The sequence below is a fragment of the Mytilus galloprovincialis genome, chromosome 9, assembly GCF_965363235.1.
Source record: "Mytilus galloprovincialis chromosome 9, xbMytGall1.hap1.1, whole genome shotgun sequence".
Classification (NCBI taxonomy): domain Eukaryota; kingdom Metazoa; phylum Mollusca; class Bivalvia; order Mytilida; family Mytilidae; genus Mytilus; species Mytilus galloprovincialis.
In genome coordinates, this window is record NC_134846.1 from 49,975,622 (window position 1) to 50,119,800 (window position 144,179).

The 144,179-nt window shown below is 32.5% G+C and overlaps 4 protein-coding genes across 5 annotated transcripts in view; 1 reads left to right on the forward strand and 3 right to left on the reverse strand.

Moving 5' to 3' along the window:
* LOC143046948 (uncharacterized) overlaps positions 1–5,480 on the reverse strand; it is a 9,789-nt gene extending 4,309 nt beyond the window's left edge. The window contains exons 1-3 of the mRNA XM_076219985.1: positions 5,441–5,480; positions 1,129–1,201; positions 1–43 (exon numbers count right to left, since the gene is read on the reverse strand). The exon at positions 1–43 is cut by the window's left edge and continues 86 nt beyond it. Coding sequence (XP_076076100.1) covers positions 1–43; positions 1,129–1,201; positions 5,441–5,443 — 119 coding nt within the window. The 5' untranslated portion in view covers positions 5,444–5,480. The remainder of the gene's footprint in view (positions 44–1,128; positions 1,202–5,440) is intronic.
* Positions 5,481–32,023: 26,543 nt separating this feature from the next.
* On the reverse strand, positions 32,024–49,829 carry LOC143045199 (26S proteasome non-ATPase regulatory subunit 12-like). Its single transcript, XM_076217546.1, has 11 exons — positions 49,661–49,829; positions 47,326–47,385; positions 46,243–46,371; positions 45,287–45,394; positions 44,775–44,879; positions 41,855–42,004; positions 38,172–38,306; positions 37,570–37,682; positions 34,171–34,348; positions 32,885–32,962; positions 32,024–32,286 (listed from the first exon to the last, which is right to left on the reverse strand). Exons 1-11 carry the CDS (start codon positions 49,772–49,774, stop codon positions 32,077–32,079), a joined length of 1,380 nt encoding a protein of 459 aa, XP_076073661.1. The 5' UTR covers positions 49,775–49,829; the 3' UTR covers positions 32,024–32,076.
* Positions 49,830–49,883: 54 nt separating this feature from the next.
* LOC143045200 (cytoplasmic phosphatidylinositol transfer protein 1-like) lies at positions 49,884–84,182 on the forward strand. The gene is made up of 10 exons (XM_076217547.1): positions 49,884–50,074; positions 54,478–54,626; positions 63,625–63,713; positions 66,572–66,579; positions 67,386–67,457; positions 72,254–72,352; positions 74,086–74,145; positions 74,588–74,683; positions 75,155–75,218; positions 76,152–84,182. The coding sequence occupies exons 1-10, from the start codon at positions 50,027–50,029 to the stop codon at positions 76,226–76,228; spliced, it is 762 nt and encodes a 253-aa protein (XP_076073662.1). The 5' UTR covers positions 49,884–50,026; the 3' UTR covers positions 76,229–84,182.
* A 1,170-nt stretch (positions 84,183–85,352) lies between these two features.
* Positions 85,353–117,864, reverse strand: LOC143045201 (zinc phosphodiesterase ELAC protein 2-like). Of its 2 annotated transcripts, XM_076217550.1 has the most exons (22): positions 117,557–117,864; positions 111,738–111,785; positions 111,124–111,197; positions 110,506–110,570; positions 110,043–110,109; positions 108,045–108,155; positions 107,537–107,622; positions 107,142–107,200; positions 106,312–106,372; positions 105,068–105,119; positions 102,694–102,815; positions 99,204–99,238; positions 97,069–97,290; positions 94,169–94,293; positions 93,383–93,473; positions 91,933–92,071; positions 91,192–91,346; positions 90,389–90,500; positions 89,849–89,969; positions 89,534–89,612; positions 88,811–88,958; positions 85,353–87,115 (listed from the first exon to the last, which is right to left on the reverse strand). In XM_076217550.1, the coding sequence occupies exons 1-22, from the start codon at positions 117,832–117,834 to the stop codon at positions 86,954–86,956; spliced, it is 2,412 nt and encodes an 803-aa protein (XP_076073665.1). In that variant the 5' UTR covers positions 117,835–117,864; the 3' UTR covers positions 85,353–86,953. The 2 variants fall into 2 exon arrangements, with proteins under 2 accessions (XP_076073665.1, XP_076073663.1); XM_076217548.1 differs by lacking the exon at positions 99,204–99,238 and having other exon boundaries at positions 102,659–102,815.
* Between the last annotated feature and the right edge of the window lie 26,315 nt (positions 117,865–144,179).

The following is a 144,179-nucleotide window of genomic DNA, read 5'->3' on the forward strand; positions in this document are numbered from 1 at the left end:
TTGCAGCTTTTATTCGTTGAGCATGATTCTCCTAGAGGTATTCCTTTATGAAATATATGAACACATATGAAAAAAAAAAGTTGAATGTGTGACGCTTTTATCGGTATAAAATAAAACATCTTTTTTAGAAATTCTCCTTCACCTCAAACTGATGCTTTTGAAAAAAAGTACTTACTTGTAATTTAAAAAAAAAATACTGCTTTTGTTTTCGTATTATGTTTTAAACAACAATTTATATTCCCAAACAAATTATGTGAAGACGCATATGTACCGAGTTACTTTTTGCAGCAAAATTTGAATAATATAGAGTCCGAAGTCGGCAAGACCAATTCAATTTTAGATCACGGAAATTTTGCGTTTTTAAATAATTTTTAATGTTGACATGTTTAATGCATCAATATCCAAAACATAATATGCAGACGTAATTTTATATAGAGTAGATGATTTAAGTTTTGTACAAGACAAATTGATTCATAAACGGTCAAGATATAATTGTACAAACACAAAACACAACGGGAAACTTGACATGGTCTAGATTGCATTGTATTGTTGTCTGTTTTGTAACTCTGTACTTGACTAAAGACATTATAATATTGGATCAAACATGTTTTATACAACCGATAATGAAGCTTTATCTTTTGAATGCTGTAACTCATGATGATTAAGAATGCAATTGTTTGTCTTATCTTAGTTTATATCTACTGATGAATCTTTGTTATTCAATACTAGTATTATTTGAAAAGGAAGATGGTCTCAAATGTTCACAAAGCAAGTTCAGTTCATTCATTGAAGATACAATGATGTATGTGCCGATGCAAGTCAGGAACATCGGAATTAAAAACCCTTAGCAGTATATAAAAGGTTTTTGGCTCTTATAATTTGATATCTATCATGATGACACTTTTTTTCTAATTTGATAAGATATGGAATCTGAGGGATAAACGTGTGTTGAACTTTACGATTGGGTCAGAATTTTAAAATAACTCTATAGTAGGTGGAGAGCAACACTTACAGTTAAGCCACAGCATTAGTTCCTAATTTAACAGCTTAATTTTCCGTATTAATCATTTTAGTTCATCGTTTATATATCTATATACTTCAAAGCTGATAATATGAGTTGAAAATTACCTGCACAATTAGAAAATTGGAAAAACACTGACACCAGTGCAAGAATCAGCAGGGCTAGAGTGTACATATTTGCCTAAAAAGAAAACATATAAAAATTCCATACAACCATTTGTTCGATAATTTCGCACACATTAACGTTTATATAAATATCTAACTATCGTTTTGTAAACATAAACATGTTCTGATTCCTATAGAATATTGGGCGATCGCAGGTGACGTCAAAATTAAAATTGTTTAAACAACGATAGAGATCGAAATGAACAATTTAGTCTGTGTTTCTCACAAGCGATTAAACAAAACAATTTTCAAAGTAAAAAAAGTTAGAATGCGAGTACATATGTTCAAACTCTTTTAGGTCATTTTTTTAGTAGCAATAAACAAAAGAACTATGTCAATGGACATGTATTAATACTATATCTGCGCTTGAATTTTTACTTGATAACATTTTTGTTCGCTTTGGAGATTCCGTATATCGTCAAGTTATTGGAATTCCAATGGGGACTAATTGTGCACCACTTATTGCGGACCTGTTTTTGTATTGTTATGAGTTACAATTTATGACTAAAATTACCAAAGACCCATCGAAACAACATTTGATACAAAAATTTAACAATACTTTTAGATATTTGGATGATATATTGGCTCTCAATAATGACGACTTCAGTATGTATACTAAAGAATGTTATCCTGTTGAACTAACATATCAGTATGAGCTTTAAATAAAGCTAATACTAACAATGACCACTGCACTTTCCTCGATCTTGATATCTTTATCATTAACGGGAAGCTTAATACAAAAATTTATGATAAAAGAGATGATTTTTCATTTCCTATCGTTAATTATCCATTTTTAGATGGTGACGTTCCCTTGTCACCATCTTATGGTGTTTATGTATTTCAACTTGTACGATTCGCTCGTGTATGTAATAACGTATCAGATTTTAGCGAGAGAAATTTATGTATTACTGAAAAATTATTACACCAGGGTTTTCGATATCACAAACTAGTCAAAACATTTACAAAATTTTATCATCGGTATAAGGAAATAATTCGTAAATATAACTCAACATGCAGACATCTTATACGTTCAGGTATTTCACATCCAATCTTTTATGGTAATATTCTTTACAAAGCACAAAAATGTCAGTATTCACCTCAAAAGCTTACAAAACCTTTAAACAGACTTATTAAGAAGGGATATAGTTACGATAATGTTGTCAGGTCATTAAAGATTGCATATTTTGGCTTTAATATTGATTCACTTATAGGATCTTTGCATCGGAACTAAACACATTTATGTATTACAAAAACAGTTGTTGGCATGAAACGGGTTATGTTCTTCTCAAATATTTTATGATAGTGTGATACTCAACCCCTAACGGGAGGGATTGTGCCTGATATTCATATGATGAAGACATAATCTTTCAATCAGTTGAATTGAGGTCTGGAGCTGGCATGTCAGTTAACTGCTAGTAGTCTGTTGTTATTATGTATTATTGTCATTTTGTTTATTTTCTTTTGTTACATCTTCTGACATCAGACTCGGACTTCTCTTGAACTGAATTTTAATGTGCGTATTGTTATGCGTTTACTTTTCTACATTGGCTAGAGGTATAGGGGGAGGGTTGAGATCTCATAAACATGTTTAACCCCGCCGCAATTTTGCGCCTGTCCCAAGTCAGGAGCCTCTTACCTTTGTTAGTCTTGTATGATTTTTAATTTTAGTTTCTTGTGTATAATTCGGAGTTTAGTATGACGTTCATTATCACTGAACTAGTATACATATTTTTAAGGGGCCAGCTGAAGGACGCCTCCGGGTGCAAGAATCTCTCGCTACATTGAAGACCCATTGGTGGCCTTCGGCTGTTGTCTGCTCTATGGTCGGGTTGTTGTCGCTTTGACACATTCCCCATTTCCTTTCCCAATTTTATTAACATATTACCGTTTACTTTATAATCATGGAAAAGTTGGTTTTATAGTACGTGTTTTCTTTTTCAATACATGGTTGTCTCCTGAAAGTGGCTTATATATTCACTTCGAAGTTAAAAATTTCTGAATGTTCACATGAGAATCGAAATTATTTTATCATGCATGATTATGCTGATTTTAACATGGGTAGACATTTGATTGTGCTGATTTTAACATGGGTAGACATTCTGTTTGTGTTTTAACAATGGTTTCATTCATCGTTTAACCTGCATATATCGATTAGGCCAAATGTTGACACAACAAAGACTGAAGAACTTGACCTTGCACTAGTATGTATCTTAGACGACAGGAAGTTAACATATAAACAGAAAGAAAAACATAACGTCAAACACTGACAGAAAATATAGGAGTCCTCGACTCAAAATGCTTATTCTATTAAACAAACATGACTAAATCAATCTAGACTATTTAATTCTTCCAGTTAAGAACTAATACGTGTACAATTTCAGGTTCACGCTTAGAATATTGACCCAAAGGCCCGGGGGTTACTTCCTATATTTCCAGTGGTACGAGTGTGCCGCAGAACAGGTCTGCTTTTTCATGCCCTGATGGTAAGAACAGGGTCGCTTTTCCATGCCCTGATGGTAAGAACAGGGTCGCTTTTTCATGCCCTGCTGCTGAGAACAGGAAATGTTTTAAACAAAGTATTTGTCTAGAATGGGATCGCTTATTAACCTGTTTAAGATACTGTCTAGAACCCGGGTTTAAAACAGCATCTATTTTATACGATCTATAACATGATTATTCCCGGTGCATATGTATAACAGAAATGAGTTTAATTTTTTTAAATCGAGTTAAAAACAACAGTTTGGATACGGGAAATTGACACAAGTGTAATTTTTACTTAAATTAATGAATTGTTTGGTGACAGGGTATATATTTCTGAACTAGTCATGAACATATAGATGTCTGTCTAGAACAAGGTATACATTTTCTGAGCGTGTCTAGAACAGGGAAAACATTTTCTAAGCGTGTTTAGAACCGTGTTTGTTTTTCAAAATTTCTGTTTAGAACAGGTTATGCTTTTCAATGTTTTCTGGTTGGAACAAGGTATGATTTGGCAAGTGCTGTCGGCACAGTTATATCCGAAATGATAGTCAGTAACCCCTACCTCCCGAGCACAACGGTTATGTTTTGAACAAAACATATAAAAATTTGTGCCATATTTGGCGTTATCGCTACAGCTAATAACTTAAAGTAAAACGTACGTTAATTGCTCATAAAAATATGCTAAAGACTATGAATAACTTCTGATAATTTATACAACGTCTTAAAATGCAAAAGTAACTATATGTCATTACTTGGGAATCATCAGTGCACACATTTACAAAATTATCGTTAAACAAGAAGTGAATGCCCTTCTAATCTGACAGTTGCTTACAATGTACAACTAATGATTTCAAAGCTGTCATTTTTTGTGATTTTCAATTATTGTATCATAGCTTGTGTCTCTTTCTATATAAAGGCTTTAAATCTATCCCCTTTGGTTTCATTTTATGTTTTTGATCTGGTCTTGCTTTTTTTAAGTTATAAGTGTTTATTCAGGCGAAAGAGGGCGTTACAACCGGCTGCAAATATTTGACCATTCGCACTGTATTATCAGTATCGGGAGATATTCAGATCTAACGGGAATAGAAGATTAAAACGTTTTTCATTTCAACTTGCCGATTGTAAATATGACATTCTGCTTATCATTTCAAACGACCGATGAGACAGATTCTCATATTCTTTCAAAACGTTTACCGATAAAGAAGTCTTAACCTTTACAATGTCTCAGTTTTCATTTGATTTTGGAACATCTTACTTTTGATTCCATCTTATTCAATATTACCATTATGACTCGTGATTTAGATATGACAATAAGACAATTGTCCAATAACATGTTGTTCAGTGGTTGAGGTTTGTTGATGTAGTTCGTAAGTATTTTTTATTCTCTTTTTTTTTAATTTGACCGTTGGTTTTCCGGTTTGAATTATTTCAATGTATGAGTAATTTTTGGGCCCTTTATAGCTTGCTGTTCAGTGTGAGCCAAGGCTCCGTGTTGTAGTCCGTACTTAGACGTATAATGTTTTACTTTTTACACATTTCGACTTGTCTCATTATCACTCATACCATATCTTCTAATTACTAGTTTCAAAGCAATAACATTAAAAAAATTATTGTTTCGAAAGAAGTGCAGCGAAAACTGTGAATCAGTTTGACAAAAAGATTAAGAAATTTCGGGTCTCAAAGTAAAGTGTTAAACATGTAACAAATTATAAAATATTGTATAAATTTCATATATTTACAATTCAATTAAAAAAAAACAATACTATGTTCTTACCATAATTCAGTTGCCAAAGTTTACTCAATTTGTCACTGCAATACAATATTTCAGTATTTATATCATAACGTGATCAAAACCCTTATCAACAGAGAAAACAGGTGATATTGTCTCCTAGGAAAATTATATTTATTTGCTTATTTTTATGCTATGACATTAAGTTCAATATATATCAATTATTTGATTGGACTGAACACAATTTCAACTTCTGGCTCACGATAAGATTCCCATGCATTTTAGTATGAATGTTTAACACGATATAAGGACGTTTAATAAATGCTAAGTTTTTACATGAACTAGAATTGAAAATACGATTCATAAGGAAAGAAGGAAAAACACATGTGATATAATTATGAAAATGATTTTATATGTTATAATTTTGAAAGTACATTGTCCTAGCACAGCAAAAAATGGTTTCAATTAATAAAGGTTATGTACAATATTTTATCATTAAGTTGGGGTTGTTTTTAACATTTGATACGATTTCACAGTGGTTTGAAAAGAGTTACGAACACCTGTATCTAAATATAATAACGTGTATTTGTTTTACACTTCGCCATCATCCACTGCCCTTTTTGACACAACAGAAGGCCGCTTAAGCCATCCCAATAGTGTGCATACGTCATGACTTTAATCATTTTGGATAATGGCGCTACATATATACTGCTTATAAAATACTGAGAAAATAATAACAGTTAATAAATTGTATTCTAATGCTTTCTTTTTAAATTGTTGTTGTCTTTATTGTAATATAATTCCATGACACGGCAAGCAACGTTTTCGAAAAATCAAAGTCTATCTGAATTCCCCATCGGTTTGAAAGGAAAATAGCAAAACAATATTATTGTGAACACATGTAATGCTGTCTTTACAATAAAAAAAAAAGAGGTTTAAAATGTAAAATCATATCTTTTGATTCTGCTGTGATTTGTTTATTTAACGCATCAATGTAAAAATATCGGAAATTGATGAGACTGTCATTAAAGTGAGAGGGTTAGCGCTATAGAACCAGGTTTAATCCAACATTTTCTACATTTGAAAATGCCTGTACCAAGTCAGGAATATGACAGTTCTTGTCCATTCGTTTTTGATGCGTTTTGTTATTTGATTTTGCCATGTGATTATGGACTTTCCCAATTGATCTTCCTCTAAGTTCAGTATTTTTGTGATTTTACTTTTTGATAAAGTGTTCACAGCAAACAAATATTAAGCTGGTTTTAGATATAGTGTAACATCCAGCTAAATCAAAGCTGAAATGCCTGCTCGTTTACATTAAAAAAATCGGTTTTTGGAGAGAATGAAGCCAGGAAAATATTTTAACTGGAGTTAAAATATGGCTTAGCGTTTCTTCCATGACCCTTGCATACAAATGTATCTGATCTATACAGAATTCGGCTAGTAAATCTGTTAGATGTGACTGAAATTGCACGTTGTCGATTCGAATACAATCTAGACTTTAGAAGAGAGCAAAAAACGTATCGTGTGATTTCAGAGTTAATAGCGTGTTTTTAGATGAGCTTATTTATTTTTAATGTTTGATGGTTTATACATTCATTATGTTGTTAAGAATTATGTTGTTAAGATATTGAACGTTTTAAGAGATTTACGGCAACTATCTCCAGTTTTTTTCCCAACTTATAAAAGAAAAAGAAAAATGATGGAAATGTACATTTTAAAAACAAATCTTTCATGAATTGTCTTAAACAGTCATTATAAAGTAGCAAACAATTCTGTTACTGGTCTCCGATAAAAAGTTACTAACTGACACATTATTGTACTATCACTTTCCCAATACTAAGTTATTATTAACCGAAGGTGTCATTATTTATCTTGGTAGATGAACTCTTCAAAGATACAAGGATTACAATTTGATATGCCAGAATGGCGTTTCGTCTGCAGAACACTCATCAGTGACGCTTGAATCAAAACAGTTTAAAAGACCAAATGAGAAAACCTTCGGTATTTTGCTACATTGTAGTTGGTTGTCTCATTGGCAATTGTAAAGCTGACAATAGTGGTAAAAGATAACAGGGGGACATTCAAACCCATCAGTCGAGAATAAACTGGCAACGCCATAGCTAAACAATTTAAAACTCATTTGGGCCTTATTTTCTATCATTATTTAAGTTGTATTAAAACATTGTTGTGACGTTATTCTATTGTTTTACCCATTCTTAATTTCAGTGATTGGACTATCATTTACCTGTAAGAAACCATTATGTTACCTTTAGCTGTCCAATATTTTTAAGAATATCCCTCCTCTTTCTTAAAAATATTGGACAGCTTTAGGTAGCATAACTGATTCTTACAGATAAATGATAGTTCGATCACTGAAATAAAAAAAACTATTAATTACCCCAATTGTTTGCATCATGTAAACAAAAATACAACCAAAGAACAAATGACAATTAAAAAAAAAACATTTTATTAAAGTCACCTTCCAATATAATAATTATGTCACTCATCAAAACGGTTTCTTGAGGAAAAAATCACTTTCAGATTGATTTTTAACACTAGCAATACTTATATCACAGCCATTTTTCTCATGTTTTGGGGGAATTGTCTCTTTTAGCACTAATTCAATAAGTAGATTGTGTGCGTTGTAAGTCGTGTTGTTTTTGTTCTTTTATAAATTTCTGTTTTCAAAATATTTATCCTCGTCCATCTTTAGGTTGCCAAAGTTGACCTCTGGTGTTGCTCTTATTCTTCCTAACATCATTTTCAACTACAATCAAAATGAAAAAAGCAATAAAGTAATGCTTCTAAAATTTGAAAGGTCATGCCGCAATAAAAGGGCCATGAACAACCTAAATCTTATCATGTGTACAAAGTGCGAATCTAGAACTTCCTTCATGAACTAGGGGATTATAATAGTTTTCAGGTTTCGGCGTTGATTTACAAGTTTTTGCTTTTTAAGTCTGATATTATTGCTTAAGTATGAATATAATGCATGCAACACTTCGCTTATGAACGACGATGAATATGGGAAGCATAATAAAGAAAAACATTACCGCATTTTATCTGTCAAACAAACCAGTTCGCATTTTGTTCGCAGTGATCGTTTTATAAAAGATTTTTTTTTCAAAAGAAAATCGAGACAAAATTACGTTTCGGTAACATTTAAAAACACACAAGGGAATCAATACATAAATAAACGATAAAAGAGTGACACCTTGCAGAAAGAAATCAAAGAAAGGGGAGGGGTGGGGGTATTTAGGTGGTATCGTTTGGGTAAACAATATCAGTCTCTTGAAAATTCCAACAAAAGAATATAACTCATTGCAGGTTGTTGTCTCCCCATTTCTTTATATTAGTTATATATTTAAATAAAATCGACTGCCGTGCATTCGATTTGGTTCAACAAGAACCTCTCTCAATATGTTATTCTTTTTTTTTTCTCATTCACGTAGAAAAAATAAAACCGGAGAAGAAACAAGAAACTTATAGGAGAGGACTACATTTTGAAATATAATAAATATAAAACTTGCCATTATTAGCTGCTTTGACTATATCCCCTTTGTAATCCACACTGAAATAATGTATCTGAATAGATTCTGAATACACATTGGAATTTAATCCATAGTTTGAAACAACAAATTCATTAATAAAGACATCTCTTTTTTCGTTTTTGCATTAATAAAGAATATACTTTCATCACTTCATCCATTTTGAAACACAAAACGCATTTAAAGGTATCCACGGAAACTATGAGCGGAAATTATGAGTAGTCCTTACGTTCGCAAAAATCATGATACGCATACCCTGTGTCTTATTCTTCATGTAGCAGTATATGTTGTTTACCTTCAGCTGTACTTTCTTTTTGTCTTTATTTAAGTTGAGCGACTGTTTAAAGGGGCAAACATGTAGAATGTATTTTAATGTAAAGAAAGTTTTATTCATAAAAAAAACCGTTTATACTTGATAAAAATATAACTTTGTTTGCTATTTCTTTTGTTTTACCTTTTTCGACATGTTTAACAATGTTTTAAGTAAGATATAAGCCTCTAACAGTCCATTCTGTCAATAATTGAACAGGTCTTCGGCCTGCGACCTCAGAACTGTCCAATATTTTAAAGAATGGACTTTTATCGGCTTATATCCCTTACGTATGCTTTTGTTGTAATATATGTTTTGCAATTTTTAATAATATATTTTCCTGATTCTTATATTTTTTTTGTATCCAACTTTGTTATGTTTTACACAAAGAAACGTACCAGTGAGGTATATTTTCCGGAATTTGCCGAATGACGTCGAAATGTCATCCGATAACGTTACAGCAAAGCATGCGATAATAACCGGAAGCAGTTGATATAAACTAGAAGCAGTTGATAACAAAAGTCATATCACACGGCTAAGGCAATTCTTCAAAGGAGTAGGTTCAGTAAGACCCCTTTCTGGCCCTAAAATATAGCAGTTTTAGAAAATTGTGAAAATGTAATCTTTAAGCTATATTTGGAAAGTAAAATGCTTCTGCTACATAAATAAGTGCTGTTTTTGACAATACAATGCACAAATATTGCATTCTAGCATCATTAAGTCATGCTAAATTACTGAAATCTTCAAAATTTTAGCATTTTGGTTAATTTTTAGACGGTTTCAGTCTAAAATGAAAGTGGCTGCATTCGTGTTCATTCATAATATTGAAATGTAAGTTGTATTTGATGATAATACAAAACATGTATAAAGGTTGAGGTTGAACACGGATGTGGCCACTTTCATCTTTGACAAAAACCATCTGAAAAGTGACGTTTTTTGGCATATTTGATAGATTTTTTCATATTTAAGCTTGAATCAGAGCGTTTTTAATGACTAAATCAGTTAAAATCTTTCACATAAACTAATCGAATCAATTGAAATAGACACTTAAGTGTTTAAAAAGTGTCCAAAAACTTTCGTTAGATAAACCTGAAATTTGAGGCCAAAATCGGCCTTTAATGAATAAATATATGTACAAATAAGTTATATCATGGGGTACAATCATACCGTTATTTTCTATAAGTATATGATAAATCAATTTAATTTAAGATTTATTCTATAAATTATCAACATTATTAGCTTCTTTAAATTTTTGTCAAAATTTGATTTTCATTGGAAAGTCAATAATCCTTTAAGAGCAATGCCCCATTTCAGAAAGGTGACTTTAGTTTTATGAGCTTACAAGTTTCACTTTTTAATCAAATGCACTGCATATGAAAAATTATTGTATGATGTATATGCTCGGAAACCGGCACTTTGATTGGATGTAATAAATATTCTTATTCTTATTAACAAAAACTTCCCCAAAATAAGTGTTTTTGGGGCAAAAAAATCAACCAAATCAAACATAATTCATCTTAACCACCACAATCTCCTCTCCATCCCTCCATACACTTTGTTTGTAAATTAAAAATGTTGTTTCCAATTTTGATAACATTTCATAGAAATTTGTCTAAATGGACAAATAGTTAGTTCGACATTATAATGGTTTGATTAAAACTTTACTAAGTAATAGTTTAATTAAAACTTTACTAAGCACATGATAAACATAAAAACATACCAGTTTTTTTTTTTTTTGTTCCGAAAAGGTAACACACTTAAAGGTTTCATGTAGAACAAACATTTGGTGATGATAAATTTAGGACAATTATGCATCGGAAATTACCCTTAAAGCTATAAATACCTCTTCTATCTGACAACGGGGCCAGGTTGAACTAGAATAAAGTATGCATATATCAGTTATCTTTAAAACAAAATATCGAATTAGATACAACTGCTTTAAATTCATTGTGGGTGATTTGTTGTTTGCTTTTTTTCCATTTTTTAAAACTGTACACAATAACCAATGCATGACAGAAGCAGTTCAATTAAATCTCCTACCAAGTTATATCTTGTCAGATAAAACAAAAATGAATTTCTTGTTTGTTTAAAACAGGAGTGTATATTTTTCTCTTATTTTTGATACAATTGAAGCTAGTCAGTGACAAAAATAAATATTAAAACTTCAAATAAATACACTTTGCGTCGCTTTTCGAATATTCTTATATGATTTTTTACTTTTAAAGTCTTCATATGCCAATATAATGAATTAAATGACATAAATGCACCTAAACAAACTGCGATTTTAAATCGTTACAAACAGGGCTATTGTCTGTTTATCCTTCAGTTATTTAATTATATTTCGACCTATAATTTATTGCTAGTGTTCATATTCATGCGTTTTTAATAATATCACCACAAATGATTGACATTTTTCTGAGAGACAAGGGTTGATTATTAATTTGTTCGTCGTGCATGGTTATATAACATATGTTAGTTTAAAAAGACGCTAAATGACATAGACATCTCCCCTCCCCATTCACTTCTATTATTTTACAATATTAAGTGTTTTGATTTACTACTAAACACAGCAAAGACAACTAAAGACTGAACCATACGAACCCCACAATAAACTGGGGGTGATTTCTGGTGCTCTGAATCGGTAAGCAAATACTGCTCCACATGTGATACTCGTCGAGTTGGTCATGTATTAAAAACACGGTAATAAGTCTAATAGTGCCGTATGTTACATTTTTAGGTGACTTTATTACTAACACAAAATGTTTAGGGGAACAGTTGTATAAAATATGTCTCAAATTAATAAAATAGTGTCATACTATTTAATGCAAGACATCATGTTTCATACTTTCCGGTTTTACATTTTTAAGATTTCAAAATCTCGAAAAGTTTTAAAATTATATACCTGTCTAAATCTGACATAATTCAACAGATGTCATTTGCTAAATAGAGCTTTTGGTAAATGTTTTTAAGCTTAAGCCTATGCAAATTACCTAAGCTGATGTGTTTGATGTGTTTATAGTTCTCAAATTCTCTCGAATATAATAATTCAGAAATTGACCAAACAATTAATAACATGTACATTAACATGTACTAAAGTAAGGCCGTGTTGACCTAAACTCGGTGTTATGATAAGGTAATTCACACGTTAACTAAACACAATCACGTTCCCGTTGATAAAACTCAATGTGTACATGTAGTTGAAATCATGTTTTGTCTACATGCATGCAATAGACAATGTAACTTTAGTAACAAATAGCAATACTCAAAGCATCACCATTGCCGAACACATGGACTTCCAGAATCGACTGGACGTACACATTTGCCACTGGTCTTTATTCAAACAACGATTCACTCATAAATACATTACTAAAAAAGTGTGTGGTAAATTGTATTGTGTGTCTTCTATCTCAGATACGTTGAGAAGAAATGCCATTTAAATAAAGGCAACAGTTGTATACCGCTGTTCAAACTCATAAATCCATGGACAAAAAACAAAATCGGGGTAACAAACTAAAACTGAGGGAAACGCATAAATATAAGAGAACACAACACTACAATGTAACTAACACACACAGAAACGGACCAAGCATCAGACAAAATCCCACGAGAATAACAAATATAACATCATTTAAAACAAACAGAAAAGATGGAATTGTAGTGATCCTTAACATCTCAATCCGTTTCTTCGTCTGTGAGCACTCTGCCGCAGCCTACGTTTTTAATGCGTAAACACCTTTAGTATAAGTGTAAGTTGATATGGAATATTTATCAACAAGGTCAAGGTACCTTCCGAAGAACATTTTAAAAAAAAAGACGACACGTTCTTTGATATACCTCTGGTTTATCAATTTCTGATAAGACACTGGTGACGTTCTACAAAGTCTAAGTAGAAGCTACAAGCTCTTGAATACCGAATAAGTTGAAAATGTACATCCCGTATGCAGGTGTGATAGATATATTGCTACTAATGTGGGGAAAATTGTAATTTTTCAAAACTTAAATCGTCTCGCTTGTCATATATTCAGGTACTGAGATGACTTTGTATGTCAAATTCGAGATATAAGTCTAAAAAGGTGGCGAAGTGAGCCGTATCTGTTTCTAGTTCTGTGGGATATATTAATGGAACCCAATCAGAAAAGTTCGGATTGGTAATGGAAAGAACATCGTCAATATATCTGAATTTGAAATTAAATAACCTGGCTTTTTTATCTTCTTGTTTTACTAGTGTCTGAAGGAACTTCAATTCATATGAATATAAACAGAGGCACATCGGAATGCCGAAAATTTAAATGATATCAACTTTCTGCGTACCCAACCCATCCAACAGCTAAAAACTTTGTATCTTTGTATCTTTGATTATTTTTTTATTTTTTTTATTTTTTTGCAGTCAATGACAATCACGATTAATTAGAAGTAGGTTAATATCAAAGAACCTTTCTTTGCAATGGTCTTCGATGTTTGCAATTTATCCTAAATATTGTTAATTGACAAATCACCTTTTATTCATATTTGTTGTCTTGAAGGTAACGGTTGGAGGCTCTCGCAAACATACTTGCATTGCGTTCGCTCTAACATCGGTCTTATATTTTCTAATCAAAAATTGTTTTGCAAAACAGAGGCGAAAATACTGAAGGGACATTTTGACTCATTAGTTATAAAATAAACTGAGAACTCCATGGCTAACAAAAGAAAGACTCACAGACAAACAACAGTTCACAAACACAACATAGAAATCTAATCACTGACCAACATGAACCCCAACAAACTGGGACAGTTCTCTTATGCTCCAGTAGGTTAAGCTAACTCTGCTCCACATGTGGCAGCCTTTAATACGGCGATTGAGATAAATGGGGTCAAAAATTGATGACTTATATCTGGGTAGACTGTGTACCAAGTTGATGTGAACGTAACAGCAATCCTATTTTGAAGGATGTTTAATTGATTAAAGACTAAATATGAGTTGAAAAGAGTGCTCCTTCCAATGTTAGTTTAATTGTTTGGTCGGAGGAAATGTTTGTTTCTGTTTATATATAATCAATAATGTCTTCGGAATTCATCACGTCGTCAGGTTTTTTCGTTGTAAGCATTTTGTATCGAATCATGTGCAAATAGTTATCAAAACATTATTTTCCAAGTTTCCCGAGAATGATAACTGTATTTTGACAAATACAAAAGAAGTTCATTTGAATACACAAATAATCAACGATTGAAAATACAAAATTGAAAAGTTAATCGACATTTTATTTTACTTTGTTTTCAGTCAGAAGTTGTTTTGCAATACATGTACTTTGTTTTAGTAGTATAATTATTCTCCGTCCATTTGATCGTCGCCATCGCTGTGGGCCAAATTACAAAGTACCCAAAGGAACCATCTCTCTAGTAATCAGTTTTTCGGTACGAACATTTTGCGTGGTGATCGAAAATATTCCATTATTCATCTTATAACGCGTAAACTTCCAAAGTTGAAATTTAACGGTTTTAGCTACACTGCTTATTTGGGATTGTGTTTCTATGTTTAAAGTTTCCATGCGTCTTGTGATTATACTCTTATGGGGATTTTTTGCGCAATGAATTAATTGTTAATAGACTTTTATTAATCAACATAAGCATTGATGAAAACGAAGTTTTCACCATGAGACACTTTATAAAATTCATGAAAATGGAAAATGATCAACAAGAACGACATTAATTACTCAACGGATGACTTTCAAGTTATTATACTTAAGATCGTGTATTCGTTTCATATGACGAACGAACTAGGGCAAAACATGACTGCGAAAGGTAAAGGAAAAACATGTTTAGATATTGTGACGTTTTTTGGGGGGGCTTTTCAAAATTTAATGGAGAAAACAGGAATTGGCCACAGCCGGCCAACATGAAATTATGATTGCACAATGTATGTCCTAAGAATGCAAAATATTTATATTTAGGAGGTTTACAAGTGGTTAAATTTGTAGGAGTCATGTCTTGTGTTCGTTCATTTTGAACAATTATTGTGTACGGGTTTATACATTAGCGCTCCTTTCAAATTATAGATTGAAGATAAATATATATACAGTACCTTTTACAGTATTAAAATTCTGTCTCTTTTTCCCATTCTTATATATCTTGAGGTTCCCCTACTAAATCTTATTGTGATCAAAAGAATGGAGCAAAATCTTTTAATCTCTTTAATTGTATCATTTAATTTATTGCACGACAGTCACAAGCGTTTATTAAAAACAAAAGTTTATTTATTAGCGAGAACAGCACACGGGACTTAGCAACAAATTGGCAAAATCACTATTGTCATTCTATTACACAAAAACAAACATTACTTGTTTATCATGTCGGAATGATATTTGAAAAGCCTTCAGGAAATGACATGCATTTAAAAATGTGTTGGTCATTGTAAAATCGATTTCGAAATTCTGCATTCATAAATGTTGTCGCAACATTATAAAAACATGTAGACTGGTCTAGGGAAACCCTGTCACATTTGATGCGCCTGTCCTAATTCCGGAACATTGTCAGTAGTTGTTGTAACTTAATTAGAAGCACTGGCTTTAAATAAACTATTCAAAGATACCAGAATTGAAATATATGTGGGGTAGATCTCCGATGGCGTCCGGAACTTATTATTCTATGGTGTCAATTTTTTAGTCTTGCTTCCGATAACATTAAAACAATGTTTTGTTATTATTGCATCTATCATATACATGTAAATACAATCTGTATTGCTTTTGGTTTACAGTTTTAACGAAACATTACGAGCAAAAAAGAAAATGACAGTTACGTGATCGCGTTTACTTCTAACAGTACGTCCCCAACTCAATGGGGTATTTTAAATTTGGAAATTTCTCCAGATTGATTTCAAAATAGATGACCAATCAAACAAAATAACGACCAAATTCAAACACTTAAAATCAACGTGATGATAATATTTCGAGAACTTAACCGCCTATATTCTTATTTTGTGTACATGCATAGTAATTTTTTTTAGTGTCAATCTATATTAAATAAAAATTATACAGTGTATATATATATACGAAGAATATAATTGCAAAACCGAAAAATTGTACACGTCAACTTTTCATTCATTCGATCTGTACTGTGCTTTACATTGCTATAGATGCCCAATATTGATTAAAAAAAATTAGATGTTATTATCATTATTATTGGAACTTTCAGAAAAATAAGTTGATTTCTCTAAAACGCATTTAAGAAATATATTTCGATATTGTTTGGCTGCATTCGTGTAAAGGAAACGATATACAAATATAATGTTCCTATAATTAAAAGTCGGTATCTAAAAATGTCCCATAAAGAAGAAGTAGTTGATTGTGCAATCTTTGGAATTTAACTGTATCGGAAATGACCCTCAAAAGTATTAGATAAACCTCTTATATCTATCTGATAACTGATACACATTGTTAAAGACTTAGAGTGATGTATGAGTATTCAGTTGTCTTGTAAGTGATTTAATGACTGCCGTAAAAAAGTTTAAATAATTTAAAACTTGTCTTTGTACAAAATCTTACAAGAAAGGAAAAAAATCGCCTACCAAGTTTTATTTTATTGTGACAAATGTGCATACATCCCGCGTCGTTAAATTCTCATGTTATGATATGTTTGACAAAAAATAAATATTCGGATTTGCAAATTTTACATTGTATGCCTTTTATCTAATACCATTAGTATTTATTTATTTAAAACTCTTTCATATGATACAAGAAAGAATTAAGTGATCATTTATATGTCATAAGATATTTCAAACCATAAAATTGAAAATGGAAATGGGGAATGTGTCAAAGAGACAACAACCCGACCAAATAAAAAACAACAGCAGAGGGTCACCAACAGGTCTTCAATGTAGCGAGAAATTCCCGCACCCAGAGGCGTCCTTCAGCTGGCCCCTAAACAAATATATACTAGTCCAGTGATAATGAACGCCATACTAATTTCCAAATTGTACACAAGAAACTAAAATTAAAATAATACAAGACTAACAAAGGCCAGAGGCTCCTGACTTGGGACAGGCGCAACAATGCGGCGGGGTTAAACATGTTTGTGAGATCTCATCCCTCCCCCTATACCTCTAACCAATGTAGTAAAGTAAACGCATAACAATACGCACATTAAAATTCAGTTCAAGAGAAATCCGAGTCTGATGTCAGAAGATGTAACCAAAGAAAATAAACAAAATGACAATAATACATAAATAACAACAGACTACTAGCAGTTAACTGACATGCCAGCTCCAGACTTCAATTAAACTGACTGAAAGATTATGATTTCATCATATGAACATCAGGCACAATCCTTCCCGTTAGGGGTTTAGTATCATACCATCATAACATATATGAGAAGAACATAACCCGTGTCATTCCAACAACTGTTTTTAGAATAAATGTGTTTAGTTCCGATGCAAAGACCTTATCAGTGACTCAATATTAACGCCAAAATATGCAATCTTTAATGACTTGACAACAGCATCGTAATTATATCCCTTCTTAATAAGTCTATTCAAAGGTTTTGTAAGTTTCTGAGGTGAATACTGACACCTTTGTGCTTTATAAAGAATATTACCATAAAAAATTGGATGTGAAATACCTGAACGTATTAGAAGTCTGCATGTTGAGCTATATTTACGAATGATGTCTTTATACCGATGATAAAATTTAGTAAATGTTTTGACTAGTTTGTGATATCGAAAACCCTGGTGTAATAATTTTTCAGTAATACATAAATTTCTCTCGTTAAAATCGAAAACATTGTTAAATACACGAGCGAATCGTACAAGTTGAGATATATAAACACCGTAAGATGGTGACAAGGGAACGTCACCATCTAAAAACGGATAATTAACGATAGGAAATGAAAAATCATCCCTTTTGTCATAAATTTTAGTATTCAGCTTTCCATTAGTGATATAGATATCAAGATCGAGAAAAGGGCAGTGGTCATTGTTAGTATTAGCTTTATTTAAAGTAAGTTCAACAGGATAAATTTCATTAATATACATACTGAAGTCGTCATTATTGAGAGCCAAAATATCATCCAAATATCTAAAAGTATTATTAAATTTGTTTATCAGATGTTGTTTCGATGGGTCTTTGCTTATTTTTGTCATAAATTGTAACTCATAACAATACAAAAACAGGTCCGCAATAAGTGGTGCACAGTTAGTCCCCATTGGAATTCCGATAATCTGACGATATACGGAATCCCCAAAGCGAACAAAAATGTTATCTAGTAAAAATTCAAGGGCATATATAGTATCAAAGCATGTCCAATTAACATAGTTTTTTTGTTTATTGCTACTAAAAAATGACCTAAAAGAGTTTGAACATATATATTCACATTCTGATTTTTTGAATGCCCATTTAATTAGGTGTGTGAATTTTTTCTTAATGAGAATGTGAGGCAATGTGGTATACAGGGTAGAAAAATCAAAACTTTGAACAGATTCAAAATCACCAATATAAGCATGCAATTTATCAAGTACTTCCAATGAGTTCTTGACACTCCAAAAGTAATTTATTCCACTATTTTCGAAGGCCTTATTTGAACAATTTATTATCAGGTTTTTAATTGTACCAAGTGTGCTGGTAAGAAGAATAGACAATTTAGTAGTTGAACAATGGCTTGAAGACGAAATAAATCTATATTTGTAAGGGTTTTTGTGTAGTTTCGGAAGCCAATACATAGTTGGGACTTTCATTGTATTTGGCTCTGCTTGTAAAGCGGTGGCTAAAAGTTTATGTTTGTTACAGATTTCGTTTTCTGAAAATGGAGTCAGTTGGAATGTTGGTGAATTGGTGATTTCCTTTTTCAGAACCTCAATGTAAAATTTACGTCAAACAATAATAATATTATTAGCAGCTTTATCTGCCGGGACAAAAACAAATTCCTTGGCTAGTTCTTTTAGTTTATGTTTGATACGAGAAATAGGTTTATTGTGGTTATTGTTTATAGTAAAATGTTCTTTAAAATGTTGAATACGTATATCAACTATCTTAATTACTGAATTAAAAAAAGAGTCCAAAGATTTTTTGTCAGCTTTTTCCCGTTTTATCCATTTCATACAGTAAGTATGGAGTGAGTCGTGGATGATATTACGACACTCATTCCAATTAATAATTGACGGGGGACGATATTTAGGTCCTTTACTGAGGAATGATTTTAACTCTCGGTCTTGAACGATGTTAAGATCTCCTGTTATAACATGGGAAATGGGTCCATAAATGTATGCGGAATTACTACAATTACATGAAGTAGGTGCATTTTCACTGATATTAGCATCTTTACACAATTGGTTATAATAAACACAAATTTCCGGGTAGATTTCTTGTAAATATAACAAATAAGAGGTAGCTCAGTATTGTCAAAATATCCAGGAATTTGTTCTTTAACAGAATGGTCGTTAAATATACCGGCAATATTTACAAAATCAAAGCCTTTATTGACATACTTAATTTTAATAAAATGTTTTTTATGATCTTCAGGGCGATCAATTTTGGGAAATAATTTAGAATAACAATATGCCATAATAATTTGAACAATTTCATACTTAGGACTGCTATATGAAATTGTGTTGCAATCCTCCAAAAAATTATTTAACTTATTAACCGGTAACGAACAGAGTTTTGTTAACAGATAATGTCTGCCGTTGTTTTTTGAAATAGAAATTAGGTCCGAAATATTGGTATGATTGGCGCGAAATTTTCTTTGATTGCGATTTGTTCTACGACCGTGAGAACGTTTTTTACGAACAGTTTTAGAAACTATATCCAAAATGTTAACGGAATTGGTTCTAGATATATTACCAATTCCCATGATATTATCATTTAGACCGAGAGGGTAAACTGTCTGTAATTTTTTAATCCAATTTAATTCAATTATTTTCCGTGATCGTACAAACTTTGAATGCGATTCACCAGGCTGCTTATTTACAACTTCTAAAGGTTGAACTGCTAAATATTTAAAAGGATGGTTGTGCTTCTTAAGGTGTTGGTAAATAATACTTTTGAATTTATTAAGTCTTTTAAAACGATACAGATGTTCTTGAGTGCGTTTAGATAAATATCGTCCAGTTTCTCCTACGTACTGAATACCACACCCCGGTTTGTTTCATGTGAGTAAATAAATAATACTGTTTGTTTTTCAAGTTATATCAGTTTCAAAATTTAAAGAAAATGTGCGACCATTAAACGTGGACCTCACCGTATTGTTGGTGGAAAGACGGGGACATGTAAGTCATTTTTTGGCATGACACTTATCGATAGAAGGGTAACCACGATTTTTATTGTTGAAAATGTTAGCGATGGTAGTATTTTTAGATAACCGATTTTGAAGATTGAGACGTGTGGATACCCTTTGAACAAGTTTAGTATTTAGTAATTTTCCATTTCTAAGCTTTATAATTGTTTTGTTAGTGAATTATATAATAAAGGAGCAAAGATTGGCGTCCAGAATATGAACCAGCATACAATAATTGAAGTTATATAAAATGGATAAATTTGTTCGGCTAAAAATGACAAACGCTATCAGTATTAAATAGTAGAATGGGGCTGAATATTGAGATACTACTTTTTGATAAATATTCCTAAAGTAATGAATTAGAGCAGTTCTCGCTCGGACACACACACCATAATCTAGTATATTATAAGAGCATAAACCTGAAGCACGGGGAAGCACTCTACTGCCTCTACACGGCACTAAAGACAAACTCTGTAAAAAATAAAATTGAGAATGGAAATACAATATTTGATATTAACTAAAGGTTATGGTTTACTTGAGCCTTTCTCTATATAGTAATATTTTAATCTATAATTTATTTTTATCAAGGTTCTGTAAATATGATCTCCTCACATCATTGGCATGAATCAGTTCGAAAATACACCGAAGGGTTCAATGTAGTTCAACTTTAGATGCGTATGTTAACGTTAGGTGCTAGAGGCCTATTCCTCAACATTTTCCATTTTATAATTGATATTAACAATATTTATTTTTAATTATTAAAGCCTATTTCCTACATTAGATGTTTTATAAATTTAACAATATTTTTTAGGAACAGTTTAAATGTGACGCGTTAAAATGTGCCCTAACCTTGAAATATTTCACTACTATTGAATTCTTCTCATGTTCCATACCCTCGGAACTTCAATTTTCAGATTTTTTAAATTGAAAATTTTAATTTCGGATCATTCAGGCTACTTACTTATTTAAAAAGTACTTATACACATTTTATCCTGGACACTTTTATTCATTCAAATTAAACTGTAATGGTACATCTATATCAACTGCTATCCTCGATCTGGTATGCCTAGTATTGTTCATCAAAAAGTCGATTCTTTCTGAATAGAGGAATGGAATGTGAGTTTTAACTTTTCTTCCATTTATAAAAGAGGGGTGAAAAACACCCAAAGGGACTTTCTAACTCACAATTCGAAAACAAACTGACAACGCCACGGTTAAAAAAGATAGACAAACAGTCAAACAATAGTACATTCATTGGAAATTTGAATGCTCTTCAACCTTCTTTTGGTTTTCTAGATATTTTGATCTGAGCGTAACTGATGAGTCTTATAGACGAAACGCGCGTCTCGCGTATTAAATAATAAGCCTGGTACCATTGATAACTATATTCATGTTTTAATGTGTTAAATCATTGTTATCGATAGCAAATGTTAATCACAATTAAGGTAGAGCCAGCTAAATCAAAGAACTATTCGTTGCTCTGATTGTGATGTTTCGCAATTCATAATACTTTGGGTTTTTTTGCAAATCTTCTATTATTAATTTTATAGGTCTTGAGTGTACAGATGTAATGTCATTTCAAACACACGTGCATATTGCTTGCTTTGATCAAATCGGTCAAAATTAATTGACAAAACTTTGTGACAGGAATACAGTATATATAAATGCAAGAACATTCAGGACCGAAAAATTATTTAACAAATAACTTTCAAGATATAGTTGACTTTAAAGCCGTCGGAGGAACGTGTATCAGATAGTGACTGGTGTGGGAGAAAACGCGTTAATGAAATACTAAATGAAAATCATTCATCATTTTAGCAGAATTTTTTTTTTATAATATACAGCCCGTAACAGAGAAGTGATCGAATTGATGTTTCTTTACCGTCAAAATTAGCTACGTTATCGACAAACTTAATTGAGTAGTGACCGAACTATTGGTACTTTAACGTTAAAAAGATTGACAATGCTGACAAACTTTCATGTGTCGATAATCAAGTTTAATACCGATAATATTGAAAATAATTCTAATAATATGAAACAAAATATGTCCATGCACCATTTCGATTGGGCGAAAAGTAGTCATTTCTTCAAAGTCAGAACAGAAAAAAAAGATTTATGGAAGGACGTCTTGATAGTATCATTTACTTTACAATTTTACCCAAAACTAAAAGAAATATACTGGTAAACAATTAAAAAGGTGTTTGATAAGAATGAAGTCCTTTTTTCGGACTACAATGTGTACCGTATGTGTGATGAATTTGAATTCAATCAATAACTTTGAAATGTTTTCTCATATGTATACACAAAAGGGAGGACTGGTATTTGTACTTCTGTTAGAATATGTCTTCGTCCGTTTCACATGCCAAACTTTTTTCTAGTACTGTATGGGACGATTCTGTACTCATACTTCACGCGTAGTTGAGTACAAGTGTCCTCGTAGTGAACGCACCCGACTACACGTGCAGTAAAAAGTGTACTCTTACAATGTACGTCGGATACCGGGCAGTTTCTTTGTTATATCTGTATTTTATCAAATACATGTACATGTTAATATTTACTTAATATTAAATAGGTAAAATTATTGCTGAGAGCCTGTTCAGGGTTTCTTTCTTGTGTATGATTATATAATTTTTCACATGCCTGAACTCATTGACGATATTAGAAAAAAAATAGATTTCTAGTTCGGGTTTGAAAAAGAAATCTCGCCTTTTCTTGAGCCTGTTTTGTACATTTAGTTTAACAGATATGATCCAATGGAAATTTTCACATGGAACCTTCGGTAAATAGGAAAATGAAAAGATAAGGGGTAATTTACAGAGAGACCACACTCCATCCATGAGAAAAACGGAGGGAATTTAAAAATCTAGAGGTCTCCACAAGGCTTTCAACAAGGATGGAATGGAACTCCTTCTGAAAAGCTCTAAATCGCCCCAACGTGTACATACGTTTGGTCATCTAGAGATTCTGGTTTCTCTTTTTGTGTGTCATAAACATTCAATTCGGATTTGAATTTAATTTACCGAAACATTTCCGTACATTAAATCTTAGGACGGTCAGAACATTTTAAGGACGCAACAGATCGAAGTACAATTTTAAGTAGTTCATAGGTTTGCAATAATTCAGCTTCCTGTACATGTTCATGAAGTTCTAAATTTTGAATGTTGATTTCTTTAAAAAAAACACCATTTTTTACAATAAAATATCTCAAAATGTCCGTTAACAATGGAAAAGTTTGACCATGAAAAATCACATATCTGAGAAAAGCAGTCGTTTAATTGATTATAAGAAAGTTTCAGTATATCATTTCAAATTTCTTTAATTTGAGAGTTTTCCTTTAGATACAAATGTAGCTCCAGGTCTGATGGTGAAATAAAAATGAATATCTCAGAAAGTGGTGAATTAGTTTCCAGAAATGACAGATGAATCGGGCCAAGCTTAGTAACTTACAGTAAACAGACTACTGTAACATTGACGCACTCGTCGAACTGTTTAAAAGATTTGTGTTTATGACCAAAAATTTATATACAACTTCATTTATAAATTCATCTAAATTTCATAGCGCGTCGTCACAATAATGAAAGTTATAAAAAAAAATCTATAACCAGCAGATCTACATGTATACTTCTATAAAGAAAGTATTATTGTACAAAAGGGTATTTACATGTATTATAAAATGGTCCTAACTATAGAATAGATAGTTTACCAAAGAAATCTTAAACGGAAGTTTCGACAATTTTAAACAGAAGAGATTTGAAAATAAATTTAACCTTAAATAAACACTGAAATAATTTTAATACCTCGAAGGTGTAAAGAATAAACCAACAATCTCAATCTTTAAAAGTGTCTTCATTGCACTAACCGACGAGTTCATGTTTACAGTAGAAATAATGGATGTGACTCCAATAAATTCATTATCATTGTAGTCATGAATATTTATCGCTTATATTAAATTGATAAAGATTTTATCGAGGTCGCACCAACTGTTTCTACAGCTAAAGCTAGGTTCACACTGCCGATCAGATCAACTCGATCAAGCCCGATCAAGACAAATTACGTGATCGGGAGACTGGTCTGACTCAATCGACAAGGATGTTCGGGTAAGTCTACATCATCATCGATCTGACTACATGTCAAAAACTCTCGGTTAAGGACCGAGAAGCAAGTCACTCGAGAAGAAATCGATAATTCGTCGAGTACGTAGAGATCGAGATTGATCGGGAAAGGATCGTGTAGAGATCGAGATTGGTCGGAATACAACGTAAATTTTGTTGTATTTCGATACACGATCCTTTCCAGATCAATTCGACCGCTACTCGACGAATTCTCGATCTCTTCTCGAGTGACTTTCTTCTCGTTCCTTACTCGATTGTTATTTTACATGTCAAAAACTCTCGGGTAGATGGTCAGATCGATGAAGAGTAGGGTAGACTATCCCGAACATCTTTGTCGATTGAGTCAGACTAGTCTCCCGATCACGTAATTTGTCTTGATCGGGCTTGATCGAGTTGATCTGATCGGCAGTGTGAACCTAGCTTAAGATCAGTTACATGTAACATGATCTCGTCGATTCGCACGACGAAGCCATTGTTTATGACATAACACACATTCTAGATTATGTATTTTTGTTTCCGTCAGTTCGAAAGTATTTGATCATTTCAACTCCTTTGTATTTCATAATATGTGTCATGAACAAAGACATATGTTCGATTGAATAATGATTTCCCCGTAACAAATGATAGAAATTTCGGAGATCCCGTATTTGATTCTTTACCGTTAAAATACTAGTGTGAAGCTAATGAAAATGCCAATGACAGAGGTTGATTATAAAAAATGTTTTACTGTGTTAAAAAAACTTCGACTTAAACAATGAAAACTTACACGTTGGACAAGAAATATTTTGTCGATGAAGAAAATTAAATTATGTCACTTCTGAAATAAGTTTGTCGATAACGTAACTTATTCTGACGGTAAAGAAACGCGAATTCGATCACTACTCTGTTACGGGCTGTACCAAATACGAAAACGAATAAATGGCAGGATCCGACCCCTATAAAATGATGGTAGCGACTTTTATATTCAAAGTAATATAATAAATTGCAGATCAGATTTGAATTGACAAGAATTAAAATGACAATTCAGAAACCATGCTAAAAAGAAACGATACTTGCAAATTGTATCTTTCTTAACTTGATAAAGTGATTTTTACCTGGAGTACATTAAAGTCGAAAACTAAACGGCTTTTATACATTGAATACTTTAAGTACGGGTGATTAAGTTACACTACAAAAATGACAGCAAAATAAATTATGTAAGTCGAAATCCTTTCATGTTGTACCAGTAAATCCAATATAGTCATCTTAATCGAATAAGTTAATATCATAAATCAGTAAGCTATTTCATACACGGTGGTCCAAACATGCCAAAACCTCTTAATAGTTTCGAATACGCTCCGCATATCTCTCAAAGTCACCTAAGTGATAGCATCGATTCAATTACATGAAGTGGGATTTATAATTTAAGGATGCGATATGATCCAAATACAATGTAAAAAAATAAATGATTAGGATATTTACAACAAACAACTACGACAGTTGGAAGGCAGAGTATTGAAGTAAAACATATTCGTTTGTCATCTGTGTTCATCGATTTATTACATATGGATAAGCATTTAATTCCTCTATGTTTTACTACCTCTGCATATCAAAACTGGGACCAATGATTCAGCACATATTTGTCACGTACGTCCTAAACTATTCTTATGCTGCAGAACACAGCGTCATACATACAAAGCTGTAGTACCTTTTTTTCAAACTTTTTTTCTCGATGTATCCAATTATTTAAAACATGTGCGCGAATCTTTTGTTGTCAATTGTTTCCTTGTATTCAAAGGGGAAATAGCTACGATATTGACATTGCAAGTTGAGATGGTTATGCAAAATGTCTGTTTAAAACGTTTACAAAAATGAAATACCGGTAAAGAAAATGAGCAATAATATAAAGAAGCTAAAATATAAAGAAAAGTGAATACTGGACACAAAAAATAAACGGAGACAAATTACCTTGCAAATAACGGATATGTATTCAAACAGGCATAGAAAAATAAAGACAGACATCCCGACTCTTTATCATTTATATCTTCAAATTACAAAGCACGGTCTTCTTAAACCATTATGTTATGGACATACTCTTGTGTAGCGTGTACGGTTGAGATTTCAAATTTTAAGCTGATAAAACCCAGATAAATTAAGGCAACAGTAGTATACCGTTATTCAATAGTCATAATTCCATTAAACCAAAACCAATCAGGGTAACAAATCAAAACGAAGGAAACACATTAATCTATAAGAATATTATAAAAACAAAGGAATTTGAAATTGTTTCAGGACAAAGCAAACAAATTTCTAAATCAAAAGTGAGCTTTCTTCCAACTGGGGCCTAAAGATATACTAAATGTCATAATTTTTTTTGCGCATATTAAAATCGCACTCATGAGAACTGCAGATGAAGCTACTAAAAATAGTTTATGGTATATTTAAGATACAAAAACACATCACCTTAAAGTTGTTTCATTTTTAATATTCCTATTGAACCCACTTTAATTCTCTTACCATTCACCATACATGTTTTCTATGACAAATCACAACACATCTTTTGTATTTGAACATTTGTTGAAGAAAAGGGTATATTTTAACAAAGCAGCAGGTACATAATGTGTCATTACCCTATAATATAAAGTTGTAATGCATGTTCTTCATGATCAATTTCACAATTTAGATAAAACCATCTATGTTTTTCAATAATATATTGATAATTATTTTTAAACATTTTCTACTTCATTATTAAAATAAAGACATGAAAACACAATAAAAATTGTAAAGTTATACAAATTCATGTTTGGTTCAGTTGTCCTAGAAAAAAAGATAATAAAAAGATGACACCAAAAGGGAGGGTACTAAAACCAGAAGTCAAAGAAAGATAGACATTACTATGGAAAAAAAGATAGAAAGTAAAACAAGTCTAAGAAAATTCTCAAAGATAAGGCATCAAAACTTGTAAAAGATTTAGGATCCAGCATCTTAAAAGGGGACAATGTTTGGAAATATCTTCGTAACTAGCACTAATTTTGTTCTATAATTGTAAAAACAAGGCTTTGTCGATGTAAAAAAGAACAAAACTGGGTCTGGACTTGTATCATTGATATAGGAAGATGTGGTGTGAGTGCCAATGAGCCAACTCTCCATCCAAATAACAATTTAAAAAAAGTAAACCATTATAGGTCAATGCACGGCCTTCAACACGGAGCCTTGGCTCACACCGAACAACAAGCTATAAAGGGCCCCAAAATTACTAGTGTAAAACCATTCAAACGGGAAAACCAACGGTCTAATCTATATAAAACCAGATGCTCCGCAGGGCGCAGCTTTATACGACCGCAGAGGTTGAACCCTGAACGGTTTGGGCAAGTATGGACACAACATTCAAGCTGGATTCAGCTCTAAATTTGGATTGTGATTAAATAGTTGACACAGCATATGTTTCGGACACAGAATGAATGTGGTCTAATGAACTTAAAATATTTTTTTTGCCTTTGAGCAATTCACTATGCTGTTGAATATTAATCCTCTCAAAAAAATGTTTGAAGAAATTTTTCTTTTTATTTATGAAATTTGAAATGAGAATAATTTAACCCCCCCCCCATTTTTTTTCACATCCCCCTTTCCCTTTTTCCAAAACTGATCTCAATTCCAATTTCTAATGGAGTTTGCAACAATAACTACTCATTTAAATACATCATAAAATATTAAAATGTAACAAAAGGTGCTTGTTATCACTGAATGGTAAAGATTGTTTTGATTTATCAGTTGGTAGTAAAAGTGAATATACATTGTATATTGTATAAAACAATGATTTAAGTTGATTCAACTACTATTCTGGACAAAGAAAGATAACTCCAATCAATTGAAAATTTCTTGCTATTGCACAATATTGCGCCATACTGTGCAATTGAAAATATTTGCTATTGCACAATACTGTGCAATTGACGATTTCTTGCTATTGCGCAATACTGTGCAATTGAAAATTTCTTGCTATTGCACAATACTGTGCAATTGAAGATGTCTTGCTATTGCTGAATACTGTGCAATTGAAAATTTCTTGCTATTGCACAATACTTAATATAATAATTTTGGATCCTGATTTGAACCAACTTGAAAACTGAGCCCATAATCAAAAATCTAAGTACATGTTTAGATTCAGCATATCAAAAAAGCCCAAGAATTCAATTTTTGTTAAAATCAAACTTAGTTTAATTTTGGACCCTTTGGACTTTAATGTAGACCAATTTGAAAACGGGACTAAAAATTAAGAATCTACATACACAGTCAGATTTGGCATATCAAAGAACCCCAATTATCAAATTTTTGATAAAATCAAACACAGTTGAATTTTGGACACCGATTTGGACCAACTTGAAAACTGGGCCAATAATAAAAAATCTAAGTACATTTTTAGATTCAGCATATCAAAGAACCCCAAGGATTCATTTTTTGTTAAAATCAAACTAAGCTTAATTTTGGACCCTTTGGACCTTAATGTAGACCAATTTGAAAACGGGACCAAAAATTAAGAATCTACATACACAGTTAGATTCGGCATATCAAAGAACCCCAATTATTCAATTTTTGATGAAATCAAACAAAGTTCAATTGTGGACCCTTTGGGCCCCTTATTCCTAAACTGTTGGGACCAAAACTCCCAAAATGAAACCCAACCTTCCTTTAGTGGTCATAAACCTTGTGTTTAAATTTCATAGATTTCTATTTACTTATACTAAAGTTATGGTGCGAAAACCAAGAATAATGCTTCCTTGGGGCCCCGTTTTGGTCCCTAATTCCTAAACTGTTCAGACCTCAACTCCCAAAATCAATCCCAACCTTCCTTTTGCGGTCATAAACCTTGTGTTTAAATTTCACTGATTTCTATTTACTTAAACTAAAGTTATAGTTCTAAAAACCAAGAAAATGCTTATTTTGGGCCCTAATTCCTAAAATGTTTGGACCAAAACTCTCAAAATCAATCCCAACCTTCCTTTTGTGGTCATAAACCTTGTGTTAAAATTTCATAGATTTCTATTCACTTTTACTAAAGTTAGAGTGCGAAAATTAAAAGTATTCCAACGACGCAGTCAACGTGATACCAATATACGACCAAAAATTTTTTAATTTTTGCAGTCGTATAAAAACGAGAAACAAGAAACAAGTCTAAATTACATAAACAAACGACAACTACTGTACATCAGATTCCTGGACTTGCATCATTGCATGCAATTGAAAATATTCTTTATACAATGAGTTTTGTATAATTTCAAACATTAGGTCAATAAGAAGTGACAACTCAGCTGATGTAAAAATTGCTTGCACAATAAAACTCAACATTATCAAACTCAAGACCAAATTTAAAATTATTCCCTTTCATAGAAGCCAGGAAAATGTACACCAAAATTTTCGTTTGTAAAATTCAACGTATCAACAATTAGTAAGCGACTGCACAGCAGATGATGTAACTACTTTTATGCTGCAACTCAAAATTATCAACTAAATGTAAAATTATTCAGTTCCGTATAAAAGCTAAGAAAAGTATAACCAATTTTGTTTGTGCTCAATGAGTGTTGTAAAATTACTAACTATTGGCAAGCAGACATTACCTGCAAGACAGATCTACAAATTGCACATAAGCGTTAAATCAGCTTAGAAAACTGCATCTAGAACCTAATAAAACTTTTATGAAAGCTTTCTACCAAAGGTCTTTCAAACCAACAGAATGGCAGACTAAGTCAAACTGTTACTAGTCCTGCTTTTACTATTGACAATGCAATTTAAAACAAGATGTGTCAAAACGACACGAATGGCCCCCCCGTCTCAAAAAGTTGAAAAATCTGCAATTTCAATAACACATGTGGACACAAACATCAAAAATCAGCTCAAAATCTGGAGGTATAAAGAAAAATGTCTGTATAACTGTGATTTTCAACAATTTTTTAAAGTTGTAAACCCTTAATTTTGGAACAAAACTTAAACTTGATCTGTAACTCATCATGGTTAGCTCACATATCAAAAATCCGCCCAATATCTAAACATTTAGAAAAAAGGTCAGTATAACTGTGATTTTCAAAAATTTATCAAAGTCCATTGCCAAAATTACAGCAAAAATTAGCCCAGCGGAAAGAAACTTAAACTTGATCTGTAACTCATCATGAGTAACTAACATACCAAAAATCTGCCCAATATCTGAAAGCATTTAGAATTAAAGACTGTAAAACTGTGATTTTCAACAATTTATCAAAGTCCATAGCCCGTAATTTCGGCAAAAATTAGCCGAATAGAACAAAACTTAAACTTGATCTGTAACTCATTTTGTTTAACTCACATGCCAAAACTCATCGCAATGTCTGAAAGCGTTTGGAAAAAAAGTCTGTATTACTGTGATTTTCAACAATTTATCAAAGTCCATAGCCCGTAATTTTGGCAAAAATTAGCCGAGCAGTAAAAAAATTACACTTAATCTGTAACCCATCATGGTTAACTCGCATATCAAAAATCAGCCCAATATCCGAAGGCATTTAGAAAAAAACTCTGTATAATGGTTTGTTGCAGAATGACGGAATTACTGAATTACTGAATTACGAACAAGGGTAAAACTATATTGCACCAACAACTTTGTTGCTGGGCCATAAAAAAGTTATTGGTATATCTCTATTAATGAACTGCACCTTCATGTGATAGTTATTTTTAAACATTTTCTGAAGTGACAAAACCATGCAAAAGTTTTATGAAGTGAAAAGACTATAACTGAGGTAGTGAGCCAAATAATCCAAAGAGAAATGAGAGGTGTTGATGGCAATACAACTGATTTACCTAATAACATTGATCTACCAATAGGAGTTCCCATTAAAAGAGGGAAGAAAGTTACCAGAGGGACAGTCAAACTCATAGATCAAAAATAAACTGACTAGCCATGGCTAAAAATAAAAAGACAAACAGACAAATAATAGTAAAGGAGACACAACACAGAAAACTAAAGACAAAGCAACACGAACCCCACCAAAAACTGGGGGTTATCTCAAGTGCTCCTGAAGGGTAATCAGATCCTGCTCCACATGTGGCACCCGTGGTGTTGCTTATGTTATTACAAATCCGGTAAATAGTCTAATTCGGTAGGTCACATTCGTGAAAAGGGAAGGGTATTATAGTTACAACATAAAGAAAATGATCTAGTCCAAAACTATAACAATTTATACAAAAATAAAAGAAACAGTTCAATTTAGTCCCTTCCTCACCAAAGGGAGACAAAAACTACAAAAATTCTTTTGCATGTTCTCACAAACATATCTTTCATTAAACCTTCTTTTCTTTATGTGTGAACATAAAACCATTAACACCTTTTACATTTTATCTGAAGGTCATTTCAACCATCATGATGTGTTTGCTTGGCAAATTAATCATTTAGGCAATGTATTAATGGAACCAATTGTAAATATGTTATGCTTTAATGACAAATACTACAGACAAACAAATGAATTATCAATGAAGTTTATGGACCATTTCTTCCTTTGTGATCAAATGGTTTGTCTTATTGACTAACTGCATGAGAGAGTTTATATTATGAGACCAGTCATTCAAGATGTCATTAGGATCTTTCTGTTGTTGGAAGTTAATAATGCCATCTAGTCTGTCAATCTTGGCTTGTACTGTTTTACTGACTACCAGATTTGACAGAAACTCTTCTGTCTCCTGCAAAATAAACACATAACAGTCACTTAATGTTGGTAAAGATTAGCCAATTTATTATCAATAATGTATGAAAAATGACCACAATATCACTAAAGATGTATTAAAAAAATATGATTATCTAAAGATCACTGGAGTTTGGTGAAATTGCTATATTTTTTTGAAGATTTTTTAATTGTGAACTGTTTATATATGCTTTGTTTTTATTGAGGGCTGTTAGAAAATACAATGTACCCCACATGAAAGTCATTTTTTTTTTTAATTTATGTGGTTGGTTGTATTTGACATACCAAAAAGCAAAGGGAGTGCTGTTCTTATTTATTTTTATTTCTGTGGGTGGTGGTGGTTAAAAAAGGTGCCATCCCTGGAGGGGAGATAGTATTTTCTTGAAAAGCACTGATGAAAAACAATCAGTTGTGGAGAGTTGTCTCATTGGCAATCGTATGACATTTTCTTTTTTATAGTTATGTTGAAATAAAAAATTATTTGTCACAAATAATCCAATGAAAATAATGCATTCAGTATTTCAATCAGAACTAAGACTCTTCACAAAGAATATTTTGTCATGTTTGTAGCCACCACTAAATTGTGAATAACTTACTGCTTCAGCTAGATCTAATAATTCTGCCATTCTCTTTGCTCTGACTCTAGTGTAGTACTTTGCCATAACTCGTATGTTCTGAAAGCACAAATATTTGAAACCTGTCAATACATTTATTTATTGATCATAGATTGTATAATAATATAATTTGATATAGTTTTTTGCACAGTGAAAAGTATAGGAATGAAAAGACCAACAAAAGGCAAAATTGAACATACATAAATAATTATAATAACTATTGTTTTTCAGGCCCCTATTGGTAAGAATTTAGATGCCTTCCTCTATATGTATTTATCCCTCGTCAGAATAATAAATTTCAAACAATGCCTTTTCTGATGGGGATTAATCCAGATACTAGTATGTACAACTCAAAGCATCAATTATAGAGCCATTTTTTTTTTAACTAATACTGTAAATTCAAATATAAATGCAATTTTTGATGAATGGAAAAAAAAACTATTTAAGAGATAACTGTATTGTATTTGAAGCTTTAAGGACGTCCATTGGTAGTTTTACTGTCTCAAATTTAGTTTACCTGGCGACGCATAGCGGAGACAGGTAAATGGGTATTTGAGACAGTAAAACTACCGATGGACGTCCGCAAAGCTTCAAATACAATACAGTTATCTCAATTCTAATGCAAAACAAGTTCATAATCAAATTTCAATCAATATTTCAGTGTAAAATCTTCAATAAAGTAAATTCCGCGAAAAGATGTTATCTTCTTTGGTCCATACACTAGGTGACGTCATAGGTATGCTTCCGGCGTCAAACATAAACACCGGGCGTTTTCTGGCTTCTGTGCCACTTTAGAATGTAATAAAATTTGATAAAAAGAAGATTTTTAGGTGCAACATATTAGTTTTTTCGCTTATTACTGTAGAAATTACATGTCAATACATTCAGCAATTCAAAATGTCGGCTTCCTTAGTTACAGAAAAGGAGATAGAGAATTTTACGCTTACTGTCATCCAATTAGGACTATTGATACAAAATAATTGCATTAGAATACAGTGTTACCTGCCTAATCCGACATCTTGGTATTCTAACATCCTGCTTTAATCAACACATTTTCATGGTCCCAAAATATGCCTATCTTTGCAGAAAAAAAACTCCAGAGTATTCTGACACCCTGCAATATCCGACATTTTTTCTGGTCCCCCAGTGTGTTGAATTAGGCAGGTTACACTGTATTAGTATTACTATATTCAACCAGTCACATTATTTGCAATAATAAAAACCTAAAAAAAGTAAATCAGAACTGATTTTTAAATATTAGTACTAACATGTTCAACAACTCTGTTTTTAAAGTCTGTCCATCTTTTAGCTCCTCCCTCTAGTTTTGTATTAAATACATGTGTTGCAGGACTGGATGCTGAGCCAAACTTTAGTTCTGCTTCATAAGTACCACATAGCTGTTTCCAGTTTATAATTTCTGTGGTTGTAAAGCACTTCAGTAACTCTCTGTAGAAAATAAATAATTTAAGATACAATCTTCTAAAAAAAATAATATCTGAATTCAAATCATTCTTATGAAAAGGAAGAAGGTATGTATGATGTGGATATTTTCAATCTTTTAAATTGCAAAAAAATACCAATAATTTGCTTCTTTCTGCACACCCAAATTTTGAAGATGTTTCTTTTATTATTGTTTTTAACATAAAAATATTTTATTATATTGTCAATATATATAGATTTATAAAACTGGTTAAAATTTTGTTGGTTGTGAGGATGTTATATGTTATATGTGAAATTCTATTTTTTAATCTGTTATACATGTAGGTGGTTTTTTGTATGGCTCTAAGAACATTAAACGGTGAGGTGGAAATACAAATTTTAATATTATTGAAGGTATGCTTTATTTTTCCACTTTACACTTAGATGACTTGACTGTGGTTTTCTGCAGCAATAAGCCAAAATTTCCCATCAGTGGAACAGTTTGATTTTATAGAACAAATTGCTGTTTGGTTAGAATTTTGAAAAAACTGCAATAGGTTGAGAGGAACATGAACAGGCAAGTTACAGTCACACATAAAGCAAACAATTTTGATATCAATGTAAGTCATGTAAGTACAGAAAATTCAGAAATTGTTGCGTGCATTTATTATTGTCATTTTAGACTAAAATGCAATTTTAATTTTTGCGATATTCAGAAAAATCCTGTTTGATTCATATAAAACTAGATGTGTCAAAGCGACACGAATGTCCCCGTCTCAAAAAGTTGAAAAATCTGCAATTTCAATAACACATGTGGACACAAACATGATGGTGGTCTCACATATCAAAAATCAGCTTAAATCTGGTGGTGTATAGAAAAAAAGTCCGTATAACTGTGATTTTCAAACATTTTACAATGTCCAAAGCCCATAATTTTGGCAAAAATTAGAGGAGTGGAATGAAACTTAAACTTAATATATAACTCATCATGAGTAACACCATACCAAAAAACCAGGTGCTCCGCAGGGCGTAGCTTTATACGACCGCAGAGGTTGAACCCTGAACGGTTGGGGCAAGTATGGACACAACATTCAAGCTGGATTCAGCTCTAAATTTGGATTGTGATTAAATAGTTGACACAGCATAGGTTTCTGACACAGAATGAATGTGTTCTAATGAACTTAAAATTTTTGTTTTCTCTTCGAGCAATTCACTATGCTGTTGAATATTAATCCTCTCAAAAAAATGTTTGAAGAAATTTTCTTTTTTATTTATGAAATTTCAAATGAGAAAAATTAAACCCAATTTTTTTAATCACATCCCCCTTTCCCTTATTCCAAAACTAATCTCAATTAAAATTTCTAATGGAGTTTGCAACAATAACTACTCATTTAAATACATCATAAAATATTAAGATGTAAAAAAACTGCTTGTTATCACTGAATGGTAAAGATTATTTTAATTTATCAGTTGGTAGTAAAAAGTGAATATACATTGTATATTGTATATAACAAAGATTTAAGTTGATTCTGGACAAAGAAAGATAACTCCAATTAAAAAAAAATCTTGCTATTGCACAATATTTTGCAATTAGATATTTCTTGCTTACTATTCTGGACAAAGAAAGATAACTCTAATTAAAAAAAAATTTGCTATTTCACAATATTGTGCAATTAGATATTTCTTGCCATTGCACAATACTGTGCAATTGAAAAGACTTGCTATTGCACAATACTTAATATAATAATTTTAGATCCTGATTTGGACCAACTTGAAAACTGGGCCCATAATAAAAAATCTAAGTACATTTTTGGATTCAGCATATCAAAGAACCCCAAGATTTCAATTTTTGTTAAAATCAGACTAAGTTTAATTTTGGACCCTTTGGACTTTAGTGTAGACCAATTTGAAAACCGGACCAAAAATGAAGTATCTACATACACAGTTAGATTTGGTATATCGAAGAACCCCATTTATTAAATTTTTGATGAAATCAAACAAAGTTTAATTTTGGACCCCGATTTGGACCAACTTGAAAACTGGGCCAATAATCAAGAATCTAAGTACATTTTTAGATTCAGCATATCAAAGAACCTAACTGATTCATTTTTTGTCAAAATCAAACTAAGTTTAATTTTGGACCCTTTGGACCTTAATGTAGACCAATTTGAAAACGGGACCAAAAGTTAAGAATCTACATACACAGTCATGACAGTTAGATTCAGCATATCAAAGAACCCCAATTATTCAATTTTGATGAAATCAAACAAAGTTTAATTTTGGACCCTTTGGGCCCCTTATTCTGTTGGGACCAAAACTCCCAAAATCAATCCCAACCTTCCTTTTATGGTCATAAACCTTGTGTTTAAATTTCATAGATTTCTATTTACTTATACTAACGTTATGGTGCGAAAACCAAGAAAAATGCTTATTTGGGTCCCTTTTTGGCCCCTACTTCCTAAACTGTTGGGACCTAAACTCCCAAAATCAATACCAACCTTCCTTTTGTAGTCATTAACATTGTGTTTAAATTTCATTGATTTCTATTTACTTAAACTAAAGTTATAGTGCGAAAACCAAGAAAATGCTTATTTGGGCCCTTTTTGGCCCCTAATTCCTAAAATGTTGGGACCAAAACTCCCAAAATCAATACCAACCTTCCTTTTGTGGTCATAAACCTTGTGTTAAAATTTCATAGATTTCCATTCACTTTTACTAAAGTTAGAGTGCGAAAACTAAAAGTATTCGGACGACGACGACGACGACGCCAACGTGATAGCAATATACGACGAAAAATTTTCGTATAATAAGCCTAATATCTGAAAGCGTTTAGAAAAAAAGTCTGTATAACTGTGATTTTCAACAATTTAACTAAGTCCATAGCCCATAATTTTGGCAAAAATTAGCAGAGCGGAACCAAACTTAAACTTGATCTGTAACTCATCATGGTTAACTCACAAACCAAAAATCATCCCAATATCTGAAAGTGTTTAAAAAAAAACTCTGTATAATGGTTTGTTGCAGAATGATGGAATGACAGAATGACGGAATGACAGAATTTCGGACAAGGGTAAAACTATATGGCACCGACAACTTCGTAAAAATTCAAAATGCAAGTTTTTATTATTGCGATGATAACCCTGCCATAGTTTTCGCAATAATAAAAACATCACAATAATTTCTGTATTTATAGTATTCTTTTTATATTGACAAAATAATTTGACAAGCAAGAACAATAGAAACCTTACTTATATCTTGGTATATCTTCTAAATTCTTGTCATCTTTCACTCTGTGTATCAGATCAGACTGTTCATTATCAAATGGAGCTAATATTGCATACAACACTACATATCTTGATGCCTACAAGAAAAACAAAAAAAATATGATCAACTGGATTTCATTATTGAATTGTACCAGTTACAAATTAAAATTATTATGAAAGTACTCAAAATAAATTTCAGAATGCTTTTATCTGTGTTTTTTTAATTGTTTAGTTTGGTATATTTACTTCTTAAATAAGTGAAAATTATTCAACTTTCTCTACTTTTCAGACTTTAAACATTGTTAAAATATATTTATATTGACTCAATAAAATCATCATCAAACTGATATGGACGGATAGCAATGCAACTTTCTACAAAATACCATTGATCTATTACAATTGCAAAAAGTTCTTATCCTTGTTATCCAATTGAAACTAACTTAGGCAGAAAAGTCAACAAAGCCAGCAGACAAATATTCTATAAAGCCAATATATACATTTACATGTGAATTTTGAACAAAAACATACATTATTTACATAAATCTGTTCTAAACAAAAATATGATTACATGAATTTACATGTCATACCTCTTTCATTTTATCTTTATCATCTTTGATCTCTGGAGTCTGATAGACAGCATTATAATGTTTACAGATCTTCAAATAGGACCCCTCATGTTCATCTAATTCAATCATCAGTTGATAATACTTTAATTTGAGTTCCTGAAAGATATAAAACATCATATGAAAGATCATAGTGGAATTTAGAACAACAGAAATTCTTTTACATGGCCCATTTCCAGGCATAGGTCTCCATGATCTATATAGGATTTCATATGATAAAGTATGATATGGGACCAAGTCGGCCCTTAAATTAATTGTACCTCAACATTCTCAAATTGGTAAAATATATGCTTTATATATGGGTATGTACTTTAACACATCATTGAATTTACATTATTGATATAAGACATCATCTGTTCGCTAGCAATACTTCCAATTAAATTGCACTTCCTTTCATTATACATGTTATAAGCATAGTAACATAAAATCCTGAAAGTTTATTAGTAATACATTCTCAAAAAAATTTATTTAAGAAATAATTGATGCCAGCTATACTTTATTGTAGTTTTAACATGGGTAGGCATTATATTCGTGATTATTTTTGCCAGAGCGATAGCGAGGGCTAAAATAACACGAATATAATGCCTACCCATGTTAAAACTAAAATAAAGTATAGCTGGCATCAATTATTTCGATTCTGATTAGGACAATTACGGTAATTTCTATGTTCGCTGTGTATAAGTGTACGATCTTCGTGTAGGCTCTTCCAGCAACCTCGCTGGCGATTTTTATCCAACTAGTTCAAACCAGTTTAATTTCGCAAAGTTGTAGGTTTCTAAAATTCAAAATTGAAACAGAAATTAACAAATTAATTTATCAGTCTAACTAAAACAATATTTGAGTCACAATACAAGTGAAACTGCGAGCTACTGCTCACTGATGATACCCCCGCCGCAAGTGGATAATATTAATAGTGTAAAAATATGCAAGTGTTCGGTAAACAGGAAGTTGTCGAGTGATGAATCTGAAAACGCATCACACAGTATAGGTGACTTATAAAAATCCTGAAACCAAATTTCAGAAATCCTTGTATTGTAGTTCCTGAGAAAAATGTGACGAAAATTTTTAACTTGGTTATCATGTGTAAAATCATACAATTGTTCGGTAAACAGGAAGTTGTCGAGTGATGAATCTGAAAACGCATCACACGGTATAGCCGACTTATATTAATCCTGAAACCAAATTTCAGAATCCTTGTATTGTAGTTCCTGAGAAAAATGTGACGAAAATTTTTAACTTGGTTATCATGTGTAAAATCATACAAGTGTTCGGTAAATAGGAAGTTGTCGAGTGATGAATCTGAAAACGCATCGTACGGTATAGTTGACTTATATAAATCCTGAAACCAAATTTCAGAAATCCTTGTATTGTAGTTCCTGAGAAAAATGTGACGAAAATTTTTAACTTGGTTATCATGTGTGTATCATGTGTAAACTCATACAAGTGTTCGGTAAACAGGAAGTTGTCGAGTGATGAATCTGAAAACGCATCACACGGTATAGTTGACTTATATAAATCCTGAAACCAAATTTCAGAAATCCTTGTATTGTAGTTCCTGAGAAAAATGTGACGAAAATTTTTAACTTGGTTATCATGTGTGTATCATGTGTAAAATCATACAAGTGTTCGGTAAACAGGAAGTTGTCGAGTGATGAATCTGAAAACGCATCACACGGTATAGCTGACTTATATAAATCCTGAAACCAAATTTCAGAAATCCTTGCATTGTAGTTCCTGAGAAAAATGTGACGAAAATTTTCAACTTGGCTATCATGTGTAAAATCATACAAGTGTTCGGTAAACAGGAAGTTGTCGAGTGATGAATCTGAAAACGCATCACACGGTATAGCTGACTTATATAAATCCTGAAACCAAATTTCAGAAATCCTTGTATTGTAGTTCCTGAGAAAAATGTGACGAAAATTTTCAACTTGGCTATCATGTGTAAAATCAGACAAGTGTTCGGTAAACAGGAAGTTGTCAAGTGATGAATCTGAAAACGCATCACACGGTATGGCTGACATATATAAATGTTGATACCAAATTACAGAAAGGGTGGATGTGTAGTTCCTGAGAAAAATGTGACGAAAGTTTCATGGGACGGACTGACTGACGGACTGACGGACTGATGGACGGACAGACAGAGGTAAAACAGTATACCCCCCCTTTTTTAAAGCGGGGGTATAATAACAGAAAATTTATATTACAACAGTCTTTTCCTTTGGCTTTGAGGTCAATTTCTGACACGCACATTTTCAAGTCAGTTGTCAATGGCGGTGGACGCACAAGGAGAATCGGGTAGGTCTTTATTTTACTAAATTAATCGTAAATATTTCGCCGGTTAATAGTGTAGCATTGGTAAATATGTTTATATTTGATAGAGGATTCCTTGATAAAGTTGTGCTGACATTTGAGACTTGGAAGGAGGGGCCCTTTGACAGAGATCCATTTATACTTGCGGTGGCTACACCTTGTAAAGTTGATCAAAGGGCACGCCTTTGTGCATCTGACGATTTCAAATGCTGTATTACATGATGATTAAAATTAATACTGGGTGACAATCTTGTTGCATTTGTAAAATGGATTGGAAACCTTGGTGGTATATTGGTAATTACGCCTATTTTTTTATAGGAGAATGGGGTTCGATTCCCTGCTAGGGTCAATCCATTTTATCAGAAATATATGAAACAATTTTGTCATTTCAGTACAACAGTAATAATAACCTATACTTGATTTTATATTTTATCATCGGAACATATGTTTCAATGAAATTATTCTATACAATGACATGCCTTTTTAAAAGGAGAGATGAAACGTGTTTTTCAGAGGGAGGGGTTTTGAAGTTGGAACAGCCAACATGAACGATGCGGTATCTAGGTCAAATATGTCAATTACGAATTGTAACACATTGTTGTCATTGTAAAAGTATAAGGAACAAAATGTGTATCATTTTAGTGTTTGAAAGTGGTTTAATTTAAGGAAATACATTAAATGCATATCAATTTGACGAAATTCATTTTTCTGCCGTAGTCAATATACGCATGTGCAAACTAATTTTATTGGATAATAAAGTATGGTTTCTTTACAAAGCTTAAGAAGCACGTCATATTAGAATAAAAATTTAAACATAAGATAGAGAAATATTTTAAACAAGAATGTGTCCATAGTACATGGATGCCCCACTCCCACTATCATTTTCCATGTTTAGTGGACCCTGAAATTGGGATCAAAACTTTAATTTGGCATTTAAATTAGAAAGATCATATCATAGGGAAAATGTGTACTAAGTTTCCAGTTGATTGGACTTCAACTTCATCAAAAACTACCTTCACCAAAAACTTTAACCTGAAAGGGGACAAACGGACGCACAGACCAGAAAACATTATGCCCCTCTACTATCGTAGGTGAGGCATAAAAATCAAGTATTTAATTTAAACAATATTTGCTTGAATAAATTATCACAACAATACGATACAATTGAAACAAATAATTAGGATTCAGAAACAAGCAGTACTTATCTTATTGTATCTAAGTATTTATCTAATTGTTGGCAAAATTATTTTTGAGTGTTTTTCCAACCTGTTTGAGCATAAGTTGTACTTTTTACAGGTCATTAAAAATTTGTAATTATTATATACGATACATACTGTTGTACCAGCATCTTCAAAATATTTGGTGTTGATCTTTTTACTAATGATTTGTGTTCTTATATAGTCTTTCTTGGCTAGACATAATCTCATCTGTTCCAAAATAAACTCTACTTTTTCTTTCTTCTCCATGGACCCGAATGTTTCTACCTGAAAAATAATTGAAAGCAAATTATTACAACAAAAGGTTTTAGTAATATTGAAGGACTTTATATCTTTGAATTATGATGTCTAAACATGTGCTTGAAAATGTTTCATGCTAGAAATCAAAATGCAAAAAAAATGCAACCAAAACTCTGGCCTTTGTTAGTCTTGATATATTAGGGCTATTCCAGAAAAAAATGTATGGGGGTGTTGGACGGCAGTTGATATTTTTTTGCATGGGTGATGGGGGGAGGAGGAATTGAAATTGTGTGGGTAGTTGTTCTCTTACATAACTTAATTAGATGGGTGGTTGTACCTAAAGAAAAGAAAAATTTCTTTTTCAGTTGATAGAACCTTTAAATATCGATAGAAAACGTGTTTTATTTTGCGATTTTGTTTACTTTTTGTGCATGTTAAATCGGTTGGATAATGCCAGAGCGTTTCGAATGGAACTACATGCATATCGGTGCTCCTAAAAGGGAGAGAGATACGAAGTGTCAGATTAGTAACTGGTTTCCAGAATTTCTTTTTCAACTGTTCTCCCTGATATGACATGTTCGGTTACCAGATTATATACTGCATGGAAACAGCATGGCAGAACAACGAGTCAGTATTCTCAAATGAAAGAGATTGCACCAATGTTCAGAATTCGATTGGGGTCAGCTCTGATAAAATAAGGGCATACATTAGGAAAAAGGAAGATAAAAAGGAGGATTAAGTGAAAAAGACTGAAATTAAGAAAGCATTCTCACATCTTTTGTTAGGAAAGCTGACAGTTTTAGAACTTAAAAAAGTACTTGAAGATTTCAATGTTTCATACACACGACAACAGAACAATCAAACTGACATTCTTAAATTAGAAGACAAGGAGCTGAAAGACAGAAATCTAAAAGAAGATGACTTATTTGAATAAAGTTTTTTAACACAATATTCAACATTATTTAACATCTGACAGCAGAATGGGTTAATTTACATGGGTTTACAAATTCAATACACATGTTTACCAGATAAAAAAGGAAATTGTTTTATTGCTGTTTTTCATCTTGATGGCTTTCACAATTTTACAAAAAAAACTGTTAAAACCAAACTTTAATTGTCAACATATTACTTCCTACAAACAAAGTTGTTTTTCGTTCATTTGTTTACATAAATAAGGCCGTTAGTATTCTAGTTTGAATTGTTTTACATTGTCTTATCTGGGCTTTTTATAGCTGATTATGTGGTATGGCCTTTTCTCATTGTTGAAGGCCCTACGGTGACCTACAAGTGTGAATGTGTGTCATTTTGTACTTTTTTGGATAGTTGTCTCATTGGCAATCATACCACATCTTTTTTATATTTGAATGTATATAGTAATCACACAGTGCTTTGGTCTGTTTTTGAATGCAATATTCTTTATATACAATTGTACACAAGAAACTAAAATTAAATAATACAAGACTAACAAAGACCAGAGGCTCCTGACTTGGGACAGGCGCAAAAAAACCTAGTCACCAATAATTTATATAAAATATCTGATATTGTCAAAAGTGCAAAAAAACTTAAGAATTTGAAAACTTATTAACATATATACTGTCATCAATATAGCCACTTTCTGGTATCAAAATGCATATAATTTTGGTTGCTAATTAGTGAACTTGAAAAAGCTAGCTTATACTTTTTAAAATTAATGTATATGGGTAGTGGAGTCAAACTGAAAATGAATTGTATGGGTAGTTGTCCCATGATGAAATGTAATTTAGTGGGTGATGGGTATAAAAATAAAGTGCCTTCCAACCCCCCCATACATTTTTTTCTGGAATAGCCCTTATTAATTTTAGTTCATTTAAATGTTTTAGAGTTATAATGACTTCTATTTTCACTGAACTAGTACACATTTTTGTTTAGCGGCAAGCTGAAGCCAGCCTCCATTGCCGGATTATGATGCTGTGTTGAAGACCCAGTGGTGGTCTTCTGCTGTTTTCTGCTCTTTGGTCTGGTTGTTGTCTCTTTGACACATTCCCTATTTCCATTCTCAATTTTATTGACCTGTGGAGTTCATGCTTAAGATTCCTAAAAGGCTCATAAACAATATCTTTCTCATCAATGCTGCAAAGTTTCTCAAATAATTTTAATACCAATTGATATTGAATATTTTGTTTGAGACAGTCCAGATTCTAATTCTAAAAATGTTATTCTATGACAAAAAAATAAACTGATAAAACAATTTATTGCTTGTATATTGTTCCTAATCTAAAAAGTGGCTATTCAACACACATGGAATGCAGGAAAAACCTTCATTTTAGTATTGTTCTGGGTTTTCTAAATTGTCTGTGATTATACTTTTCAGTCACTTTTTACATATGACAATGTCAAATAATTTTTCGGTCATAAGACAAACATTGGTTTTAAAACAATTAATTCATATGCCCATTCAGTACACGTGTATCGTTTTCATAGATAAATCAAAGACAAATCACAATAACTGTCAGAGTATGAAAATTCATCAGCGTGTAAATTAGATAACCATATTGAAAAAAATGTGATGTTTAAAAGTACTGTTGGTATTCAAAATTGTACTGTCTTGTTTTTTTACATGTATAAGGGAAGTAACTCAAAATCATTGAGGTTTGCTATCTTATGTATTAATGACATATATATGTAATAGAGTATAAAAAAAAAGAAGAGTACATGCTATTTGAATAGCTTATAAATTTCTTGCTTGACATAGTAAATAACATTCAAAGTAAAATATGACATGTATAAGGCATAGTTTCAGAAACTACATTAACAGTACCTGAAGTTCCTGTAGTATATTAGCTGCCTCTGTCACTTTGCCTCCATCTTCTTTAATCTTTGCTAATGTTCTTGTAAGTCTTGCTCTCTCAATTTCTACATAGATCTGTTAAGTATAAAGATTGTAAAATTAATACAAATGTTGTGTACAGAGCCAGAAAATTCATAACCTTCCTACAAATTTTTTAAATCTCAAAATCCCAGTGTTGCTTGCAGATAGCCAAAATAATCATTTAACTGAAGGAAAATTAAAGATGCACCATTGTGTGAATTGTCATTTTGCCATAGCTGCCAATTCATGAGCATTTTATAATTATTACTAATATTAAAGCAATTTGCATATTTTTTCAATCCCATGTCAATATTTTATTTGTAAGACAAAAGTTCAATACCAGTATTTTGACTAATTACAGTGCTTATTTGTATATACTATAATGACTATTTTCCTCATTTCAAAGTTTTACTTATATCTGATGTCCTTTTTTGGAAAAGTATTCCATGCAGACTTTATACCTTTCCTTCCGTGACAGTTCTGAGTGTATCAATCAGCTTGAGTTTGGCATCCAAGTTTGGAGTTTTTTCTACATAGGTACAGGCTTCTTGTATCATCTTTGTCACAGACTACAATAAAATAATACCCAAACAGTGATGTATACAACATTTTTTTTCAAAGCGTACAAATATTTTGTATTTATCCTCTGTTTTCTTTCCAGCAATAGATTAATGTTCTTTTTAACATCAAAATATTTAGAACTTAAAAAGGCTGAATTTTACAATCAAAGTGCTGGATAGCACCTGTGGAAAGATTGGAAGAGTAGTTTGAATAGTTTCATATTAAGGTATGGTGGGGACAAAAGAGCATTAATAAAACAGTATTGCTGAAAACTATATTAACAGCAGGTCTCTAGCAGGAATAGGTTAGGGAGGCCAGTGCCTACGGAAAGATTTAGAACAAGTTCCAATCTTTCCAAAAACTTAAATTCATCATGTTCATGGCCATTAAAATTGTACAAGCCAGATAAACCATACAATGCCAGTGGACAATATCTTTATATTTAGCAACTAAATATTGTAGTATCAAGAGTTATCTACCTGTGATTCAGAAGTAGTTATAACCATATAATATCTGATAGTGTTTTATTGCATGAGCTTATATTTCATGGATCTAAACCCTATTGGAAAAGTAATTTTGATAATTTAAAAAATGCTCAGAAGTAAATTGAGAATTGGTAAAGCAGCATTATCATGCTTATTGATTGAGAACTTGTACTAAATATCATAGGAATAAGAATATTTTGTATGAGTGCCAATGAGACAACTTTCAATCCAAGTTGCAATGCCTATCGTTAGTTTTGTATTATCTGAACTTTGATACAGAGACTGAGACATTTATTCATTTAGTCAACTAAATGATAACATTTTAGTGTACATATAAGCTTTCCAATATACCTTCTTCAATAATTTCCTACCTGTTTGATCTGTCCTCTTTTCTTTGTGATGATTATAATGTTTTCACTCAGAGCATCCCAGTTTTTGGTTTCAAAACAAAGTCGCACTACTGTTGTCAAAATTCTACTGGTAGAGTGAGTGTCTGATGCCTGTAATATATATATACAATTTAAAAGGTTTAAGTTTAAGCACTTTCAGAGGCTTTAGATTAAATTCCACATTCTCACCAAAAGAAGAACGAGACACAAAAATAACATTAACCATGTTTATTTAAATGATCTAAACATGGTATCTTTTAAGTTTCAGGAAGAGATTGAAATTATCATGATTTAAGACAAATGTAAGAGGTACGTTATACTGAAAAATGAAAATTGTCAAATTTAAGATTATTGGCCTGAGAACACAGTTATTTCGTAGTGCATTTCTTTTAGACAATAAATTCAAATTAAAAAAATCGCACCTGCTCTTTCTCAAAAAGATTTTTACAGTGTAGTGTACTACCAGTGAGACAAATAATATCAAAATTATAGAAACTTCTACCAGCTCCAACTCAAAATATTGACAATTCTGTGTTAAGGGGGTGTAAAATTCAGTTTGACAGCTTCAGACGTGATAAAATTTAACCTTTTTACACTGGACCAAATCACTACTTAACATAAAGATTCAGCACCCAAATTTTTTTAACATCTAATTACATCCCCCTACTTAATATTTCATGCATTTAATATCAAGAAATAAATTGGAAAAGTGTATCAAATAAAACATGCAAGTTATACACTGTTTACACTAGGGACTATATTCGTAGACAACGAAAAACAAAGGACGATAACTGTGTCCTTTGACCTAATTGTCCTGAATATGGAAACCTGTGGTTTCATGTTCCTATCAGTTTTGAAGTTATTCATCAGAGTACGTAACTGCTGAATTGTGGCAATAATGAATATTATAGCTTTTCTGTACAGCATACCTGACAACATGTTCATTTTCATGATTTTAATCTTTTCCAAAAAAGATGAAAGCTTAAACATGTTAAAGCTAGCTAATCAATGTTTTGTTATAACATTGAAAATAATGCAACTATATACTTTCATTAAGATACTTACAGTTCGTGTCTGTTTTTCTAAGGAAAGCAAAATGTCCAAGGCTTCATTCAATTTTCCTTGCTGCAATACAAAATAATTGCAATCAACTCACAAGCCCAGTAGTCAGCACTTTTTGTGCTGACATGAATTATCATTGATATGGTTATATTTACAAATTAACTGTTTACAATATTTTGAATTTTTGGAAATACTAAGGCTTTTCTACCTCAGGCATAGATTGCCCTTAGCTGTATTTGGCAAAACTTTTAGGAATATTGGTCCTCAATGCTCTTCAACTTCGTATTTTATTTGGCCTTTTTAACTTTTTTGGATTCGAACGTCACTGATGAGTCTTTTGTAGACGAAACGCACGTCTGGCATATATACAAAATTTAGTCCTGGTATCTATGATGAATTAATTTCTACATGCATAACAAAAAACATAATTATTAATTACATTACATTTCCATGATTACAATACATTACAATAATATTCCAAGAATTAAGCAACTTTTATCAATAAATTCAATTGAACATGTTGAAACAATACATACAACATGTACAATAAAATGTATACAGTAATCCAGGAGATCTAAACAGAAGACTGTTAACATACATGGTAATAAAGTGTAACTTTTCGATCATTATTCTTCTGTCAGGTGTTCTATTCAGGAGTCTATAGTTATCTTTAAAGAATACGGATTTTAGTCATACCTGTAGCTAATTTTTTGAAAAGATAACATTCTGTCAAGAAGAAACACAAAGTGGAAGTAAATACCTTCAATAAGAAAACTTGAATAGTCTAATAAGACAACTTGGACTGTCTAATAAGACAACTTGGACCGTCTATAATAACAACTCAGACTAAGCATGCTAAGTATATATATATGCAATTAGACTTTTGACGAAATAAAGGATTTAAGGGGGACAACTTGTATGTGTCTGATAAAAGTTTTGTAGCAGATTTATATAAATAACGACAACTCTGATAGTCTATGAAGTTGGTCACCAACAGCTCTAGTCTGCAACTTCTGGAAAACATCTGGTATGTGGTCAGCAGACAGGAATGGTAATGTGAACAACTGACAAAGGAACTTGTAGACGTCATCTCTCTGGCTGTATGATTTAAGTAAAAAAAAGTCATCTCTCTGGCTGTATGATTTAAGTAAAAAAAAAGTCATCTCTCTGGCTGTATGATTTAAGTAAAAAAAAATATTCACGTAAAACCATATTTTTTTTAATTTTGTTTGCAATATTAATCTAAAACATATTGTTTACAGTTCTTCTATTAAAGCATGCAAAACAAACAATTGATTAACTTGCTTGCTTTATTTGTTTGGATCTTTGTAAACAATAGGTAGGTAGTCTATTTTAGTCTGTTTACTATTTACTGGAATATGATTGGACAATAAACATCAAATTAAGTTCATGTCAATTCTTATTGTCCAATCAAATCCCAGTATATATAAACAGACAGAAACTCCGCCTACCTATTGTTTGCAAACAACCAAGCAAACATAGCAAGCAAGTTGATCAATGTTTTGTTTTGCATGCTTTTAAAGAAGAACTGTAATAACATATAATAATTTATATACATGTGACGGGATTGCTTCCCTTAGAACATGTGGTAGATTCTTAGTCAGCCGTAAGCGGCTGAGCTTAGGAAGTACTTCTTTACATGTAGCTCAGTCGGTTAATGCGCTGCCTTGTAACACAGAGGTCCCCTGGTGGAGACAAGCGATTTTGAAATAAAAATCATGTTCTCTCGTTATACATGTAGTTCAAATCCTCTTTTAATACACATTATCGCTATTTGTCCGCCATTCCTGGATATCACACAGGTTCCCCTAAAATTTTGACATCACAAAACAAAATATCTGAAGCCACAATGGAAAAGTGATTGTGTATGACGTCAAAAGTTCAAGCGGCCGGGTCAGCCGGGATTAGCGATAAGGTGTATACTTTGTCTGTGTTGTCCTTAAAGACGATTCAAGTTGTTTTATAGACGGTCTGAGTTGTCTTAGGTCGGAGTTTTCTTATAGACGGTCTCAGTTGTCTACTTAGACAGTCCGAGTTGTCTTCTTTGACCGTACAGGTGGACTTGGTCTGACTTGTCTCTGTGCCGAGTTGTCCTGCATTCCACACCAAGATCCATCTGATTAAAACTTCTGGTAACTAATTTGGTAGTACATGCATCATATTAGTTAGATTGTCATGTCATGTGAGGACAATGTACACAAATTAGAAGTTAGCACTTGACGAAGTAAGATCATGATGATGACAGGGCGAAATTGAAGACGGGTACAGGACATTCAAACGTGTGTAGGGACATTGGGTTGTTTGTTATTGAAATTACCTTGGCCAACTTTTCACACTTCGGAATCTTTTCATCAACTGTGGCACTGTAGTCCACCTCCATCTTCTTAGATTGTTCTTCGCCGGTCCCTTCCATGGTTAGTTGTTTGTCCATTTTCGTTTTTTGTGAAATCTCGTTATTAACGGCAGTCAACGAGATTTACGAAATAAAAAAAGGGAAACGGGAGGAATGGTAATTTCCGGAAACATTTTCGGTTTCCTCGGGACTGTTCATTATTAGATAAGATTATCGTGAAAATCAAAAGATTATTTCAAGATTAACAGAAGCTCAACTTGCAAGTACACAATTTTGTGAATGCTGTAGTGGTTTTAGATTCAAATGACATGTTAAGCAGCTGAATACATAATGTATTTAAAAGAATATAGAATATGCATGCCATTGTCAGTTGAAGAGGTAAACAAGCTTTTTTTACTGATCATGCTTTTTTCTGAACTTATTCTAGATAATTTAGATTTTCAGTTTTATATCTTCTAGTCTTGCAGGTAATGAACAATCAACCCCAAAAAAGGTTTGTGTCAATCTACAGTAAAAGTAAGTATCATTGCTCTATTATGGGAAATAAGTAAGAAATAAGTTCAAAACATTTGAATTGCAACAATGACGACTTTTCATCATGACCATGATGACCACACTTTTTAACCCCAAGAATGAAACAACTATCTATAATCTAATAATAATCTATGTCGAAAGCTTTGACTTTCACAATTAAGTGCATACAACATTTTGTTAGGGAAGAAATGTGATTTTTGTGCAGATGGTTATTATAGACTTGGTGAATTTTTCCGTTTTGGTTTTAGAATACTGGCAAATTATCTAATATGGACCATAATTTGGTATTCGGCCTTTGGTTTCTTTTTGTTTCCTTTTTTATAAGTTCTAAAATTTTAACTTTTATTTTGTGGGTTGTGTTGGTGTTAGAATAATATGAATGGAACAATTGAGTTTTTCGAGAAAAAATTAATACATTTTGATTCACCGTTTACGTGACAGGAAACCAAACAGGAAACCAATCTTTATTTTCTTTATTTTGCACAATATAATTCAAAAGGCATAAATAAACACCATTACTAGTGTTACTTGCTTCATGTTAATATTTAAAATCTATTTTCAATGTTATATTAAAGTTTTTTTTAAACGTGACAGGAAACCATAAGAAACCGAAAGCATTTTTTTAGTTTTATTTTATTGCAAAATCTGCTTAAAATAATCTGAACAGTATACTTTTTCTTAAAATCCATCTTAAATGTAACAGTATTATAAAACTCCTAAATATGTGCTTGTTTTGAAAACAATTAGTACAATTTATTCAGAATTTTCCATATTTTCTTCATTGATACAGGATACCATAATCGTTGTATCTTGATGTTTTGGCCAAAAAAATATATTTATATTTGGTTTTGAAATTCCAGTTATATAAAATTTATTCCAAATCATTGGCAATGTAAAATTCTTTAAATCCAGTAAAGAAAAAAACTTTTAACTTGGAATTAAAATCTTTAAAATAGGCACCATGTGATATTTGTGACCTGTACACCATCTACATGGTTTCCACATTTTAACCTACTCTAGTGGGCTAAAATCAATAAAGTACTTCCTTTCAAGTCATGCCTGGTAAAAGTTTACTTTTCCTTTGACAAGTTTATTGCGTTTCTGAAAAGTGTTTGCAGAACATGAATAAAAAAAGAAATTAAAAATTGTGACAAAGTTACCAACTTTGTACATTCCTAGTGTAACGGTATATTAACATGCATTTTTCATTTAATTATCTTTATTCACCTAAAATATCCAGTAATATTTACTGCTGAAGCAAAATCAATCCAACGAACATCGGCACCATGATAAGAGACGTAATTTCGATTGAATTTTCCAAGGACCCTTTACATCGTTATTGGGAAACGTAGTGTGTTTAAACGTCGGTCAAATTTGAAATCGATTTTGTCAAGTCATTGGGCATTTATTTTCACACAAGATCGTATGTAACATTATGCACATAGGAATAATAATAGACCCCCGGCGCAATCTCTTTGAAAATTGTATTTTCCTTTTTTAAACAAGTCGAAACAAGTCTACAGATTATGTTTGCTAACATCCCGTTGGAAACAAAAACAATGTTTAGAACTAGTATATCGTATGTCCGGCTGTAAGGGCGTGATCACATGTTAGTCACATGTTTCACGTATGATTAGAACTTAAGGACAAAAACAATTTTAATAAATAACTGGACTTCTGTTTCGTGTGAAATGTAACGCATAACGATAACGTCATTTTCTTACTTAATTATTACGAAGATCAAAACAAGAATGTAAATCATCTCTGATTTACCTGTTTGAACATCTCGCGAGAGTTCATATTTGCATATTGTTTTTAAGAATTCTATTACAACAAAGCAGATTACATCATCTAAAATTTGCGTTACGAAATCGGACACAAAAATCACGCCACTGTTCTTATATCTGCTACATAAATACTTATAGTTCTCGGCATTTTCTTCTCACTATTCTTATTGGTCGATGTTCTTTGTTATTTGAAAGCAAAAGTTACGAATTTGCCGGTGACGATTATCTATAAATCAGTCAGCGTTATGCTCTTCGGAAGCAAAAAGTAACGCGAGAAACGACACAAAAATACGGTTGTAGAATCTTTGAAATTCGTATATTTCAATTTTTTTCTAGGGAAGAGTAGCATACACTTGTATGTTAATAAAAATAATGGCATCTTTAGATGTAGTTACAACTTTTCTTACAATAATTCAAATTTTATCACTTTTCTTTAGTTATAGGAAACAGAGCCCAATAGCAAATTATGGTCCATATACATTGTATTTTATTGTAATCTAAAATGTCTTAATACATGACAACTATGTTTATGAACACATAACAAATTATATACTCTGCTTAGTGCTATAAAATATTGCTCAGTCAGTAAAGAAAGAAATTAAACACAACACTGGACATTTAGCAAGTGAGGCCCCTCATGGGGGGGTCCTAGTAATCACATAATCACCATTTTTTTGCCAATATAATCACATAATCATTAAATATTTGCTTATCTTTAGTAATCAAATAATCATAAACTAAAAATACAGTCCTAGGTAATCAAATAATCATGAAATATTTGGCTTAATAATCAAATAATCATTAAAAAAACGGCCAAGTAATCACATAATCAAAAACCCCATGAGGGCCCTCGCAAGTTAAACAATCAGTGAATGGGGAACTGCCAAGGGCAGCCTGATACGACTGCAGAAGTAAAACTCTGAATAGTTGAGGTCAGAGGCAAGTTTGGACACAATATTCAACTCAAGCTTGATGCATGTACTGTCTGCATGCTGTATTTGGATTGTGCTCAAATTTTTGAAATGATATAGGTTTCTGACACAAAATAAATGTGGTCAAGGATCTTAAAATATTCAATTTTGGATTTTGGACCCTTTAAAGCTTCATATATTCATTTTAAGTATCAAGAAGTACCTAACACAACCCTGATAAGAAATGTTTGCTACAATGTATTTGTATATTTTTTATTTTCATTTGATTTAATTTGAAAACAATGGGCTGTGGGCCCAAAATTAAAAATTGAAATGCACAACACAGAGCCCCAATTTAATCTCTTATTGTGTGTATTGAATTTTTTTTTGTAAACAAATGTTTTGCATCTCTATGTTTGACTTGACAAAAGAAATAAGGAAGAAGATACATTTACAAGTTTAAATCTTTCTTAACAATGAAAGTTTTTACATTTTTGTACATTTACTTTAACTTATTGAATTTCTTTATTTATATTCTTATATACAACAATGATACAATGCAGATGCTGATGAATAACCAGGATGTTTTTCTCTATTTGTTTCATTGTGTTTAACAAGGGTTAGATTTTGCCACAGATACCACTCATTACTGTCATCTAAATTGCTATTCCAATTTTCTGTTTAAAGATAGGTATCATGTCAGAGTACCATGAGTACAGAGTATTGTTTGACAGTCAAATTTATCTGACTAAAGTAATTTTTTGTCACATGTACAGTGTATAATATACATGATATATGTGACGATGTCTGACAAAATAAGCCCAGATGTGGTAAAGGTAAAGTAGGCTATGACGTTGCAAAGTTAATGTCAACAAGCACAGGTCTGCAAATTATTTTTTTGCTGACTAAGACTAAGAACAATGCAGCTTTACTAATTATATCATGAAAGACAATGATAGATGCATATTTAAATGACATGCAAATGTATGCATGTATTACAATGATTACCAGTCAAGGATATACATGTAACTCTATTGGGTTATTAGAGAAAAATAACAGAAATTTGTAAAAAATCAAAGACCTGTGTCTATCTGTCTATAAATTTATCATTTTATAGTTAAAATCCCTTTGCGGCTAAAATTGTGCCACTTTTTGATTTAAACATGTTAAAAGTCAAAACATGTGTGGCATGTTTTCAACGTTTCTATCATGTTTATGCCCCAAACTTAAAGAGTTTAAACTTAAACGAAAATTCTGTACTACCTCTACATTTTATATACCTTTATTTTAAGGCTTTCTGATAATTCAATTATTGCTGCTTCAATATAATATACTGGTAACATTCCAAAGCTATTTCTCTATGAGATGAAACATAGATATCAAATATTGGAACCACTATGTAAAAACAAATCAAATTTTCCATGAATATTATATTTATCTCCCCAAAAGAGGCGTGGCTTGAGAAACAGCCGTATTTAAAAGTGCAACCTACATGTATATGCATGACATCAGAAATATGGTATTAAAATTATTTATTTTACAATTGCAGTATAAAATTGGTCAGCTGTATATGATTGCAAAGCACAGTCATGAACAAAGTGACCATGGAGAAGGAGTAGAAGTTGTTAAGAATGAAGAATGTGACCACGCCAAACATGGAAAGGGCAGATTTACAGAGAAAAGGGTTTATTTGTCTAGGTAAGTAGAAATTGTTAATATATCAGGCTATACATAATGTACATGGCCTCATTGACAGTGACTATTTGTTAGGCCAAATAAAAAAAGGTGTGTTTCCTATTACCCTGGTTACCCTTCCTATTGTTTAAGTTAATAAATAGCCTACCCTTAAGTTTTTTGTCATTTACCAATAAGCACTTTAAAAGTCTGAATGTCCCTCTCATAGACTCAATGTAAAAAAAAGGTGAAATAAAAAAAATCCCTACCTACCATTGCCTACCTAGCTACCTACCCTATTTTTTATACGACCGCAAAAATTGAAAAATTTTTGGTCTTATATTAGTATCACGTTGGGCTTAAATTAAAATATTGTTTGTTTGCAGTTTACCGACCGACCCTTGAAAATCCTCCCGACTGTGAAAATTTTATTGCTTTAAATTTGAAGAAATTTTTTTTAATACTTCTATTGACGCGATCCGGAACTTTGGGTCCTTTCCGGAAATGATTTAAAGTCTGGGTCAATTACGCATTTCAAGTTCGGTTTTTCTTAGCTTCCCGTCAAGCGTTCATGTGACCATTTAATGATAAAGCACATGGAAATTGTTTACAGGTATCCATGAAGTCACGGAGGAGTACTTTACGCTGTCGTCTCGTGTCAATTTTAAGACAAATAACAAACAAAAAAGTTTATTAGTAAACTGTTTATACAGATTCAGGCACATGTAACGATGTGTGATGATATCATTGACGATGATGCAGCAGATATTCATAACTGACACGATAACCATTCTGTCTCAAACAAATCGGGTACAGAATCTGTGGAGCCTGACTTTATGGAACCAATTTCAGTGGTTAAATAATTCGACAGCAGCTTGAAGTATGGCATATTTTCTACTAATCGTTGTGGAGACGACAAAGATGAAACCACTCCTCCGTGACTTAAATCTTCATGGATATCTGTAAACACGCCTGTACGGAGAAATGGGCTCATTTGAAATGTTAATGGATATAGATCATGCCAAATCAATAAGAAGCAACCCTAACTACACAAAGATGTAGAGAAAATGAATGGTTAGCTTGAAAAATAAATATACTCTATCTATATTAAATCTATCTTCTATTGCAATGAGTATGCTCCTTTAGGATAAGGGGGGCTGCCCCACTCATTGCAATTATTCTCTTTCTTACAATATTAAATATACCCAAACTGTGTGGCCTGTGTGAATTCAATTAAAACATGTCCTTAGGAGCTATGCTGCCAATTTTTTTTATGCATTAAAAACATTTCAGTACAGACCATTTACTTTTAATGGGGTGCTATGGATTTCACCCCAAACTTTAGATTTCTTTGGTTTTCATTAAAGCCTGGCAAAAATATAACCTTATCACATATAATTAAATATTGTTAGAAATATGAAAACAGTCGAATGTCTTAATACTTTTTTTTCAATTGAGGAAGATTCAATGGTTATTTTTTTTTTTTATTAAAAATACACTCTTTAATACATTGTCTTATTTATCTTTAATATCTACATTTTTCTGATGAAAATACTCTACTCATGAAAACATTCTAGTCAAGAAGCATACATGTCTGAATATATTTCTTTAAAACAGTTCTAGTCATAATGACATTCCTTGTTTATAAGTGTTCCAGTATTTAATAATTATACCATATTTTATGTCATAAATTGGATAATGACACTATGTTAAAGTTTCAGTTTTGGTTTAAAGTTTTTTATCTGAAAATGCCTGTTCATTTGATGTTGGTTTTCAGCATGTCCAGTGTTTGTTGTTTTAAAATGTTTTTTTTTTTCTTCACAAGAAACTTGGTTTAGTGTAACTGCTTGTTTAAACTGTATTTTGGCTGATAAAATAAAATATTTTTCCTACCTACCGACCCTTCAGTCTGAAGGTACAGTCGGAAAACTGCAAACAAACATATTTTTAAGGTTGGCCTTGGCGTCGTCGTCTGTGTCGTCGTCGTCCGAATACTTTAAGTTTTCGCACTCTAACTTTAGTAAAAGTGAATAGAAATCTATGAAAGGTTAATGACCACAAAAGGAAGGTTGGGATTGATTTTGGGAGCTTTGGTCCCAACATTTTAGGAATTGGGGACCAAAAAGGGCCCAAATAAACATTTTCTTGGTTTTCGCACTATAACTTTAGTTTAAGTAAATAGAAATCTATGAGATTTTGACACAAGGTTTATGACCACAAAAGGAAGGTTGAGATTGATTTTGGGAGTTTTGGTTCCAACAGTTTAGGAATTAGGGTCCAAAAAAGGGTCCAAATAAGCATTATTCTTGGTTTTCGCACAATATCTTTAGTATAAGTAAATAGAAATCAATGAAATTTAAACACAAGGTTTATGACCACAAAAGTAAGGTTGGGATTGATTTTGGGAGTTGAGGTCCTAACAGTTTAGGAATTAAGGGCCAAAAAGGGGCCCAAATAAGCATTATTCTTGGTTTTCGCACCATAACTTTAGTATAAGTAAATAGAAATCTATGAAATTTTAACACAAGGTTTATGACCATAAAAGGAAGGTTGGGTTTGATTTTGGGAGTTTTGGTCCCAACAGTGTAGGAATAAGGGCCCAAAGGGTCCAAAATTGAACTTTGTTTGATTTCATCAAAAATTGAATAATTGGGTTTCTTTGATATATGCTGAATCTAACTGTGTATGTAGATTCTTAATTTTTGGTCCCGTTTTCAAATTGGTCTACATTAAGGTCCAAAGGGTCCAAAATTAAACTTAGTTTGATTTTAACAAACTAGAGGCTCTAAAGAGCCTGTGTCGCTCACCTTGGTCTATGTGAATATTAAACAAAGGACGCAGATGGATTCATGACAAAATTGTGTTTTGGTGATGGTGATGTGTTTGTACATCTTACTTTACTGAACATTCTTGCTGCTTACAATTATCTCTATCTATAATGAACTTGGCCCAGTAGTTTCAGAGGAGAAGATTTTTGTAAAAGATAACTAAGATTTACGAAAAATGGTTAAAAATTGACTATAAAGGGCAATAACTCCTAAAGGGGTCAACTGACCATTTCGGTCATGTTGACTTATTTGTAGATCTTACTTTGCCGAAATTTATATCTCTATCTATAATATTATTCAAGATAATAACCAAAAACAGTAAAAGTTCCTTAAAATTACCAATTCAAGGGCAGCAACCCAACAACGGGTTGTCCGATTCATCTGAAAATTTCAGGGCAGATAGATCTTGACCTGATAAACAATTTTACTTCATGTCAGATTTACTTTAAATGCTTTGGTTTTTGGGGAAGACGGCTTCAAGCCGTCAATCCCCTATGGGGTTGACCATAGTGACATTCCCTCACATCATTCATTTTGTTTTTATAGTGTGGAAAACCCCCCAACAAATCTTACTAAGATTGAAGAGAAGGAGACCCAGAAATGAATAGTTTAACTTTAAACACTTATTTACACATTTCCCTTCTGTTTCTCACGAAATTATCGTATCTTGAGCTCTCCTTTACACTGTTTATGTTTCTTTTACAATCCGGAAAAATCAGTATGACGAAATATTCTAAATATATCCAACCTACATTGTATTTTATAGTGACGTCATTCTTGGAATGCCACACTACGCAGAAGCAGGGATATCCTTCACTGGTTATTTAAATCATTCTCAGAGATCGTGCACTAATTACACATTGGTATTTGTTAAATTTAAACATAATAATGTTTGCTGTAGATGATTCAAACATCAACATGCAATACTTTAATTTGTAGGTGAACAACTTTCAAAGTAAACAAAGATCGTGGGGATACATGAGATAGGGGAGAGAAACGATTTTATTCATTTTTTTTCTGTAAACATTCTGTTTTGAGAATCTTCCTCCAATTCAGGAGCACCTCAATTGTTGAGTAATTATCCACTAAAATAAAAGTTAATGTATCTAAATACTTAAAATGTGACATTTCATTGGATTAGTAGTCTTCCATTAAAACTGAATTTTTGTGTACCAACATAATCATTGTAATGGTAAAGAAAAAAAAAATGTTGCATTTTGTAGTTTAAACCTATTTATTCATGAAATTTACAAATATTTCAAATTTAGGATTTGGAAACAAGCTTCACACAGTTTACATCAATCATATTGTTTTTTATTAGTACCTGTTTCCCTGTGATGAGAGTTGTAACTGGGAACTTTATCAATGGAAAGTTAAAACTGAATAGATTTTTCAGTCCAAACTTTCTTAAAAAAAAACTTAAAAATCTAAGAGTACTGTCACAAAAAGCCCTAGCCTGCAGTTCAGTGGTACACAATTAAGATTTCAAAAAATATTGTAGTTGTTGTGAAATGACAGAATTCAGTTGAAATTTAGATAATTAAATATCAACTTTAATCATATGTTTAGATTTAGAAGATGCAGATCTCTTCCATTGGTCCAAATTGAATCCTAAACTAAGGAAACGAAATTACGTCAACCTTTCTACATGTTCTAGCTGTTCTTTTTTCCATTCTTTATATGAAGACTATCAAAAGATACCCCCCCTTCCAAAAAAAATAATTAAATAGAAACAAGGGCCGTCTTTCCCCTCAGAGCTATTCAGCTCTTTGATTGAGTTATATGCCAAAAACTGAATTTTACCCCTATGTTCTATTTTTAGCCGTGGCGGCCATCTTGGTTGGTTGGTCGGGTCACGCCACACATTTTTTAAACTAAATATCCCAATGATGATTGTGGCCAAGTTTGGTTTAATTTGGCCCAGTAGTTTCAGAGGAGAAGATTTTTGTAAAAGATTACTAAGATTTACGAAAAATGGTTAAAAATTGACTATAAAGGGCAATAACTCCTAAAGGGGTCAACTGACCATTTCAGTCATGTGACTTATTTGTAAATCTTACTTTGCTGAACATTATTGCTGTTTACAGTTTATCTCTATCTATAACATGTATAATAATATTCAAGATAATAACCAAAAACAGCAAAATTTCCTTAAAATTACCAATTCAGGGGCAGCAACCCAACAACAGGTTGTCCGATTCATCTGAAAATTTCAGGGCAGATAGATCTTGACCTGATAATCAATTTTACTTTGTCAGATTTGCTCTAAATGCTTTGGTTTTTGAGTTATAAGCCAAAAACTGCATTTTACCCCTATGTTCTATTTTTAGCTGTGGCGGCCATCTTGGTTGGTTGGCCCGGTCACGCCACACATTTTTTAAACTAGATACCCCAATGATGATTGTGGCCAAGTTTGGTTTAATTTGGCCCAGTAGTTTCAGACGAGAAGATTTTTGTAAAAGATTACTAAGATTTACGAAAAATGGTTAAAAATTGACTATAAAGGGCATTAACTCCTAAAGGGGTCAACTGACCATTTCGGTCATGTTGCCTCATTTGTAAATCTTACTTTGCTGAACATTATTGCTGTTTACAGTTTATCTCTATCTATAATAATATTCAAGATAATAACCAAAAACAGCAAAAATTCCCTAAAATTACCAATTCAGGGGCAGCAACCCAACAACGGGTTGTCCGATTCATCTGAAAATTTCAGGGCAGATCGATCTTGACCTGATAAACAATTTTACCCCATGTCAGATTTGCTCTAAATGCTTTGGTTTTTGAGTTATAAGCCAAAAACAGCATTTTACCCCTATGTTCTATTTTTAGCCATGGCGGTCATCTTGGTTGGTTTGCCAGGTCACGCCACACATTTTTTAAACTAGATACCCCACTGATGATTGTGGCCAAGTTTAGTTTAATTTGGCCCAGTAGTTTCAGAGGAGAAGATTTTTGTAAAAGATTACTAAGATTTACGAAAAATGGTTAAAAATTGACTCTAAAGGGCATTAACTCCTAAAGGGGTCAACTGACCATTTCGGTCATGTTGCCTCATTTGTAAATCTTACTTTGCTGAACATTATTGCTGTTTACAGTTTATCTCTATCTATAATAGTATTCAAGATAATAACCAAAAACAGCAAAAATTCCCTAAAATTACCAATTCAGGGGCAGCAACCCAACAACGGGTTGTCCGATTCATCTGAAAATTTCAGGGCAGATCGATCTTGACCTGATAAACAATTTTACCCCATGTCAGATTTGCTCTAAATGCTTTGGTTTTTGAGTTATAAGCTAAAAACTGCATTTTACCCCTATGTTCTATTTTTAGCCATGGCGGCCATCTTGGTTGGTTGGCCAGGTCACGCCACACATTTTTTAAACTAGATACCCCAATGATGATTGTGACCAAGTTTAGTTTAATTTGGCCTAGTAGTTTCAGAGGAGAAGATTTTTGTAAAAGTTAACGACGATGACGACGGACGACGGACGCCGGACGCCAAGTGATGAGAAAAGCTCACTTAGCCCTTCGGGCCAGGTGAGCTAAAAATGAATTCTTGGGGTTCTTTGATATGCTGAATCTAAAAATGTACTAAGATTTTTTATTATGGGCCCAGTTTTCAAGTTGGTTCAAATCAGGATCCAAAATTATTATATTAAGTATTGTGCAATAGCAAGAAATTTTCAATTGCACAGTATTCAGCAATAGCAAGAAATCTTCAATTGCACAGTATTGTGCAATAGTAAGAAATTTTCAATTGCACAGTATTGCGCAATAGCAAGAAATATCTAATTGCACAATATTGTGCAATAGCAAGAAATTTTCAATTGGAGTTATCTTTCTTTGTCCAGAATAGTAGTTGAATCAACTTAAAGATGTTAAATCATTGTTTTATACAATATACAATGTATATTCACTTTTACTACCAACTGATAAATTAAAACATTCAGTGATAACAAGCACTTTATTTTACATTTTAATATTTTATGCCATTAGAAATTTGAATTGAGATCAGTTTTGGAAAAAGGGAAAGGGGGATGTGAAAAAAAGGGGGGGGGTAAATTTTTCTCATTTCAGATTTCATAAATAGAAAGAAAATTTCTTCAAACATTTTTTGAGAGGATTAATATTCAACAGCATAGTGAATTGCTCAAAGGCAAAAAAAATATTCATTCTGTGTCAGAAACCTATGCTGTGTCAACTATTTAATCACAATCCAAATTTAGAGCTGAATCCAGCTTGAATGTTGTGTCCATACTTGCCCCAACCGTTCAGGGTTCAACCTCTGCGGTCGTATAAAGCTGCGCCCTGCGGAGCATCTGGTTTCAAAGTATTATAGGGCATTATTAGGAAACACACACATTACTTTTTTTTGCCTTGAAACACAACCCAAATTCCAAATGTCAGTAGATATATATATAGAGCTATATTTCATTGAATTTAAACAGATCTAAGTAACCTACTGCATGGCGTGTGACATACCGATAATTGATAGAAGAGAGAAATTACTCACAATTTTTCTGTATTTTTCGCAGGTTGACTATAAGGTAATTATAAGGTCTTTCCACTTTTCCTCTGAAAGACCTTTTGATTTTTGTGTCGCCTTGATTGAGTCATAAAGTGAGACATAGATAGGCTGTTTTCAGCGTCTGCGACGGCATCAACAATGTATTAGTTAGTGATTAGGTCTAGTTTATGGTGAACCACAGAGGTAGGTCAATCATATTTGGTATGCAGTTGTATAAGTATTGCCACATCTCATTTCCATGGAGATTATTTGGCTCTGCCCCCCTCAGTCATTGTCTATTGACTTTGAAAATTTTGCTTATTTTACATGTATTAGTTTGCGACTACATGTAGGTCAGTCATTTTGTCAGTATATGGGGAACTACAAGTGGTAGGTCAATGATATTTAGTATGCAGTTGTATAAGCATTGGCATATATCTCATTTCCATAATTTGGCTCCGTCCCCTTACTGGTAGTCATGGTCTATAAAAAATTTAAGCTATCATGATATGTATTAGTTTATGATCAGGTCAGTTCAGGCATATTTGGCCTCGCCCCTCAGTCACAGTCTAATGATTTTGAAACTTATCTTAGTTTACATGTATTAGTTTGTGATTAGATCAGTTTAAGATAAACTGCTAATGTTTTAAGTCAATGTTATTTGGTATGCAAATTTATTGGCATTTGCAAGTATTGTTTCCATGGAGATTATGTAGCCAACCCCCTCTTCATGGTTCATTGACTTTTGAAACTTTTACATAGTTTACAAGTTAATGTTAACTTTGTATTTAGGTTTGGGAACGACTTATAATAAGTCAATGGTATTTTCCAATTTTCTGTGAAATGATATAATGTTGATTTTGTTCTACTTGTTATTATTATTATTATACATGTTATACATGTTATAAGGTCTTCCCACTTTGAAAGACCTTTTGATTTTGTTAAGGTCTTTTAATTTTTCCCTAAATGTATTGGACAGAAATAAAATATATAATTAAATATTAAATAAATCACAGATCATAAGTGATAGAGACTTTCATGACTTTGAGGTTTTTCTTATTTGAGGTCCTCAGTCCTTAGAAAACATGGAAAAGAAAACAAGTTAAACATATTCACAGTCATGTCATATTTCTAAGAATTTAATATAAATCGACATAAGATTTTTTCCAGCGACATTTTGTTAAAGCTCCAGAAATGTAAGTTTTATTCATGAACCATACATAGAAGGGACCCAAGGTCTTTTGATATATGGTCATTGCCTGATGACCTTGATATTGAGGTCTCTGAGACTGGCAATTTAAACAATGTTTAAGAATAATAAAAAAGTGTTTGGTCATTTGAAGAAAAAAAATACATGATTTTATGCATATGAAGTTATATAAAGTTCTAACCATGATGTGTTTTATTTTAGAAGTACCAGTTGATTTATGACCCTTATATTTTTTTAGGGGCCTCTGTGGCCAAGACTGTATCACCAGTCTGTAACCATCAAGGTTTTCAGTTTGAATCTCTCAAATGATGGGTGCACTTGACTCCAATCTTGATTGACTAGAATTGTCAATTTTTCTACTAAAGGTTGGTCGTCTGACTACCAAGGTACATGTATAGCACAATAGTTCTGAAAGGGGTGTTAAATACAAATCATTCAATCAGTATTATAACATTTTCTTGCATTATTTGTAGCCGTTTACCTAGCTGGATACGAAGTATGATTCCAAATATATTCTACATCACAGAGAAAGCATGGAATTATTACCCTTATACAGAAACAGGTTAGTTTTTCACAAAATTAAGTGATATTCTCTTGACAACTAACTGTCAGAAAAGAAAGAAGTAAAATTAAGGAATAACAGTACTGTAGTTGAAGAGTTGCCACCGTCAATTGTAGATCTGACCGTCGCAAATGCAGTTTTACTGGCGACATGTAGCGGAGAATTTGAAATTGACGATGGCAACTCTTCAACTACAGTACTGTTATTCCGATTCTAATTCATTTAAAAAAGAACAACTACCATAAAACTTGAAAAAATGTCTAAATTTGACAAAAAGAAAAAAATCTGCACACTTCATGAATGATTTTGGCACAAAGACGTCATGGCTAAGACAGACGTCATACAAATGAAAACTTACAAATTGGAGATTATTACTTTACCTGTACAATTCAAATTCAGACAAAATTACATTAAAACGGCGAATTCGTGGTAGGTGTTGTTTTATTTTCGATTATATAGTAGTAATCGAACATTTGTTGATTCAATCAAGTAAAAATGGCGGGTCCCTCCATAGTTACTCCTGGTCAACTGTAGATTTGACGGCAATTTTTAGCCAATGAAAAAAATCGTTACATCCAAATTGCATTAGAATGCTTATTTCAAATTGAAAAACAATGTTTATGAAATTAAAAGGTCATTCGAAATACTGTGTTTTAATTTAGTTCTTCAAGATAAGAGATATAGGGATTGAAGATTTTAGACCAATGATTGTTCTATTGAAAATAGAGTTAAATTCAAGTCAATTTTCTGATATAAGCTGATAAGTAAATACATTTGACCAATGTGTCCATGTCATTTAATAGACAACTTTTGAGTTCGATGCATTTCCGTAAAAAAAACTGGTTTTAGTGAACGTCATTTGTGCGTTTAGGGGGGTCATCACTTCCGTTTCAATGTTGAGCGAGTGGTTGGAAAACTATAATTCTATATTGTACGAATTATTCAGCAAATTAAATTCTCAAAATTGACAATCAGCACTGCTGTCATTAGGGAATTGTCATTAAGTACCTACAGAACAACCATTATTTCTAGGTAATCCTGCACAATGACTATCACTAAGACGCTTGATGAACGTTAATAGTGCAGGGATACAGGCGATCCCCTCTATCTGGTAAATGACGTCATAAAGGCGCGCATAATTGACGAGTTTTTGCCGGTGACGGATGAACTCAAAAGTGGTCTATTGTCTAAAATTATTAATTACTTTAACATGTTTAAGCTGAACATACATGTAACATTTTACCAGTATCCATTGGCAAAATTGTAAAAAGCAGTATTCCTAAAGCAATTAATTGAACTAGGCAATAATCCTGATAAAGGTTGAAATGGGCATATGAATTATGCAACAACAAAAACAAGATCATCCATATTTTGGTCAGTTTTTGGGGAAGACAGCTTCAAGCCGTCACTCCCCCGGCCCCATGGGGTTGACCAGAGTGACATTCCCTCACATCATTCATTTTGTTTTTATAGCGTGGAAAACCCCCCAACAAATCTTACTGAGAATGATGAGATGGGGAGACACAAATGAATAAATTGACTTTAAACACTTTTTTACACATTTCCCTTCTGTTTCTTTCGAAATTACCGTATATTCGTTTCTTTTACAATCCGGAAAAATCAGTATGAGGAGATATTCTAAATATATCCAACCTACATTATATTTTATAGTGACGTCATTATTGGAATGCCACACTACGCATAAGCAGGGATATCCTTCACTCATTCTCAAAGATTGTGCTTTTATTAAAAAATAGTATTTGTTAAATTTAAACATAATGATGTTTGCTGTAGATGATTCAAACATCAACATGCAAACTTTAATTTGTAGGTCAGCAACTTTCAAAGTAAACAGGAAGTCTGATGGGCTACATGAGATGGGGGAGAGAAACGATCTTTTCCATTTTTTTCTGTAAATCTCTGTTTTGAGAATCTTCCTCCAATTCAGGAGCACCTCAATTTATGAGCTAATTATCCACTAAAATAAATACTTAAAATGTGACATTTAGTATATGATAAGTAGTCTTCCATTAAAACTAAATTTTGTGTACCAACATAATCATTGTAATAGTTACAAAAAAAATTACAAATGTTGCATTTTGTAGTTTAAACCTCTTTATTCATGAAATTTTACAAATATTTCAAAATGTAGGATTTGGAAACAAGCTTCACACAGTTTACATCAATCATATTGTTATTTTTATTAGTACCTGTATCCCTGTGATGAGATATGTAACTGGGAACTTTATCAATGGAAATTTAAAACTGAATAGATTTTTCAGTCCTAACTTTCTTAAGAAGAAAATTTAAAATCTTAAGAGTACTGTCACAAAAAATGGAAAATGGCCCTAGCCTGCAGTTCAGTCGTACACTATTAAGATTTCAAAAATAATTGTAGTTGTTGTTAAATGACAGAATTCAACTAGTTGGATTTTAGATAATTAACTACCAACTTTAATTGTATGTTTAGATTTAGAAGATGCAGATCTCTTCCATTGGTCTAAATTGAATCCTAAACTAAAGAAACGAAATTACATTAAACAACAATTGATTCCAATAGTGTAAACCTTCCACATGTTCTAGCTGTTCTTTTTTTTTCATTTTTTATATGAAGACTATCAAAAGATAACCCCCCCAAAAAAAAAAAAAATGAAATAGAAACAAGGGCCGTCTTTCCCCTCAGAGCTATTCAGCTCTTTGATTATGATGGCTCCTGGAATTAGTAAGGTTCCTGAAAATATAGAACTGAAAAAAAAACATTTGTACCTGTAACCACTAATTCTAATGTGTAGAAATTTTGTTTTTGGTTGTATCCATATAGTGTGTTTTTCTTTTCTTTTCATATTCTCAATCAACAGAATACACAGTAAGTATACAGTTAAATACAATGTAAAATACAAGGGTATAAAATAGGCTTTTTAGTGGACACAGGGAAGGCACTTTGAAATCAATACTATTGGCGTGAGCCAAGTACAGTGAAATTAGAGGTTGAATTCTTAATTTATCTCTATAGGTGGTTCCCCCATTTGAAAATATTTACGCTTGGTACCATGTCTGTTTAAAATTTAAATGAAACAACTCTTACAAAAAACTTATGAAACATAATGGCATCTGAAATTAAGTAATGGCAATTATGCCAATAGAATGAAGCAATTATAAAGATATCACTGATGATTTTCCGATGTTTAAGCCCCAAAAACATTATAATTAATTTCAGTGGCTTTCCATGTATATGGAATAACCTTTTATCAGGTCAACAGACCAAAAAAAAGTTTCCAGTGAGAGAAATCAAATATTTTTCGCATCAAAACCTCAAAATGGACTCAGAACAACTTCAATCTATTTAATTAAACTTTGTATGAATGAAATGCAACTTTGAATTTACCCCAGTGTCTCCATTAATGAAGTTAGATTTGTCTAAAGATGTAATTTAAATGTAGCAAGTACTAGTACTGAATGAACAGAGAATGGACACTCTGTGTCCACCAGTATCGACAAAGATTCTGAGTTACTAATATAAAAATTTGACTATGATTCCAGTGTAACGCATGTTTTAGAAGACCCTTCATCAAGTTCCGTTGAAATGAAAATGTCCACATTAGATAATTGGGGCATGTGTATTTATGTATCCATAGCTGTTGTATATATTTTATTTATGTTTTCTCTTTACAGTGTTCATTTGTACCACTTTTTAAAGTATATATAGAAACAAGATACGAAAATAATAACGGATCAAGTGAAAATGTAAGTATTTGATATACTACATCATTGGTTTTTGTCAGGTGATTTGTAAAAATTGGCAAGTTGTAGAAGTTCTTATGGTTTGTGATGAGAGTGTATCAGGTACTGGTTGAAGGTCAGTTGTTTGTTCTAGATTTCATCAACCAAAATATCCTTACAACCTTACTGTTTTACTAGGTGATGTATACAAAGTAGTGTTAAATCTGATGTACAGTAGTTGTCCTTTGTTTATGTAATTTATACATGTTTCTCGTTTCTCGTTTTTTTTTTGTATATTGATTAGACCGTTAGTTTTCCGTTTTAAAGTTATTTTGGGGCCCTTTATAGCTTGTTGTTTGGTGTGGGCCAAGGCTCCATGTTGAAGGCTGTACATTGACCTATAATGGTTTATTTTTTGGAAAATTGACGCTTTCAGCGGCATATTTCCGATACTAGTGAACTGAACTTCCATTACATTTCTCTGCCTACCGCGCTTGGTTCGTGTTTAATTTCCATTACATTTCTCCGTCTACGGCGCTTTGTTTCATATTTACTATTTCACATATAAACTGGAATTTGCTTGTATTATCATTTTTGTGTAGTAATCAACCGGGAACCAGTTTACATATCTCCGGTCCTTCTTATTACCAAAAAGATCGAAGTGTACCAACCAAGGTTGTTAAGATACTCATAAATCTATTTTTATAACTTTATTGATTATGTGAAGGAAAACTAAAACATTGCTAAAACATTAAAGATATATAATTAATCGGGGAAAACTTGATAGTCTTCTTTTTACAAACAGCTGCCTTTTTTATAAGAAAATATAATGTGTCCGTGTTGGTCCACTTTCTACTGGTTATAAGACAGATCGAAGTACTGGAAATCCGACTCAATCTTTGTTTACAAAGTTACAACAGTAGAGTCTGTAACAGACTGTATCTGTATGACATGTGAATAAATTGTTGATATCGATGCTGGGCCGTGGCTTTAATACCACGGTTTTATTGGCGGGGCGGGAGAACAGATTTGAAGCTCTCTACGTTTGATGCGTGTACAACAGTGTCGTCTAGCTGATTCGGCGCGATCACTGTCTTACGGAATTCTAGTCAAATCGGCACTTGGATAAATCGGCACCTGGTCAATTCAGCACCCGGTATAGTCAAATCGGCATCTAGTCAGATTGGCACCTGGTTAAATCGGCACTTGATATAGTCAATTCGGCACCCATGTTAGATTTGTTTAATATATATTTTTAACAGTATTTTAAGCAAAAACAGTAGAAACAAGGGATGGGTTGTCCAGAAATTTTACAGTATTTAGCCAAGAAGAGTTAAATAAGGAAGGGGTTGGCCAGAAATATTAACCTAATTTTATCATGTTTATTCACATTTTTAAGGGTTGAATTATTTATATATATATATTATTGGATGCCTAATTGACTTTAAATAGGTGCCGATTTGACTAGATGTCGATTTAACCAGGTGCCGATTTGACTTTTTCTATTGGTGCCGATTTGACTTGTACCCTATTATTAAGGCCCTAAAGTGAGTTTGAATATTGTACGGTGTTTTACTTGGCGGAATGTTAATACACTCACAGTAAGAGTTATTCTTTACTTGCTTTTCCACAATAATTGCTGCATTTTATTCTTTGAATTTCTCGGCAGATATGGTTCTTTTCGGACATGCTTTTAAGAGGAATTCATCTGGTTCAATAGTGTGAATCAGCCCCTCAACTTCTTTGTACATAAAAACTATCTTTGGCTTCAACGCCTTGTTCGTCCTTGTCTGGAGATCTTGTTGTAGTTCCAGTTTGGCAAGCATTTTGGAGACTTATCCATCCTCTTTTGACTTGTAATCTCTGGTGATAAATTTTGCCGCTTGACATGTTTATTTTTGTTACCGAGTAGGGGTCGCATACGATAGCTCCATATTAAATTATGAGATCAATTCCTAAAGGTCTAGTTCATTATCCAATCTGACACAAATTTCAATAACTGGAATGCCACCCAAGATGAATATATGGTGACCCTCTATAACAGCATAATTACTTGGAATTGTGTTTAATACCATGATGGTTCAATGGCATAAACTTAAATGGAGACAGAATTTAACATGAAAGATTGTGGATTAGTGTAAAACAAAAAAAACTAGCTTACTATGATATATGGTTAAAGAATGAATATCAAATTATATGGGTCATAGGCAGAGTTGTTATAAAATATCAATATGGCAGAGAAGTGGTTTCAAGTTTCATATAAAGGGACCTGACTGACATGAAATAAAAAAATCAAAGGAGTATCCCTATATGTCTAATCTTCAATGTGAAATAAAACAAGTATAACAATATTGTGTAAATCTACAGAAATAGAATTTGTTTCAAGTAACAGAAATAATTATATTCGTGTATGTCACTAGTAACTTATTTAATGAGTATGTGGGTAATTAGTCCTATAACATATGACCTCAGGAGCCAGTGATATTGTTGGCTTTTTTCAAAACTACCTCTACCCTTTTTTTTTTGGAAAATATGTGTCATTTTCATCAAATTGGGAAATTTTAAATAAACCAATAAAAAAAAATTCAAGAGTCAAACCCTGCTTTAAAATAAGACCCCATTTTGTCAGTGATGATACATACATGGACTCTCAAATGTGCACATATAGTCATTTTAGGGATGAAAAATGTTTTAATGAGTGATTTTCAGTTTGTATTCATGAACAATTACTACTGAGACTGCACTGTTTGGGAAAAAAGTTGTCTTTTTGGGAATAATTTTAAGCCATTTTTTTTTTCAAATTGGGATTTTTCTCCAGGGGAAAAAGCCTTTATTCTCCGCTAATTTAAGGCAAACAATATCACTGGGAGCATTATTTACTATTTCTATTTACTGTTCTTATGTTTTTTTTTACTATCAATGTGTCACACTTTGCATTCAAAAATTTAAAAAAATGAAAATATCAGTATAAAAACGTTAAAAATTGAATAAGAATGTGAAGTCATATGATATAGGACTAGTGGGGTATAAGAGCTTATTACAACAGGCTCTTTATAATCATTTGGTTTGAAAGGATACTAGTAGTCTGTATTCTTGATTTAGAAAAATGTAATTGCAAGAAAAAAAAAATACACATTACTTAGAATACTTTTAATTAGATCATTCAGGTAGTCTTTATTTAGTACGTACAAAAGAACAGCCAGTAATCATTGGATATTGTAGATCATATAAATAGTCTTGACCTATTTATTAGTACAAAAGAACAGCTAGATATCATTGGATATTGTATATCATTCCAGTATTCTTGACCTATTTATCTGTACAAAAAAAAAACAGACAGTAGTCATTGGATACTGTAGATCATTCAAGTAGTCTTGACCTATTTATTTGTACAAAAAAAACAGCCAGTGGTCATTGGATGCTGTAGATCATTTAGGTAGTCTTGACTCTTGACCTATTCATTTGTATTAAAAAAAAACAGTCAGTTGTCATCTTCACTTCACACACTCATATACGAATATCAATTATATGCTTACGAGACATGTTGCAATGTTCAGCTTTTACGGTATGTGAAAATCAAGACTTGCATAAAAAATATCCCAATATTAGAGACAGTGGCATCATTTTTCCTCAGAGCTATCAGCTCTTTGATTTTAAATTGTTATTTGGATGGAGAGTTGTCTCATTGGCACTCACACCACATCTTCCTATATCTATTAAACATCTGCTAACAAACAGGAAACAATGATTCATTTGTTGGATCATTTAAAACACAGATAATCATGTGAAAGTGCTAATTACAAGTAGACATTCATTATTTTACTGTCACAACTGGTCTTTATATACAATACACATAGTAAAGTTAATAATAAATTCCTGCATGTGCAAGATTAATATTTATAATGAATATACTACTTGATTACAAAACATTACAAAAAAGAAAGATTATTTGATACAGGAAACTTCTCAACAAAACAATATACACAAATTTTTGGTTTCCCTTTTGAAACAATGAGAGGAAACTTCAAGCTAACAATCATAGATTTTATCATTTAAATTGTTACAAACTCACAATATCAGTAAATGAAATCTTTCCAACTTTGAAAACAACATTGTACACTGTGACAAAAGTTATAATTCATTTTTTGGGCTAGGAGGTCCCTTTAAACTTCTGACCTTGACTTACTACTGCAACACTTTTGCATCCCAACTCCTATGAAACCACACAACAGAATTTCATGAAACTTTGTGAACAATGAGATTATATTATATAGAGATACACCTCAATGGGAAATTATGATCCAATTTCTTTTTAATTATTTTTATTTAGATTTAGAATATTGGTCATAATTATATATAATATACTGCTGCAACAGTTTTTTGGCACAAATGCTCTAAAACCAACAGAACAGAATTTAATGATACAAATGTAAATTATTTTTTTTCTAAAATTAATTCCCCATTGAACTTAGAATTTTGACCTATATATACTACTGCAACAGTGCATGTGTCAGCACAACTCCTCTGAAACCACACATCAGAACTGCAAGAAACTTTGTAGTTGATGAGGATATGTGTAGATGTGAATATTCACAAGAATTTTTTATCATTTGACTTTTGATTGAGTTATGAATCTGTGAACACAGGAATCTTATGAGATTTTGTTTGCCTAGTGGCAATTAAGGAGCATGGGCTTTTAGGTATGTGATCGAATTTGAAGCTGCCAATAAAGGTTCCTTAATTTGCCATTAAAAACAGTATTGGTAAATGAAATCTAACTTTATAACAAGTAGTATTAGTAGTATATTTCTGTATTTCAGTGTGTAGGTTTATCTAGTGAAGATTTAGAAGTACGAGAAGTAGAACATATAGATATAGCTTTTGAAGACATTCCAGAGAAAAATTTTAAGAAAGAAGAGGTAAGGTTGATTAAATTGACTGATATCAACATAATAATTATAGAATAACCAATTAAACAATTTAGATATAGAAGATTTCAAGGAGTGAGTTAGCAACACATAAATTCTCAAATGTGTGTTGTGTATCAGTGAACTATCTGTGCTGTTTGTTCAGGAGTTGGAACATTTTCCAATATTTGGATTTTTCAACTAGCTTTTCTTTTTATTACAATGACTGTGGGCTTTTTAATGGACATAAAATACATAATTTAAGAAATTGTAAATTTCTGGACACATTCTAAATTTGTGTTGATGAAACATCATCAAAAATGTCATGGCAACACCATGTTTGATGTCAAACATTGCTAGAGGAGGGAAATTATCCGTTTATGTTGCACAAGGAAAATCATTGTATTTCATCAAAACCAATATGATATAAAAAATGTGTCTTCAATCTGTACTTAAAAGACATGTTGATTTGTGATACTGGTTTCAAAACCTTATTTAAAGGATAGTAAGGATTCTATACTATTAAACGAGAAGACCTCATTTTTGGTGTCGCTTCTCTTCTTTCCACAATAAATTAATCAACACGACTCTGTGTCCTATATGTACAGTGCATAGTCGCATTTGTCATCCATTCATATGATTATTCAGATTGAGTTATTTTGGGAGAAAAACGAGAAAAAAGGCATCCGGATATTGTCCCGTCATTGGACAAAATTTTAAGTCAGATTCTACTTCCAGTTTGCGTTTTTCTGTATACTTTGAACACGCAAATAGTACGAATAAAGTGTATTTTAATTCTGTTCAGAGTTTATTAAATGGAGAGGGTCTGTATACTATGTCAATTGACCACCATGGATCGATTACTAAACTAAGAATTGAAAGTAAATACACTTTATTAATATAGTAATATACAGATAAGCGCTAAAATTATTCATGTGAACTTTTGATACCTTTTCTGAAATTCTCCATTCATTAAATATTTTACAAAATTCATTGATAACAAAAAAAAAAGATGTGGTATGATTGCCATGTTGAGACAACTCTCCACAAGAGACCAAAATGACACAGAAATTTACAACTATAGGTCACCGTACGGCCTTCAACAACGAGCAAAGCCCATACCGCATACTCAGCTTTAAAAGGCCCCGAAATGACGATGTAAAAAAATTCAAATGAGAAAACTAGCGGCCTTATTTATGTACAAAAAAAGGAACGAAAAACAATTATGTAACACACAAACAAACGACAACCACTGTTAAAACACAATTCACATTGTGACATAGTAATAACTAAAACAATGAACTAAGGTAAAATACATGTATAACTTAACAATGTGAGCAGGTTGTGATCTTCTTCAGTTATCGTTACTACTTGTGTGTACGGCGTTGTTTCCAAACTACAGGCTCCTTACTTAAATGTTCATAACATACTAAATGTATGTTCATATTGAAATTGATAGAAAACCAAAAATTGGGAATTTTGGAAATGAAGGAGGAGGTATAAAACTTCTAACAACACTTTACATACTTTTAACTCCGCTCTGAATGCCTGCGATTTCGCGGGTGTGTTCCAGTATAAATTAATTTCAGTAAAAAATGTCACAATTTGGATGTGCTATTCCTTTTGAATAAGTGCAAAACTTCAAAACCAAATCTTTGTATCTATGGGAAGATTTAGAAAAGTTTTAGTAGTAATACTTGACTTAAGAATTTGCCAGTAAAAAATTTGTTGTGTTTTTTCTTCAGGATCTAAAAACCTTCAAGTCTACAAAAACAGACAGAGGACCATTGCAGAAAGGATGGCGGGTAAGGTTATTGTCGGGAATACATGAATAAGTATGAAAACATTGCATGTTCTCATATGTGTAATCAATCTATAGAATGCCCAAGAAGTATACAAGTGACACATCATAAAATCTTACATTACAATATAAGAAATAAGTGACATTCCTGTGTTGTGTTCACACCGTATTCACACCAGTAATCATGTAATAAGTGTGAAATGTGTGATATATTTAAATGAAAATAAATGATAAAAAGATGACCAAACTACATAAAAACCCATCAATAAACATATGAAAAGAAAGATATTCGGCTATATAGAAGTTTTATTGACAGTATCAGATAAAATAAAATATTGACAATTTAAGGGGTATTTAAGGTACAAAAAATATTATAGAGAAATGAACATTTTCCTCAGCATGTTTCTATTTTTTAAATTAATTATCTTATTTGTCTTTTTTTACAGGATACTAGCAAACCAATAATGTGTTCGTATAAAGCAGTAAAAGTTTATTTTGAAATGTGGGGAATGCAAACAAAAGTTGAGCAGTTTGGACAAAGGGTAGGAAGCTTTTTAAATTGCATGAGAAATTCATAAATTTTTAAGAAGTTTGAAATTGATCAGAAAACAATTTAGTAGGATTTGTATGTGAATTTCTGGGTTTTTTCCTGTATTTACTGGAAGAAAAGTATATTATAAAGGGAAAGCAGATGAATACATGTCTTGATAAATTAAGGTTTTTTAAGACAGACAATAGCCTTGTCACTGTAAATTATCAGTATATAACAAAGACTTAAGAAATTAAACCAAGGCTAATTCATGTAATTGTTTAGTTTGAATGCAAGGTAAATTTTGTTCATCTGTCTGAATAAAAGGAGGCGATGCATTGTATCAATCAGGAAAAATGATATTTTACTGCAAAGTTTTTTTTTAATATTGATTTAAAAATTTAGTGAAAAGAGTTAAATCTTACTGAGACTGTGACATTATTATTGTATAATACATATTTAAGTCTTTAGTTGTCTTTTACAGTCAATAAGGGATATTTTAGTACTTGGACACAAGCAGGCATTTGCATGGATTGATGAATGGATAGGTAAGATTGCTTTTAAATTCACCAGTAAATACCAGTGCTTACATTTTGTTTTAAAATATATTTCTGTTATCTGTTTTTCAACTGATTTATTACTAAATGGTATTTTGTTATGAATATTCAAGTTATAATAAAAATATTCTTACATTGTAGGAAATTTTAAATTAAAATTACAAGCTTTAAAAATAGGGAGAAAAGTGAGATTTGCAAGGTTTCCACTTGATTCATAGCGAGTACATATAAATACTATTTTCTCTACAATAAAAAAATATTAACAGACACCGACTGTGAAGGACCCCAAATTAAACAGTGATGTTAACAATATAGAATTGTTCCCTCAGAACAGAATTAGAATACCAGTAGACTATCTTATTTTTGCGCCTGTCCCAAGTCAGGAGCCTCTGGCCTTTGTTAGTCTTGTATTATCTTAACTTTTAATTTCTTGTGTACAATTTGGAGTTTAGTACTGCATTCATTATCACTGAACTAGTATATATTTGTTTAGGGGCCAGCTGAAGGACGCCTCCGGGTGCGGGAATTTCTCGTTGCATTTAAGACCTGTTGGTGACCTTCTGCTGTTGTCTGCTTTAGGTCGGGTTGTTGTCTCTTTGGCACATTCCCCATTTCTATTCTCAATTTTATCTATATGTATACCTGCATTTGTATAGTAGAAAGGTTTTTGAAGGATAAAAGTGTATATGAGTCTACAATGTAATCCCTCTATAATAGAAAGGAATATTTAAGTTCCAACACTATTCTAGTATTCTAGTTCTAATACGTCTATTGACTGGACGTTAAACAACCAACAATCAATTATATGCTTATCATAAGTATATATATGTGTGAGTCATTTGTCAGTGGGATGGATGTGTCGTGTTATATATTTATATCATGACTATGTACATAATACATGTGTTTTTTTCTTTTAATTTATAGATATGTCTATGGAAGACTTGAGAAAGTATGAAACTGAGACAAATGAAAAGACAAATGCTAAAGTACTCAATCAATGACACTTAGATTTAGTATGTTATAATGCAATTACAGACCTCGGAAGTATCAAATTCCTATTTGTGTGTAACATTGTTCTATTATGTTGTATCAGCATTCTTTAACCTGATGGAATTTTTTATTTGTCTTATTTGGCTTATCTTGAACAAAAAGTGCTGCATGCCAAAATTTGTTCATTACAAGTCTTTAACAAAGAAATAATACCACAAATGCAATTATTATAAGTTCTTTGAATATTTATATATTTTTAATCGTGCATGTTTACATGTAAAAACCGAAATTTAAACACAAAATTATTCAAAACCTTAGTTCAAATCAAAACAAATATATATGTACCGTGCGAAGCTTACAAATTATTGTCATGCTCTAACACATTTTAAATGGCTATCTATGCATCATATGAAAAACCTCAAAACTGTTGTGATAAAAAAAAATTATAGGCTGTGCCAAATGGCATCCTAAACTATGGTTTTGTAATTTTCTTCTTCCTTGGAAATCCAGTCTTGTAGATTGGAAGGTCTTCAGGAAAGATACAATGAACGTTATTATGATTAAAGAGGAAATGCAGTTGCATTATTTAATGAAATTCTACAAAAACATTGAAATCCATTCTCTGATTAGTGGGGAGATAACAATCCATTATATGATTAAAGGGAAGATAACAATAGGAATAACTGGTATATTAAAATGGCTTATTATTAAGTTGATCTTGCTGGAGTTAATTAGATACAACAAAATGTAGCAAGTGACACTACTCTCCAACTCGATACCAGGCTGTTTTGAAAACCTTAATTACTTGGATCTTTTTCAAATAATGAGGCAAAAGGGAGTATATAAGCTAAATGTATCTGAAAATTTGTCACAAAGTTAAACTTACCAACAATGACCAATGAGAACCTTGGTACTGAATATCACAAAAGTGCTCTTATGTATTTGCTGAGCAAATCCAAAAGAGAAAGGAAAGTACCAAGGGGATGCACAGACAGGCTGAAGTAAAGCAGATATATAAATGCTGCATGTGTTGTTTTTTTGTGATAACTGCCAAACCTTGTAATGTTTGTCACAAGGATTTTTTCTGCAATAAATCTTTGATATTTGTCAAACTTCCCACTGCAATATATGCAATAGGTGTTTTAAATGGCTTGTTCAGCTGAAAAAAAGCAATCTTCAGAAAATAGGAAAAGAGATTTGAGAACACTGAAATTCATCAGATCATATCTTCCATTTTTAGATAGTTGGTATGCGTTAATAATGTTCATTGTTGTTGATTGCAAAATGGGTTTACCTGAATGATTCTTTATGTTCTACTATAGATTAGATATGGATACTATATATATTCAACCATGTATGAGATACAGAATGTAAATGCTCTTTTTCTGTAGGTATAATAAGATGTAGATAACATGTATTCTGTTGTTTAATGATAGATTTATGAGATATTCAGATAATATATGTTCTACTGTTACTAAGATACAGATGAGTCTTATGTTTTCATTGTGATTGTACTGTTTATCTGTCAGTCTTGTTCTACTGTAGATAAGATATTGAGTAATATATGTCCTACTGTAGCTAAGATACAGATGAGTCTTATGTTTTCATTGTGATTGTACTGTTTATCTGTCAATGTCTTGTTCTACTGTAGATAAGATATTCAGATAATATATGTTCTACTGTAGCTAAGAAACAGATGAGTCTTATGCATGTTATGTTTTTATTGTGATTGTATTGTTTATCTGTTAATGTCTTGTGATTCCAGTATGTGCATTTGCTCATTTCTATTGTTGTTCTGTGATCAAACATTGTTTAGGACTCATGCACTAAGATCAATAAGGTGTCTTTTGTAAATTTATGTATCATAAGAAATCTTGCTTTTTTCATTTTTTTTTCTATAATATATAAATTAAAATTATTCATTTTATTCCTATTGTAAATTGGTTATGTACATGTATACAATAAAGAATAGTATTCAAGTCATATAAGTGCTGATATATACATTTTGAGCTTCAGTCAGAATATTTTTAAAATTGAATTCAATTGGAAATAATGAAGCAACTTTTTTTTAGCAATATCAAAAGTCTTTAAATAAAAAAAAAAATTGAAAACTTGAACAACTTTCTCTTTTTTTGAGAACTATTAAGTTGTGATGTGTATTTTTTTGGTCTTATTTTACTATAACTTTCGTTTCATTTATCTTGAAAACTTTAGCTTACCTCTCCTTTAACTAACTAACCACACTGTAGATAAAAATCATATTTTTGGCTCACCTGGCCTAAAAGGCCATGTGAGCTTTTCTCATCACTTGGCGTCCGTCGTCGTCGTCGTCGTCGTCGTTAACAATTTTTCAAACATCTTCTCCTCTGAAACTACTGAATGGATTTGAATGAAACTTAAAATGATTGTTCCTTAGATTATCCTGCACAAAGTGTGTGCTTCGATTTTTGATCCGTCAAAAAACATGGCCGCCGTTACTTAAAATAGAACATAGGGGTCAAATGCAGTTTTTGGCTTATATCTCAAAAAGGGAAGCATTTAGAGCAAATCTGACATGGGGTAAAAATGTTCATTAGGTCAAGATCTATCAGCCCAGAAATTTTCAGATGAATCAAACAAACCATTGTTGGGTTGCTGCCACTTAATTGGTAATTTTAAGGAAATTTTGCAGTTTTTGGTCATTATCTTGAATATTATTATAGATGAAGATAAACTGTAAACAGCAAAAATGATCAGCAAAGTAAGATCTACAAATAGGTTAATATGACCAAAATTGTCAATTGACCCCTTAAGGGGTAAATGTCCTTTAAAGACAATTTTTCACAATTTGTTCATCATATTTGCTAACTTTAAAAAATCTTCTCCTCTGAAACTACTGAATGGATTTGGATGAAACTTAGCATGATAGTTCCTTAGATTATCCTGCACAAAGTGTGTGCTTCGATTTTTGATCCGTCAAAAAACATGGCCGCCCTTACTTTAAATAGAACATAGGGGTCAAATGCAGTTTTTGGCTTATATCTCAAAAACGAAAGCATTTAGAGCAAATCTGACATGGGGTAAAAATGTTCATTAGGTCAAGATCTATCAGCCCTGAAATTTTCAGACGAATCAAACAAACCATTGTTGGGTTGCTGCCACTTAATTGGTAATTTTAAGGAAATTTTGCAGTTTTTGGTCATTATCTTGAATATCATTATAGATAAAGATAAACTGTAAACAGCAAAAATGATCAGCAAAGTAAGATCTACAAATAGGTTAATATGACCAAAATTGTCAATTGACCCCTTAAGGGGTAAATGTCCTTTAATGACAATTTTTCACAATTTGTTCATCATATTTGCTAACTTTAAAAAATCTTCTCCTCTGAAACTACTGAATGGATTTGGATGAAACTTAGCATGATAGTTCCTTAGATTATCCTGCACAAAGTGTGTGCTTCGATTTTTGATCCGTCAAAAAATATGGCCGCCCTTACTTTAAATAGAACATAGGGGTCAAATGCAGTTTTTGGCTTATATCTCAAAAACGAAAGCATTCATCTCACCTTGACCTCATTTTCATGGTTCAGTGGTTATAGTTAAGTTTTTGTGTTTTGGTCTGTTTTTCTTATACTATATGCAATAGGTCTACTAAAATTGGTGTATAGAATGATTGTAAGGTGTACATGTCTAGCTGACAGGTGTCATCTAACCTTGACCTCATTTTCATAATTCAGTGGTCAAAGTTAACTTTTTTAGTTTTGGTCTATTTTTTTAATACTTTATGCATTAGGTCAACTATATTTGGTGTATGAAAATATTTTATGATCTATATGTCGGTTATGCAGGTTTTATTTGAACTTGACCTCATTTTCACAGTCCATTGCTAAGTTTTAAGTGTTTGTGTTTTGGTCTCATTTTCTTTATTTATAAACAGTAAGTCATATATATTTGTAATATTGAAGAATTGTTAGCTGTACATGTTTGCCTGGCATGGTTCAATATGTTCAATAAGGCATTGTTTACCAGGTGAGCGATTCAGGCTCTCGAGAGCCTCTTGTTATAGCAAACTTTCGAAGGGATTACAAACTGTGTTTGTAGAAACTATTTTCATCATTAAAATCTCTGTATTGTGTATTAAATGCCTCTGAGAGTTTTTCTTATTTTTCTATTATTTATACAGTCTAAATCATTTATGACTCATTTATGATAGTGTTTTATTTTAATTATAATTCCACCTTATGTAATAATGCTGTATTTTGATTGGATGAGAACCATGGTATTTTTCACCAATTTCTATATATTGAGATTTTCTTTTCTCTGCCGGGGTATTTGCCATTAGGGAATTCCATATTCTGGGGTATTTGCTAGCAAATACCATGTCAGATGGGAAATACCCTAGCAAATACCATGGCAGATGGGGAATACCATGTCTAAAAATAACTCAATGAATTGTTTCTATTCTAATATGACAAATTCATGGTTCCAGATGAAAAATTTAGGATAAAAAGCATCATTATTGAATTTGGATCGAATGACATAAAAATTACGGGAATGACGTCATAAATAAAACTCAACGGAAACGAATTGTCAACAGGTCACAAAAAACTGGAATCCATTTGTATTACGCTTCACTGAAACTGATGAACAAAGTGAAGTAGTCAGCCGAGAACCAGCTTATTATCATAAAAAGGGAGATATATATACAGTCAGTGACTGATCATAAAAAAAATTATAAGAAATGAGTATACGGTCAAAGCAATTTGACTGCGCAAATAGCACAGCTGCAGTGTATACACAAATTATACATTCAAGTCAAAATTTCATATGATACCTGATTATAATAAACTTTCTGAGGTGGAACATTCGGTGGAATTAAACAATTATATCATGCTTACAAGGGGTATTTGCCAAAAACACCAGTTTCAAGGTAATCAAATTTCCCTCGCCTAACGGCTCTGGAAATTTGTACCTCTCAACCGGTATTTTTGGCAAATACCCCTTGTAAGCATGATATATTTGTATATACTCAAGATTTATTATTGTTTGTTTGGTACTAGTTTTCCCGGATTTTGTTGGCACATATGTATTTAAGGTAGACTATGATATTTTTAAAATGTTCAACAAAGCTCACATTTTCTAAATATTTTTTTGCAGAATTTTTTTAGAATCATGCAACCAAAAACATCCATGAAAATAAAATTTTCTCTTAATCCACAAAATTGTTGCAAATAAATAAATAATAACGAGAACGTCAACATTCCCTTATAGTCTGTTCGCTATTAAATTTTAATCTTCTCAACTATATCTCTTCATATTTTCGGGTTCTTTTGTAAGATTTTGTGACTTTGATAGAGTTGACTTTTAAGTTTAAAAAAATAGTACTCATTTAAAAGTTGCCAATTTTTTTTATTATTCCATGATGATTGACAAGTACAGTCAAACTTTTCTATCAAGGAAAGCAAGGAGAAAACACATGATAGTCTTCTATATAAATGTTAGTCTTTGTGATAGTTTCATGGAAATAACATGAATCTTGTATTTTTTCAGAATTTAAATGGCCGAGCATGAAAACATTGTACTAATTGAAATTATTTGTCTTTTATAAAGTCAAACTTTTTATGGAAGTAACAAGGCTTGAATTTTACAATAGGGATGTGTCTTATACTAATCTTTCCTTAAGCTTTCGGTATAATTGGTAAGAATATTAGCCAATATTAAGACATTCTTTTTTCCAAAATATATATTGAAATTATAAAAATGCCCTTTGCCCTTCCTAAGAAATGTCAGGTAGACATGTTAAAATAAAAGGCAGATATTCAAAGCACAGGTACTTGTTTTTGAAAAGAATTTGCAATTTACAAATGATTTACCTTAAAATAACACATATAACAGTATAAAGGATTTTTTAGAGACATTTGTGCCTGTGATACATACAGCACAGTCAATTTAGGGCTTCGACACTGCCTCATATGCCCTTTACCATCAGGTGTCAAACGGTCAATTTTGGCTATGGTTAGCATCAAATTGGTTAAAATTATACCGTGATTTATCAAAATATCCTTATTGTGATACGTCAGAGGTCTCAAATAATTATCGTTACAGTTATTTTTGGGGAAACAATAGCATGATTCGTCAAATTCAGCTGATTTTTTAAGCGTCTAAAAGGAAGTGTACATTTTATTGTCATGCAATTAAAATTACCATTAACATCATTTGGCAAGAATTTTTACCGTTAACGTCAATTGGCAAGAATTTTTTCGTTATATGTCATGAAGGTACCCCCATCACTACCCTTATATATAGATGTGGAGGTGCTTACAAGACCAGATTTTCGCATTTATTAAATAACAAGTTTGAAAACTTTTTTTCATGCTGGTTATCGTTTAAGAAATTTTTACTGACAGTACAAGCCCCTCATAGTTAGTCAAGGTTGTTAAAATACTATGTTCGTTGAAAGAGACTGAAAATATATGCAAATTATACAGCTATAACAGCATCATATTGATAAAAAGAATACAATTCCAGTTAACCGTACTTCTATTCAATAAATTTTGGTAATATCTGTTATCACTATATATGTACATTAAAATGATATTATTTGTAATTTGTATCATTTAGCAGTGTACCACCTTTTAGATCAAAACTTAAATTGTTGTTGAGAATGATTTATCAAGTACATAAACTTTTTGTTTAGATGCACAAATACATCCTATACTAGCTGTGATCTGGACTTTTGTAAAATCATTTCAGTGTATTGTCATCACAGTATTAGAAAGAGCATTGCTTCAGCTGATAGCACAGAAAATACCAGGAAAAACTATATGCTCAAATTTGTTAATAAAGTTTGGGACCAAACCCCATCCTTAACCCCCCCTACCACAAATCATCTTTGATAAGTTTATTCTTTTTGGCTTCTTTTTCCATTAAAGCTTGCACAACCATGCTTTGTATATTGTTGGAACGCATAAAATGCATAATGACTTTTTTTGTAGTTTATATTTTTCGTTTTACACTTGGAAAGTGTTGAATCCAGATATACTAGTATTGAATGTGACAATCAAAATTTCACCTAGATTACTTTGTTTGCAGCTGTTTGATTGTAACAACAATGTACTTAAATGGACAGAATATGCATGATTCTGATGTGTACATTTTTAAAATTTCCTCTTGGAAACTATTGTTAAAATTAAATCTAGCACCGAAATCTATTTTTGGACTGTCTTACATATGTTTAAGTTTAGTTCTATAATCATATTTCCCTGTATTTCTTTCTTTGTGGATGCTAAGTTATTCTTATGACTTCTTTATTTTAATGAGTTTTCATATTAACAATAACCATTTTCACTTAAAATTTAATTTAAAGAAAAAATAACTATAAATACTAGTAGTCAATAACACAATTTTCTTAATGCAGTCATATCCCCTAAAAATTCATTCAAATGAAATATGCTCTGCAACAATTATAGGCATGAAAAAATTGTGCCCATGTTATATTGAATTTACAACGAGATAATCAAATCCTCAGCAGCCAACATATGTCAAAAGATATTTTTTATTTTTTAGAAAATGTAAATTTATGGCATATTAACGTCCAGTTATATGTCCAACATAAATATTTATTACACAAGTTATGACAAATTTTCTGATCAAATAATTTCTCAATGATTATGGGTTGTACATCTCACAATGAGAAGAGCAAACAAATGACACTAAAAACAAAAGGACGTCTAGAGATCAAACTTTGCAACATAAGTATTATACATGTGTGTATTATATTCAAATTAAAGTTTTTTAAGCAACATAAGTTTTGCATTCATATGATTTATAGAAATTTAAAAGCATAGAATGAAGTTGATGATTTTTGTTATGTATAATATTTTTTCTAATTTACCGAATTATTATTTCTCAGAGATTTATATTTTTGTAGAACGTTTGTAAATGTCATGTCTTTTTATCAATAGATGTGTATTTATAGCTCTAATTCGTGTGTTTTTCTTTTCTAAGCCTTGAACTCAAAATCAAATTCTGTTTACATTCCTATATTCTAAATGCTTCAGCAAATTTGGTGATTTGTGGACTATATATAAAATTAGTAAATGTGGTATGATTGCCAATGAGACAACTCTCCACATGAGACAAAATGACAAAGAAGTAAACAACTATAGGTTTTCTTACGGCCTTCAACATGGAAAAAAAACCCATACAGCATAGTCAGCTATAAATGGAACCAACATCACAAATGCAAAACAATTCAAAAGAGGAAACTAATGACTTGATTTATGTAGATATGATATACAGCATTATACAACAACCACTGAAAACAGACTCCTGATGCCAAACCCTCCACAAACCTGGGATAGTGGTGTATCAATATGACATACAAAAAAAATCAAAATCTTATGGTTGATTTCACATTTAGCCTTAAATAAATCTAAGGAAGTTATAGTAATTTCTTGGATATTTAATTTTGTAACTTTGATGGAGGAATTTTTGTGCAATGCAAATATGATGAAACTATCAGATAGCAAGATGTTTATTATGACTCCTCAAAACAATATACGACCAAAACATTTTCAATTTTTGCCGTCGTATAAAAATTGTGAAGCATATTAATTTATCTTAGTCTGTCTGTCCATCCCTCCCAAAATTGGTATCCAACAAATAATAATTAATCCACAGTACAAAGTATCACCAAATTTAACTTGGTGTGAGTAACAAAATAGGTGCAACTAAAGATTAAAAGTAGGTTTTGTTGGAAAGAACTTTTGTGCTTCAGTGGTGTTCTTATTAATTCTGTATAACTTTAAACTACAGTAGAGCAGAAGGAGAAGTCCCTCACAAAATCTAATAAATCTTTTCGGAGGAGCAAGAACTGCTTACATTTTCAAGGTACCTACAGCAAGTTCAATCATTGTTGGTAAGGTTCATGTTCTGAATATATATCTTTCTGAGTAGTGTTTTGTGGACGGTTGTTCACCTTTTGAATATTTTGTTTAGCCTTATTAAATATTGCATCTTTCTTCAACTTCGTAAAATTTTATTGCCACTTGCTTTTCCTATAAACCTTTTTTTCTGTTTTCTGTTAACACTGTTCTATATAAGTGTTGGTGGTGATAGACACTCTTTAAAATAATGATACAGCACAGAAGAATGTGTTTTAATACTTTATATTTATATAACATAAAACAATAAAAATTAACAATAGAACTTATATAAAAATTTTCATTTCAGTTTTGTCCCTACAATCCAATTTGTCACTGAAATTAAATTTGTCAGCTATAATAACAGAAATGTCATGGTGGTTAACATCACCAATATACCAAGTACTTTCTGTGTAGGATTAAATGTCTACTGACTATTGTACCATTCTATAGGTACTAGTTAGGACAATCTTATAATGATGTTCAACTTATGCAAATAAAACTTATAATCTCATAAAAACAAATGCCATTAAAATCTTCTGTATAAGCAGGGATCTCCATGGATGAAAATGGAAAATGAAGGAACTTTCACCATCACAAACCGTTTTTACCCCGTACAGTGTAGCGTGATTGAAAGTATTTCATCCCTTCATGTAAGGAATGGTGAACATGCTAATTCATTGCTTATTTAAATTATATTCATTTGAATATTCATTATAGAATGATGGTCCACCCTTAGTTGAGAATGACCAAAGGCTATCATGAAGGTCCCCATGTAGTTTTCTTGCTATTTTTGGTAATTGTTATTGGGGTTAAAAATCATGAAGAGCTTATTTTTTGCAGACACTGTCAAATTCAGAAGTCATGAACCCATTACCCGTATGGCTGATTTGCAGCAACAACAAAACGATTTGAAAGGGTTATGTAAAAGGTTGAAGAGATTTGTAAAGCAAACGTGACAAATGAAAAGATTTTTAATGACTTTATCTAGCAAACTGATGCTATGCAACAAGCATATTTCTCGAGTATGAATATAAACGGGAAACGCAGATGTATCAATTTGATTGTAAACAACGAAATGAATTCTGAATTACGATACGGTATTTCTTCACAGTAAATATTTTAGTCTTTAGTTTATAATTTTTAAAGTAATTCTTTATTATCGTTACAGCAGTACTCGAGTTACTTGCGATGAAATAATATTAACATTTTACATCTTATTTTGTACTTCTTAAAAAAGGGGGATGCTGATTGTGTAAGTCAAAATAAAAGCACATGTTTGACTTGTTTAACTGTTTTCTTTGTAACTGGATTATTAATTTATTTATTTAATCTAAATTATCAAAAGCATTTGATTAAACTTAGTTGAATAATTCGATAAATGAATCGTCTATCCTCAGATAGTATTCTCCTGTTTGGTTTGTTGATCTACCTGTACAAGCTCAGGTACAAGTGATTAGCAATCTTAATCCAGATATCCCTCAGGCAATGCAACTGTATTAAATTATAATATAAAAAAGCCTAAGGGTTATACAATTACATGCATTTGATTAAAATTGCTAAAAAAAAAAGGCGTCGGGGTTATAAAAATTGATAACAGTTTTGAACGATGGGGGAAGACAAATTAACGATAGCGCAGGTCATTTGACGTTGGCGCAAGATATTTGTACAATGGTGGGGTGCCATCATTAAACAGGCCATGGAGATCCCTGATAAGTCCACCTACATATGCTTATAAATCTATGCCATTGTACATATTACTGTTGTTTACTTTGCCCAAGGATTTACAAATGTGTCTTTTTCTTCTGACTGAACACTTGTTTCACCTGTTTTAGCTTTTTTCTTTCGATAAACTTTGAGATATTTCTTTGATCAACTGAGATTTATTCTGCTTCCGTGTGTGTACTTGCATCACAAGATCAATATCCTCATGGAATATCTCCTTCAGTGGATTAATCATATCATACAAAACGCTTAGTTCACTTAGTTTTACCTGAAAAGAGTGCAAGGTCAAAAGCTATTACACATATAAGGCATGAATTGTTCTGTCTGTAGTATAGATGATGTGGACAACATAATATTTTCATCTCAAGTCAAATTGCCTGATAACGGTACAAGTAATGTATGAAATACAAAATACATTTTTTTAATTCTTTCTTATAAAAAAGTACAATAAAAAGAGGTATAAAATACATGTGATAGATATGTCTCTCCTACTGCAATACCTTGAAGCATTTTTAAAGGTATGGAAGGCTGACATTAAGGTAAAGGTCAAACAAACAAGTGTAACTGGGAGCTACTTCTCACTGATGATACCCCCGCCGTAAATGGATAATGTTAATAGTATAAAAATATGCAAGTGTTCAGTAAACAGAAGATGTCCAGTGATGAATCTAACAACACATCACACCATATAGCTGGCATATATTAACCCTGAGTCCAAATTTCAGAAATCCTTGTATTGTAGATCCTGAGAAAAATGTGACGAAAATTTTTAACTTTGCCATCAATCATGTGTAAAATGATACAAGTGTTCGGTAAACAGGAAGTTGTTGAGTGATGAATCTGAAAGCGCTTCACACTGTATAGCTGACTTATATAAACCATATAAATTCAGTTGCATATCAATGTGCATGCACAATATTGTTAACCTTAACTTAAATTTCTGAGATACTATCTACTACAGTGTGATTATTGGGTAAAGGTCATGGGACATATGGCAGATAGACATACTCATCACACAAAAAAAACCACTTATTAGTTTAATCACTGAAGAACACACATACATGACATAATACTTAAACTTTATCTGACAGTATCTCAGTTTTCCCTTATAACATGAAATGTCAAATCAATGTTAACCAAATGCAGTGATTTTTTTCAAAATGTCATGCATCATTTTATTACAGAGGAAGCAACCAAATCCTAAAATGTCCAGTAGAACATGAAGGTGATTTCTAGGCCACATAACATGTCAAATAACAATATAAATCTTACAACAAATCTTCAAACAAACTCCCCCACAGAAACGAGGAACAGACTTAATCCTAAAAACAATCTTTGAACTAGAGTGTTAAAATATTAGAAAAGCCATCTGACACTGAATAACCTAAATATCACAAACAATCAGTGAACCTAAATACAAAATCTGGTTCAGCTTAATCTGCTGGGTAAAAAAATAGCATGATTGTGATATAAAAGTATTTCTTTGTATTACTTTTGCAGAAGTAAAAACACACAAAAATATGAATAAGAACTGTTTTCATGAAATTAAGTCAAGCAGCATTCAAACTAATATTCAAGGTTTTCTTAGTTTCATTTCTGTCATATTTATCATGTTTATTTTTCTTTAAATTCTAAATTAGGCTGTTTTTGTGTTTGAATTGTTTCATACTGGGGCAGTTATAGCAGACTATCTGGTATTGTTTTATCCCATTTTTGAAGGCCATATGGTCACATATAATTGTTATTTGAACTCTGGTGGATTATTGTCTCATTGGCAGTTATAAACTTTCTCTTTTTTCATAAAGATGGACCATAAAGTAAAGATTTTTCTTTGTTTGAGAATGAGGCTGACCGAGTTGATTCAGTTCCATTCCTGATCAGTATGCTTGCTTTCAAAGGGAGTTTTGAACAATGGTCTTGGGTTAAATTCAGCAGAAATATATCTCATATCTGAATTCCTTACCTTCATAAGGTCATATGCCAGTCCAAATCTCTTATGGCTTGAATTGTCCTCAATTAGTGGTATTCTATGATATCTTTGGCTGAAGTGTGTTAATATTTGATATTTTGCCTGCATCTTATTCCCTATGTCAAGTGCTTGTTTCACAGTGCTTAAAAGATAAGATCAAAATGAGACAAGTAATAAGTTCCATCCATGAAATAATTCTTTGAGAACTATTCATTATGAAGTTTATCATTAATATAGCCACTTTTTCTAATTGTGCAGTGTATCTTGGTGCTCTTGTTAACAATTTGTCCTTTTTTCTTCTTTTGTATAAAGCTTTTTATTTTTTGTGTGTGTCTTTTTTTTATGTATACGGTAAAAATAAAAAAAGTATGATTTTTTTTTCATTTTGAACCTTGATTTTTTTTCATTTTTTTTTTTTTATCTATTCTAAGTATTTTTATTTGTATGGTCATGTTCATACAAATTCCTCTGTATTTATTGTGCAATAAGAACAAATTATCTAAGTAAAGTGTTTGAAAAATATCAGCCTTTCCAATTTTATAACAATGTACATCAGGCTTACAGGACATAATTTCTACCACACATAGAAATATTCTGGTTATTAGAAAACTGTTAAAAAATTGGGAATCAGTCTTACTGCCAAAATTAAACAATTCCTTTCATTTACAGCAAAATGATAATTAAATAATTTACTGCTTTACTCATTTTGGTTGTTACCTGTGTTGCAATTCTTTAGCAGTTTCAGCCATATCTGACTGTAAGGTGGCCTCATGGATTAATAAATCACAATCTTTACCTGAAATTATCTTTTAATATTACTGAATTGTTACGCTGTCTCGAATTCTAAAAAAATACATTTTAAATAAGAGCTATAAATTAATGTTCAATATTTGATTTTTCCCATGCTCCAAGGTATAAATGAACTTTAACTTTAAATCTACTGTTTTTTTTATGATTATTTTCCGCATATAAGTAATACGTATTGTCAAAAGTATAGATAAAAGTGTGAGGTTGTGAGATAAAAATACAAACCTGCTTCTACAAGTGACTGGCAAGGCATTGTATCTCCTGAATAAACTATTTTCCATCCAGAACTATGAACCAAAGAAACTCCAGTTGCACATGCATAATGATTGACAGGAACTGCTACAATCTACAAACCAATTAATTTGCATTCTATTATTAACAAGTATATTATCTTAATATGTTACATTAAGTTTACAGTATTGAAGTTTTTTTGAAGTTTCCAAAAAATTAAAATATAAAATTTTACAATGAGTCCATTTCTGCACTAAAAACATTATTCATGGAGTATTTGTCAAATAATCAAGAGATGAGGTTCATGTATGATTGCAAATGAGTCAACTATCCATCAGGTAGTCCAAATAAGTTGGATGTAAGCAACAATATGTCATCATACAGCCTTCAACAATAAGCAAAATTCTATTAGAAATTATAAGACAAATCTCCCTATCCTGACGATATATACTTTGACAAATCAAGAGTCAAGCGGTCCCCATGGTGCAATATCATTTTATAACTGATTCATTATACTTATATGTATGTAAGTACCTCTTTACAGTTGATCAATGATAACACTGTCTGACATAATGCTTGGTTCTGTTCCTCTTTATAATCAGCTGGTCTATAATGTTCACTCATGAAAGCTTCATTAGGTACTAACCTGAAATGATAAAAAACAGGTATAATACAATTAACTTATTCCCAACTTGTTTGCTATCTCTTTTTATGCTCAAACTAAATATCACATGGATGAAATAACATCCTTGTTGGAAACATATGGAACAAAAGTTTATGTTTGGTTAAAAAAAAAGGTAGAGGAAAATTCAGATTGTAAATATAAAATAGTTTCAAAAGGATAGTATATCCTTCTGGAACACCTGAGATCATCCCCAATTTTTGGTGGGGTTTGTGTTGCTTATTCTTTCTATAATTTCTATATTGTGTTTTGTGTACTATTTGTTGTTGTTTTTTTTCCCTTTTAAGCCATGGCATTGTCAGCTGATTTTAGATTTATGAGTTTGAATGTCCCTCTGGTTTCTTTCGTCTCTCTTTTTGTTTTCCTTTTTGAGGTATAAAATATATACACACTTCTTTGAAAATCTAAAATCTGCAGCTGTACTTTAAGCAAAAAGCAATCAATCAAAGTTTCTACTGATTTGGTCAAATACAGAATTATTTAATCTTCAATTGGGCTATTAATCATTGTAATGATCCAGAAACAGAATTCAAGAATATGTAGACATTGACCTTAACCTTGTGTTTAATGATGGTCTATAACAACATTTTAATATTCAAATGATTTTGACAAGGATAGTTTTACATAAAAATCATAGAAATATATATCTACTTACTGTATTAATTCATAATATTTCATATGTAGAGTTTTATCAATTATAACATGAAGCCATCTTTTAATTCTGATAGGAGCTAACAGATAAACTTTAGTATATTCCTTCCCAGCTCTTTCTAATGCTGCTTTCCTGGCAAGTAAAATACCAGCCAACCCCTGTAAAAGACACACATTCTTATTCCAATCTATCTCGTCTTAATTGTTTTTTAAAGACAAATAGCATACATCTAACAATAAAATGAAATATCATTGTCACATAAAATAACTGTTTGTTCCATTCACTTAGGGAATGCCTTTAAAGAAAAATCTTCTGGATTACTTATCAGTGTGTATGTGAGGAAGGAATTGTATATTTAAAAAGAATTGAAACACGACTTCAAAGAATTTTATGATGAATCGATATCTTCAGTCGCGTTACCACTCCGTTTAAATATACAATTTCTTGGAGTGAGTCAAAAATGTCATGATTTCTGATTCACTGACTTTCTTCTTATTTCATACAACGTTAACCTAAGAAACATTTTAGACCACAAAAGACAATATTACATTGAAGAGCAAACATTCAAATCTTTATTCACCAAACAGGAGTAATATTTCAATGTTTTTTTTCTTAACCCCCATTATCGCCCAAAACTCTACACCTTTTTAACATTTGATTGATTTCAACTAAATTATAATGTCTCTAACCCAATATTTTACATGGGAAAATTTATCAGTAGAAGCAACAATAAATTATACGTACTAAATGGTGATCAGCATGAAGGTGAGAGATATAAATACATTTCATGTTTATCAATATTTCATCAGTCTTATCTCCATACAACATATATAACTGATTGATAGTACCATCACCACAGTCCATTAGAATACTTGTGTCCTCACTGAAAATAAAACACAATTGTTTAATTATAGCAACAAATAATTTGGATTTAATTTTTAACAAATGTAAAATGAATGCTGATTTTTTTTCTCTTCATGATAAAGTTAAACAAGAAGCTACAAGGTTCTTACATTACTCACACCATTAACTGATTTTTTTATCTGATTTCTTGTCTGTTTTATATAACTTTTCATCTTTCAGATATTTTTTTGTCATTGTCTGCCTTTCTCTGGAGAATTTCAAAAGTTTCTTCACTGTGATATGTACATATATAAAACCTTTAATGCTATGCATGATCTTTCAACTGGTGCTTTTTCTTTTAATACTTAACCTCATAAAGCAAGTATCTTAACCACTTCACCCCCAATCCCGCCTATAGCTGAACTGTCATTATAACAGGGACTTCAACTAAACAGTTCATGGTAAAAAAAAACTCATCTCAGATGCCTCTTTATGAAAATATGGCACTTTGAAAGGTATTTAGGAGTTCAAAATGGGGAAAACGTGAAAAGTAGCCAAAATCAGGTGGGTGGGCATCTTTTGATGGCCACTACGTAACTGGTAGTGACTGTAGGTTAAACTATTATCATAAATGCATGCATAGGTGGTACAGGAACACAAAGTGGTAAAATATAGCCAATAGGAATCAAGTCTGTAAAATGTAGGTCACGGTTTGGTCAAAAATCCATCAAAAGGGACATTTAAGCAGACCTGACTTGACAATAATAATTCCCCAGCAAGACACTTAAGTCCCATATACTCCCAGTTAGCATTAATGGACTGCTGTAACTATAGGGTAATATTAAATGACAAAGAAACAGTCTGGTCAATGTTCACCTCTCAAGGTTGTTTTAAAATCAGAAACAGACTGAAAATGACCATTTTTCAATGGGGGTGGGTCCAAACCCACGAGAAAATACCTCAGGTCAATTGGGTCAGTTCATTCATAAAACCAAAATTGGAATCTTGTGTATTGAATGACTGCATAAAATTAACTAGTACGAAAGATTTCAATTTTAAATTGAAATTCATTTGTAGGCTAAATCAAAATCCCCTGACCTCTAACATTGTAAATGTTTTGCTTTCCAAATCTAAAAACCTTTAAGACTACCTTTGAATTCCTTTGAACTGTATTTCATATAAACATTTCTCCTTTGCAAGCTTGAAGGCAGTTTTGAAACAATCTCAATGTTTATAGTCTATACCGTGACTTTTGAATGTTATCTCTTCTTTCCAATGATCATTTGAGGCTTACTGTTTCATATTGACTATACCAAGTTTCCCTTTTTAATACAATACATACAAAACTTACTCAATATTAATAATAAAACTTGTGACATTACGAAATTTCCCTGGAAACCCAGAGCCTGTTCCTAAAAATGCAACCTCTGGATACTGAGATTCTGAAAATAAATTAATCATTTATTAGCATTATTCATTATAAAAGACTAGATCCAAAAATATCACTTACTCTATAACAATGTATAATATATAATCATATATATTATATTTGTATACTTTCTGTAAAAATGCTTTATGATTATTCAATTTCTTTTTAGCATTTTTTAACCCTTTTGCCGATGAGTACTGGTTTACCAGGATTCACGCTTCAGACAGCTGACGATGAGTCCCGTTTTACCAGGATCGGTCACATTTTTTATATTTTCCGCTCAAAACAGTGCAAACCCGAGTAATCTTTCTTTGTTGAATACCCGGATGAAGATGTAAACATGGCGCTTCCGTTTGTTGAAAACCGTGTCAAAATCAGAGGAAATTTACAGAATTTACGAGAATTTGAAATGAAGGAACATTTTTTTTGAAAGAATATGGAAGAATTGAAGCCAAACTAGTAAACTTTTTTTACATAAAATGTTTTTTATGTACAAAACACTTGGAATGGACATCGTTCAGTGAAAATAATTTGTACCGCCGCATTAAATTTTTTAAAAATTTTGCCGTTTTTTCGGCTAAAAAATTACAATTTGGAGTCAAATAGCAGAATTTTGATAATTTCACCTAGATAATGAAAGGGTTAATAAAGGACAGCAAACTTTATGTACCTAATCATATGAAATTTATTTCTACATATAATACTTACTGTTATTTTCTAATTGTTTAGTCGACATTAATGATTTGTAGTCTGTAACAGTCTTCATAAATTGCTCATCATTAGACAGTTTAGTGAACATTTTACTTCCAATATCATCTGGTATACAAAGTTCACTACAATAGGAGTATACAGTTATAAACTATAAATGTAATATGATAGAAACATAAAAAACAAGAATGTGTCCAAAGTACACCGATGCCCCACTCGCACTCATCATTTTCCATGTTTAATGTTAAAAAATCTAATTTGGCATTAAAATTAGAAAGATCATACCTTAAGCCCCAGTCCCACTAAACCAAGATCGCACCACGCTCACCGCGATCTAAAATAAATTTAGATCGTGGTGAGGTCGCGGTATGAGCGGCATGAAAATGTAAATTTTCGTTGCTTTCACGATGCTACTACGTCCTCTCTACGCTTCTACAAAGATCCCGCTACGATTATACCACGTTCTCACCGCGCTTATTCTGCGACCTCACTACGCTTATCAAGATCTTTCTACGCTCTTCACGTTCTCACTACGACCATACCATGAGTTATCCGATTGCAACACGATCTTACTGCGATTATTACACGTTCTTACCATGATTATACTACGTTCATAGCGCGATCTTACTACGTTCACAGCAATAACGTCAACATCGTGTTCCATATCAATACAGTTCAATTCCTTCTATTTCTGATTAAATCGTAGATTTCTCGGAAACAATACAGTCATGCCACCAAAATCTACCAGAACACGTGGGCATGGTGGTAGGAGTTGATGTAGAGGCAGAGGGAGCAAAGTAACGAATCCTGATCAAGCAGAGATGTCGGACCGACCAATCCAACCTAAATTACAACCTATTGCTGGTCCATGAAGCTCAATGACGATATTTTAGTGAATGATAGCAGAGATGACATAGATGTATCAATATATATAGGAAGATGTGGTATGAGTACCAATGAGACAACTCTCCATCCAAGTAACAATTTATAAAAGTAAACCATTATAGGCCAAGGTACGGCCTTCAACACGGAGCCTTGGCTCACATCAATCAGCACTTTATAAAGGACCCAAAATATTACTAGTGTTAAACCATTTAAACGGGAAAACCAACGGTCTAATCTATATAAAAACGAGAAGCATGGTTGAGCCGTTAGAGCAAATGGATAATTACATTCAAACAAACAAAATCTAGGGAGCTTTTTTTATATATTTTATGTGAAAATGACAATGAGAATGATGGTCGTAGTGTGAACGTAGTCAGGTCGTAAGAAGCGCGTGATGAGGACGGAAAGGGCGTGCTAGAATCGTACTATGGTCTTGAACAGCGTGGTGTAAACGTGGTATAGTCGTAGTGGAAGCGTAGTTGGGTCGCAGTGAGAACGTGATGGTCGTAGTGAGGTCGTGATAACGTCGCTGTGCGATCGTAGCGCAGTCTCTCGAATAGAATCACGCTTTCGCTACGCTCTCGCTACGATTGTACAGCGACCTTTGCGATCTTACTATGATCTTAGTGCGCTCTCACTACGCTTCTACTACGACCTGATTTCGCCACGACCGCACCACGATTGTTTTGAACATGTTCAAAGTTGGCCACGCTCTTCACGATCTTGAAGACCTCACCACGACCGTGATACGACCTTACTGCGATCTACACGATCGCACTACGATCATCAAAATTTGCATTTTTTTCACAGATCGTAGTGCGATCGTGGCCTAGTGGGACTAGGGTTTAAGGGAACATGTGTACCGGTACTAAGTTTCAGTTGATTGGACTTCAACTTCATCAAAAACTACCTTGACCAAAAACTTTAACCTGAAACTTGCACTTTCATTTTCTATGTTCAGTGGACCTTGAAATTGGGGTCTAAAGTCTAATTTCGCTTTGAAATTAGAAAGATCATATCTTAAGCAACATGTGTACTAGTGTACTAAGTTTCAAGTCGATTGGACTTCAGCTTCGTCAAAAACTACCTTGACCAAAAACTTTAACCAGAAGCGGGACGAACAGACAGACAAACGAACAGACAAACCAAAAGACGGATGGACGCACAGACCAGAAAACATAATCCCCCTCTACTATCGTAGGTGGGGCATAAAAATAATTTAACCAAGAAATTACACCAAGAAAAGAGAAAACAGGGATAAAATTTGTTAATCGTAAATAAAGAAAGACAAATTGTAACAAATAAATCCTTATATGACAATTTTGGGGCATGCTCATTGATTTTCTTGAGGAAAAGCCACATTTTCTTTAAAAATAAAAATGACTTTCGAAAACAAACTGAAAAATATAGGAATTCCTTGTGGAAATACAAACAAACGTACCACATATGCAAATATGGAGACCATTGATACAGTATAAAATACTAAGAAGTTGTATTGCAAAGGAAATAAAACCTGTTTTTTTCCTGTTGAATGAACCCCACAGAGAACAATAGCTATTCTAATGCAACAACGTTTGGAATGTTCATTTTGATTGGATAACGTCATTTCTTTACATGGTATCAATTAGCAATTGATGCAATGGGATGTACACTCAAGCGAAGATGGCATATGACAGATTTTAAATACATGTTTTAACGTTGTTTTCTGTCAGTGTCATTTGAATGGAGATAACAATATTGTATTTTAAGCTCCGATGGCATCAATTGGGGATTTGATGGTCGCAAATACCCGTTTACTGTCTTCGCTAATGCGTCGCCAGTAACCTTAATTTAGGACAATCAAATCCCCAATTGATGCCGTCAGTGCTTAAAATACAATACAGTTATCTCCTACCTATATTTATTCAAAGGGACAGACCAATTTTCAAAAAGTTAAATGCTCAGATAAACACCAACTGATTTTGGGTAAAGGTTTTAATTACTTTCCAATATAAGTAGACAACTACAAAACTTACTCAGATATTCCAAGTTTAGGTCTGTATGAGTATCTCATGAAAGGTTTAGCCATTATATAATTTTCCATTTGATAATTGTCCATCTGCTGCTTTCCCATATGAATTCTGGGAAATATATCTGAATGGACCATGTTCAGTATGCTCTGAAGCTGTATCATACCTTCTGATGTCATATTGCTTGTTTTCTCATGCAAAAACATGTGTACTGTGGAGCTGGGAAATCTGATATAAAAGAAGAAAATTCAGGGTTTTTTTAAACAGACCCAAATTTCATTTTGACTTTGACAAATCTCCATTTTACATTGCTCATGGACAATTTCCTATTAACATTGGAAAACCAATTTATTGTATACATAGGAATTATTTCAAGAGCCCCCAAATTTCTAGATCCGCCAGTGACAGGCATGTTTCGTATAACTTTCAGTGTCAACAAATTTTGTTTGTTATTTAAACTTTTATTCAAAACTTTTCACTAAAAGTATGTCAGTTATATGTGCTTTAATTCTAGAAATTGTTGTAAGATTAATATTAAACCTTTTCTGTCTAAATTTTTCTTAATTGACCTACACTACTGATATTGTAAATGTCACATCATGGACAGGGTTTGGCAAAATACTGAAGCCCTAGCAACAGACAGGAGAATTTCAATCATTCAACACACATGTAGTTAATAAAAAAAAAAATTATCTTTTTTCTTCAAATAAATTGCTGTATGTGACTAAAAATTAATGATCTTCCCTTTTTCCCCATTTATTTATTATTCAGATTTAAACCATTACTTTAGACTAAACATTGTTTTGCAATGTGTAAAATAGAAACACAATCTAATATCATAATTAATATACCTCTGTATAAACTGTTGATACTGTGGGTTATTGACCTAGTTACCTCTGTATAAACTGTTGATACTGTGGATTATTGACCTAGTTACCTTTGTATAAACTGTTGATACTGAGGATTATTGACCTAGTTACCTCTGTATAAACTGTTGATACTGTGGGTTATTGACCTAGTTACCTCTGTATAAACTGTTGATACTGTGGATTATTGACCTAGTTACCTCTGTATAAACTGTTGATACTGTGAATTATTGACCTAGTTACCTCTGTATCAACTGTTGATACTGTGGATTATTGACCTAGTTACCTCTGTATAAACTGTTGATACTGAGGATTATTGAACTAGTTACCTTTGTATAAACTGTTGATACTGTGGATTACTGACCTAGTTACCTCTGTATCAACTGTTGATACTGTGGATTATTGACCTAGTTACCTTTGTATAAACTGTTGATACTGTGGGTTATTGACCTAGTTACCTCTGTATCAACTGTTGATACTGTGGATTATTGACCTAGTTACCTCTGTATAAACTGTTGATACTGTGGATTATTGACCTAGTTACCTCTGTATAAACTGTTGATACTGTGGATTACTGACCTAGTTACCTCTGTATCAACTGTTGATACTGTGGATTACTGACCTAGTTACCTCTGTATCAACTGTTGATACTGTGGATTACTGACCTAGTTACCTCTGTATAAACTGTTGATACTGAGGATTACTGACCTAGTTACCTTTGTATAAACTGTTGATACTGTGGATTATTGACCTAGTTATCTTTGTATCAACTGTTGATACTGTGGATTATTGACCTAGTTACCTTTGTATCAACTGTTGATACTGTGGATTACTGACCTAGTTACCTTTGTATCAACTGTTGATACTGTGGATTATTGACCTAGTTACCTTTGTATCAACTGTTGATACTGTGGATTATTGACCTAGTTACCTTTGTATCAACTGTTGATACTGAGGATTATTGACCTAGTTACCTTTGTATAAACTGTTGATACTGTGGATTATTGACCTAGTTACCTTTGTATAAACTGTTGATACTGTGGATTACTGACCTAGTTACCTTTGTATAAACTGTTGATACTGTGGATTATTGACCTAGTTACCTTTGTATAAACTGTTGATACTGTGGATTATTGACCTAGTTACCTTTGTATAAACTGTTGATACTGTGGATTATTGACCTAGTTACCTTTGTATAAACTGTTGATACTGTGGATTATTGACCTAGTTACCTTTGTATAAACTGTTGATATTGTGGATTATTGACCTAGTTACCTTTGTATAAACTGTTGATACTGAGGATTATTGACCTAGTAGTTACCTTTGTATAAACCGTTGATACTGAGGATTATTGACCTAGTTACCTTTGTATAAACTATTGATACTGAAGATTATTGACCTAGTTACCTTTGTATAAACTGTTGATACTGAAGATTATTGACCTAGTTACCTTTGTATAAACTGTTGATACTGAAGATTATTGACCTAGTTACCTTTGTATCAACTGTTGATACTGTGGATTATTGAACTAGTTATCTTTGTATAAACTGTTGATACTGTGGATTATTGACCTAGTTACCTTTGTATAAACTGTTGATACTGTGGATTATTGACCTAGTTACCTTTGTATCAACTGTTGATACTGTGGATTATTGACCTAGTTACCTTTGTATAAACTGTTGATACTGTGGATTATTGACCTAGTTACCTTTGTATAAACTGTTGATACTGTGGATTATTGACCTAGTTACCTTTGTATAAACAGTTGATACTGTGGATTATTGACCTAGTTACCTTTGTATAAACTGATGATACTGAGGATTATTGACCTAGTAGTTACCTTTGTATAAACCGTTGATACTGAGGCTTATTGACCTAGTTACCTTTGTATAAACTGTTGATACTGAAGATTATTGACCTAGTTACCTTTGTATAAACTGTTGATACTGAGGATTATTGACCTAGTTACCTTTGTATAAACTGTTGATACTGTGGATTATTGACCTAGTTACCTCTGTATAAACTGTTGATACTGTGGATTATTGACCTAGTTACCTCTGTATAAACTGTTGATACTGTGGATTATTGACCTAGTTATCTCTGTATAAACTGTTGATACTGTGAATTATTGACCTAGTTACCTTTGTATAAACTGTTGATACTGAGGATTATTGACCTAGTTACCTTTGTATCAACTGTTGATACTGTGGATTACTGACCTAGTTACCTTTGTATAAACTGTTGATACTGTGGATTATTGACCTAGTTACCTTTGTATCAAATGTTGATACTGTGGATTACTGACCTAGTTACCTTTGTATCAACTGTTGATACTGTGGATTACTGACCTAGTTACCTTTGTATCAACTGTTGATACTGTGGATTATTGACCTAGTTATCTTTGTATCAACTGTTGATACTGAGGATTATTGACCTAGTTACCTTTGTATAAACTGTTGATACTGTGGATTATTGACCTAGTTACCTTTGTATAAACTGTTGATACTGTGTATTATTGACCTAGTTACCTTTGTATAAACTGTTGATACTGTGGATTACTGACCTAGTTACCTTTGTATCAACTGTTGATACTGTGGATTACTGACCTAGTTACCTTTGTATCAACTGTTGATACTGTGGATTATTGACCTAGTTACCTTTGTATCAACTGTTGATACTGTGGATTATTGACCTAGTTATCTTTGTATCAACTGTTGATACTGAGGATTATTGACCTAGTTACCTTTGTATAAACTGTTGATACTGTGGATTATTGACCTAGTTACCTTTGTATCAACTGTTGATACTGTTGATTACTGACCTAGTTACCTTTGTATAAACTGTTGATACTGTGGATTATTGACCTAGTTACCTTTGTATAAACTGTTGATACTGTGGATTATTGACCTAGTTACCTTTGTATAAACTGTTGATACTGAGGATTATTGACCTAGTAGTTACCTTTGTATAAACCGTTGATACTGAGGATTATTGACCTAGTTACCTTTGTATAAACTATTGATACTGAAGATTATTGACCTAGTTACCTTTGTATAAACTGTTGATACTGAAGATTATTGACCTAGTTACCTTTGTATAAACTGTTGATACTGAAGATTATTGACCTAGTTACCTTTGTATCAACTGTTGATACTGTGGATTATTGAACTAGTTATCTTTGTATCAACTGTTGATACTGTGGATTATTGACCTAGTTACCTTTGTATAAACTGTTGATACTGTGGATTATTGACCTAGTTACCTTTGTATCAACTGTTGATACTGTGGATTATTGACCTAGTTACCTTTGTATAAACTGTTGATACTGTGGATTATTGACCTAATTACCTTTGTATAAACTGTTGATACTGTGGATTATTGACCTAGTTACCTTTGTATAAACAGTTGATACTGTGGATTATTGACCTAGTTACCTTTGTATAAACTGATGATACTGAGGATTATTGACCTAGTAGTTACCTTTGTATAAACCGTTGATACTGAGGATTATTGACCTAGTTACCTTTGTATAAACTGTTGATACTGAAGATTATTGACCTAGTTACCTTTGTATAAACTGTTGATACTGAGGATTATTGACCTAGTTACCTTTGTATAAACTGTTGATACTGTGGATTATTGACCTAGTTACCTCTGTATAAACTGTTGATACTGTGGATTATTGACCTAGTTACCTCTGTATAAACTGTTGATACTGTGGATTATTGACCTAGTTATCTCTGTATAAACTGTTGATACTGTGAATTATTGACCTAGTTACCTTTGTATAAACTGTTGATACTGAAGATTATTGACCTAGTTACCTTTGCATCAACTGTTGATACTGTGGATTACTGACCTAGTTACCTTTGTATAAACTGTTGATACTGTGGATTATTGACCTAGTTACCTTTGTATCAAATGTTGATACTGTGGATTACTGACCTAGTTACCTTTGTATCAACTGTTGATACTGTGGATTATTGACCTAGTTACCTTTGTATCAACTGTTGATACTGTGGATTATTGACCTAGTTATCTTTGTATCAACTGTTGATACTGAGGATTATTGACCTAGTTACCTTTGTATAAACTGTTGATACTGTGGATTATTGACCTAGTTACCTTTGTATAAACTGTTGATACTGTGTATTATTGACCTAGTTACCTTTGTATAAACTGTTGATACTGTGGATTACTGACCTAGTTACCTTTGTATAAACTGTTGATACTGTGGATTATTGACCTAGTTACCTTTGTATAAACTGATGATACTGAGGATTATTGACCTAGTAGTTACCTTTGTATAAACCGTTGATACTGAGGATTATTAACCTAGTTACCATTGTATAAACTGTTGATACTGAAGATTATTGACCTAGTTACCTTTGTATCAACTGTTGATACTGTGGATTATTGACCTAGTTATCTTTGTATAAATTGTTGATACTGTGGATTATTGACCTAGTTACCTTTGTATAAACTGTTGATACTGTGGATTATTGACCTAGTTACCTTTGTATCAACTGTTGATACTGTGGATTATTGACCTAGTTACCTTTGTATAAACTGTTGATACTGTGGATTATTGACCTAGTTACCTTTGTATAAACTGTTGATACTGTGGATTATTGACCTAGTTACCTTTGTATAAATTGTTGATACTGTGAATTTTTGACCTAGTTACCTTTGTATAAACTGTTGATACTGTGGATAATTGACCTAGTTACCTTTGTATAAACTGTTGATACTGTGGATTATTGACCATGTTATATGAGGACATATGTACTACTAATTCGGCTGAGTCATCATAGTCACCTTGACATTCTGATAACTTCTCTGATCTTAATAAACTATATAAATAGTCCTCACTTGGACATTCTACAACTGTAAAGAAAATATAAATAATGAAATTTTTATGAGTCTATTTCTAATGTTGCATTACAATTCCTTGATTCTCTTTTTCTGGTATAACAAGGATTCAGATGTTAATAACTGATCATTATTTTAAGAAAATTTATAATTTCTATTTGCTGCAGGACATACAACAAAAACATGTCTCAGGTGAAGAGTTGTCTCATTGGAAATCATATCACAGCTTCTTTTTGTGTATAAGATTGTAAGGAGGGATTATTCCTAGATTATACTGCAATCAGCTATTTTACTATACAGATAAAGCTATACGTATAAACGTTAGCTTTATACGTCAATGACCTCAACTCACCTATAAGCCCCGCCTACTTACAACGTCATGTCACAACCATGACAACGTGTAGTAACAATGGTCAAACTTTTATGAATTTAAACCTGTTATGTCTTCAAATTGGTAATTTATATACCATGTTTATCAAATGTTATTAATTAAATTCATTTTCCCTTTCTAATTCCTTAAATTGTCAATGCTTACCGCCTAGACTACGCTCATAGGGAAATACTCCAAAATGGTACCCCAAGGGGGAAATTACAAACACTTTTTTTTTAATAATATTTGTTTCATATTTTTATTATTTTTTTATTTTTTTTATCGATTTCAGTATAAAAACAATATACGTATAGTGTCTTGAAATATGAAATTTATTTGTATTCGGCACGAAACGGGAAAATGCTCGGTAGAACCTCGCATTTTCCCGTTTCTAAGCCTCATACAAATATATTTCAAGACACTATATGTATATTGTCTAATTACACTGCTTAAGCTTATAGTAATTGGATGTAAAATACGTAGTTCTGCTTCACATATAGTGTGTTGTCATCATTAGTAATCTGGTACCAATATCATAAAATGCTGTATTTGGCTGAATTCTGGTAAACTCTAAAAATCCACTACCGAATTTTGTTAGTACCCTGCTTTCTTTGATTTCATAATCCATGATCAATTCATGAAGTTTCATGAAAAAGCATGGTTTTAACAAAATGTATCATGTCCTAATTCTTGATCATGCTATTTCATGTAACATGATCATGAAATACCTTGAAAAACCAAGTGTACATAAAATAAACTTGTGAGCAGTTTGATCATTTAGTCATGAAAAACCATGTACAAAAACTTAAAATTGAGAATGGAAATGGGGAATGTGCCAAAGAGACAACAACCCGACCATAGAGCAGACAACAGCAGAAGGTCACCAACAAGTCTTCAATGCAATGAGAAATTCCCGCACCCGGAGGTGTCCTTCAGCTTGCCCCTAAACAAATATATACTAGTTCAGTGATAATGAACGCCATACTAAACTCCAAATTGTACACAAGAAACTAAAAGTTAAAATAATACAAGACTAACAAGGCCAGAGGCTCCTGACTTTGGACAGGCGCAAAAATGCAGCGGGGTTAAACATGTTTGTGAGATCTCAACCCTCCTTATACCTCTAGCCAATGCAGAAAAGTAAACGCATAACAATAAGCACATTAAAATCCCGTGTCATGCCAACAACTGGTTTATTAATGATAAATGTGTGTAGTTCCGATGCAAAGACCCTATAAGTGAATCAATATTAACGCCAAAATATGCAATCTTTAATGACCTGACAACAGTAACTATATCCCTTCTTAATAAGTCTATTTAAAGGTTTTGTTAGCTTCTGAGGTGAATACTGACATTTTTGTGCGTTATAAGGAATATTTCCATAAAATATTGGATGTGAAATACCTGAACGTATAAGAAGTCTGCATGTTGAGCTATATTTAGGAATGATGTCCTTATACCGATGATAAAATTTAGTAAGTGTTTGTGCACTTTAAATAATTATTTTCAGGGTTGCTTGATTAACATGATTAAGAGACTGATGGGAATTATTTTCTGTAGAAAAAAAAGAAATTATATTCTAATGGCTATTTTCAGTACATTACATTTGTACCAGGTCCAAATAATTATGACTTCATGAAAGGCTGTAACATTTTTTTTTTTTTGGGGGGGGGTGTAATTTCCGTCATCAGATCTGCTTTTGTAATGATTGCTTTTGTGCTATTTATTCTTTCTGTACAAACATAATACTCAATTGAAAAAAGTATATAACATTAAAATTCCTGATAGCACCTGAAATGCATTTTTTATATGGTCTTAAAATTAATTTGCCATTCATGTCTTTGACTGAAATATGTTTAAACCTCCTCAAATACAACAGAAATATTAGAAATTTTACCAATAATAGGTCTTGCAATATCTTTTTCTGTTAGCACATCATCAGGATAAATCTGAAAAAATATAATATGGTATCAGTTTATCTTTTAATCATACACATACAGTGATATTGTTTGCCTTAAATTACTGGAGAATAAAGGCTTTTCCCCTGGAGAAGAATCCCAATTTGAAAAAAAATGGCTTAAAATTATTCCAAAAAAATACAACTTTTTTCCCAAACAGTGCAGTCTTAGTAGTAATTGTGCATGAATACAATCTGAAAAACGCTAACAAGTTCAATCTGAACAAATAAAATTGAGAATGGAAATGGGGAATGTGCCAAAGAGACAACAACCCGACCATAGAGCAGACAACAGCAGAAGGTCACCAACAGGTGAAAGCTCATTTAAACATTTTTCATGCCTAAAATTACTATATGTGCAGATTTGAGGGTCTATTTATGCATCATCACTGACAATAAGGGGTCTTATTTCAAATGAAGGTTTACCTCTTGAAAGGAGGTCTGCAAATTGAAGCTCCAGTCAAATTCATGGTTTTAAAAAAAGCCAACAATATCACTGGACATACAATGAGTACTGGTTGGGGACAATGTATATACAAGTACCAGTCACCATCACCAGACATTTGATGAAATATAGAAACAGACTTTATATTTGTAGTTTTTGTATTTTTATCCATATGCTTAGTTCAGCCTTTTTCAACTTCGTTCTTATGTTGTACTCTTACACCACTGTCCTAGATTAGGGGTAGGTTGGGATCCCGCTAACATGTTAAACCCCGCCAGATTCTCTATGTATGTGCCTGTCCCAAGTCAGGAGCCTGTGATTCAGTGGTTGTTGTTTGTTTATGTGTTATATATTTGTTTTTCGTTCATTTTTTGTACATAAATATGCCCGATAGTTTTCTTGTTTGAATTGTTTTACATTGCCATTTTGGGGCCTTTTATAGCTGACTATGCAATATGGGTTTTGCTCATTGTTGAAGGCTGTACGGTGACCTATAGTTGTTCATTTCTGTGTCATTTTGGTCTCTTGTGGAGAGTTGTCTCAGTGACAATCATACAACATCTTCTTTTTTATATTTATTGCTATTGGCTAAAGAACAAACACTTTTATTTCATATTTAGACAAGGAAATAAACAGCATTTTTTTTCATCAAAATCAAATTCAAGGCTCCTCTTTGACACAGAGTAACTTGAATTGTTGAGATCTTATTACACTGGAAATTTTGTAATTTTTGACATACTATTCTTCCATCAGATAGAGTAGCATTCTCTCCATTACGTAACTGTTTTACCATGGAAACACTACAAGCAAAACAATTGTAACATATTAGATTAGAAATTCCCCAAAGTTATAAATGCTATAATGTACAAGAACTTTGAATAACAATTTTGATAGCAAAATTTTACAGATTTTGATTTCATTTGACCTTTTTATGAAGGATTAGAATTATCAACAACAATGTAGTTTTTATTGTCTGACAACTTTTTTTCAGAGGAATGACGTCACAAATACAAGATAACCAACTTATTTTCAAAGAAAATGAAATATTGCTTTTTTTATTGTATTCAAATCTAGACTGTTATCTCATTTACAAATTAAAAAAAAAAATTACCACAATTTTGTTGTTGTATCTTCATAAAGGTTGTCTTACAAAATATAAACGGAGAATGTGTCCATGGAACACAGATTCCAAATAACATTATAAAAGGACATAACTCAATAACTGTAAAGGTGACACAACCTAAATTTTAAATTACTCCTTGTTTTTTGTGGTGATAAGCATTGTGTATAAGTTTCATAACCATTGATAACATTTGGTTGAGACAACGTGTAGTTCCAGAACGCGGAAAATAATTTTGGAAGGGACAGACAGAGGGACAAGGTAAACACTCTTAAAATGCCTTTTCCGTTGGGGAGGGGGCATAGAAACATTTTTTTTTAGATATCATTCTAATAAATCAAAAAGTATGACATTCATTTTGATAAAAGAAAGTATGTCTTTACCTATTTAAAAGTCAATATTGCCTTCAATAATATCTAGGGAATTAAAAAAACCTAACTTGTACTTACTCATTTATACCTAAGTCTATACACTTCTGATAATTTACCACTTGATTTTTAGGATTGGGCTGAAATAATACAAATTAGGTCATATTTTCTGAATAATGCCATTTTAAATTGTGGAAACAGAAAAGTTTACAATTAATTGCCTTTAAAAACATTTCCTAAAAAAAAGAAGAATATCTTACACAAAACAATTAATTCATTATTAATGTGATTATTTATTCAATACAAAATAAAATTATTCTTATCATTCTTTATCTTAAATAAAATCCATAAAACTTTTATGTCTATTGGTTTATGACTAGAGTATGTTCAGTAAAAAATATTCTTATTTCCTTTCTTTCTACTGAAAAAATTATTTCAATAAAATGAGAAATTTTGTTTAAATTTGTTCTACATACCTTGATAATATAGGCATAAGTACAATCTGGGTCTGATAATGGTGTATAAAATGATAGAAGCTGTTGTGATAATGGACTAGAAGATTCTGAAATAAAATGAATAATAAATATGAATTGCACCACATCTTCAATATAGCATAGATAAAACTTGGTAACATATATATGAAGAAGCTGTGATGATAAAACTGCTAAGGAAATGTACTCATAGTTGTTTATTTCAAGCAAAATTTGCTTGCAACTAGAACAGATTAAATTGTATCTGAATATTGAAAAATAATCTATGTTACTTTTGAAACCATTTATCTTCTTTAAAACAATCCATTTCGAATTAGCTTTTTCCAATCCATATTATTGTAGTAATTAAATAGGGAATGTATGCATGGGACACATAGGATGCCCTCACTTGCATATAAAGTTATAAAGGGACATAACTCAAGAACAGTAAAATTGACACTACACAAATTTGGGGACGTACACATTATTTATTATAATTATCAGTAATTTATACCTTGGTCTTTTGGGGGATTATACAGATCTTCTTTCTTCTCTGGTAATAATGGAACATAGTCAATACTTAAATCAGGATTGGAAAAACCTGTCATTGCTTTTGATTGTCTTCCTGTTAAAGTATATTATACATGTCAAAAGCTAACTTAAAATTTAAACAGATTTATTCGGAAAGGATATATTATAGTTATGATACTGTTGTCAAGTCATAAAAGATTGCATATTTTGATATTAATATTGATTCACTCATAGGGTCTTTGCATCGAAAAAACAAACACATTTATTCCAAAACCAGTTGTTGGTATGATACAGGTTATGTTCTTCTCCTATATTTTGTGATAGTATGTATGATACTAAACCACTAACAGTAGGGAATGTTCTTGATTTTCATATGATGATTAAATACATGTAATTACATGTAGCAAAGAATCAAATCATATTTGTTCCTTTTTGAATAGCAGTACTTAAATATTGTTTCAATGCCTTCTTTAAACATTTGGCTACATATTACTTTAATCATGTTAATAGTGTGGTCAAATATAAATTTTTCTCTTTCAGAAACATGAATTTGTCTGTTATTTCAAAATCCAAACTCTTTTTGTCATATAAATGTGACCACAGAGAAACTAAACCAAATGCAAATCAAAAAAATTAAACTGAATTAATTTTTGGTAACCTTTGACAGGGTTCATTTTTTCAAAACGTCTAATTTTTAAATTAAAAAGCTCTGAATATATCTAGAAATGGTTTGGGTGCAGCCATATGATAAGAAGTCTTGAAAGTCTTATAGAAATTGGTCAACTTCCAAAGAATAACTATTGGTTTGAATTCTTATAACAGTGACTTGACTGTTAGTGTTGCTCTCCACCAATTGCAACTCATTCAAAATTTTGACCAAATTGCAATTTGTTTTATAAAATCAAATTGTTCAACTGGTCAGAAATTTGAACCAACTGCTGTAGAAAACCACAGCCAAGTCATGAAAGTGCAAGGTGATAAAATAAAACATACTTACAATCCTATAAGACTTTAACTCCACTTTAATGATGTTGTGACAAAATCAGTTTGTATAGTTATATTATATTCATTTCTATGATGAAGGGGAACTGTTTATTTTGAATTGCTATTAAATTGTCCAAACTAAGCTTTCATATAGTTTTTCTTTCTAAAAGTATTCTATATTTATAAGAATCAGACATTATGTGAATTAAAACATTTCATATTCAGTAAAATATGTGTAAAATTGCAATATATGTTTGTAGGAAGTTTCCATGGGGGAGATAATAACTTTTCTTTCAAAAAGTCTTTATTCAAAAGAATAATATTTTAGGTTATCTCCCCTGAAAACTTATCAATAGCATATTGTTATTTCACACATATTTTACTGAATATATGATGTTTTATTTTAAATGATATCTGATTCTTATAAATATAGAATACTTTTAGAAAGAAAAACTATATGAAAGCTTAGTTTGGACAATTTTATAGCAATTCAAAATAAACAGTTCCTCTTCAGCATGGAAATGACTATAATATAACTATACAAACTGATAAACTCATTTTGTCACAACATCATTAAAGTGGAGTTAAAATCTTATAGGATTGTAAGTATATTTTATTTTATCACCTTGCACTTTCACAATTTGACTGAACAATTTGTTCAAAATTCTGACCAGTTGAACAATTTGGGTTAATAAAACAAATTGCAATTTGGTCAAAATTTTGAATGAGTTGCAGTTGGTGGAGAGCAACACTAACAGTCAAGTCACTGTAAAGGAAAGTACATGTAAAGGTTGCCTGGCTATTGGCACTTAGTATAAATGCTTTCTAGCCATCTACTGATCCAGTGATAAAATATGCTAGGTAATATCTGCCTAATAACATTCTCTATATATACCTTGATAATATGAAATTATATCAAGTATGAGCGAAAAAACAATCCAGGAAATTTACCATTGAATCTGTAAGACCACTTTATAAAAAGAATCAATATATTTACCAATATCCAATTTTGTTTTGATGTCATCGTAAAGCATCATATAGGCTTTTCTTTGCACTACTGATTCCTTCAAATATAAACAAAAATTAATGAAGTTCAAAATTTAATGATAACTTGAATAACAGGATCATGACTTTGGACAGGCAGACATAAAATGTGGTGCAGTTAAACATGTTTGTGAGAGCTCAACTTAAACCCTCCCCTAACATGAGAAAATGGTGCAACAGCACAATATATGAACGAACTATATACTCGGTTGAAAAAAAATCATTAGGTTGAAAGTATAATTTGACACTAAGCACACCAAAAAAATATAGATAGACAAAATAAATAAGTACCAATCCAAAACTATACAAGCAACAATTTCTACTAATCATGCTAATCTTTCTTTTGCTTTATTGACATATTTTTAATTTATACGAAATATTAAGTAATTTTTACTAATTATAAATATCATACTTACAATTCCAACAGGTCCATGTACAGTAACCTTCCCAACACCTGCTACTGCTAAACCTAGAGACATTCCTGAATACAAGTCATCAATTAAATTAATTCATATCTGAGAATATGGAGAATGACTACATACATGTAACAAGGATGTTTCTAGCTGAACTTTCAGATGAAGAACCCAAATCATTGATTAAGAAATGTGATATGTTTGCAACTGATACAACTATCCGAAAGAGACCAAAGTTCAAGGATGTAAACAACTTTAGGGGACCGATGTGGCCTTAATCAATGAGCAAAGCCAATACCTTGTACAAGCAGTTAGCTTTAAATGAACCCCATTAGAACAAAATATGAAACCACCAATAAGAAAGAACCAATGCAAAATCCTGATTGATTCTTAAAACATTTAATAGGTAAATATACTTTTAACATTTAAATTTTATAAAAACACTCACACATAGGCTTTGATTTAAATTTTTATTCATAAGTACAAAAAATGTGACCCCAAAAAAGTGAGTTTGAAGAGTTGTTGGATGTGAACAAAAGATAGTCATAACAACATGAAAATTACATATTCAATTTGGTACTGATTAAATTTCAATGTTTATCTTCAAATGAATTAACATACCATATAATCCTCCAAGATTGTCCCAAGACTTATGAGTGATGAAAACATTTTCTATTCTAGCAAACTTCTTGAAGCTACAAAATACGTAGAAAAAAACAGAATTTTTTTTTAATGCAGCATAAACATGATAAAGATTGGGAAATAATATTTTAAGCATTTAACCACATATTACACAGAAGTGATGAAGTGCATTTAGTGTTTTTTTTATTATGATTTTCGCACTTCATATTAAGTCCATTACTTCAAGATGATAAGTCTATGAAGTTGATGTATGTACATGTACGTAACATGTGAGCAATAGAAAAAGAAAGTTATTTTGTCAAAATGTCCTATTAGTATTTAAACCTTGACATCCTAAAAATAAGAGTCAATAGTCATGATATTTATAATACAGACAAGGGAAACCCACTGGACATCATGACTGTGTAATGAAAGCTTATAGTTAGAGGTGAATTTTCTTCTTTCACTTTTTTATGTTATCTGTACATATGTTGTTAAGACGAGATGAAAACAATATAGTTGTTTATTTAAATACATGTATGGAAAAAAAATCTGCAATCAACATGATTAAAGAACTTACCATTTAAAATGGAAAAAATTAAAGATTTTCTTACCAAACATTCTTTATTCTCTGGGTTCCTTCTCCACAATTAAATACAAAACTGAAATAGATAATTATTACATGTATTAATACAAATGCAATTCTGTATAATCAAATTACTCACTAAATAAATCAAATTTACAGTGTTAGACTCACGCGCTCTGTCCTTTTGTCTGTCCAATTAAAAGAACGATATGTTAATGCATGGTGTCTTTCTGTATGTTTGGAATCAAGACTATATACAACATGAAAATTATAACCAGAATATTGAAAAATACAGATACATTGAAGCTCTATGTATATTCATCTATCAGGAGAATGATAATTCTAAACAGTTTAAGGTTAAATGGTTGATGATAATAGATACAGTACTTCCTGCGACATTGTCTTAAGGATGTTGACCATAAAATTTATGTAGTTGTTATGTTCAGTGCATCTCCTAAGGACATGGTGATTGATTGATTTTTGGTGCTTTAACGCCACTGTTAAGCACCTATATTGAGTTTTTTCTTGGCTGCAAGTTTTTGTTGGTGGATGAAGCCGGTATGCCCTGGATATACTTACTATTTAAGTAAGGCCTTACTCAACACCTGCTATATCAAATTCATATAGCCCGTTAGAAGATGGTATGTAGACAGCAATATCTCAATATCAATAAGGGTATGGTTGGGGGAACCACACAAATTTCTGGAATCAAGTAAAATAAAACTGTAAGGCCACACCAATTCAATTTCTTGTTCTACGGATTTTTGGACTCCAAAAATTGGGGCGAGCGAGCAATTTGAAAATTTTTATAAAAAAATATTTAATTTCCAAATTTTTGAGGCGAGGCTTAAAAAGTAAAGGCGAGCGATTATAATTTTTTTTTGTAAACATAAAATAGTAGGTTTTTACTATATTAAAACTTGATTTATCACTTGTACTTTGACATTTCTTTAATTTATGAAGTATTTTTTCCCTGTTCAACAAGAAATAAGGGCCATTTCAAAAACAATGAGGATTTTTACTTTTTGTGGTATATTTTTATATTAGTTAAGTTTAGAATTATAACACAGGTGTTATAAAATGCAGGATAGTCAGGGCTAGCTTGCTGCCAAGTTTCATGAAGATATCTCAAACCACTTCAGAGAAATGTTTTAAAAACAGGCCATTTTTGTCAGGAGTGACATTTAAAAAATTAGAAATTTTCAAAGTAGTATTGAAAAAAGTGGATCGTTTTTATGCTAAACTGAAATATTTCTGGTAGTTGCTACATTATTAGTCTTAAATATTTTTGTAATTTTGTCCAATAAAATTTTAAAATAAGTAAACACTGACCTTTATTGTGAAGGTATGTACAAAAAATAAAGTCTTTCAAAAAATGACACTTAAAATTAAAGCTTCCTTGTAACCATGTTTTAAAGTCCAATAATGTCAGTATGTGAAATAAGTTTGTATTGGTATATTAGCACTATAATTAAGGGTATGTTGGTGCCCTAAATCACATATTTTATTGTTTTAATGGACACCAAAGAGAGGCACCCAAAAATGTCAGGAGTGTGACAACTGTCTTTAAACATCTACCAAAGAACACATAGGACTTAAATATTTTCTTCTTCTTTATTTTTCAGAAGTGGCTATTCCAAAGAGAAGAAAAAAATTTATTACAACTGTGATATGTTTATATCATAGATGTGGGAGTGCATTATATATGTCAGGAGTGTGACGCTTTTTTTAAGGCATTTTCTGTCAATTCATAATTTCACAAGGACAAGTTCCACAAGTTTCTTTGTGTTAGAAATGTTAAAACCAAGTTATATTCCTATCATTTACCTCTTAAATGTGTGATTTATCATAATTGTTTTGGCACAATAAGTTTTAATTAGTCATTTTTCTATTTTTTGTGCACAGTAATGCAAATTTATCAAAGGAAATAAGTGTGTACAACTATAATGTCATATAGGAAAGTGAGGAAATGAATTTTGTACAAAATAGAACAATTATTTTGATTTAAAATGGTATATTTGAAGATGTTTCAAGGATTAACCATTCAGATGTAATTCGTCACACTCCTGACATGAATTAAACAATTTAAGAAAAATATGAAAATTAGCTTTATTTTTAGGACAGATAATTGAAAGACAGCTAGTAAAATGAAGAAACTTTTGGTAAAACTTCCATTCCTTAAAACATCTACTAGATTTGCTGAAATAAGCAGGGCAAAATTCTCTAGAAGAAATCAATCAAAGAAAGAGACTTCGAAAGAGAGAACCCGCAAATACTGGCTGAATCTGAAATTAAAAGATGATCAGAGGAAGTTGGACCATCTTTATCAAAATAAAAACCTATGAAATTATGAATTGACAGAAAATGCCTTAAAAAAAGCGTCACACTCCTGACATATATAATGCACTCCCACATCTATGATATAAACATATCACAGTTGTAATAATTTTTTTTCTTCTCTTTGGAATAGCCACTTCTGAAAAATAAAGAAGAAGAAAACATTTAAGTCCTATCTGTTCTTTGGTAGATGTTTAAAGACAGTTGTCACACTCCTGACATTTTTGGGTGCCTCTCTGTATTTTTTTTAAATGGCCCTAAAAAGAAAGTCCTGTTCTATGGCAAAAGATATCAGTAATTGAAATCAATGATATAGCAATGTGTTAAGTGAATTTTTGTGAAAGTTTAAAGCATTTTTCAATCTTTGTAGCATATGTCAGGAGTGTGACAAAATACTGAAAATAGAAGGTTTTTTCTACATACAATTACATAAAAACGGTACAATGAAATGACATTTTTTTTTGCAAATGATCACAAAAACTCAGGGCTTTCAAAGTTTACTATTTTAACTGAAATATATTAAGATTCTTTTTATTGGTAAAAACTTCAATCACTAGTTATTATTATTTTTTTCAAATTAAGCTATTCAATTTGATTGTTATTATATGATTAAGCAGAAAAGATGGAATTTTGGTTTTAAAATTTTTCTTTTTCTATTGACTTTCATTTGGAAAATGTTTGAGCAATGTTTTTTTAACTGTTTTATTACCAAACTTGTTTATAAGTAGTATGGTTTCTGTTCAATTTTTTGAGATGTATGTTATTAAAATTTAAGATTATTCAATGTGTCTGTTTCATTCTGCCTGAAACTTTGGAATAATAAAATTTAAAGTATCGGTAATAGGGTAAGACAAAAAGAAATACAAAATATTGAGTTTGAAATTGGACCCCCCATGTCACACTTTTGCCTCATTTTTTTTAAAATGGCCCATAATTGAATAATTAAATCTGGTCTTTGTATGTGTGACTGACAATGTGACAACTATCTATTCAAGTCATAATCAGGTTCAGAACAACCCCTTAATGCTATAAATATCCCTTTTATCAGGGGTCAATATAAGTTATAATAAATTTTTTTGTTAAAACACTTTTAAGTACAAAAGGGCTCATATTTTCCACAAGAACTATAATATCTATATGGTATTAAATGGTCAAATCATATCCAAGAATTTTGTAATATTCCTGGACTTTAACCATGTTAAAACATAAATTTTACTTTTAATAACAGTTTAATATTATTCAAAATAAGTGGACCCCTCTTTTAGAAAGTTGTTTAAAGTATAATGTATTTCTACTCTTTTTGAGTAATTCTTAGCTTTCAAAGGGTTTGTATAGTAGCACTATACAAATCCTTAGTATTTCATTTCTTTTCTACAACAGTAAATGACCCCTTGTCTGAGGGAGGGTAGTTCCAAACCTGACTATAACAAAAATAGGTCGAAGTACGGCCTTTCACTCAGGGCTTGATCCAGACCAAACAGCAAGCTATAAGGGACCCAAAAATTATTAGTGTACACAGTTCGAACATGAAAACCAATGACCTAATTTATATTTCCAAACGGGAAAATACCAATGAACCACATCAACAAACGATAACTGCTGAACGACACGCCCCTGAATCAATCAGGACAGTTGCACAAACCTGCAGCGGGTATGGCGGTCAGCATGCAATATAATTGCATTTGAAGGCAAATCCTTCAGAAGTTCTTTGTACTTTATTTTAACAACGAACATGTTTTGATAGGGATATAAGTCAGGGGGAAAGAAACCAATGTTTTTGTTCTGTACAGGTATTTCCGCTGTTATATATATATTTCTATCGGAGCACTCCCGTCGAACAAGGAATTAAATTGGTGTGGCCTAAAATAAAGGAATTTATGAAAATTGTGTGTGGGTAGGACAATGTAGGATGTCACTGTAAATATGACATCAGATGTCGAATGCTGGAAAGTCACAGCTCAGACATAAACATGTCGATTTTTGTTTTGTTTGACACCTGTCTGATAGTTCACGAGGACTTGTGCTATCTATATCTAATTGAACATGCTTACTAAACACAGATGTTTTACCTCATTAAGTGTGGTTCCAGGTGGTTGCATTATAAGGTTAATTAACATGATCTCCGATTTTTTAGACTCTCATTCATATTTTTCTTTAGAAGACAAAGCATTGTCTTTCAACTTCGTCATTATTTGATTTAGATGCATGACCTTTTTATAAATATGCGTGGGTCTTGAAGATCACCAAATTTGATAACTTTAATATTCACTTGTAGGAGTCGATATTTGCAACTTTTTGATTCTGGTCAATTTTTTCTTGCTTAACAATATTTAACTTATTAAAGTCATATTTTGTCTTGCATTACAGGGAGACAAATCTTAAAACTTACAAATTTAGACCTCTATCAGTCAAAAGCAGATTCAGACTTATTCTGGTCCAAATAATTATGCCGTCTAGAAAGACTATTTTTGGATTTTGCTGTTTTGCTTCCTACAACTGAGGGAAGGCGTCCAAAAAAAATTATCAAAAAGCCGTACTAAAACGGCATAATTACTTGGACTAGACTTATTCATGTCTGAGCTCTGACTGCTGGAGTGAGAAACAGGGATGCTCATTTATACATGCACAAAAATGTATAAAATTAGATTAAAATTGATCTATTGCCATATTGCTATTATCATGATTATCGGTCAACAAAACCAGAGACATGTATTTATATGTCTCTGACAAAACTGAAAAAAAAATCAACCACCACCATGACCACTGGCACAGCATACATGTATCCGGTATCGGGACCGTTTGCCCTAATAACATGTTCGCCCTAGGTCCGTTCGCTCTGAGTTCATTCGCCCAGAGTCTGTTCGCCCTACTATAAAAATATTAATATTCAGGGCATTGAAGTTGAATAAACTTATTCAGATATTTCTATGGTATATATATCATGTATATTCTTGAAATTTATGGAAATCATTAATTGTTCAATTACAAAATAATTCGGATAACTGATTATTGTGAAACTTGTCTTTTGATGGATTAATAATAAAAACAAACGTTTTATTTTGATAAAATATTCAGCTTGAAATTAATAAAACTAATCATGTACGAACTGTAAATTATGAAACGGATTTACAAGTTCATTTATTTATACTGCATACTTTCGTGATTGACTGATTACAATTATTTTGTTAACAAATATCAATAAAGATAAATACATTGTATTCCAGTATTCAACTCTGCAAATCAAAGGGGAAAATGATAAATTGATTACGGCAATATAAATATTCTGTCAATTTTTCAACAAACTTTAACATAATTTGTTCAAACACTTAAAATAATGCGACTAGACAACAATTAGAAAAAAATAATAATCAGGGCGAATGGACCCTGGGCGAACAGGTATCAGGGCGAACAGGTACTAGGGCGAACATGAATCAGGGCGAACGGACCCGGATTCCATGTATCCTGTCTGGTGTAATCACTATCGATATATCTTTTATCATATCTTTTTACCTCCCATTTGTTGTGACTAAAATAACTGATTTTGGAGTGCCTGGGCCACCACTGGATATCACACATAACTCAACAAAATTACTGAAACTTGATGTCCTCACGACATTCTCATTCTTGCTTTTCTGCAAACTTTCTGTCGATTTTCCCTCTGGCTTAAATTCGCGTTTACCCGTATGCCTCTTAAATTTAGCTTTGAATCTTTTAATTACTTTATTTGTTTGTGGTTTTAATATAAAAGCGAGTAAACCTCTTTGTACAATAACATTTCTGCAAAGCATGATGAAAGATGGAAGAGCCCTCAAAATTGAGGGAACGGGACGATCATTTGGGTATATTATTTACATTCCATTTCCTACCAGATAACGTCCTTTAGCTAGGAGCACCTCTAAGTGAATATATCGATTAAATTGACTTTTAATTGTACTATCGTGTTGGTTTTAATATACAGATTACTGTAACATCTCATATTCAGCATTTGATATTAAAATTTTGTAATTAATTTATCATATAAGCTATGTTAGAATATAAAAGAAATGACTAAAAAAGTGACAACTGTTAGTTATCATGTATATTACTGTAGTGCTTCTTCAAGGCCGTAACTACCATTGAGGCAAGTGAGGCAATTCTAAAATTTCGACACTGATTTTTTTATGGTAATTAAATACAAAATATAAAAGTCATTTGTTGTTCTGTCTCAACCTTAATTCCTTTTAAATTATGTTCTTCGATATAACTCAGCATCTCAACGGGTGACGTGTCTCGATTACATTAACCTAGTAACGATAATCATCATGGATCGCTGGTAAAACAGGCTTTTCAGAAAAAGGAAAAGCGATACTGAAGGTATAAGAAAGAAGAAGGAAGAAATAGTTCTAGTAAACTAATGGTGTTTGTAATCACAACAGGAAGTTTAGAGTCTGAGTACTAAATATAACTTCATTGGAACTAATCCAAAAACTATAAATTGACTGACAAATCAAATTCTGGGAATTGCAAGGGGGCATATTCTCCGTTTTACCAAATTTAATTTACTCGTTCTCTTTACAGATAAACAAAATATACATAATATGAAACATGCATGCATTAGTTTTTTTTGCCCCATTTATGGGTATTATGTTTTCTGGTCTGTGCGTCCGTACGTCCGTCCGTCCGTTCGTCCCGTTTCAGGTTAAAGTTTTGGTTAAAGTTTTTTGTCGAGGTAGTTTTTGATGAAGTTGAAGTCTGATCAACTTGAAACTTGGTAAACATGTTACCTATGATATGATCTTTCCAATTTTAATGCCAAATTAGAGATTTATCCCAAATTAGAGATTTATCCCATTTTCACGGTCCACATAGAAAACGATAATGCGGATGGGGCATCCGTGTACTTGGGACACATTCTTGTTATACATGTTTCTTTAACCTTAAAAATTGAAAGAACATGCCGTATTCCATTTTGACATTATTGAGGAACGGTACGACCTTTAAAACGGCATCATTTTGTCTTTTCTAACGGAGTTTCGTGTCATTATATTCGGAATTTAGGGATCGAACACACAAAAACCCCAACCTCTAAAATCGATTCTGGAACTCAAAATATCTGAAAGTTTCTAGAAATAATTTGAAATCACGGACCTACATGTAAACGGCGAAAACTCCTGTTTAATTCCCCTGTATCTATATCATACAAGTAAACTAACTCTAGATAGAATTCTCTTATTCTATACATGTATCGTATCTCCTTCTATCCATAGTTTGTTTACTCTTTGTCAGTATAAAAGAGTTTGATATTTTGTAACAGCGACTGTATGATGGTGCTTACAGGAAAGCTTAATTCCTTTTTGCAAACAAAACTGTTACTACTGATGCTGCTACCGAATTGCTGATTGAGATGGAATCGGAAGAAGACGTCGATCATTGTGTTGATGATAGTGAGCTACCGCTAGAAACACAGACTGCCCTGAAACGACTGAAAACTTAAGAAAGGGCATGTATGAGTGGCGAGAGATTGTGCGGTCTTGCCATGCTCTATGTTCATCGCCATAAGGATGTTAGCAGACTAAATATTCTGAAATGATTTGAAGAAACCGGCCATAAAAAAATTGACAAACTTTTCTGAATCGATGTTTATTGTGTTCTCGTGGAACTCAAATTGATATTTGGATGTTTATCTGACATATAAATTTAAATAAAGTTATACAAAATTTGGTGTTAGTAAATGTCTTTAAAAATGAAAAAAATATATGAAAAGTGTCCAAATATTAAACATTGTCAAACTCTCTGGAAACGCCTAGAATGCAGGATTTTGCACCATTCATTCCATACCCTCCCAAAAAAAAAAATCGCCTCGCTTCGCTCGGCTCAATTATTTTGCCTCACTGAAATATTATGTCTAGTTATGGCCTTGTTCTTATGGTCCTAGGTACAACAGACGATGTTTGGGCTGCATCAGATTCAACCTATCAGTAAATCTCAAAGTTTACTATTTTTTTTACAATATTAGTTGTAGTGGCATATCTAAAAGGGGGGTTAGAGGGTCTGAACACCCTTTTTTTTACTACTTAGTCTACAAATCTAAATCTTCGCATTTGAATGGGGGCATTTATTTGGAACCCCCATTATCCTTGTCCTTCTCCTTATGATTTTTTCATCCTTTTCATGTTAGATTCTTTCGTCATGTTTATAGCGGTCCTACTAAAAAGCGCCCGGGAGCGCCCGGAAAAATAAAAAGCGCCTGGAGAAGGAAAATTAGCGCCCGGAGAAGAAAATTAGCGCCCGGGAGAAGAAAATAATAATTGCTATACTATATATAAAAATATTAATTTTCGCGAACCATTTAGGTCACGGAAATTCCAAAATATGGCATCAGTAAGGAGAGTTGTGCAAATAATGTGAATACACAGAACCCCCATCCAAATTATCTCCAGCTAAAAGTATTCATCTTTTTCTATTTTATATGTACTAACAATGTTCCATTTTTCTATAATTTCGATTAAAATATTCCAAAATCTGAGTAAAATTAGATAGAATGCCCCAAATAAACATTGTCTGATTGGTTGAAGTACTGTGGCGTCGATGCTTAGCATAATAAGCCTCGATGTAAAGCACACGCTTCACAGGAAGAAGGAGAGTTTTACAAATAATGTGAATACACAGATCCTCCATCCTATTTTTATTTTGATGGAAATGTTGCAGTGTTCATCATTTCTGTTTTGATTCTGCTCACAAAATTCCATTTTTTCTATAATTCCGATTTAGATATGTGGAACCCGCAATAAAAATAGATGGCCTCAATCACGTGGTTTCAATGATTTAATAGCAACGCAAAAAATTCCATTAATCATGTTGTACTTTGTTACCAATCGGAACTACTCGGCCTTTCTGGTTGCACGAAGTGAATAGCCGAGTAGTTCCGATTGACGATTGTTACATAAGCCGAATCACACATACGATCTTTGCGCTCAAATGTAGTTCTTGGTGAAGTATACAGGTAACTTCGTTTACGAAAATTTATACACACTTTTTCATTAACATATTATCAGACTTTTGCATATTCACGTTTTTTTATGCTGAACTGTAGTCGAATTCAATTCTATACATTTTTTTTTACGTGAAGCAGTAGGAGTAAGAATATTTTTTCGCGCCAATTTAAGCAGTTTCATCACGAAGAACAAAATTATTTATTGTTATTTTCGTGAAATTTTAGTCATATATAGTTTATCAATTAGAGAATTTTTTGTAAGTATTACTTATTCATGTTAAGGTTCTACTGATGTGCTTCTCTAGACCTTTTTGACGGTCCGTTTTATCCCATTTATCTCAATACTAATACTATCTCCGATGACAGAAATGTCAACTCGACCTATTCGTGTCGAAAGTGAAAATCCATCTATTTGATGAAATATTTTTTTCTTCAACGGTTCATGCATTATTTTTGTATTATTTGATAACCAATCACATTCACGTTGCATGTTTGCATGAAAATGGTTATGTATTGGTGAATTGTAAGGGCGATGCAACATGCGAGGTCAGTGCGCGATCACGTGACATTATTATTTGTAAACAAACATGCTCCCCGTGTAACACGTGTCTGGATTATCCTTTCAAAGTGTTGTGAATTTTTCAATCACTATTTTATGATATATTTCTTTTTGTTTTTAGGTTTGCATATTAGTAGTCCAAGTGAATTAGACATAGTTCTGAGTCGTGTGTGGTTTTTTTTTGATTGAATTAGAAGGTAAGTCTACATAAGTTATATTGAACTTAAGTTTAAAAAGATGACTCCACTTTCACTCTATATTTAAAACCCGCATACTAATTTAAACAGCATTTGCTCTGCTTGAATGTTAATTTGCCCCTTCCCCGTCATTTCCCAGTGACGGATCCAGGAATTTTCATATGTGGGGGCCCACTGACTGACCTAAGAGGGGGCCCGCTCCAGTCACGCTTCAGTGATTCCTTATATAAGCAACCAAATTTTTTCCCAAAAAGGGGGGGGGCCGGGCCCCCCTCTAAATCCGCCTCTGTTTCCCTTTTAAATTTGCACAAAAGTCATACTTTCAGTCCATTTCGTTAACGACTGATTTGCAATTTTCATATTGAACACATTTGACCATTCAGTATGAGTTCCCAAGTTTTTGACTTATATGAAGGAGGCTTTAGGTCATGTTTTCTTAAACACCTTATTGCTATTTGTCTGTCTGGATTGTTATACCCATAAAATCAGATAGTGATGAATATGCAAGTTTTCAACAATCCCAGAAAATACACCTTATTGCTATTTAGTCCAATCTGGCAAAACCAGTCACATGTAAAGCTTCCTGTTTGGGTCATGCGGCTGAAAATAGAGGTTTTTCAGTAGAGAGCTGAGGGAGGAAAAACTTTAGAAAGCGATTATCAAGAAACTTTAATATAGTATGATCCACTTTTTTCGAAATTAAATTGAAGTAAAAATTATTTTGTTTTAAGTATTTACGGTAAGTTGAAAGGGTTTTCATTAAAAAGTATTGTGCATGGTGAATTGTTTCAACGGCCCCCAGATAGCTTCAACTGGATGAAAAAGTTGTGTAATGTTAGAACTTATCCGGTATGGAATAAATAGCGATTTAATAGGTGTATTGACATCCACGGAAAAAAATAGGAAGTAAGGTGCATGTACACATGTATCTCCCCTTTAGGTTTTGATAAATATTGGATATGACATTAAGAAGTTATAAAACTGTATTCTTTGAATATGTTTCTAGCGTAACATGCACGCTTAGTACTGCTTTTTATCAGATATTTTATAACTTATGTCTTAAAATTCGGGTTTTATCCATTCCAATAGGTGGATTTAAGTTAATGAGAAAAATGCTCTGTTCACTAACTCAGCAATGCTTTAACTGTTGTGAATGTGAGCTCCCTTTTGCTATTATTAGAATCTAGATTTACATCATTCATTTTCAACTTATGAGTTCTCCTTTCATTCAAAAGGTAGATTTCAATGTCTGCTGGTCACTTGACAAGAAAATGCACTCAATGATATTAGGCCACGGTTTTTTAATTTGTTGGTTTACGGATTTTCTCCATGAAAAAGTCGGGTCGGTCGGTCGGAAAAAAAAAGGAAAAAAAAGATCTTTCAAGACATAAAACTGATATGCAAAATAAATATATATATATTTCACCTTTCTAATAATATGTTTGTCATACTATTTTGTCATCATTCTTAAATTTTAGTTCGATGAAATAGTATTTCTCAGCTGTAATAAACATCGCATGACATTGTATAATAATTTCCCGTAAAAAAGGGGTGCATGGACATAGACGAAATTAAATCGTCATTTCACAAACAAGAAAAAGAGATTCATGTCGGTAGCTCTTAATTAAAACTTGGTGAATAGTAATTAGCACGAAAACTGATAAAGATAAAAATGTAAAAACATCGTACGAAAATAAGTTTCAACACGCATGTCAAAAACGTAATTTAGACTCGTCCACTGGAAAAACGAGAATATCGGGTTAAATAATAGTTGTCATGCATTCCCGTTTTTTTTTTTATCCAAATGGAACATATTTTTTTATTATCTATGAAAACAAGAAAATTTCAAATGATTTGTTAAAATTCAGAACCTTTTACTCGGTGTCTTGAACTTCCACCTGTCCACATTTGGACAAGTCTATTTCTATGAGAACAGGCATCTTACGGACTGGTGACAAATAAAGGAAACGAACTTATTGTGTAACTAGTTTTAAACACAGATTTCGTTCCGCAAAATTATTTGCGCAAACAATATTTCAAGGTCATTAATAATTGATTTGTCTATTTTTAGAAACGTAAACTGAAAGTTTCATTTTTTCACAACAGAAAGTGTCATCACTTCTGTATTAAGTGATTTATGCATTTCCTTTCATAAAAAAAGGACATTTTAATTATTTTTCAGGGATAATGCATTTGTTAGGGTCGGCGGGAATAAAAAAAAGCATGAAAAGTCAATTTTATTTTTATTCTGGAAATCAGCAAAATCGGGTCGGCGGATCCGTAAACCAACAAATTAAAAAATCCTGGCCTTATTTGCCTCAATTTACACCTGGAATGCAGATTTTTCAATAAAATAAATGTCGTTTACTTAGTAATAAATAGTTTTGTATATTACTATCATATTCATGTTTTCATTTGACATTACGAAAGTGCTTTTGAGATCCAGGATTCTGACTTGAATAAACAGTGTTTGTAACACACATGGTTTCAACCGTTTCTTTCCCTTCCCTTAAAAGTATCTTTCAGTTTTAAAACTACCTGATAATAATACAGAGTTCACACCTAATTTGAATTGGATTGACATTAAATAATTTGAATTAGTTTAATTCACATTTGAAAAGGTTTACATGCTACCATCAATTGTAATTTGAATTGCAATGCGCCTCAAATTAGCTTAGCTGTCTGAATGACGTTTACTTTTAATTTGTATTAACAAAAACATAGTTCAAATGCGAATGTAAGTGAATTGTTTGTCTATCTATGGTCAATTTTTAGCCACATTGTTGAATTTTATTTATGGAGCTTACTTTTCATTTACATAAATTTAAGATTAATATTTCTGAGTGGTACGTTACTTATAAAGGGGGTGGATTCCCAGATATTTAATGAAATTGTATTCAGTTTATGGTTTGTGGGCCTCTTATTTGGGGTTATTGATATCAATTGAGGTGTAAGAGGGAAACCAAAATAGTGAAAGATCATTGAAAACCTGATCTATTAAAGTTCATTGATACATGTGTATGTTTAATCAGCCAGTCAATTTAGGTATTTAGAAATCCAAGATTCAATAAAAAATGAATTCTTGGGAATATGTAGAATTATTCACTCAAGGTGCAATCAAACTTATTTATTTCACTTTTTGATTTCTCTTTATTTCTTGGTCTCTTAGTAGGTGTTGCAGATTAGAAGTATTTATGTACCATAGTATTGTTAGTGTTCCGGATCCTGTTCAGTAGTTAATAGTGAAAATTTAGGTAAGTTTACATTATGCTTATAAATAAACTAAGCCCATGCTAAACTAACTCTAATCTTGCTGTATTTTCCTCAAAATTTTTGAAATACACTTGCATAATATAATAAGAGATTGGCATAAGCTTTCTTCTTCACACTGCCCTCAAAACTCAGTGGCAAAATGACTAGTCTTAGGCAAAAAAATAGTATATGTTTGTTTATCGTTACCTGATGACCTACCCTAATTTTAGCGCTAACCCTAAGTCATTTATTTTCCTCTTAAAAGTGAAAAATAAATAGAACTTGTGTCACGAGGGTAATAAGGGTTGCCAATAAATAATATAATAAGAGATTGGCATATATAATTATAATAAGCTTGCTTCTTCACACCACCCTCAAAACTCATTTTAGAATTGATAGCAATACAGTTTTTGTGTCTTTTATTAAACTTAACATTTATACGTTATTCACACACTTTAACAGTGCTTATTGAAAATTGTACCAAAAAAACCGTTAAGTAGGCGGTACTAAGACTGGAAGAAAATTAAGACGCTTAACATTTTTTTATATGACCAGAACAATTTCTTTGCGTTGTATGTATATAAACAAATCTCATGTCGATATATAACATGTACAACAATCAAACATCAACCCACACCAAACTGGCTGTAGTTGAAAAACATCAAAAGGGAAAATACAGTGAAATTTGGAGAATTTATATTATCACATGTACATGCATTTGAAATATATTTAAAATATTTTTTTCAAATTTTTTAGTTTTAGGTTCCACCTAGCTACCATATTAGAAAACTGGGATTTAAACGCTAGTCTATTAGAGGGATATTTCCAGTGGCGAATCCAGAAATTTTCATAAGTGGGGGCCCACTGACTGCCTAAGAGAGGGACCACTCTGATCATGATCCAGTGGTTCTCTAAATAATCAACCATTTTTTTTTCCAGACAGGGGGGGGCTCTTAATTTACCTTTGATTTCATTGGTTATAATTTTTATTTTATCATGAATCAGATTTGAACACGACTTGGGGAATGAAGGTAAAGACCGAATGTCAGTTTTAGTCTTATATATGTACTTTAATTTTAGTCTTACATGTATTTATGTGTACATATATCACTGATTCAGTGGCGATGGTGACTAGCTAAATATAGACACTGACAAGTCTTTGATAACATTTTATAGTTTTGAATGTTTCTTCATCAGTTGACTAAAATTAGGTGGAGGTATATTTTTATTTCCAACAGAGGGGCACTCATGCTCAACCTATATCAGTTTGTGCATGAAGCGATTGATAGTTGCCAGACACTGAATGATTATACCACCAATTTGTGAAAGTTTTAACCTACATGTATGCATATATACTTTAAATACAATAAAAAAAAAATCATGTCTTTTTCAGGACTTCTGATCCAACCATGTAGAATGGCATGTTATTGAGATATGGTTCTGGTTGATGGATGTTCATGAAGGACCTGTAGTACAAAGTATATCACTGGATTGAGCTCTCGATCAAAGTGTATTATTAAAGTGCTTTGCTTTGAGCTCAGTTCATTGTTATGCAATTCATTCGTTGTGAAATAAAGATTTTACAGACAACTCTCATGTACAAGGATGTCTCCAAGTATTATCATTTCTATGTACAATGTAAGTAACAGGGAGATAAAAGCATTTTTTTCTGTTTGAACCAAACATTATTTGTCCATTGACCAAAATTGTTTTGCTTTCACCAGCTTTGAAGGAGATATTATCAAAGAATTGATAGAAAACAGCACAGAATAAAATTGAGAAAGGAAATGGTGAATATGTCAAAGCGACAACCACCCGACCATAGAGCAAACAACAGCCGAAGGCAACCAATGGGTCTTCAATGTAGCGAGAATTCCCGCACCCGTAGGTGTCCTTCAGCTGGCCCCTAAAATATGCATAATAGTACAGTGATAATGGACGTCATACTGAACTCCGAATTATACACAAGAAACTAAAATTTAAAATCATACAAGACTAACAAAGGCCAGAGGCTCCTGACTTGGGACAGGCGCAAAATTGCGGCGGGGTTAAACATGTTTATGAGATCTCAACCCTCCCCCTATACCTCTAGCCAATGTAGAAAAGTAAAAGAATAACAATACGCACATTAAAATTCAGTTCAAGAGAAGTCCGAGTCTGATGTCAAAAGATGTAACAAAAGAAAATAAATAAAATGACAATAATACATAAATAACAACAGACTACTAGCAGTTAACTGACATGCCAGCTCCAGACCTCAATTAAACTGATTGAAAGATTATGTCTTCATCATATGAATATCAGGTACAATCCCTCCCGTTAGGGGTTTAGTATCATACTATCATAAAATATATGAGAAGAACATAACCCGTGTCATGCCAACAACTGTTTTTTTAGAAATAAATGTGTTTAGTTCCGATGCAAAGACCCTATCAGTGAATCAATGTTAAAGCCAAAATATGCAATCTTTAATGACCTGACAACAGTATCGTAACTATATCCCCTTTTAATAAGTCTATTTAAAGGTTTTGTTAGTTTCTGAGGAGAATACTGACATTTTTGTGCTTTATAAAGAATATTTCCATAAAATTTTGGATGTGAAATACCTGAACGTATAAGATGTCTGCATGTTACTTTCTAGCTCATCAGGCCCAAGCATCATGTTAGGCATTGTCATTACTAAAAACCAATAAATGTCTTCTAATCTGAGGATCAATTCAACATTTTAAGGTGTTTTACTAATGATACTGACAAGCCACCACAAAGATATACTGAGTGCCAATGAAAACGCAACACTTTTGTTTTTCAAAAAAGTCTGATAATTTTTATTTATTTTATATTAGAACTTTGTAAAGTTGGTTGAAAATGACTTTAAAGACAATTGTCTACAACTTTAGGGTTGGGTGATTTTTGGAACAAATGCAAAGTAAGGGTTATTTTGAACGGACATAAACCGAGTTCACCGCTTTTCAACATACGCACCATTTTCACGATTTTGTCATTTAAAGCTTGGCTAATGTCATGAATTTTCCCGCCCTTATTGTAAGGAAACTGCAATAAACATCTGAGTAAATGCCAGGACTTTCTGACAACCAGCGACATGCAGTTTCGGGCATGATCCAATGAAGCCTTTCACAGCATACAATAACCCAAATCATCCACAAATTCAACAAAAATGGATCAGTTAATGATAAGCCACATCCCGGGGTTCAAAAAGCAAGAAACGCTCAGTAAAACCGATACATTTGGTCTTTAACATATCCGATATCGACTCTGATGGATGTCCAAAGGTCACGTGAGTTCAATGGTGGGCACGGTAGATCCTATGGAGCAATTTCAGTAAAGCACTATTTGCGCAGAAATTCAACGGTTAAAGAGGACCACAGTCGACATCTAAACGGCTGTCTGGTGTAAACATCGAATTCTTTAGACCAAAAATCATTTATTATGTACCAAAAATCATCAGTAGTGGTTACATAGACGTTTGGCACCAGCCTTGGCCAAAAGTCGTGCGTTTCGCCAGATTTAGGTCCGATAGAGCAAATTTTGCATCAGATTTGACATGGTTTAGACGATGAAAACCACCACCAATATCATAAAGTCAGCTTGAGTTTGCTTTACAGGACAAGTGGAATAACATTCCCCAAGATCACATTAAACGTCCGGGATGATCAATTCCACGGCGCTGTCGAGATTGCGCTGCACAACGGGGTTGTAACATTTTTAGTTAGGACTGGGATTTGATGATTCGACATTGGATGTTTCGTTTATCTATTGCGCCCGAAAGATGACAATGAAACATTTTTGTTTGATATCGATCTATTGTTAGAATTGTTAATTTTCAAGAACTATTCAGTTTGAAAGATTATGATTTCTAATATAAATTTTATTTTTGAAAAACCAAGTGTTGCGTTTTCATTGGCACTCAGTATATATAAATAGAACCATACAAATAGTTAGCAAATACATATTAAAAAAGATGTGATATGATTGCCAATGAGACAATTCTCCACAACAGACCAAAATGACATAGAAATTAACAATTACAGGTCGCCGCACAACCTTCAACAATGAGCAAAGCTAATGCAGCATAGTCGGCTATAAAAGGTCTCGAAATGACAATGTGAAACAATTCAAAGTAGAAAAATAACAGGCTTATTTGTGTACAAAAAATAAAGAAAAAACGAATATGTAACACATAAACAAACGACAACCACTGAATTACAGGCTCCTTATATCATGTTCTCAGATATCATATCTCTGATGGCATCTCCCAATTTAAAAAAATCACGAAAAATTGAACCTATTATGTGTTGCTCTCCTAACTATAAAATGTATCCAAAATCAAAGATGTGGAACATATTCTGTCATAATCATTTGGTAACTAATGCAATTAGTGTCTCTTCCATGCCTGTCTTGAACATAAAAACTAAACTAAATATAAAATAAACAATACTCCTAATGCTCCGGTTGGTTGTCATCGTGCAACACAGTTAACAACACATATAGGAAAATCATAGAACTACATTTATCATAAAACACTCAAACATCCAAACATTCTATCCACACTCATCTGTGTCCACACTTGTATTTTATAACAATATTTTTTTTCCCTCAAAAAATAACTAATCATTGCTTGTTTTGTCCTTAATATAAATGGGGATATGTACGATGCTACATCTTAGTGTTGGTGTACTTTTACATTTTAGATTTCAAAATTGTATATAAGTAAGTAAATAAATATAAATAATAATAATATATAGAAGAATCAGGAAAGACATTGTCCTCGATCAAAATGTATATTTTGTTACTAAAAATAATCGGTGCCTGAGGTCTAATATTTTCGCAACTGCATGGTGAACACTTTTTTGTACAGATGCTGAGATAGATTTATTATATCTTTTTATAAAACTAAAACTGTTTCAATGGCTATGGTTATCAGGGTTTTAATGCTTAGACTTAAATTTAAACCAAACATCTGCTTTTTATCCCCTTGTTTTAACTACGGTACATGTATAGTACTGCTTTTTTTTTACTGATTTATTATGTGTACCTCTTTTAATTTTGATTAAATTAATATTTATGTGTGAAATTTGAGTTGCCTTATACATTTTCATTTTGATATCGTTTTTGAAAAACATGTCTTTTGATGTCTTACATGTTATAAATCTTTCGTATAAACTGTAAATAGTATTCATATATTATTGCTAAAACTTAACAAAGTTGTCTCATGCCAATAAAATATCTATATATTTTCTCCGGGCGATTTTTCTGTTCCCCGGGCGCTATATTTTCTTCTCCGGGCGCTTTTTCTTCAACCGGGCGCTCCCGGGCGCATTTTAGTAGGACCCTGTTTATAGCGGTCTTTAAAGTTAATGGTATAGGTTTTTCTCATTGTTTAAATAATTCACCATTTTCTGCATAATGAATTGCCTTTACCAAGTGTAACGGCGACCCTATGTTTTAGAACAGTATTATGTCCCTTTAAAATGAACTGTTGTAAAATTAACATTTAATTACTATTGTTAATTTGAATTATTGATAAAAATTGTTGTTTAACATTTCAATCATATTTAGTTACATTATTGTGATATAATTCATTGAATTTCTTCTCAGATTTTGTTGAATTTGCAACTTATAATTTATTAATAGAATGTTTATATTTGAATAGTATTTGTTAAATAAAATAAATAGTTGTAATAGGCTCTTTCAGGCACGTCTTAGGCATCACAGCTAAACGGACGTGCTGGGCCAGCACTCCTGTACCCGCTATCTTCGATGAGAGGTTACAGATCGATAGTCAACGACATACTACTTTAGATGATAGTAACCAATCCAACGCCGTACAGTTAACGCAATGATTGGGCCGTCTCCCGTGTTAACATGCACTCCTAAACCCATTGCATCATGGGGGAGTGTTATGCCGATTAACGTCCGAGGGCTGTATCCTAGGTGTTAGATGATTGACCTTCAATTCACTGCCTCACGGCTTTGGTCCTGATAAAGCTTCCTGTCATCTTTATAACTACGTCCACGACTCATCTACCAGTACTCCATCATCGAGGTTAGCGGGCTGCCAAGCTGACCAAACTGGCCCTGAAAGCAGTCGTTGTGAAGAATATAACACCAAATTAGTAAACAAACAAAACCAAAACAGCTCACAAAACCAAGATGGCGACCTCCAAAATGGCGTTCCTGACCGATGGCAAAAAATATTGAAACGCTCACCAAACGCCTTCGGGCACCGCGCCGACTGTGCGAGGACTGTATGGCCAGTCAAGGTCGTTAAACACTTCCATTTGTTTGTAGTAGGCTCCAGTCACGTCTCAGTCATTACAGCTGAACGGACGTGCTGGGCCAGCTCTCCTTTACCCTCCATCTTCATCAGGGTTCACAGTTAGATGATGAACGACTTACTACTTTAGATGACAGAAACCAATCCAACGCCGTACAGTAGACGTAGTAGTAGGCGTACCCGCGTTAACATGCACTTCAAAACCCATTAAATTGTATCATGGGGGAGTGTTATGCCGATTAACGTCCGAGGGCTGTATCCTAGGTGTTAGATGATTGATATTGCATACAGTATAAGAAAAACAGACCAAAACACAAAAACTTAACAATAACCACTGAACCATGAAAATGAGGTCAAGGTCAGATGACACCTGCCAAAAGGTTATGCATTTTCTACATCCAACTTGAAAGATACCCATGTCGTCGACTTGATATCTAATTGTTTTGCTTAACTATGTACTAAATAAATTGAAATCTAATGCAAATTGTGTTTTTAAAATAAAACACTTCGTAATTGAGAAGAAAATTGTAATTTTGTTTGTTTCTATTAACTTTTAAAATTTTTGTCACTATAGTAAACATTACAGTAAGCATTCATCGCCTTCTCTAACAAAGAGCTTCGATTCTTTTGTTCTATTTCAACCGGGTTTCCGGCTGTAAACTAATTCTTTGTGTACCAACATAATCATTGTAGTAGTAAAAATAAATTGAATAAAATTAAAGATCGTGTAGAAATCGATGTTGGTCGGAATACAACAACCTTGCTCGACTAATGTCTGATCATTTCCAGATTAACTCGACCAATGTCCGATCGCTTCCAGATTACTGCGACTTCTACATTTATTTTCTCCAGACCAACTTGACCAATACCCGATCCCTTTGCGACAACATTCGACCACTCTGAAATGATCAGACATTAGTCGAGCAAAGGTCGAAATGATCGAGTACTGATCGGAAATTTTGCTGTATTCCGACCAATCTCGATCTTTACACGATCCTTTCCCGATCAATTCGACCGCTACTCGACGAATTCTCGATCTCTTCTCGAGTGAATTGCTTCTCGGTCCTTACTCAATTGTTTTGACATGTCAAAAACTCCCGGGTAGATGATCAGATCGATGACGAGTAGGGTAGACTATCCCGAACATCCTTGTCGATTGAGTCAGACCAGTCTCCCGATCACGTAATTTGTCTTGATCGGGCTTGATCGAGTTGATCTGATCGGCAGTGAACCTAGCTTTATACCGCAGTTACACTAGGCCACGATTCGCACTACGATCTGTGAAAAAAATGCAAATTTTGATGATCGTAATACGATCGTGTAGATCGCAGTAAGGTCGTATCACGGTCGTGGTGAGGTCTTCAAGATCGTGATGAGCGTGGGCAACTTTGACATGTCCAAAACAATCGTGGCGCGGTTGTGGCGAAATCAGGTCGTAGAAGCGTAGTGAGAGCGCACTAAGATCGTAATTAGATCACAAAGGTCGCTGTACCATCGTAGCGAGAGCGTATAGAAAGAGTGATTCTATTCGGAGAAACTGCGCTTTACGACCTCACAGAGAGTTTATTACGACTTTATCGAACCACAGATGAATTATCACGTTGTGATTGGTTAAATGCCGTCACGTGGTGACCCCCTATGAGACCGTATGGGGTTAGTAAGTTTCATATGGGGTTCATGACGCGTCAATGGCGACGTCATCTATTGATGTTGTTGTGTTTCGTTGTTTATTTTTCAACAAAACGCCGCAGAAAAAGACCAGCGTCCGATAAATTCGTTATACGGTTAACTACTGACCCTCTATGGATCCGTATGGGGTCAGTAGCGAACCATATAACTTATAATCACGTTCTCACCGCGACCCAACTACGCTTCCACTACGACTATACCTAGCTGTTCACGACCATAGTACTACTAGTATTCTAGCACGCCCTTGCCGTCCTCATCACGCTCTTCTTACGATCTGACTACGTTCATACTACGACCATCATTCTCATTGTCATTTTCACATAAAATATATGAAATCTCTCCAGGTTTTGTTGGTCTGTATGTAATTGGGACTTCTTGTCCAATTTCTCTAAGGGCTCAACCATGCTTCTCGTTTTCATATAGATAAGCCCGTTGGTCTTCCCGTTTAAATGGTTTTACACTAGTAATTTTGGGGGGCCTTTATAGCTTGCTGTTCGGTGTGAGCCAATGGTCCGTGTTGACGGCCGTACCTTATAAGTTATATGGTTCGCTACTGACCCCATACGGATCCATAGAGGGTTAGTAAAATCCATAGGGGGTGAGGCCGGAGGCCGAGTCCTCTATGAATTTTATTCACCCTCTATGGATCCGTAGGGGGTCAGTAGTTAACCGTATAACGAATTTATCGGACGCTGGTCTTTTTCTGCGGCGTTTTGTTGAAAAATAAACAATGAAACACAACAACATTAATAGATGACGTCGCCATTGACGCGTCATGAACCCCATATGAAACTTACTAACCCCATACGGTCTCATAGGGGGTCACCACGTGACGGCATTTAACCAATCACAACGTGATAATTCATCTGTGGTCCGATAATGGCCTATAATGGTTTACTTTAAAAAATTGTTACTTGGATGGAGAGTTGTCTCATTGGCACTCATACCACATCTTCCTATATCTATTGACACATACATATGCGGATCCATGGGGGGGGGACTGGGGGCACGGGCCCCCCCTTTCGTGGGAAAAATTTGGTTGATTATATAGGGAATCATTGAAGCATGACTGGAGCGCCAAAGTCGTTTCAGCTTTATGGACCAGCAATAGGTTGTAATTTAGGTTGGATTGGATTCGACATCTTTACTTGATCAGGATTCGTTTCTATCAGAGCGCCCTCTGCCTCTAAATCAACCCCTACCACCACGCCCACGTGTTCTTGTAGATTTTGGTGACATGACTATTGCTTTCAAGAAATCTACGTATCAATCAGAAATAGAAGGAATGGAACTGTATTGATTTGGAACACGATGTTGACGTTATTGCTGAGAACGTAGTAAATCGCAGTATGAACGGAGTATAATAGTGGAAAGAACGTGAGCAGCTATAATCGAAGTAGAAACGTGGTAAGATCGTGTTGCAATCGGATAACTCAGGGTATGGTCGTAACGAGAACGTGATGAGCGTAGAAAGATCTTGATAAGCGTAGTGAGGTCGCAGAATAAGCGCGGTGAGAACGTGGTATAATTGTAGAGGTGTCGTTGTAGAAGCGTGATGAGGACGTAGTAGCATCGTGAAAGCAACGAAAATTTACATTTTCATGCCGCTCATACAGCGACCTCACCACGATCTGAATTTATTTTAGATGCGATCGTGGTCTAGTGGGACTGGGGCTTAAATAATTTCAGTAGGAATGTTTGCACCTGTCCTAAGTCAGGAATCTGACGTACAGCAGCTGTCGTTTGTTTATGTAATTTGTATGTTTCTCGTTTCTCATTTTTTTTTATAGATTAGACCGTTAGTTTTCCCGTTTGAATGGTTTTACACTAGCAATTTTTGGGACCCTTTATAGCTTGTTGTTCGGTGTGAGCTAAGGCTCCGTGTTGAAGGACGTACCTTAACCTATAATGGTTTACTTTTATAAATTGTTATTTGAATGGAGAGTTGTCTCATTGGCACTCACACCACATCTTCCTATATCTAATAACAGAATCGAATCGGTAATTGGAAAATGGACTATTAGGCAATTCTTCCAAACGTTTTGCTTCTTTACGTAAATCTCTTCAGCGTTGGAGAACACTCAGATTCAGCGGTGTTCCATTAACAGATATTTTTTTTAAATGTTAATCTATTTTATACATAGAAGTTATTTCAAAGATAAAATGTTGAAAGGAAATCCTCCAATGTAACATTGCACATGCACAAAATTCATTTACAGGAATGTACATATTATATACAGGCAGCAATCATAGCACGTTGGTAGATTTAATATTAAAAGCAATATCTAGCTAAATAAAATATATGAACGGTCAGCATTGATTTAAAGAAGTTTCTCCTACATTACAGTCTTGATTAACCTGATAATGGTTTACTTTAACAAAGTGTGACTCGGATGGAGAGTTGTTTCATTGTCACCCATACCACATCTTCTTATATATATATTGAATAGTAAAACACAATATTGAATATGAGACTGCTATTTTCAGTGTTTGGTACAAGTTGACTGTCACTGGGCACAACAGTTCATTATAGAACGCTATGGGGAAAACCAGAGAACTCTTTTTGTCAAACACTGTCAAACACCCAACTGTACTATCCAAACTGATCTGTGTCCAAACTTGTTCAAATAATGAAATAATATCATATTAAATTTCCTATTTTCATCAAAGTTCCCAGAAATGAAAATACAATTTTCGCTAATATTCACAAAAATAAACTTTCGTTTAAAGAACTTTAGCTTTAGTAAGATTTCTAGTTATAATTTATTTTGCATTTTTCATTTCGGGTCCTCTAATATCTTGGGTTTTGCTCTCATTGCTGAAGGTCGTTCGTTGACCTACACAGAATGGATAATGAAAACGGGGAAGGTGTCAAAGCGACAACAACCCGACCAAAGAGCAGAAAATAGCCCAAGGTCACCAAAGGTTCTTCAATGCAGCGAGCAAATTAAGCATCCGGACGCGGTCTACAGCTTATTTCTAAAATGATGTATAATAATTTCATAGAAAGGACGCAACACTAAACTCCGAATCATAAATGAACAAAAATCTTAAACAAACACACAGAAATACGCATAGTAAAACTCGTTTCAAATGAAATCCGAGTCCGATGTTAAAATATGTAACGGAAGTAACTTACCAAAATGTCAATGATCAAAATGAATTGACATGAATTAACATGAATTAACATGAATTAACAAAGGACTACTACATGTAGTAATTCTGACATGCCAGCTCTAGACCTCAATTTAACTGACCGAAAGACTATGACTTCATCATATTAAAATCAAGTACCATCCTCCCGTTAGAGCTTTAAAGTAATACGCCAACATAAATTATACAAGAAGAACATATTTTTATATTAGCAATGACCGTATGCTGTAAATAAACAACTAAATGACAATTTTGCAAGAATGAAATATGAAAGACGCATTTTGTTTATGAAGACCTCAAATTTTGTATATATTGTTTAAAGGACGAAAGAACAACGTTCGAACGAACAAACGAACCAACCAACCAACCAACCAACCAACCAACCAACCAACCAACCAACGAACGAACGAACGTACAAACGACGAACCAACGAAAGAACGACCGTACAAACGACGCACAAACGAAAGAACGAACGAACCAACCAACCAACGAACGACCAAATGAACGAACCAACGAATCAACGAACCAACAAACTAACGAACCAATGAACCAACCAAATGAACCAACGGACGAACGAACCAACGAAAGTTTTTAATCAAATCAAAGCACTGTAGACCTAAACGGAATCAAAACGGTTGCGTGAAATCAAATCAGTTGTTTGTCTTTATAAAATTTAGGAACCAATAAAAATTGCAGTAATACCACGACACCAATTAAGTTTTGGTGGAATTCGGGCTGCTCCTTTAGCATTCTTTGTAATGTTTTCAACTTTTATTTGTATTTTGAATCGGTTTTCTTTTATTCATGGTATTGTTGTAATCGACTTATGGTTTGCGATAATTCATTTTAATTGGCGGTTGAATTAGGGGGTCCGGGGGATGAATATTCTCCTTTTCCTAAATGTCTGAATCCGCACCCAATTTTCGCATCTTCTGTATATTACTGATAGGTGAATTGTCCGTAGATGAGATGAAAACTTTTGCAGTAATGTACTAAAAAATGGAAAACAACACGTTTTATAATTTATTGCGTCCGAAGCGCTTTTCTGGATTTACCTTCATCAGGAACGCTCAAAGCCAAACATTTGAAATCCGAAGATGTATAAGTACCGAAAATCGTTGAAGAGCTTTATGTCAAAAATACCTAAAATAAATAGCCAAATTCACCTAAAGCCAACTTTGTCTGAGGGAGTTGAAACCTTAGTTTCATAATAATTTCAAAATTTATAAACAGACAATTTTAGTAAAGTTTGTTAAATACTAAATTTACAAAACTAACTTGACAGACGTCAGACCATTATACACTGGCGTCAACGTGATGATCGTAACTGCAGTTACGATCATCCCAATATGGCGGACACAAATATAGGGATATTTTAGAAGGCTGATTTCTCCACTTTAACAGCTTATTTTCAGATTTGTTTTATATCAAGAAAAATCTTTATAAGCATTGCCGTTGAATGTGTTTTTCATAAGTTACAGAAAAACAATCAGAAGAACGAAAATCGAGATTAAAAAAATCACGATGATGATCGTAACTTCGTCTACAGATGATCGTAACTTTGACTTGTTTTTATAAAAAGATGATCGTAACTCAAAATTTACGAAGGTTTTTTTCCACTAAATGAACACCCTATTTAGCAGTCACGATAAAAAAAAATATTATTTTAAAATCAAACAAAGAATAAATGAAAACCGCTATTCTAAAAAGAAATGACATAAGGAGGATTAGCAGACTTGTATGCAAATGTCCTCAACATTATTTTCTTATGAGTAATTAAGTTAACATTCAAAATGGATTTACGTGGATATGAAGTTGATATAAATATCATTCTCATAATACAGTTTAAGAATACAGACCAAAACTTTCACTGAATAAAGTAAAGGAGGGCATGAAGTTACATTATTTTGATGACTTTCTATCGGTTTTAAATTGTTGCCTGGTCTTGGTTTTTCTTAATCAAACTATAACTATTAAAAACTGGAAGACTACAGAGGTGGACTTCGAGGGAGGGTCAAGGTGCTCGCATCACCTTTTTGTGGGGGAAATATGGTTGATTGTATAATCAATAAAGCATGACTGTAGCGGGCCTACTCTTAGGCAGCCAGTCCCCAATTCCTTTTTGAAAATTTCTGGATACGCCACTGAACTACTGTTGCCTATATTTAACCATGGGTTGACTATTTATGTAAAGAAGGAAAAGTTGAAATAGATGGTATACACGTTCATATTAAATTTTTCAAGCTACAAATTATTACATTTATACGGTATATGACATGTATTATTGCAGTTGGTCGAAGAAGTTGTGTTGAGCCAAACATATCAATAAGGATCCGGATCTACCATAAGGGGGGATGTTTGGAAAAAGGCAGGACAGGAGATTTGAGTAAAAAAAGGCCAGATGAACATCTTTGCAATTTATGTAAAAAAAATCAGGATGAAAAAAGGACGACCGAATAGAGTTAAAATAAAAACACAGTCACAGGATAGAGAGTTCAACAAAAAAATGCAGGACAAAATTATTCATCCTAGCCCCTCCCCCAAAATAAAAATCAAATAGTAGCTCCCTTTATTGACGGTTTCATTGGGTTTTTTTTATTCAACAGATATGATTTCACTTCTTAATGCTTTATTTTTTCAACCTCTTCCTTAAAAATCGTAAATCTGTTAATAAAAGAAACTATAAAGTCTGAATTCCCCAAAAATACCAGATCCTCAAAAGGTACTATTGTCCCTATAAAGTGTAGGGGAAAAAATGAAAAAAAATCTTCAATTTTAACAAACTGGTCATTAATATGGACTGTCCAATACCTTATTTATATAAAACATATGAAATCAATATAAAGTTGTTAACCCCCAATGCATTTTAATATTGAACTAGATAAATAAGAAATACCAAATCTCGCGAAGTCATAACCATTTGTGCACTTACCAATAGGACGTTATCCTCCCCTCAGTGATCGTTCCTCATTATTATCACAATATCGGCTGATAACGTACTGTGACGTTTTTGACAGATAGCAGTGCCTTGATTTTTATTGATATTGTCTACATAGTTTTCTCTATATTTCTGCCAACCGTACTTTGTATTATTTTATTAAAGCAGTAAATGTGTGTATTCTATTTCATTATTACCTATATATTGTTTAATCGTTTTAATATTGTATGTTCCAGAACGATAGAAAACGTCTGTTTTCTTACCGGCATCTTTTGATTAATTGTACGTTACTTTCACTTTCATTGTTACCGGAAGTCACGAGTATTATTATAAATATAGTGACCCTAGAAATCGTATAATATGGAGACTGTCCTGAACATGTTGTAGTTATATTTTTGTATGATTTTCAAATTAGGGATACATGTTAGAGTATTTTATGTAAAGTTTATTCAGAAGAGAGTTTTATTTCGATTATTGTAATAAGTTCTTATGAACTATTTTTGCACCGACGTTGCGCACCTTTGAGTAGTTATTGGGCTGTATCGACGTCATTTGATCAGACGTTTAGTGCAAAGATATGTACCTTATAAGGAAGTCTCCTTATTAGGTCATTGATTTCACCCCACATTTGGAATATTTCTCACGCGAAATAACAACACTAGCGTAAGATTTATAGTATTTTACGTCAGTTCCAGCTTGTCCCTGCCGCCGGCTAGCAGCTTTATTTACTTTCTCATAAATTTCAAGGTACAGTTGTCTTTCTAAAGCAGAAGTTTTAATATCTTTTAAGTTCCAGAATATTGCAATATTTATGCAATATAATTATTTATGCAGTTCATTTAATTGTTCCAGTTTCCAGTTTTTAACGGAGGCAGAAATTTAATAGTTTTAAAGAGAATAAAGTTTGATAATGAATTTTAACTTTAAATAGGAGAAAGGTGCGTAAAGTCGGCAATAGTGTCCGTTTGTTTTAAATAGTCAGGGTTGTTGTTAAGGGGTTAGGAACATTGTGACTTATTTATTTGCGTAGTATTTTACTTGTATTTACATAGAGAGTTGCTGATAGTATCTGTGTTTGTTGAATGCTGATTTTGGTGTAGCTGTTTTAAAGAATTCTCTGTTTGTCTAATCTATACGAAATATTGTTAATTATTGATCGCTGCTTTAAGAGATTTATATCTGTCCATTCTTGTTCCTGTTGTTATTAATATTATATCTGGTGAATAAAACTTGTTATACATTCGAAGTGACTTTGTGTTTACATTCAGAACATCAAACTGATCTGATACTTAATTACAATACATATAAAAATACCATCGTTTTACACACACACATAAAAAGGAGACCGTTTGCCGACTTAGAAACTATATTTGTGTGATATGCAGTATGCAGTAGCGGTAGCAGTAGTAATTCTGAGCATTCATATTTCCTGTTTGTTTCTTTTCAATTTGGTTTGTTGTTGGTGTCTGTCTGGTCTGTTGGTTGGGTTTGGTTGGTTAGAAAGGTTCTCTCACCGGTTAGCGAAAACGTTACATTTGGCGTCGTCGACAGGATTCTACAGTTTCAAAGTGGAATTAAAAGATCCTTTATAAATATGTTGTTTTATTTTTATTTTTATGATTTAATTGGTGAGAGGGCAGTGACAGTGCGGTAGAGAGATGACTAGCAGAACACCTCAGCGGCTTTAACGTTATACCGGTGCTGGTGGTAGGGACGACTGGAACTCAACCCCTCTCATGAGATTAAGGGGATATTCAATTAAGGGAAAATGCAGACTTACGTCAGATATTTAAAAGCTGAGCGCGAGGAGTTTAGGGTAGAGACAGATGGTTCGGACTCTGTGGATATTCTATATCCGCCTTCACAGCCTAGGCAGGTGCAGGGGCGGAGTAATCGCGAACTGGCGGCATCGGGCAACAAGGGGCTACACCACATTAGTAGTACTGATTTTTGGACCCTACTCAGATCAGGGTTGTGCTAATGCTGCTGAGGGGTCCACAGAGGAGTTCCAGTAACCCGGGAGTGTACCTGGGCCTGTGCATCCAAGGGGTGAGACTTCGACCGCGCTTCTGCAGGAGCCGGCGGGGCTACGGGGCAGGTACCAGATTTTGTCAGATAGTGGCAGTGAAATTTACATCAGTGCCGAATTGTGAACCTCCTCCTCATTTTAATGAATATAACCACTTTAACAATAATTTCTCATAGAAAAGTAATAAATTTTATAATGTTTTCTATTTTTATATGCTCAGGCGGCAAGTATTCCTCCTACTTGTGTGATCGATACAGGATCTACTATATTAATTGTAACTCTTGGAAATTTCATCAGATTCCTGAGACAGATAGACCTGAATTTACAAGTCGGTGAAACATGGCCAATGGTAGTATTATACGCCCCTGGGAAAGGCTGAATTTATTTTTTATATTGGTTTTAAATTATAAAACATGAGATGATTGTGGCTGATATTGAGTCACAAGTAATATTAAGATTTGATTTCTATTTTATTTTGTCCAAGTATAAATGTAGTTTAGACTTGGGAAGGGAAGTTTTACCTGTTGGAAGCAAGTCAATTAAATCTAATAGCGAATGTGCAGAGCAGTAAGTTTGCAGAATCTGAGTTGCTGAATATGTTTTTGTTCCAGCGGATTCTGAAAATGATTGTTTTTAAATCTTTTTAAGAGACGGATTCATTTAATAATTGTCTTTTTACCATAGAACAAGGTCTTTTGTTGGCTTGTACTATTTTTATATAGCTAAATCAAAAAAAATGTTTTTGTTTCTCTGAGACTTATTGATATATAAGTAAGCAAGTTTTACAGAAAACAATGTGCTTGCAGCTGTGTACGAGTATATGTAAGTTCTATTTACTCCCATGAAGGTGAAATAAATAAAATTTGTTATTTTGACGATGTTCCGTCTGTATCCTGTTTAGTTCCTGTCATGTATGTATCTTGTTAAGTTCCTGGCATTTCTCTTGTGTCGACTGTATCCTGTTTTGTTCCTGTCATGTATATTTCCTGTTTAGTTCCTGTCATCTCTAGTGCCGACTGCATCCTGTTTAGTTCCTGCCATGTCTCCCGTTTGGTCTGTATCTTGCTCACCTGTACATGTGAGATTGGTGTTGGTTGTATGCCAAGTATACGATAAGTAGTACGTTTTTTTTAAATGGTATTTTTAAAATAGAAGTTTAGAATTTAGAATTCAAATGTTTTTCTTTTAGGTATAGTTCATATTATAAAATTGTGATTGTTTAAGTATTAACTTTATCCAAATTTGACAATATGCAAGTGTAACAGTATAGGTACATGTAATATTTTATTTGCATACTAGTACATCATGTTTTATGTATGTTAGTCAGTCACAAGAACTTTCAAGATCTCGTCTACATAGATAATCCTGATGACCGGCAACGAAGAAGATATTTAGTGGACTCTCTAGTAGTGATATGTTATCATGAAACCACTATGGACTTAATGTATACTTATTATTTATTGTTCGGAATTGTAAAACTAAATTTAAAACAGGGGAGGAAATAAGAAAGAAAATTGTAGTTTACATGGATATGGGTTGTTAAAATGATTACGGGTAAATGTGTTGGTATAATTTATACTGGACACCATTACAACTTTAAAGCTCAAATAGTGTTGTTTTATTATCTACAATGGATATTGTCATAATGTTAGCTAATAATAATGTATGTATAACTTGGAACTAAATGTGAAATCAGGTAGCGACAGTTACCGTATTTGGTTGTGTATAACCCGCGGTCGGGGCGACCTCTGTTTGTAAGGAGGGGGTAATGTGACGTTTTTGACAGATAGCAGTGCCTTGATTTTTATTGATATTGTCTACATAGTTTTCTCTATATTTCTGCCAACCGTACTTTGTATTATTTTATTAAAGCAGTAAATGTGTGTATTCTATTTCATTATTACCTATATATTGTTTAATCGTTTTAATATTGTATGTTCCAGAACGATAGAAAACGTCTGTTTTCTTACCGGCATCTTTTGATTAATTGTACGTTACTTTCACTTTCATTGTTACCGGAAGTCACGAGTATTATTATAAATATAGTGACCCTAGAAATCGTATAATATGGAGACTGTCCTGAACATGTTGTAGTTATATTTTTGTATGATTTTCAAATTAGGGATACATGTTAGAGTATTTTATGTAAAGTTTATTCAGAAGAGAGTTTTATTTCGATTATTGTAATAAGTTCTTATGAACTATTTTTGCACCGACGTTGCGCACCTTTGAGTAGTTATTGGGCTGTATCGACGTCATTTGATCAGACGTTTAGTGCAAAGATATGTACCTTATAAGGAAGTCTCCTTATTAGGTCATTGATTTCACCCCACATTTGGAATATTTCTCACGCGAAATAACAACACTAGCGTAAGATTTATAGTATTTTACGTCAGTTCCAGCTTGTCCCTGCCGCCGGCTAGCAGCTTTATTTACTTTCTCATAAATTTCAAGGTACAGTTGTCTTTCTAAAGCAGAAGTTTTAATATCTTTTAAGTTCCAGAATATTGCAATATTTATGCAATATAATTATTTATGCAGTTCATTTAATTGTTCCAGTTTCCAGTTTTTAACGGAGGCAGAAATTTAATAGTTTTAAAGAGAATAAAGTTTGATAATGAATTTTAACTTTAAATAGGAGAAAGGTGCGTAAAGTCGGCAATAGTGTCCGTTTGTTTTAAATAGTCAGGGTTGTTGTTAAGGGGTTAGGAACATTGTGACTTATTTATTTGCGTAGTATTTTACTTGTATTTACATAGAGAGTTGCTGATAGTATCTGTGTTTGTTGAATGCTGATTTTGGTGTAGCTGTTTTAAAGAATTCTCTGTTTGTCTAATCTATACGAAATATTGTTAATTATTGATCGCTGCTTTAAGAGATTTATATCTGTCCATTCTTGTTCCTGTTGTTATTAATATTATATCTGGTGAATAAAACTTGTTATACATTCGAAGTGACTTTGTGTTTACATTCAGAACATCAAACTGATCTGATACTTAATTACAATACATATAAAAATACCATCGTTTTACACACACACATAAAAAG

Excerpts from the sequence above, each read along its gene's own strand:
- LOC143045199 (XM_076217546.1), bottom strand. The coding sequence starts at position 49,774 with ATGGACAAACAACTAACCATGGAAGGGACCGGCGAAGAACAATCTAAG. Across the intron at positions 34,349-37,569 it reads GAAGATATACCAAGATATAA|AGAGTTACTGAAGTGCTTTA; the intron begins GTAAGGTTTCTA and ends TATTTTCTACAG. Across the intron at positions 32,963-34,170 it reads AAAACAGAGTTGTTGAACAT|AACATACGAGTTATGGCAAA; the intron begins GTTAGTACTAAT and ends TTGTGCTTTCAG.
- LOC143045200 (XM_076217547.1), top strand. The coding sequence starts at position 50,027 with ATGTATTTAAAAGAATATAGAATATGCATGCCATTGTCAGTTGAAGAG. Across the intron at positions 50,075-54,477 it reads TGCCATTGTCAGTTGAAGAG|TATAAAATTGGTCAGCTGTA; the intron begins GTAAACAAGCTT and ends TTACAATTGCAG. Across the intron at positions 74,684-75,154 it reads TTGAGCAGTTTGGACAAAGG|TCAATAAGGGATATTTTAGT; the intron begins GTAGGAAGCTTT and ends TGTCTTTTACAG.
- LOC143045201 (XM_076217550.1), bottom strand. The coding sequence starts at position 117,834 with ATGCTTTGCAGAAATGTTATTGTACAAAGAGGTTTACTCGCTTTTATA. Across the intron at positions 108,156-110,042 it reads CAAAACAAAATTGGATATTG|GAAGACAATCAAAAGCAATG; the intron begins GTAAATATATTG and ends ATACTTTAACAG. Across the intron at positions 99,239-102,693 it reads ATATGTCCTCATATAACATG|GTCAATAATCCTCAGTATCA; the intron begins GTCAATAATCCA and ends GGTAACTACTAG.